This window comes from Gobius niger, assembly GCF_951799975.1.
Source record: "Gobius niger genome assembly, chromosome: 23".
Lineage (NCBI taxonomy): Eukaryota > Metazoa > Chordata > Actinopteri > Gobiiformes > Gobiidae > Gobius > Gobius niger.
In genome coordinates this window covers 6,945,475-7,067,370 of record NC_136874.1, presented here as the reverse complement: position 1 = coordinate 7,067,370, position 121,896 = coordinate 6,945,475, and the positions used below count along the sequence as shown (strand labels likewise).

The following is a 121,896-nucleotide window of genomic DNA, read 5'->3' as shown; positions in this document are numbered from 1 at the left end:
CTTATGAGAGACCAACAGGCCCGTTTAATCGTGAGGCCGTCCTTCTGTGGACCCGCCACCAGCAGGAGGAGCCATAATGGGCTGGGGTGCAATGTGATTGGGGCAGCTGCCACCACGACCCGGCAACGGATGTACGGACGGATATGTACTATGTCAAGAAACTCACCAATATGACAAACTTTTTACATTAAATTCACATTAACAATATAACTTATGCTGTACTCAATTTGACATTCATTACATATTCATAAATAGCATACTGAACCTAATTACACATAATCAAATAATTAACGTGAATTAATGATATCCCATTTCACTGCTTTTTAAAATTTTGACAGGATCACTAAGGTTAGTCCACAATTTTACTCCGACAACTGAAACATCTTTCTTATTATTCCACGTTCAAACCGAGATAGCCTCTTAAATTATAATGTCCTCTTCTCAAATTGAAAAAGGATTGAACGCTCGTGGGGAGACTTCTGTTCACAACACGAAACATAATTTCCAACACTCGATTAGTTGATTCCCGGAATCCAGCTTGATGTATTATTCTAATTGCATGTTTTTGCAGAGAGGAGTACAGTATATGCAGACACTTTAAAAAACTAAAGCTTTACTGACTACAAAGTATGCCAATAGTTTACAGTAATTTATTGACGTATTAAATGTGATTTCCGACTAATCTGATCTTTTATTATCCCCAGAAACTTCATGAACCATTTCACTTCTATTAAAACGCATACATTTTTTTCTCCCCAGTTTTTCTTACTTATGCCCCAATTTTTCTCTCTCATTTATAACTAATACTATTCCCCCCCCCCCCCCATATCAATCAATCAAATCTTTATTTATAGAGTGCTTTTCATACACAGGTGCATCGCAAAGTGCTTGACATTTAAAAAGACATTAAAAACATTATCGCCCGTCAAACCCTCCCAATATATACAGTTATCACAATACACACACCTAACCCCACCTACCCTTTACTCTACACTCACACATAATCAATATCAAGTACATAAGGCTGGGTACAGATGACCAAGGTGAGGAAACACCATCAGAGGAGCCGTCCCCCCCCGGGAGCAGCAGACCGGCTGCGGCTGCCCGGGCACCGACATAAGGGTCCACCTGCGCACCCACAGGACAGCACCCACAGCCAGTCACCGCTCCCGAGGCAGAGGGCTCCTTCAGAGGAAACACTGGAGATTCTAAAAATATAAGAAGCAGTAAAAACAAAGTGAAAAAGGTGGGTCTTGAGCCTGCTCTTAAAAACATGAACGTTCTCTGCAGCCCTGAGCTCCTCCTCAGGTGGTTCCAGAGGCGAGGGCCGTAATACTGGAAAGACGCCTCACTATGAGTCTTTTTGTTGACTTTAGGAATAACTAGGAGACCCCAGCCGGAGGAGCAAAGGGGCCGTGAAGGTTCATAAGGTAAAAGCATTTCTGCAAGATAAGGACCAAGACCATTAAGACACTTAAAAAACATTAAAAGAAATTCCCAATCTGTTCCCTATTTCACAATGTTTCCTTATTTCTGCCACAATTTCTCCCCTTTCCCCTCACATATTCCCAAATTTTTGACACATTTCTGAACCCGACACTGTATATTTGCAGATCCACACATCTTTCTTTCTTCTGATCCTAGACAAAAAATATTTTAGTATTGGAAAAAGTCTTGTTCATGTATCAGTATCGGAAACTAAGTATCGAAAAAGACTTAAACAGTCCCCAGCCAGACTAATGAGCCACTTCAACGAAACTCTTCCCTCTACTTTGAGACAATTTCTCCGAGCTACTTGCAGCCTGGTCGCACTCTCTCTGGCACAAGCGTGGAAGACACAAATTGGTGAGGCCACACTTCACAATGATATCTTCTCCACTGGGCAAGCAAAGGCAGAAGAAGTGGACGATCTGCCATTCAAGACATCCACGACACACGAGGCTCAGAAAAGTCGACATTTTCAGTGGGGTTTTTGTTTCGGGCTGCCGTGTTAACAAGGTGAGAGCAGCCGGGCTGACTCTCTCTCCCACAGCGGCCGAGCGGCGCTAATCTCGGGAGGATCCGCTGCGCCCCGAGGCCTGCTGGGAAATCCGCCGGCCTGGCCCTGGATCAATAAGGAGCAAAACACCTCCATAGGTAGCGCGCTGCTTCCCGAGACACTGACAAAGCGCACTCTTTCCGTCTCTCCTGCACTACAGTTGAACTTACAGCAGGCTCGGTCTCTCCTTGTTTTTCCTGTGTGTTGACTATAAATCCATGTAACACACATTTAGAAATGTGTCCGTGCATTGCAATAGAAATGAAGACGGAACAAAAGCCAGAGGATGAAAAACTAAACACTAATGTGCCATTTCCCTACTCTCTGTTCAAGTAAAAGAACTATCACTTATACAGAGAGCTTCTAATTGCAAGTTTTAATTCACACAAGAAAAACTATTTTAATTCAGTGTTAATAAAGCATTTTTACGACTTTAAAATGGCTGCTCACTACGACTTATTACTGCTACTAATCTGCATGATGTAAATGTTTTTGTAAATATTTCATAAACATTGCCCACTTGAGTCCACAAATAAACTTGCGCAAATTAAACCGTGGTTTTAGGGATAATAAGTGCAGCCCTCAAGTAAGTTAAAGCTCATGGACTTAACTCTGGTGGTTCTTAGCTTGCAAATGAGCAATGTGTACAGTTGTGCCATGTGTCTTCACCTGCTAACTTCCACCTGAGCACAAAACGAGGAGGAAAACGCAACAATAAAGCATGACAAAAACATGACACAAACATGACAGGGGATTAAAACTAGGGCTGTCAAAATTGAGCTCGATTAATTTTAACTCTGGTCATACATTTGAACTAAACACACTTCTGTATCTGAGCCACATGACCTGAAAGACAAAGCACTTGTACAAACTACATACTGTAAGCCAGGAGTCTCCAATCTTTTCACACGATGAGGAAGAAATGTGCTTTTAATTTTTCAGCTGCTGACAGGAAGTGACATAGATGAAGGTCCCGTACCAGGTTGACTAAGGGTGTGTGTGCAGCAGATGGAGGGGCATGTGATCAGTGGAGCTCCACTTTTCCACAGGAAATGACATCACTTCTGTAGGACAACGCTATCTTCGGCTAACCCTAATCCTAACCTTAAGGACAGTGGAGTGTACGAAAGGCGTTTTATTGAGATTAAGTTAAATAAATGTCGTGGGGGCCTGGAGCTCCACTGCTCACGTGACTCTCCATCGACTGCAGCCAGATCCTCTTGTTTTGACTCTTGATTCCTGTCTGTGTCCAATAAGGAAGTGAATCTATATAAACATCACAAAAAGAAAGCTCCACATTCAGCTTTTTAAACCAGTAAGAGTGCTGCGTACACACATTATCTTTAAAAGGAAACAACTTCATTTATTCACGTGCCAAACCGATGCCAGTATTGGAACGACCACATCTAACAACTTCTGCTTGAATTTCGTCTCAAAACTAGGCTAGCGGACAGGACAGTGACCAGAGAACTTGGAGTCTATCCAGAGCCATTCTCGTGTAAAGTGCATGACGGCGGCGGCGGCAGCAGCAGCATTCGCCCCGGAGCGTGTCTCACCTCGGTGCCAAGAAAAGGCTGAAGCGACCGGCTAAAGGGACCGCATGGAGGAGAGTGGGCTCCCTGGCAGCCTCTCCCTCCCATGGGTGCTTTCAATATCCTCGTCCAAATCCCCTTAAAAACGCACATACAAATCACACAACGCCTTAGAATTTGAATAACGTTTTCATTAGCAGATGGTGCGTTTGGCGTCATGTTCAATGACGGTGCAGTATTTCTGCGTTTCATGACAGATCACAATAGACCTTCGCCATTTAGTTGAGACGGGAACAAAGAGATTACTGACAAAAACGCATAACCTGCCTCCACAAGGAACATCATCACATTTTACATACATTTATCTGAAGTCTGCGAACATTTAGTAAGACTTTTAAGACTTAAGACTTTCAGTGCACATGAACAAACAACGCAACCGAGAGAACATCTGCCAAGGCACGAGTCTAAACAAGAATGAAATCCTTTTTTGATCTAAAAGCCAGACTGCCCAACACTTCTGTCAATAAATGCTACAGTGGGGAAAAAAAAGTATTTGGCCAAAATCCAATACAATGTCTATGTGAAACTGACCAAATACTTTTTTTTCCCCACTGTATATGTGCATTTCCAATGACATCACACATAGCTCCGGCCGCCATTTTGAATACTGAGATAGAATTATTCAGTACTACAACATGTAACAATATCTCTACTCAGGATGAAAATGAAAGATAACTGACAGTGGCTTTTTTTATGTACTCGTAATCATTGCTCAAGTTGAAAACAGTAAAAACAATGTTTATGTGATATAACCAGCAAATGTGGCGTAGCAGCTCTGTCTGTCGAGCTACAGCAGGATTTACAGCAAGATCTGCTTCACTCTGAAGACTAAATTAACACATCAAATAAACCTTTCTCTATGATTTTTACAGTTTGTCATGTCAACAGAGTCTCAGTCTGAGTCAGTGTTTAAGCTGCTCAAGACGTTAGCATGCTACCGGTTAGCAACTGTCATCAATCAACCGTCAATGGCTTCAACACGATAAACACATGTGTGGCTCAACTACTGAGGAAATGCTACAGGAATAGCATGTTGTACCCAAGGCTAGATGCTTGGAGTTTGGTTCAGGGTGTTCTCTTGGAGAGGTCAGAGCTGAGCTGTTGAAGCTAAATGCTAACTGGTAGCATGGTATCGTTTTGAGCAGCTTAAACACTGACTCACTGGTTTCTTCACATAAACGTTCACTCTCTGGGGCCGTGTTTTTACTGTTTTCTTCTTGAACAGTGATTACGAGTATATAAAAAAACGCCACTGTCAATCAGTTGTCTTTCATTTATATCCTGAGTGGAGTTACTTCTTGTAGTACTGCAATTCTACTTCGGTATTCAAAATGGCCACCGTAACAAAAGTCACATGACTGAAAGATATGTAAACTTTGATAACGGCACAAAAATGGCATTATCAGTGTCCAGTTGAGCATTAGGAGCACCTTTTCTGTAGGTTGTTTAGTTGCAATATAGGTGCAAATATCAGCAAAAAAACATTTACTCTGTTTCACTCTAAAAGTGATCTGAATTTCTGCATCAAAACGTAGCTTTAGAGGTAAGAGGCGAATCAACAACGCCACCGAGAGATTATTTATCAATGGCATTATTTTCCCACACCTGCCTACAGTGTGCACCGCGCCATATATCACAAAATAAATGAGCAGCACTCGGACCTTGTACATCATTTTAACTACGACACACAATCATGATTTAGGCGCTGCAGGGCTTTTCCTGGAGGTGTGGGGGCGGACACACCTGCACATGCGAGTCCGTGTGCGTTACTGCCAGTGTTTGCACAAGGAGGATCAATATTTCATCTTGGCGTTTATCGGGAGGGCCACGCAGTAGATCTGGCTGATGGATGACACAGAGGAGGGCAACGCTCAGAGGTCAAGGGCTGCGTCTACTAACAGTACAGTGATGGGGGTCAGCATGAGCGGCCAGGTTTGCAGTGAACTTGGCCATAAGTTGTGAAGCAACTTTGGAAACTGTCTTAGTTGTTGAAATGTGCAATGTAATGAATGCTTTGATTTTATTGTATTTATTGGGTGAAATGTTAGACAGTATGTACAATATGATGAGCGAAAGTACATTTTCCAATCTGTTTCCAATCTGCAGTGGTCAGCATCTATCAGAGGAACAGTGGTCACAGTGGAAGGGTCTGTGCAAGTTTGTCATTTTATTCAATTTCCTTCAGCAAAAATAAATAAATATATGTATAGAGAGAGAGAGAAAAACTAGCAGCCACAAGCGCAAACAAATCAAATAATAGGGAAGTGATTGGGGGGAGGGCCGAAAATAGAACGGAGCGAGATATCAGTCAGGCTTAGCATAAACACATTTGCAAAGGTTTCCTCCACCTGTGATAAGAGCCACAGGGCGGACTCGCCGAGGGCGCATCCGGCAGATCTCTATAAGCTGTCAGGAAGTAGACCGTGACAGAGGGGCCCCGAGGTTCCGAAAAGTGGGTTTGTGACAGGACAAATGATGGGCTCCTCTGTGGCAGTGGGAGCATGAGAAAGAGCAAGGAAAATATCACAGCAACCGTTCATAACATGTAAACCTGGAGACTCGGCGATTGACGTGAAGCAACTTTCTTCCTTTATGAACCTAAAACCTGCACACTTAATATGAAAAATAGGATTGTTTGTCTCACTATTTTTAAATGGAGGTGTTTTTGAGAATTGAAATCACACAGGCAGAGGTGTAAGAGTGTGAACGGGAGGCGGCATCTGGACTTGATAATGGGGACGACGTGTTGATAAGGGTTAAATCCTATTCACAACACTTCTCACACGTCGATTCCCTTGGCTTTGTCCGACGCTGAGAAAGTACGCGCTGTCATTTATCCACAGAATAGAAGCAAGCAGAGACGGGCATGCGACTCTGGAGACACAGTTGACCACACGTACACTGTGATCAGTATGTAGGCTGGAAGGAACTGGGGTTTAAGGAACTATTTTGAAAAATAGAGCGACGCCATATCTGACCAGGACTAAACCGTGACTGAGGAGCTTGCATGTTATCCCTGTGCCCGTGGACATTTCCTCCTCGAGCTCCAGTTTTCCCTACCAATAAAAACATGCTCAAAAGTGCCAGGATGAATGACAGTGTGTGTTTGTCAGAGAAAGAATGGCTACAATGCGGCCATCCCAACAAGATCCACATATCTTCTACGACATAATCTAGGGGACAGGGAGACCTCACGATGAACACACACTTCCTCCTCACAACAACCATCATTTTGCATCCACTGCACAATTTTATGAGCTCATGGCTTTCATAAACCGGATGCATCTTCTCCTGTTTGGCTTTGCTCAAATCGAAAAGCTTCGACAAGAGTCTACAGACTGTAGGCCAGAGTAACGCCTCAATTGCAAGCTCCCGCCATCTACAACATCACAACCTATAGAACTGTTGTGCGTTTCATGATGCACATGTTGAGTTTTCTTTTTTAGTGAATAGATAATCATAATAAAATATAACAACGATAATCATAATAAAATAAAACAAGCCTTTTCCATATCCAAAAAGTGTCCAAAAGGATTGAAAAAACAAACAAACAACTATAGCATGCTATTTGGGTCAAGAAACATGCAGAACTAGAAATGAAATAAAAAAAATAATGTACTTTTATATTGGGGGGCAGAAGTTCAAACTTGCCTAGGGTGCCAAGTTGGCTAGGGCCGGCCCTGCTGCCTCGTTATAATCTTCACATTTTCGTCCTTTTTGGTTGTTGCTTTTTTGACATATTTTGGGCACATTTTTGTGGCTTAATCACAGTCAAAAGAGCAACGAAAACATAGCAAAAATTAGACAAAAAAAAGGGTCCAAAAAAGCAATGAAAATGGGACTGTTGCAAAAAAAAAAAAAAAAAAAAAACGGCTCAAATGTGATAATTAGCTTTAGGTATAGGAGTTAAAAAGATTCTCAACCCCACCAAAGATCCTTCCACTCGCACGCGGCGGCGGCGCTGTCGTCACCAAAAGCACCGCGCGGCCCTGGGTGGCGGGAGCTAATCTGAATACGAGATTAGCGCTGCGCCTTCGGCCGTAATCTCTCGCCCGTTGTTCAAATCCTACTTAATTAAACCAGTTCTCAGAGCCAACATGCAACCACTGCACTTCCCCATCCATCCATCCATCCTTAACACATTTGCCATCTGCTCGTCCAGTGACCTCCGCAGCAGCACTTGCCCATGAGGTTACCCCCCGGCCGTGTTGCCAGCTCGGGAAAACACGCCGCGCGATACGAGATTGCCATCATCACCTGACCGCGTCGATTAGATGATTGCGGAATTGAGTGTCGCTCGGGTAAATCGAGTTTGAGCCCCCCCTGCTTTTCTGTTGCCGGGTGGTCACGCGCCCGGGGCAACAGAGATGGAGCTATAGTGACTAACACCCGCCGTATCTTTTTATAAATCAGGGGGAAAAACTGCTACGAGCGCAAAGGGGGTTTAATGTGGAGTGGGGAGAAATGGTGGGAAACGTTGGAGCGGGCGTCACTGTGGGGAGGATGTGTGTCTACAGTGTTATGGATACCAACCCGCCAAGTCAGAGCAGCCACGCAGTAAATAGATGCAATTAACACTGGGACTATAGCCTTGAGGAAACGCAATGGGTGAAAATGATAACGGATTGATTCTAATTCAAAGTCATTTATTTCATGTGTTAGTGATGGGCGCACTTAACCTGGAGGGTGCATTATGATTTTTTTTTTGTCCTTGTATTGACCCAGCAGCTGTATGAGTGGTCAGCATGATGCCTTTACTTTCCATCACAGTGGTCTCTAGGACGCTCCAGGATCAATTATTTGGAAGGTTTTCACTGCGGATGGACCCTCTCACAGGAAAACATACAAAACAACTGATCCCAGAGCATTGTAGAGGCCACTGTTATCAAAAGTAAAAGGCGCTATGCTGACCATTTACAACTACCGGGTCACTACAAGGTCTAATACACAGATCAACTTTTTGGATTTTTTTTGCAGAAAAACTGGCATAAAGAACCTTTAAAATGGTCTGTACGGAGTTTAAAAGGAGTACATGTTCCAACAAATGTCCTAATGTGTAGAATGAGCTCAGACCTGTTCACAACTGCCTCTAAAATCCTGCACTATCACTCAAAAAGTTGGTAATTCGGGTCCGAAGTGCCGTCATGCACATGCTTAAAATAGAAAATGCAGCTACACGGAAGACCTGAGGTGGCAGTAGTGAGTATAAAATAACCAACTTGCATCTAGTAACTTTAATCTACCCAATACACATTTTTTACTGTAAGTAGGTTGTGTTACATTCCATTTCATGTTCATAGTGAGATATTTTAAGTATGTACTTGAAGTACTTTTGCAGTAGAGTTAAGTTTCTGTGGCATTAAAAAGTCTTCAATGATATTGTTTATCGCATTATTATCCTGGCTCGGTATATCAAACTTCAAATTATTTTTTATTGTTACTTTTATTTCAGTCTATGCTGCAATACTTGTTTTGGGGGTGTTTTAGCACTACAGAACAATGTAGGACTCGTTATTTCACAGATAAGTGTTTTTGCAGTAGTCTGAGGTGTGGTTCTCGTGTAGAAAGCATGTGCATACAACAATGAGGAGCGAGTCCGACTCTCTACCCCTGGTTAAGTCTGAAAAACAGCTGGGAGTTTCACCCCACGCCTCAATACGCAAAGTCACCTGTGACGACGGCGGCGGCGTTCAGCAGGTTGTTCCACTCGGTTTGCGCTGATAAACAGGCTGCTCTTCAGTCCGCACTCTGGGGGCTGGGGAGGGGGGTCCCACCTGCTGCGCGGCATCTGTGAACCTCCAGAACCTATAGTGAGACACAAACCACAGGGAAGTGCATAAGCCTGTCCTTGTCTCAGCTTTATTTTCATCGACAATAAACGCAGTGTGGTCCTCGGATGCTACTGTAGTGTGTGACTGTGTGGACACGTGGGGGTTGAATGGGCCATGGGGAAAGTAAAGATGCACTCACTGTCACTTTGCCCCAGGGCAGCTCCGGGTGAATGAACAGCAGATTAATGTCACAAGATGACAGTGTATAGACTTGGAAATGTATGGCAAAAAAACAAACAAAATAAAAACACAAAAAACAATAGTGGCTCTAAATCTCTCACTCGTAATGCAGATGCTTTAAAAATAGATCAAACTGGATGCCAATTTAAAGGTGACTAAAATACTTTGACTTTTCCTTTTTTTGTCACTTTTCTGTTACTCTTTTGTGACGTTTTTGTTGCTTTTCGTCACTTTTCTGTTGCTCTCATGTCCTGTTTGGCAAAAAATAAATAAAATAAACAATAGAGGCTCTTAAAAGGTGCACTATGCAACTTTTTCTGGCCAGTTTCTGGTGCAAACCCCTTAAAACAACTGATCCTGGAGCGTCGTAAAGGCCACTGAGGGAAAGCAAAGGTGCCATGCTGCACCCATAAAACCACCGAGTCACTGGAATGTCAAATGTGTCAAATGCATCCAAATATTATGATTTTTTCACCTAAAAAGTTGCATTGTGCACCTTTAAAGACACTAGATGCAAGTTGATCATTTTATACTCACTACTGCCACCTCAGGTCTTACGCATAACTGCAACTTCTATATTAAGCTCGTGCATGACATTAACACCTTTTTGAGGGACAGTGCAGGATTTTAGAGGCAGTTGTGGTGAACAGGAGCTCATTCTACACATTAGGACATGGCTGGAACATGTAGGGTGAGGAAAATACATAGTTTTAACACTTTTAAGCTCCGTTATGTCCCTTTAATCTTTCGGTCGTAATCCAAATGCTTTAAAAACAATCGATCAATCAAACTGGATGCCAATATAAAGGCACCTAAAACACTTTCTTTAAGCTTTTTATAGTGTCAAAAACATACTTGAGTTCGTTGTTTCCACTGGCTCTGCAGCAGGACGGCCCGCTCGCTCACACTCGGGTAAAACAATGTGTTCCTCTTCCTACGGAGAAGAGGCAACAGATTAACAACATGAAGACTCCACACCGTTTTTTTTCGTACCAGCAGATCACTTCACTTTCCCTTCATTTTAAGGTTTGGCTGATTGCACCGACAGCTCTCACTGTGAGCGCTTTGACCTCGTGCGTTCTCGTCCCGATCAATTTGGGCGATCTGAAGAGTGTTTCCAACGGAGACTGTTGGAATGCATTAGCGTTGTAGCGGTTCACTAAAACACAATGAAATAAGAGAGTGTGTGATTTGGCTTTCATTTTAAAAAGGCGGCAGGAATGATTGACGATCCATATTTCAAAGCAACACTGACAAAAAAGAAACGAGGCGGCACAAAATCCTTGCCAACAAAATGTCCTTCCATTCTCTGAGCAACAGGAAGCCAGTGCAGAGGCCTGAGCACTGGGCTTCCCTATGGCAGTGTTAATTTTGACAACATATTTTAATTTAGTTTTAGTCTTAGTCTTTTGACTAAAATGTAATTTAATTTTAGTCTAGTTTTAGTCGACTAAAATTGCATGTCAATTTAGTCGACTAAATTTAAGACTAATTTAGTCGACTTTGCGTTTATAATATTCATTATAATCTTTTTAATCCAGGTCCTCGACTTCATGGAGCTGCTCCAACATGAATAAAGCTCAGAGCTGATCCTCTGACAGAGAATTTAAATGATATGAGGCTCTTTCAGACGGTCAATAGAAGTTTGGATGATTTTAGTCTCTCCTTTTCATTTTTATTTAGTATTATTTTAGTCAAATACAATATCTGGACATTTTAGTCATAGTCATGAAAAACTTTTAATTTAGTTTTAGTCCAATTGTAGTCGTCAAAAATATCACTTTGACCAAAATTAAGACTAAATATTTTAGTCGACCTAGTATATGCCCTATGGAGGACATATACTAGGTATGTGGAGATTTCCCAATATCTGTGACCGGGTTTTGCCCTGATCATTTTTAGAGCGGGACAGCAAATGGCCTGTTTGGCTGAAATTAGACGGTCATTCCCACAGTAAGTCACTAGTCACGTAGTCAGGATAATTGTCTTCATTTACTCCCGCAGTAGCAAATTCAAAATTTATTTTTAACTCCAATATGCAAGAATTTAATAAACACCTTTCAAATACTGTGGACACTGTGGAGAAGGAGGTGGACATGAAGAGTGTCTTGTTGTCGTTTTCTGCTCAAAGTTTTGTGATCTTTCAAACTCCCCTACATTTTTTGTCACCCCTGCCAATGCACGTGTGGAAGAGATAAACCTTAGTGCCAACACCATTCAGCTACTCAGCTCCACTTTTGATTGTTTTTCCCCACTTTCTGTCCACTATCATTAGTTTTGTTTACTGTGTCCACTGACACAACTGAGAACAGCCTAATTAAACCAAACTCCAATGTTTAAATGAACTAAAGGAGCTAAAATATAAAATTATGCTTCAACACGTACAACCAATGGAAATATGCTAAATCAATGTGTACTGAAATTTTGATGGAAGAATCTTGAATATTTAAAAAGTTCTGGTCATTTCTCTTTTTAGGTCACACTGTTTCAATGGAAGGGGCGGGACTAAAGATAGATGCTGATTTTGAACTAGAAACCGCAGTAACTTTCTTCATACTGAACATATACACACACATTTCATTGCATATAGGGGGTTGCTACATCTTTCCACTTAAACTATTTGCCTTTCTATTGAGTTTGAAAATTTTGTCCACACACCTACATATACTACCAAGGAAACTACTACAGAAACTCTCATAGTACTTTTCCTTGTGTTGCCGTTTGTTTGATAAACTGTGTCATTATCTTCAAAAAACAAAAAGGCTGAACATTAGAAGGGGGGAAAACAAATTGCAGTCAACTAGAACAACTAACCTACATAGGGCTGAATATGAATGAAGCATTTGAAAGCGTGTCCTATTAGCGCACACTCACTGGGAGCAGTCTTTGTTTTAAACCGGGGCTTTCCTCTCCGCGTAATTGGGCAGAAAGCTTAGCGCGCGTGCAGCTTACTCCATTGTTTTTTTCCCATATAGTTACGAGGCTAATTAGAGCAAAACAACTTCCTCAAATTACACCTTCATCCCATTGTTGTTTTGTCGCGTTGCGTATAAATAGATAGGCCTGGTTTACCTTCTACTGTATGTTGTTGTTGTGTAAAGGTAAATCCCATGCTTACCTCGGAATAAGTGATGAAATTCCGCGTGTTCTTTAGTCTTTAGTCCGGAACATCCTTCGGAATCACAACTGAAACGAGAGGGAGGGAAAAGAGACACTAATTATCCCAGGTGTGTGAAGACAACAGGTGCGCTTCAATGACAAGGCGCACTTAACAATATGCATGACGAATAAGGAAATATGTACAAGATTGTGAACATACCTTAACAACTGGACTGTAAAGAGCCTTAAGAAAGTAATTTGTGGTACAAGTTAATTAATTATTATTATTAAGTCAGCGCGTGTCTTCAGGCAGCAGGTGCGCAGAAAGCGGAAGTGAGCGTGAGCACCTGCGTCGATCACATGACCACGCCCCACAGCTTTTTCCATCACGTCACTTTTTTGGCATTTCTTTTTTGTCATTTTGTTGCCACTTTTCTGTTACTCTTTTGTTCCATTTTCATCTCATTTTTGTTGCGAAGCTTTTAAGGCGAGACACTGCAGGTGAATAGGGAAAACAATTATATTTACAGATATCAATTTTAAACTTTTGCTGTCGATCACTGGCATAAATGTGAGAAAAAAATACATTGCAAGTTTTCTGTTATTTTATCTTTTCAGATAAGAACAAGGTGTTTTATGCCTAAAAATGCCCCAAATTTCCCATCTTTTCGGCGACGAAATCTGAATAATGGATAGAGCTACATTCAAATGTATGCTTTCATTCTATTGATAAATGAGTTGCCAAGACTTTCTCTGAGGGGATTTTGGATTTCTTGTTTAGTTTTTAAAAAAGCAGTTTTTTAGTGGAAAAATTTGTAAAAATGTAATTTTTGCCTTATTTTTTGACATTTAAAACTCAATAAATGGGGCTCGGGATTAAATAATAAAAAATCCCTCTGAAAAAATCTTCAAAATATTGTTCAGTCCAAGGCTGGAAAATGTGAAGTCTTTAGGTCCGACTGACGTGGACATAGTGTCGCCACAATGACAGAAAAATGTGTTTTGAGAAAAAGGCCCTTGAAATTGCATTGTCCCATATAAGTCTATGGGGGAACATTGAATCAGCGCAATATTTAAACATGTTATTGTGAAGATTAGGCATATTTTCTGTTTCCGGGTGAAAGCTTATATGTTCAGAGACCAATTTGGCCCAAAACCTGAAAACTGAAAAAAATGAGTTTTGCCTGTAGTGTCTCCCCTTAAATTTGGGTAAAGCTAAACTGGACAAAATGTGCTCGGTTCAGGCGGGGGTTAAGAGGTTAAAGAATGACTGATCCAACATATGAGTTATACCTAATTAGCCTAATTAGTATTAAAGTCAAGTTATTCTTGTTTAATGTTTTACAGTTTATTCATAGAGCTAGTCTATAATTGATAGCATCTTGTTGGGAAAAGACTTTATTGATCTCACAAACAATGGAGAAAAGAGGACCAACTTTTTCATTCACAGCAATACTTCTAAGAAAGTCTCTTGGTATCGGTTAATATCGGATATCGGCCCATACTCAAAACCCCAGTATTGATTTTGTTGTTGAGCGTTTTTGAGGATGTGTACTTTACTTTTACTCCACTACATTTGAAAGATAAATATAACACTCTATGAACAGTAGGGGGAGCTGTGCAGATATTTTTGTCAAACACCACTGACTCACAAGAAAGAGAGTTTGTCCCCGTCGTGTTGCTGTACAGAGGGATAACTGGGGCACAATTTTCATGTTTTTTGATGCCGCTAAATAACTTTTCCTCTCTTCTTCTTTGGATACTTAAAGCAGAACTAAGTAACTCATGCCCCTAGAGGCCGTAAGCGCCACTGCAGGTGTCGTAGCATGTTACGTTTTTATACTCATTGTTCGTGAGAGTAAATACTGCACTGACAGAAAAGACAAAGAGGGAAATTGTACATCCAATTACACAATGGAGATTTTTTTTTTTCACTCATCCAAGAGTCTTTTTGGATTCAAAGTAATTTATTTTATGGTGGGCTCATCATGTAAAAATGTCATAATAAAAAGGAAGTACATTTACATACTCTTCTTTGTAATTGCATGCAACACAAGTTCAGCCTTTTATAAACCACTAAGAGGTTTATAAAAGGAGTACAGTTTCTGCCACAACAACTTGGAGCGATGGTAAACCTAATCAGATTAACTTTTCAAATTGATGACCCTCTTCAACAAATGGAGGACAGGGAATGAATACAAATCCTTGAAAGCAGCACAGTGTCAACACGTCTTCCCTTCAGAAATGGCCATATCCGATGGCAACGCTTGCCCACTGTCCTCTTTTGGGAACGGGGATTCATTATTTGTCTATCCCCTCTAATCTAGAGTAAACATTTGTATTTGTGTCCACGGAAATGTCACAGGGATTTAAGGCGGCCATGTTGGCTGGTGATAGCCTCTTCGACGCTCCACTGCACAATGTACACCTGTATAATAGGACAGTGCTCTAAACTGGATGATGACAGGGGGTTTTATTCATGAAAAATATCTTTGAAAAATGTGCTGTTCGTGGGGCACCGTTCTGTCTCCAGCGTCATAATTGTGAGTCCGGGCTCCGACAATTTGCTGGCTGTCTCTCCGCGCTCTCCACCCCCGTTCCTCCTAGGTTATCCTGTCAAATAAAGCCTATGAGCCAGGAAAGCCCCTCCACAGACCTGACTGGTGTCGGTGCAGAGAGCGGGGCATCACCACCTCGTTTCCATGACAATACCGCTGCTTCGCTTTCACTACAGGGAGCCAAACACAACGGGTTAGGGCTGCAAAATTCTGGCAATTTTCTCTACGTTGGACAATTTCCAAGGGAATTAACGGGAATTTATGGGCGCGAACTCATCATGCGAATTAATGGGATAAAACTGGGAATCAACACAACTGAAGACTGCTTTTATAAACTGAAGCATAAAAATGTGATTTGATAATTATACACTGAAATATCTATCACAGCAGAAATGAAAAGTCTCAAAGAAATCATCTCCGTCCCTCTTTTGAGCACTAGCACAGTGTTTTAGGTTGTGGCCGATGCAAAGAAGAGCTTTTGGGAATGGAACAGACTCTTTTTACAGCGGGGAAAAAAGTATTTGGCCAAAATCCAATAGAATGTCTATGTGAAACTGACCAAATACTTTTTTTCCCCACTGTATATCTGTTCCTATAAACTAATAGGAACAGACACGAACTTGCAAACTTCCAGAATAAGGTGAACATTGTTTTAAAAGTAAGTTCTGGGTCAAGGGAACTACCTGCTCTGGAGAACTGAACTAATGCTGAGACCAAGTAAAAGCTAATTCATTACAAATTTATGAACTGATACCGGAATTCTTGCTCTTGAGAGGCGGTTAAAGCAGCTGGAGCCATTATATCTCCCTTGCAGTCTACACTTTCCCTTCAAGGCCAAGCCACAAGGCTAAACCAAATAAGCACTGAGCTCTTTGGCTCATATTTTGCATAACATTGACTTTCAAAGATTGTAAACTCCCTTTCCACGCCCCGTTGTTCTGCGTCTACCTCAACGCGTTTCCTCAGCCCCACCCCCCGGTCAATGGCCAGTCATCCTTCCTGTTCCCGAGAAGAAAATCCAATAAGTGACTGTGTGTACTGTGTATTTCCCATGTCTTGATGTTTTTATGTATGTGCTTTGCCTTAACTTAACCTGATTAATTAACTAATTAATAACTTAACCAGCTCCCTGTAATATGTATGTATTTAATCATAATTTTAGTTTGTATTGTTTAGTTATATTTATTTTTATCTACTTTTAAACATTTGCCTTCTATATTTCCTTGATTAAGTGAAAAGACCATGTACATTTCATAGAATGTGGTGTGCATGCATGTGTGTGTGTGTGTGTGCATGTGTATGCGTGTGTATGTGTGTGTCTGTTTTGTGTGTGTTTTTGTTTTTGTTTTTTTATGCTTTGTCGATGTCAATTGTCTTGTCATGTATGGTTTTAAGTTGAAATAATAAAAATAAAAAAACTTAACCTGATTGTAATTTTGCATATCTTCTTTTGTAAGGCGCATTGACTTGTGAACGAAATGCACAGTAAAAAATAAACATGCCTTGCCATGTGTACTAAAGTGTGTGGAGTGAATGTAGAATTGTCTCATGTAAAGAGCTTTGTGATTATGTCTGTGAAAGGCGCTATATAAATAAAGATCTTCTTCTTCTTCTAAAGCATTTTGACAGTTTTGATTTTTTGAAAATTCCGCATATTTCTGAGCTCAAGTTCCCATTGAACATTTCCTGGAAAGTTCCCAGAAATGTCCCACCCCATTCCAAGCATTAGTCCCCTTCCAAAACGCTCTCTCATGACCCACCGCAAAAAACAGCATTGTCGGTGTCTAGCTTTTCTAGCTTTTCTAGGTTTAAAGCAAATAATACATTGTCATGCCGTGTTACCCTTTCATCGGAATGTCAGCATATTTTGCGTTAACGAACTTGCCCATGCTCTTTCAAAAAAAATTCCCTTTGAACAAACAATTTCTTTCTTAATTAGCGCACTTGTCTCCGTCTCCGCCAAAGACACATCGAGCTTAATAGCCTTCATCACTGGCAGCTTTGTAGTGTTTTGCGAAATGTCAGTGTCACGCCTCACCCCTGACACGGCTCGCGGCAACGCAAAATGACTGTCTATTGACTCATCTCTTCGCTCACGCTTATAAAAAAAAAAGACTAATTTCCCTTTTTTTTCCAGTCCCAAACCGGAGAATTGCATCAGACTGAGACAACACAACAGAGGCCGAGAATAGCATCCTAGAGGGATCTTCCTTCAATCAATAGAAGCCCTGGAAGCGGCGTTATCTGGGTATTGCTTTGGTTCACCTGACATGATCTTAAATTTGCAACTGTGGCACTGCATTAAACGACTGTCAGTCTGTGGCCTATAGGCAAAACAATCAGGTTTGGAAGAAGTCCCAAACAGAAGCAGCATCCCCAAAGGAGCAAAGTTTGCTGGCGAGAAACAGTATAGTTGAAGCAGTAGCAGTAAGTATGAAAACAATTGTACACGACTACTTTAAGAACCTTCGAAAATGAATCTGGGCACATCAGAAAAGCCGAATTTCACCTTTCAGCGTCTTTTACTTATTTATCCGCGCGCTTTGGAGACTGCCGGTTTATAACTTGGAGGGCTGCCCAGATACTGCGAGATCTCAGCATATTCTCATCGAGACTTATGAAATATCATCAAATCTGTTGCACATTCTGATGGAACACTCAATAGTTTATGACCACACGGCTTTAAAAAGTTGTTGATGGAAGCGAAAGCGAGCGCTGGACCTGTAAGTCTTGGACTCGCGGTCAACTTTACTACTATATACAACTTCAATGTCTATTTTGTGGAAGCTAAAGGGTGTGCAAATTGGATTGTAATTGTTAAATTCAGTATCAAGCAAAAAATTGAGAGAAGTTGGGAAAAATGGACAGTAGACTATAAATAGTGACTTGGGAAAAGGGAGAATTCAATTACTGGGATAGAACTGGGACTTTCTCACGTTTCTACCCATGTTCACGCTATACCCTATCAAAAACGTACTTTAGTAGTCTTAAACTTCACTCACGCTTTTGAGTAATCCTGTTCTAAAGCCTCAATTATGCGTGATATGCCCACATTACAATTTAGTTTCACCCGAAGTGCCAAATAGTAGCTTTTGTAAGACGGCATAGCTTCCTGGCATAGTCAGTCACAGAGTCTCTCCAAGTAGAGACGCCTCGTTCTGAAAGAACATAAGGCACCATTCATGAAGTGCACTTCCTGAAAAATACTCTCCACAGCACACATTCGAGCTGAAAAGTATTTGAAAAAAATCTGCCTCAAACTCTTCAGAGGTCTTCAAATGTACTGCGGCTGTTCTTGAAGCTGCTGTGAGCAAAAATTCTGTTCAAAGCCGGTCTTAAACTCTCCAGCCCTGACAGACATGGGCTTTAGAGAGAGATTTCCCAGCAAGAATGGATATCTCCAAGGGCACAACACTGCAGGGTGAAGCCACACTTTCCGCTAACGGCCAGTTTCTAAAAAAGTTAAGACAATGTGAAATGAAAATTTAAACAAAATGATTGGTTTTCAAATCTTCTGCAGTGATTTTACTTGCAATCCATCACAAACCAGTAATTGAGAGAATTTCACCAATAAAATAACATAGTCAACTTAATTGCAGCAACACAAAAGTTAAATTGTCTATCTTACCTACCTCTTAGAGACTAGAGTCACCACTAGTCACAGAGATGTCTCCGAGACGTTCCCTAAGGCGAGTCTCCAGGCCATCTCGCCTTAGACTCCTGGAGGCAACGTTGCGAACACTATCTGTTGTCCTCAACCTGTGAGACGTTTCTGTGACGTCCCTGCGAGGAGATCTCAAAAGAGTCGTATTGAGATCTCCTTGGTATCCGACAGATCTCAGAGACATTGCAGGGATGTCACAGAAACGTCTCACAGGTTGAGGACAACAAATAATATTCGCGACACAACTGCTTGAGACGGCGTAGACCTCTTTTCCAAGTCTCCATGTGGTCTCAGCTGAAATCGAACCTGTTCTCGCCTTATCTTCAGGAAACGTCTCGTAGACATTTCCGTGACCAGTGGCAATTCTAGTCTTGAAATAGTCTCCAGGCTGGTAAGATAGTCCCTTAAGAAAGATTTAGAATTTTCAGCATTTTGTCGCTCCAATATCAACTTTTTTGGTATGTGTTGCTTGCCTTTGAGAGAGCTGCTCAAATCTCCAGACATTTTCGTTGACTAATAATGAAAATAAAAATGAAAAAGTAAGGACTAAAGCCTCTGAACTGTTTTCGCCAAAAGATTTTCACTAAAAAACACTTCAAGCAGGTTGTCAAAACTATCACGGGTTAAGATAGTCCTCAGTACTTTCTCGGTTTAGAATTGAAGACATTTTGCCTCCCCAAAAAGCTTTTTCTTTCCCTCCTTGCTCCACTTTCTTTTCCTCAAAATCTGCGTTCACCTTCCACCCGACGGACCTCTTGTTCTGCAGGTGTGTTGGCGTGTTGCCTCTCTGCCAAAGTGTCCAAACTTTTTTTCTAAATAACTGTTGGAATTGAGACGGTTCAATTTCGTTTTTTTTATTAGCTTCTCCCGTTGTTCTGGTGGTTATTGTCAGCTTTTGGTCCCAGGAGTCGTCTGAAGGAGAGGCTGACCCCGTGTTTTGATTGTGTCCTATTTTCGGTGTTGAGTTTGAGGAGGGTCGGGTCAGGCAGGTGGACGTGTCATCCTAATGAGACGGCTGGAGAGCTCGCCTTTTACCCACAATGCACTGCAGCAGAAAGGAACGGGTAATCTACTGAACCTGGCAGGTGCTGAATAAATTATCTTACTGTACTGTGTGTTATCACTGTGTCATCAGTGATAGTACAGAGCCAGTCCATGGGTTTCGGTGACGATTTAGGTTTGAAGAAAAAGAAAAGTGCCAGGATATGGGGATAGACTTGTTTTTTGTCCCCTCTTGCTTGTCAAGGATTGTTATAACTGCGAGCTACCACATATGCTGCAGATGATTGTACGCTTTGACTGGCTCAGACAAAGGAAAGTTAAAACTATACCTTTTACAGAGCAAGAAGAATAACATACTATCATTCATTTCACTATTAGTGAAAAAAGGTGCTTTGATAAGGAGCACATACAGTATGGACGACCTAATATAGTAATATTTTGGGGGGAAATTGAAACACCCTGAGGACACTCCCCAAAATCACCTGACCAACAACCCTATAATAGACTTAATATTAACTGACTGCCATTGCTACTCACCAATTACATTCATTACTTAATTTGAGATATCCAAGATGGCTACTCAATCTCCTCCTACAGAGCACGTTCCATAAAAGGGCAAAGACAGGAAACTCCGCCCCCATGAGGCGGGTTGAGCAGCAACAAGCCTCCACTGTCCTCCAGGGCCTGTCAATCAAAGTCTCAGGCTTAAACTACAAACAAAAAAAACAGCGGTTAAACATATTATAGCTTGCCCACCGTTGTCACATCATTTTTTTTTCCTTTTTTAGAAATAAACAAAGTTGGAGCCAGGCTTATATGCAGTTTTTGGCAGGTGTATGGGCTGGTATTGAAGCTTTCCGATGGCTTTCTTCACCCATTGCTCGGGACCCCCCCCCCCCACTGTGAAATGTAATGTCAGAGTTTATAATATATTTCAGGTGCAATATTTGAAAAATACACTGTTATCAATCAAAAATACATCAAAGTTAGTGTTATAGACAAATACAACAGCTTTTGATTGAGTTAAACAATGTAGTGGAATTACATGCTGAAGACATAGCATTATCGAATAACATTTCAGAAAGTAAGACAATCAACTTGAAGTCTTTTCTACTGAATTTTATTATGTACAAAATGAAAAAGCACCATGTGACTCCCAGCGCTTATCTTAAGTGTGGAAAGTGCCCCGTCCTCTAAAAGCCCCTGCCGTCTCCTCTCTGCTCCCTGACAGTAAATCACGAGTATAGGCCTAGCCCCGTGTCTAATCAATGTGACCTTCCGTGAGAGCGCGGTGACTGGGCCGGGGCAGGGGATCGCATCTGAACGGCCGCTCTATACTTGTGCTGTTCTTCCCAACCCTCTGCTGTTAATGGACACTTAGTAATAGCCCTGTACAGTATGGGTGGCACTGGAGTGAACGGAGAGGGAAGAGTGGGAGCTCCCTCTATTGGTGACATCGTGTACAGTCCAACAAATACAAAGATCGTTCCTGTCCATTTCACTGGAGTTTGTGGATCCATCTAACCACACATTTCGGAAACAGCGCGATTACTTTCACTACTACGACTACTGCTCAATGCACTGACTACAGCAATCCAATTTATCGATAAAGGCATTACCTATCTATATCAGTAATAACATGGATAAATAGAAAAATACAATCTTAATAGAATAAAAAACATTTCTACATCAAATCCTTTTTAACTTGAAGAAGGAACAGCTTGACAGAAATGAGCTGCAGTACCTCGCGTGTGAGTAGGACTGTATCATGTTTAATTGAAGGGCTGTACAGTGAGGCTATGAGGAGGCGGATGAGAATAGGATATGCAGCTTTTGTCTGGGCTCAGAGGGAGAGGGGGGTGCTGTAGGTGGAAGTGCCTTATGGAGAAAGCCGTTCGTACGGCGCAGTATAGAGATATTGTGCATATGGTTTTGAGACCCTTCCAGATGGAATAAGATTTACTATCTGCAGTGAATCCGTGTACCTCCGTCCGTACTTTGAAATGAATCACTTCTTGGCTTCTTTCTTGCACTGTTTTTGCAACTGCTTCTTCAATTCAGAACTGCAATAGGAGGATATAACAGCGGTCAAAATCGCAACTTTACATAACAATTTACATTACATTTTACATTATAATTGTAATAATTGCTTAAAGGGACAGGCGTTTTTCCATACTGAGATATGTTCTTACCTGAGCTTAGATAAGTTGATGCGTACCTGTCTGGTCTTTGTGCTCGTGGAAGAGCGTGGTCGCTTCCAACTTCACCCTGTTTGGAGCTATAGGAATATGCTGGGAGAGGCCAAATGCTAACAACGTCTTTGGTTGTTTTGCGTGACTGAGGGCACGCACAAATACCAGACAGGTACACATGAACTCGTCTAAGCTCAGGCAAGAACATATCTCAGTTTGTAAAAATGGTGGCCTGTTCCTTTAAGATGTCCAAGAAGTATTCTTAAGAGTCTGAATGCTTCGGTCACTATGAAATAATCTGCAGAATTTATAGTATATTTAATTTTATCATTGTGGAGTAAGCAGTGTACCATTTCTTACCAATTGAAGACGAGGCTTAGGCCTATCACGATAACAAATCTGAAGTTCGATATATTGCGGCAGGAAAGTATCGCAATAAACAAAATTATTGACTCTAACGATACTAGATACTGTCAACTCTCGGGCATAAAAATGACAGTAAACCTTTGTTCATCATATCCTAAAATACCACACAAGCTGCAATAACCATGAAAAATAATGTAACTCAATTTGCTTCAGTTAAAAAACAAACCTTTACAAAATAGGGAGGGCATGCTAATAAATGTACAGACGATAAATCGAGCCCAAAAATATATCGCTCATCTGTTATTTATTTAACAATAAGTCGATATAGTCATTATAGTGACAGCCCTAGTCAGGCTTTTGAGTAATTATATATTCATATGTCTTAGTTTTCTTCTAAGTTTCAGCTACTCCTGCACCCACTACTGACGGTCGCTTACGGTCGAGACCAGTGAGAGCAGGAAACGAGCACTAGCATCGGTGAACTGGGACGACAGAGTGGACACCTGGGACCAGTCATTAGGGGGCGCAATCCTTCCCTGGTGAATAAAAAACATGCTGACCTGGACGGTATTGGCAGTTCATTATTGAACATTTTCATCATCTCCGCTTGTACGATCTCCGGCGTGAGCTGAACTGCAGATTCGGTCGGCCTGCGAACGCAAATGTGCGACGTGGACAAGCATGAGAACAGCATTTTTCAAGGTAAGTTAAAAAAAAACAGTTCTGTCAACAAATGTGGGGGATGTGTGCTCACGGTTTGTCCTTCAAGTGCTTCAGCTCATCCGGCAGCTCTTTGAGGTACGGCGCTTCAAGTGGAAGGATCTCTTCATCGTACACGGATCTATAATAAGACCAAACAAACAGACGAACACAAGAAAACACATAGATTGGTCTGGCATAGATGTAAGCAACGGATTTAAAAGGGGACTGCAAAAAGCCCTGCACTTGACACAAAACGTAAAGAGGAAACCGCATGTTCTTTCTCCATATCTTACATTGAAACTGCAAAAAGTAATTAATAAAAGTCTCAATTTGAGCATAATCATCCGAATTTGAGATGTTTTGACGTGGAAAGATGCAGTTTGGCTTTTGACCCGGATCATTTTACTTGTTTTGAGACGTTTCTCACTCGTTTCAATACATTTTGTCCTTATTTCAAGTAATTTTCTTTGCCAATGGGTTAAGACAATGGGTCTTATCTCATTGGCAGTATTACTTTCTTATTTCAGGCGAGATTCACCTTAGAACTAGTCGTAAACGTCCTCAAAAGAGCAAAATAAACTTGGTCAGATCATGAAAAAAGTCTAATTGAATGAAAACTGCTCAAAACAAGAAACATTTTCTCAATTCAAGACATTTAACTTAATGCTTGATATTTACTTTTTGTAGATGTGCTAATTGCAGATTTGCAGTGTCGAACAAACGAATCCCAAGTCCTTGTTTGGGTCAAAACCAGCGCTAAACAACTCGCCCCAGCAGTGACTTGTCAATGTGATAAAAAGGGTGTAAATTTCCTGATGAGACTCCGCTCTCATCTCTAACTGTGGCCTGACCTTTTCCGCATCTGTTAAGGGAAAATTCAATCTCTTCACCCGCGACGCGCACCGTGTGAGGGAGGCCGGTCATCGCCGCGTGGCCTTTTTACACTTACGCGGTGCCCTCTGGCGCACGTTACACAAGAGGCTCCGCTCACAACATGAGGGAACAAACACTAAACTGGACCTTACAAAGAGGGGCTGAAATCTTTTTGAAGTTAACTAAGACATCTTGGACAGCAATGTGTACAGGATACTACAAGGACCATATACCGCATACCACATTCACCCTATGGGGAACAAACACAAACCATTACTTATTTACTGTGCATTTAGGCAACAGGCTGAATAAATCATTATGGACAGCATGAGCAAAGAGAAGACTGGCCTAGATAGCCTGACCTACCCTTTACCTTTCACTACCAAGTCACTCCCCCTGCGAAAGATGATTGACAAAACAATGAGTCAAACTTCTGATTCTCGCAAATTAAAGCCCTCGAAGTTCAAATTCACTCTCAAAGAACAGAGGAAGCGAACAACCGGTGCTCTCCGTTCTATAAACAACTAGAGTAAACACAAGCTCCCCCCAAAGCTCACAAACTGGGAGAGACTGAGACAAACCGCAGATGCGTTTTGGTTGACAATCACTCTGCTTGAAGTCCATTTCCTCCTTTAGAAAATAGCGGAGTAGGAGAAGAAAAATGGGGATGAAAATGTTTTGAGAGTGGTGGTAGTTGCTTCGTACGTCCTGGGAAGGTCGGGGCGCGTTTGAGAGCGGTGCTTGGCCAGACAGTCGGAGAGTATCGCGCCAAAGTCCTTCTTCCAGGTCATGATCTCCTCGATGACCTCCTGTGAGTGGGGAATGTTAAGAAGGCAGAGTTCAGGGAGGTCACAAATCACAAAGTGGAGGCAGGAAAAGTGTTACCTTGTCCATGAGGTGGTCGTGAGTGTAAGAGGACCCATCTTCAGGAGTTCTAAATCAAAAAGAAACGTCATTTAGCTGATGAAAACACAATAACATAGCATTACGACAATTTTTCAATTGACTCTGACTTCCTGTTTCGATCCAGCCCGCCAAAACAAAAGCACACAGCTCTTCTCATTGATTAGTTCAGCAGGTACTTGCAACATTACAAGAATATAATTAAATACACACATTTTAAGTGCTTTGTCTGTTTATAGTTTGGCAGAAAGAAAGTTGAAATAATGAATAAGATGGTGCTTTTATTTTGGTGTGCAGGATCGAAACAGGACGTCACTTTTTAGGTGGCGTTGTTATGATTTGAAGTACATTTTTGTGTTAGCTGTTAATAGGGGATCTCTTTATTGTACACCGACGCACACAAGAAAACACAGAGATTGGTCTGGCATAGATGTAAGCAACAGATTTAAAAGGGACTGCAAAAAGCCCTGCACTTGACACAAAACATAAAGAAGAAACCGCATGTTCTTTCTCCATATCTTACATCGAAACTGCAAAAAGTAATTAACTAGATCAGTATAAAAGTCTCAATTTGAGCATAATAATCAGAATTTGAGATGTTTTGACGTGGAAAGATGCAGTTGGGCTTTTGACCCGGATCATTTTACTTGTTTTGAGACGTTTCTCACTCGTTTCAATACATTTTGTCCTTATTTCAAGTAATTTTCTTTGCCAATGGGGTAAGACAATGGGTCTTATCTCATTGGCAGTATTACTTTCTTACTTCAGGCGAGATTCACCTTAGAACTAGTCTGGAACTAGTCGTAAACGTCCTCACAAGGGCAAAATAAACTTTAATATAATAATAAACTACATTTTTGTCTTAGCTGTTAATAGGGGAGGGCTCATGCTGTTGTTTGGTTAAGAAGAAAAATGTAGTTACGGTTGGTGATAAGTTGGCAGCGGGCACAGGTGGTATTCTGGGTCGCTCTCCAAGTATTTCGGACTCGGGTGATGGGCATGGAGTCCTGGAGCTGGGTTCTACATGTAAGGTCACAAAGTCATTATAGTCGTATGTAGAAATTTATTTTGTTTTGTAAGTTGAGAAATATCTTACAAAGATGCGCAGAGGATGAGCTGGAATCGGCTTAAAGTCTGGAGGTGTGAATTTATAACTAATTTCTGTGGGCTTTGCTTTTACTTCTTCTCCATTTTCCTCCTAAAAGACAACAAAAAGAAAAAAATAGATATCCATATGAGTCAATAACACAGTGGATAGAATATGAACAGTATCTGATATTAAACTAAATCATCTTTGTTTATATTTAGCCTTTAGTCTTACGTGTTCAAAGACTTGACTCCCATGATCCAGTGCGGCGCTCTTTTCTGCTTCTTCTTCCTAGTAAAAAAAACACAAACAAATGAAAAATGTATGTGTAGTTCTTATTAATATTTTGCTTTCTTTGCTACTTACGGCAGGCAGAGAGCGGAGCGGCCTGGCCAGAGTCGTGGGGACATAGGAAGTGAAAGCCTCCAAGGTCGACACAGGTTTGTAGCCCATGAGTTTAAAACGCTGGGGAACCTAAAATCAGCACAACGAAGGTTCAACAGCAAGAATAAGCTTTGTTAGAGCGAAACACAGTCAAACTGGCTTACTTTTAGTTTGAAGAAGGGAATGCTTGTCGTCACAGTCCATTCATTAGGAACAACAGGGAGCGGAGACAAAGCAAGTGCCTAGAAATGAATAAGACAAAATTACAACAGTGAAGTGGCAATTTTATAAGAATAGTTTGTGAAAAGTCTGTGAAACAATTGACATAGAAATGGGAGGAATTCCACAAACCAGGGATAGAACTGCGTCTCACTTGTGTACAGTACACTTTTAACTATCTTTATTTAAGCAACACATAGCATTAAATACAGTAGTAGGGAGTGAAGTAGGGGGTTATTCTGATATAGTAGTTTTGAAGCACTGTCATTTAAATTATGCATTTTTCTTTTACAAAGTCAGTAAAGAAACTCACCGGGGGGTCACCCTCTTCACAGAAAGTGGGGTGAGAAAACGAAAAGACTTTTGGCGGTGAGATCTTTGCACACTCTGCCTGCTCTGGATCTGGAGCAAACAGAAAAGATGTGCATTTAAAATGAGAAACATACTTCGCAGCATAGTGTAACAGCAAGAGAAGTATCTGTGGATGTGAGAAATGAGATACTGATAGGTGCTGTGTATGGGAAGATTGGGAAATGAGCTGATTGAGATCATTTGGACGCGTACAAAGGAAATATAGAGAATGTCTGGGTATGGGATGGAGGAAGACCAATAGATTTATGAGTGTAGGGATACAGAGGATGTCATTGGGGATTGGCAGAACCTTCTTGTATCGTAGTAGGACCCTCTTTTATTTCTTTGATGAGTTTTCTGAGACAGGCCAACCGTCTATTCACACGGCAACCGATCACAATCTGAAAAACCAACACCATTTTTTAGAATATACAGTCAAAAACATACATTTACATGCGTGGTAACTGTGGCTAATCCAGTGTGGGATGTTTCATAAGCATACAGAAACTCCCCACATTCCCTTTCCCCTCTTCTGTATCGACTTCTATGCGTTTCGCGCACATTTCCACACGACTGGGTTGAAGGGTTAAGGGGACAGCTCCTCGGAGACGGCGCGGGAGTGTGTGCACTGGGCTCACGTTGTTATTTCAGCGCTTGTAAGTAAACCTGTGTGCTTGTAGTGAAGCGTGTACAGGAGAAGTACCTTATAGGCCGCCTGCTGGAAGAGATCGAGGCAGCGGCGCTTAAAGTCCCAGTTTATGCCGGGGTGGAACTGGAACTGCGGGGTGAGGTCTGGGGACTGGAAGGAAAAGGACAAAAAGAAATACTCACATGATAAGTAACAATAATAATCTGCTACTTACCTGCCCCACATCGAAGACCACTCTTTCATTTGACAGGATAGGTTTTCCGAAGTAAACCTCTTTTTCTTCTTTTATTGATTCTCTCTGAACCTAAAAACAATTAAAAAGTTAACATTTATAGTTTAATTTTATCTATTTTGTTGACGATGATCAACAAATTCCAACTTGAATCAGGCAAGTCCCTTTAAAATCGCATTAGTTTAGATAGTAGAACCACAGTAGCAAAAAAACAGTCTATAGAAGAGCCATTTTGAATGTTTTAGTTATAGTAATTGAAACATTGTCATTACTCCAGTCAGAATAGTCAAGAAATCAAAGCTCTCTGAAGCAGGATCAGTACAGAACACAGTGGTACATGGAGTAGGTTAACCTCTCAACTCCCACAAGTACATTTTTCTCCAGTTTGGCATTACCTGAATCTAAAAACTTGGAAAAAAAAGTGTAAAAACAGGATCTAATCAAAAAAACGAGGATGAGAGCTTAACAGAAAGGTGACAAACATGCAACGAAAAAGTGACGAAAAAGAGACAAAAATGTGAAGAAAGATAAGATATATAGTATATGATGACAACATGGCAACAACACAAGGAAAAAGATCCATTTACATCAGTTTTGTAGGTCTTAGCTTTCAAATGAGGCATTACATTGGCCTAGTTATTAGATTCGGGTAAAGCTGAACTGGGGAAAACACACTCGGTTCAGGTGGGATGAGCCTGCATGTGTTTCAACAAAGGGACGTCCATAGATATATGATAGAAGAGATAACCGGTGTTCCATTCAGCCCCATTCATAGTAATGATCCCGAGTGGTCTGTGAAGCTAACAAGGCTGCTCAATCTCCTCCTACGAAGCCTGTTCCTTAAAAAGGGGAAAAGGCGGGAAGCCCAGACCGGTTACGAGCTTCCACAGCGCTCCAGGGCCTGTCAATCATTAATTTAGGCTTCAACATTTTATTTCTTACATTAAAAAAAACAGCGTGGTTAAAAATACGACACCTACCCCAGCGTTGTCACATGGGTCACGGCAATTTATAGAAAAAGAAAAAAACACTTTTAAGCAGTTTAAACGAAGTCCAAAGCTATACTGGAATCCTGTTTTACTGAGTGTCTCTTGGAGTCGCCCCTGGCCACAAGGGGGCGGTATTACAGCTCCCTGCCATGAGGACCAAAGAGGAGCGCTTTCCTCACCCACTGGGGACAACACAACAGAGACAATTCTAAAAGATCACCTGTCAGCAAAGACGTTATATCTCTATTATGAAGTGCACCGTGACAGCTTTATGGCATTATTAGAGAATCCTATCGAACATAAATTTGTGTATAATATTTTTTAGCTGTCATCGAGGCAGGATCATCCTATTATAAAAGAGCAGAGTTCCCATAAAACACCTGATGCAACCCGCAGCTCAGAGAGGAAAGTGTCTGCCACATTTCCGCCTGCACGATATAAAGGCTGCAGGTGGGCCGGAGATGGAGATGAGGGAGGGAGCGCGGATGAGAGCTTTGTTAACTGAATAACTTTTTAGAGGAAACACCGAGGCAACAATTCAAAAAGTGACACGCGTTTGGCTGAGTCGGCGCGTTTGGGCTGCCCGTCCCAATAAATCCGCTCGTAAAAGCCGGTGCCTGTCGTATTTTTAAAGGTGCAATAAGACCGCGCGGTGGTTGCAATAATGGCGACAGTGAAGTGCGCTGAAAAGTATTCTGTAAACGTCAAAGGAAATAAACCGCGAAACATGACAAAGTGATAACAGAGAGAGTGGAGGTTTTCTTGTCTCAAAGTTTGGTTTAAAGCATTTTGATATTTTGCTTTTCATTTGCTCAGTAGCAGTAGTTTTTTGTAGTAGTAGAAGTAGTTGTAGTACAAGCAGTAGAAGCAGCAGAGGCATAAGTCGCAGTAGATATGGTGAAAACTGTACTAGCCGGCGGTAGTAGTCACTGATGGTAGCTTTGGAATGATGATAGTAGTAGTAGTAATAGTAGTAGTAGTAGTTGTAGTAGTAGTTGTAGTAGTAGTAGTAGTAGTAATATTGCCTGTCGTCAACACACCTTATCTCAACAATGGAATGGGTGTCATACTTTGAAAAGTCTAAACACACAATCACATCATACTGCTTGAAGTACAAAGTCTACACACACAATTGACTCTGTGCGTAACTTCAAATCAAAACAACGGCGCCCAAGAAGTGACTTCCTGTTTCGATCCAGCACGCCAAAATAAAAGCACCACCTAATTCATTCGTTCAACTTTCTTTCTGCCTAACTATTAACAGACTAACACTTAAAATGTGTGTATTTTATTATATACTTGTACCTGCTGAACTAATCAATGCGACGAGCTGTGTGCTTTTATTTTAGCGTGCTGGATCGAAAAAGGAAGTCACTTCTTGGGCGGCGTTGTTATGCTTTTGGATCATATTGCTTGAAGTACCGGGCAGCTGGTACTTCAAGCAATGGCAACAATGGAAAGGGCTACACATGTCAAACTTTGCAAGGACTAAACACACAATCGGATCACATGGCTTGAAGTACCGGGCAGCTGGAGGGATTGCAAAATCTGGGAACTTTTGGGTTGCCAGATCCCCGAGTCCCCTCCCTGACTCCCCCCCAGCAAATGGCAACAATAGAATGGGTTACACATGTCAAACACAGTCACAATCACATCATATAGCTTGTAGTACTGGCCACCAGCAATGCCAGCAGTCGTAGTAATAGTAGTAGTAGCAGCAAAAGTCAATGCACAGAAATAAGCTGTCTTTCCCTATAAAGTCCCCTACAACCAAGTCATTAAATAAGTTTAATCAATTACTGTTTAACGTACCATGTATTGATGCCGGGCCACCTCTCTCTCCTCCAGAACCTCTCTCCGCCGCTCCCCACACACCGGGTCCTCCCCCACGTGGTCAACCTGCCTGTGAAATATAGACGTTTTTACAGCTTAATTTAAAATATCGGTCGTTTTATGGGCTTTTTATGATCTCGGACTCACCATTGCCGGCAGCGCTCTTGCCTTTTTCTTTCATTCTCTGCGACTTTTTGGAGGAAAAGGGCCTCCTTGACTTGGCGGCTCAGCGTGGCTTCTGTGTTCCCCAAGGACGCGGCTAAAATGAATGGGAACAATTATATAAAACTGCCAGACCACAAGTGCATTGGGCCAAGTATTATTATCGCATCACTTCAAAATATATGTTTGTTTGTAATTAATTGGTACTACACGGTGTACCTTCCTTCAATGCTTTGGAGTTTAGTTTATTTGTATGTCTGATCATCATTTTTGCTACTCCTCCATGTGTCAAGATGTCCATTTGAGGCTTAGAAACCTCCACATCTTTTACTTTCTGAAAATGAAAAGTAATAAATGCATTAACTTCATTTGCAGAGATTCAAAATGGTGTCTGGTTCTACCTTGGGTTTGACTGGCACTTTGCTCGACCACGTTTTGGATCGGGGGGCCGCTTGAGAGGCAGGTGCAGGCGCTTTGGCAATATCTTTATGTTCCAACTTTTTCTCCACCTGGCTGTAATCACCAGAAAAAATGTTCTTTAAATACATGTAACCACTCCAATCAGGACACAATTATGGAGATTAGCGAGGACGGAAATAGATGTTTTCGTAATTCATTTAGTGAAGCAGGTGGGGAGCCTTTCGATCAGCTTTATCAATGCCAAAGAGTTCACAACATTTTAGAATCTGATGTTTTCAGGTGGAGGGGAGGGGCATGTGTGTCTCGATGTTTTTGAGATGAAAAAGAAAACACATGGAGAGCTTGGCCAACGTACCATCTCATTTGAAAGTTAAGACAAGCAAAACTGAATAACTTTTTTGCCCCATTGATGCCAAGTTTTCATTTCTTTTTTATCTCTTTTTTTGTTGTGTTTTCGGCACGTTTACTTACGTTACTCTTTGAGTTGTTTATTTGGTCGGGACAGTGCAAGTTAATGAACAAGCCACACCGGATTGTAGCCTTAGGCTAATTTTCATCCCCATGCGCAAACACACTCTCATACATCCTGGCCTATTGTACATGTTTTTAGTGGTAGGGGAAACCGGAGTACCCGGTGGAAACCTACGCAGACACGGGGAGAACATGCAAACTCCACACAGAAAGGCCCCGTCCTTGGTGGGAATCGAACTCGGACCTTCTAGCTGTGAAGCACAAGCACTAACCGCTGTGCTACCGTGCCGCCCGTATATATGTCGCTCTTTTGGAATTTTTTGGAAAAAAATAGCTCAATTTAGGTGGGGGATAAAATGATCACAAGATAAGGTTGGAAATAGATACAGACGGCGTCTAATCATAGAAGGGGGCGTGGCTTCGCCAAGAGGGAATACAGAATGTTCTGGGAAACAGTTTTTCACTTTTCTTAGCCATTTTCTGGCAAAATTATTATTATTTATCTCATACAAATAAAGTCAAGTCTAAATCGGGTCCATATGGATATTTATTCACAGCAGATTGTTCAGTTGAAGTGAAAAAACGGCAGTCATCGCAAGTGCTAGCTAGCATTAGCATGATGCTAACATGTAGTTCATGCTAGCATTCTCTGTTTTTAATGTATTTAAGGACTGTTGAACCACTTTGCTCCTCCCCATGTCTTTTTATCTTTATTTAGTAGAAAACTATATTCATAATTCAGCGTTTGTTAAAGTAGTTTTTGAATAATTAGAGAAAGTTTTTTTTGTATTGTTTTCCCCCTTAACTGTTTTCAAACATGACCATAATGAGCGATTCCAGAGATGCCGTCCGTATCTATACCAACTCCAGCCACAAGAGGCCGGTCAAGCGATGCATGATGGATTTGTTTTCTGCTCCAGCTTGATTATAAGCACATCTTAATCATTGCGAGATAGAGCTAATGCCTTGGTCGAGGCCCTTTCTCTCTTTGAGATATTCTTCAGAAGATTTACTGTTAAATAAAACCCATGAATGACGCATGCTTCACATGACTAATCCTCTTAAGTATTGCCTTTCTATCTCTTTGACACGCTGTCAACATGAGCTAAAAGCCTGGATTTACTGCTGCTTTGTACATTGGGATGATTTATTACAGTCTGGGAAATATCCAACTCTGTATTTTCAACTTTATCAAACTTCGGTTTCTTGAATCTCAATATCTTATGAGAACAAACTGGCAGAAAATATGTCAGCATTTTTAGTTTCTACGGCAACAAGAGAAGGAATGTTTTATATGCAAAAAAAGAGAAAAAGTGGGAAGCATATCTATCTTGATATCACTGCGCTAGCTACTTTCATAAATTATTAACTTTTGGCCGAGATAAGGCGAAGACAGTGATGAGGATGGGGCTGCTGGCTGCGTGATGGATAGCAGCGCCCGTTTTTTCTCGTGGGAAAAGAATTAAACATTAGATTCTGTAGCAGCTGCAAAACAAATGCTGTTTTCTGGGGGAGAGGTGAGACTGCGCTCCCAGCGAGTTCAGCAACAAAATAATGATGTTTTAATGGTTAATTTGTCTTACCTGATGGCCACGTAGGGGTTAGACGTGCCGGAAACGGTGCATAGAAAAGGCTTGGTGTTGAACTGTGAAACCACCAGCTTAAAAGTGACTTGAGTCGTCTCGTATTGCAGGGGGGTAAAGGTTACGACAATGTCCACTTGACCGTTGGCGGGGATGACACCTGCAATAAGCGGGAAACGAGTCGTAAAAAAAGCGCACATAAAAATAGCTGTGCGCGAGTTCACAGAGAATAACAAACAGCTGGAGAGAGTGGCCTTTCCGAGTAAGTAGCACATTTGTTTCTCGTGGACAGTATTTGAGAGCTTGTTCCGCTTTGTGTTGTGATGGTTCCCAGGCCGGAGAGGCATTTACAGGAGAGGCATTTTTCAGAAAGGCAAAACATTTGGTAAGTAGTGCAATAGAAAGAGCTGAAACAGGGAGATAGGAGTGTATAATGTTGGTTCGTCATTAATAATAGTCTTTTGTATTCAACACTTTCAAGAGCTATAGCTATACATTTATCTGTTTTATTTGGAAAAGGCATGTTGTGGAGTGAAAAAGAATAGTCCCTGCTCCCGTCTCAATTTAACACAACAGACCAAAACAATTTTGAAACCCCAGCACTCGGCCGTCTGTTGTCACTGGGAATGCAATGCAGTGTGAATGCGACGTGTTCATACCAGCGAGCGGGCGGATGGAGAAGGCCTGGCTTGGCTCGATAACAAAGACCTGGAACTCAAAGTCGATGGGACAGCTGCATCTCAGGGGAATAGCATGAGAAACGCTGCGAGGAAAGAGCAGAAAAAAAAGAAAGAAAAAAACAAGACAGAGATTATTTTTTGATGAGTTGACACGGATGGGGCGAAGGGGGAGCTGGGTTGGTTGTATTGAGGAATAGGAAGAGACAGGGGAAGCCTGGGGGGGGGGGGGGCACACGGGGTCAGGAAGCATCTTAGGCACACACCTCTGCTGGAGCGCGGCGGCTGGGAGGTCGATGCGCGGAGGGATGTGCAGGTCATCGATGACAGGGTAAGCATGAACTGGAATTAACAGGTTCTCCTCGCCCTGAGAGATGGAGCGAGACGGGCCAATGGACAAGAAAGACAAGCATGAGCCAGTGAGCAATGGAGACAAGGATATTATGTAGATAGAGTTTACAAGTACTGCGACTGATAGTTTTGTCCCCGCTGATTTTAGGCTTTTAAGCGCATGACAGGAATTCAATGAACAAATGTTGGGCAGAAAAGTTATTTTTATTTCAATCTTTAAGCTGCTGACAGGAAGTGACATAGTTAAAGTTCCATAGCAGTTTGACTCATTTACCGTTGAAAAAGAAGAAGAAGAGCTTTATTTGTGATGGTTGGCACGGAAACAGATTAAAATTGTTTGCCTCTATCTACAGTCGGCATTGTGTCATAGAAGGGGGCGTGGCTTCACCGAGGGGGGAAATATAATCTTTTGGGAAACACAGTTATTCACAGTTTTTAGCCATACAAATAAAGTCAAGTCTAAATTGGGTCAATATGGATGTTTATTCACAGCTGATTGTTCAGTAGAAGCAGAAAAACGGCAATCGTAGCTAGCGTTAGCATTAGCACGATGCTAACATGTAGCATCATGTTAGCATTCTCTGCTATTTATGTATTTATGGGCTGTTGAACCACTTTGCTCCTCTCCATGTCTTTGTATCTTTATTTAGTAGAAAACTATATTCATAATTCAGTGTTTGTTAAAGTAGTTTTTGAATAATTAGAGAACATTTAGATTTTTCTCCAAATTGTTTTCCCTCTTAGCTGTTTTCAAACATGACCATATATGGCCGAATCCAGAGATGCCGTCTGTATCTATGTCACTTCCTGTCAGTGTCCAATAACCTCCAATAAAGGACCTAATGTATTTCAACCTATGCTTGGCTAACTGTGGTCGAAGCAGGGCATCATCTCCGTGGAGACTGTCCCGCTTCCATCAAAGTCACAAGTTTGGAAAGTCGAGCCTGCTCACAGCACTGGCACATTGTTGTTTTTTTCATTTAAAGCTAATCACACAAAAAAGGGGGAACGCTTGTTTGCTCTGGTTTCCAGGTTGTAAAAATATCCAGAAGCAAAATCTGCAAATCATCTCACTGACTATTTATACACGTGTCAAGGTCCATTATTTATCCCGCAGCACCAATAAATCTGCATATAAACTCATTTTTTCAGGCTGCCTTCTCAAACAGCGCAAGAATCCGAGTCCACATGAAATCTAGCATTATCTGTGTAAACAATGGAGCAGGGAAAAATGATTTGTTGTAAACCAGAAGGACTAGGAAAGCTAAGAGACCTCTGGCAAGTAAATGGTCTTTTATTGCAATTTTAAACAGAGATGTAGAACAACTTCTCAGGCTGGGGAATATCTAGTTTTGTTCTGTGCTTGTACGAGAGAGAGCATTATCTTTACCTTGCAGTGCACCCGAACACAGTCGTAGAAGTAGCGCCACTCATCGGGGCAGAACTGGATCTTGACGGTGTACGCGAGGCCGGGAACGAGTCGATGCTAGAGGGTGAATCATCAGAAACAACGATTTTATACTTTTTTTTATGACTCAGAGTTGCACCCGGGTCAATGTTCTAATTAGAAAACTTAGCCTCACCTTTTTGGTAACAGTGGTCTGAAAGTACTTGGTCTGAGTGGGGAGGATGTGAATATTCATAACCTCGGTGGAGACGTTGATGAGTTGCTGAGGGGGAAAGAGAGAGATAAAGAATCACTTGCCCAATCAGGTGAGTGAAGGGAAAAAAAAAAACATTCCCCCATATGCTCGACATGCAGTTTCATGCTTCATCAAGCGCAGAGTGGGTAAAAATCGCTGCCCATTCCCAGTAATTCAATTGGGCTCAGATGTATTAAGTGAGATGTATAGGAGCATCACCACTTTGCATTATAGGGATGTTCAGAATATACTTATTATTACACATGAAGCAACAACATTTGGGCTTTACGGCGGAGTAAAACAAACTAGTCAAGCTTGGAAAAGGATTATAGCTATAAAAATAAGCTATAAGTACTAATAATAGTTTTCATTTGTTTTGCAATGTTTGTATTTTTCTCTTTCTGTGATACTTTCTTATACCGTTTGTACTCTAAAGTGACTTTCGGTGAAGACAATGTCCCAAGGCACCTTGTGATTGCTAAACGGCCATCTCAACAAAACATCAAACCTCATAAGCCTCCAAGAATTGCCCGGCGTTCAACGAAAGCCACTCGTGTGTGAACATTAGAAATAGGTAGCTTCTGAACATCGATATTGATCTTGAACACAGAAGAGGGACATTTCGAAGGGAGGGTTTCCAACAGTTGGCGGCTCTTTCTCTCACCAGTGTGTTCCAGTATTTCTTTCCCGGCTCAAACCCACTGAAATGAACTTCCGCCGGCTCGGCTTGGATCAGACTGTTGCTTTTCAGTTTGCCATAAAACTCTACAAAAACACAAGAAGACACTCACATATAAATTAACACATAGATACAGATGGCATCTCAGGAATCTCTCCATATATGGTCATGTCTGAAAACAGTTAAGGGGGAAACAATTTGGAGAAAAATCTAAACTTTCTCTAATTATTCAAAAACTACTTTAAAGTGACTATACGGAGTTTAAAATGTTAAAACAAGCATTTTCCTCCCCCTTCATGTTCCAGCAATGTCCTAATGTGTAGAATGAGCCCAGACCAGTTCACCACATCTGCCTCTAAAAGAGATTAATATAAAAGGTGTAGTTACATGTATGACCTGAGGTGGCAGTATTGAGTTTAAAATGGCCAACTTGCATCTAGTCCCTTTAACAAATGCTGAGTTATTGATATAGTTTTCTACCCAATAAAGATACAAAGACATGGGGAGTGGTTCAACAGCTACATATTAGCATCGTGCTAATGCTAACCCTAGAAAGCGCAAGCTACGACTGACGTTTTTCCACTTCTACCGAACAATCTGCTGTGGAAAAACATCCATACAGACCCGATTTAGATTTGACTTTATTTGTATGTGATAAATAAGTTCATATTCCACCAGAAAATGGCTAAAAAGAGTGGAAAATGGTGTTTGCCCGCGGCTGTGGAACCAGCTGCCATTAGAGATTAGACAGGCACAGTCCCTTCCTGTTTTTAAATCTCTCCTAAAAACGCACCTTTTTTCTCTGGCGTTTAACGCAAATTGATGTTGCTGCTGTTGTGTTGTACTTTTTACCTCATATTTTTTACTGTAAATATTTGTCTGTTTCTGTGTGCGGCACTTTGGCCAACTGTACAGTTTTTAAAGTGCTTTATAAATAAAGTTGGTATGGTATGGTTTCTCTAAATTCAGTTTTCCCCCTTGGCGAAACCCCGCCCCTTTCTATGACGCGATGCCGTCTGTATCTAAAGCAGCTTTTACTCAGACATTCTTTCTCATTTTAACTTAGCATCATGTTTATTCAATACAATCCATCTCTCATGCTCCCCCTGTGCCCTTTGCCACATTATGGTGTCTTTAGGGGGAATCTCTTTTACTTGATTCGAGTAAATGATAGGGGGTGTTGCTGCGGCTCCTCTCGTCCTCCACCAGCGGCCTCAGAGGCAGCGGGCTCCCCCTCCGCGGGGACTGGGAGACCGTGACGGGGCCAGGCAGGGCCACTTCCATCCTGCAGAGGGGTCAGCTGAGCCGGCTCCTCAGAGAGACGACAGAGGGCTGCGGGAGAGAGAAGAGATGGGGAATGAAAAGACTTTTGAACTACAGTCCGCCGGCTGAATAAAAGAATTATTTATGGGGTTCAGATAAATGATGAACTTGACTTCAGTTAAAAGAACATACAGACCTTTACTGTATTCAAATGATATCTAATTAACGCAAAAGGGGCAAAGTGCTGACTGACTATGTTTAATTCCAGATTGAAAACATATGGCTGTGCATATGACATGAAAGAATGCAATCACATATTGGCAACATTTCATATAACTACACATTATTTAGCCTTTGTAAATGATGAGTTAACAGTTAATTAATCATGAACAATGCATTAGTTGAGTGTGACTAACACTTAATAACTACTTAACAAAGGAATAGGTCAAGCATGAAAAACGATTCATTATGAGTTAGGCATTAAATGTAGTAGTTAAGTAGTTTTTAACCCCTTAACTCCCACCTGAACCGAGCACATTTTCTCCAGTTTGGCTTTACCCCAGTCCAAAAGCTTCTGGAAAAAAGCTGTGAAAATAGCAACAAAACTGAGACGAAAACAATGATGGAAATGTGACAAAAAAGTGAGAAAACATTGACGAAAAAGTGACGAAAAATGGATGAAAAAGTGGCAAAAATTTCACAAAAATTTCACAAGAAATTGACGAAAAAATTACCAAAATGTGATAAAAATTTGACAAAAAAATAAAAAAATGTGACAAAAAAATGAAAGAAAATTGTGATAAAATTTGACAAAATAATGACAAAAATGTGACAAAAAATGTGACAAAAAAATGACAAAAAAGTTACAAAAATAAGTTGAATACCAAACAAAAAAATTATGGAAAAAAGATCTGATGACATGAGGAAAAAGATCCTCTCGGTTCAGGCGGGAGTTAAGAGGTTAAGTGTTTAAGTAGTAGTAGTAGTAGTAGTGTTAACTAATGAGTTGTTCATGATGAATTAAGTGTTAACTCATCATTTATTAAGGCTAAATAAGGTGTAGTTATTATACAGTGTTACCTAGTTGTTGTTTTTTTACTTTAAGTGTAAATTGTGCTCTATAAACAAAATTTCATTACCTGTATAGATACAGAATTTCATATTTTACATTGTGCTAATACAGTCAAAACATGCTTATGGACTTAGCTATATCTTATATTAAAAAAATAAGAATATATAAAAACAGTAAGAGCACGTTGGCATGAATATAAGAGCTGAAACGTGTGTGAGATCGTATTTCGTGTGTGTTTACTTATCAAACAAGTACATAACGAACATAAAGTTCAATATCTTTTGGCAAATCAACCAAAGCAGGTCATGTTGTCGAAACATTCACCGCTATTTACCCAAAACATGTAAAAGTTGGGTACTTTGCCACGCCCAATAAAGTTCATTCCCCTTACAGAAACAAAAGGACGACAGGCCATGCCAACTCTGACCAACATGTCACGATGTCAACAAATAAAATAAGGAGATGCTATGCTAGGCTAAGCTAGGTTCCACCGGACGCACTTCTTCATTAAACTGTTTAAACGAAGAAAACTTTCACTTACATGTGTTCCCGCTGTGAAAGAAGCGCATTAAAACAAAGCTAAAGGCGTCATTGCCATTGTAATTTTTCATTCAAGCATTAATGATAAAACAACCTGGAAAAGAACAAGTTCTGTATCACAGTCGCGCCATCAGACCATCAGACCATCAGACGCCGCGGTTGCCATGGAGACACACACCTGTGCGTTCGAAACCGGGAAGATTCTTTCATAATAAAAGCTCAGACTAAAAGGTTTGCCGTTTAGCAACCAAAGCAGGTCTGGTGGCGTCATTCTGATACATAATAGATACAAATGCATCAAATACGTTGCGTTATATTAGTTATTCATCTTATATGTAATTTTGTTTTACTTTGAAATCCAGAAAAGGTTGTGCATCTACTTCGGCTTTTCAGTTTTTCATGTCCACTGCCCAGTCCATAGTTGGATCCTCCTGCCAAAAACAATACGGGGAAGAATGCATGACGATTTATGCACAAAAAAATCCAGCTTTGCATTGGAGTAAGCCCTAACATGTGGGCCTCCAGCTATTTATAACAAACAGACACGTTTGACTTAAAATGGATAGAATTGGACTAATTGGAGTTCTTCTTATACATCAGGTAAGTCAGTCATTACGTTGTCCTCATTGTTAAACATTTTAGCTGTTGTGCTAAAAAGCTTTCTATTTATATTATCTACGTTTCAGACGGTATGTTCAACAGGTTGCCAACCCCATGTCAGTCTTATACAGGAGGAAGAGAAGTGCCAATCACTAAAAGCAGATTTTTCAACAAGTATGTTTCAGTAATTAATAGCTTTACATTTTTTTCCTATGTGTCAACAACCACAGCATTTAAAGTTAAATTAAACGTGTTAGTGACGCCGTCTCAAAAAGCCGCTGTGCTTTGATGATAATGCCGTAAACGCTGTGTTATGGTGACATCTAGTGGTTGATCTGCGACACTGTTGATTCAGACTGTAAGAGTTAGAGATGATCATGCCATTGTTTTGGGCAGGGGCGGACTGGCCATATGTCCATTCTGGAAGAGCACAGAAGGGCCACTGGCTCTCGGGCCACCGGTCTGGCCTCTCACTTTACCTTATACCCTTACCCTTGCCCCCGGGCGTAACCGAGCTTTACCCAAATCTAAAAGCTTAAAAGAAAAGCATCCAAAAACAAAAATGTGCTGGAAAAGCAACAAAAAAGTGACAAAATGTGACGAAAACGTGACGACAAAGCAATGAAAAAAGCGATGAAAAAACAATAACATGAACCCCCCCCGAAAAACAAGAGACGAAAACACAACGAAAAAGCGCCGAAAAAGTGACGAAAACACGCCAAAAAGCCACAAAAAAGTAATGAAAAAGCAACAAAAACATGACAAAAATGCAGCGACAACGTGACAAAAAGTTACCATCACTTTTCTAGATTTTAGCTTTCAAATGAGGCGTTACAGTGTTGCTCTCCAGTCAAGAAGCCTTTTGATTTGGGTAAAGCCGAAAATGGAGAAAATGCTCTCGGTTAAGGCGGGGGGTAAGAGGTTAACATATGTATTTGTGGAATTGTCGCATTTACGCTTATTTGGGCCAGACTAACCAGAGTCCAGGGCTGTTTTTCAGTCCCAGTCCGCCCCTGGTTTTGGGTGTGTAATTAGGCATAGGCTACTACTATACAATTTGAAATATTGATTTAAATAACCCATTAAAGCTACATTGTTCCACATTCGTTTAGATTGTACTGCTTGGTGGGACCACCTCAACTGCTGGTCCCCTGCTCTTCCTGGACAAACTGTTTCTCAGCCTTGTCCCGACTTCTTTAATTCAGATGGTATAAGATACACACACAATTATCTCACTACTCCTTATTTTCTTTAGTATTGGCACATGGAGTTTTGTTTTGATTGTTATTGTAGGCATAGTGCATCGAAACTGCACCGCGGAGGGATGGTCTGACCTGCTTGTCCCACACGAAGAAGCTTGTGGCTACAATTTTAACAAGACACTGCCCTTTTTGGGAGAGGTGGGTGCATTGCCGTCTAACACACATTACTTAAGTTAATACGACATATTTTTTTCTTTTGTCTGATCAGCAGACGCCAGAATCCCATTTGTACTTCTCCTACGTGAAGACCATGTACACAGTCGGATACACGCTGTCTCTCATCTCTCTCACAATCGCCATTACTATATTTTGTTTCTTCAGGTAGGATTCTTTATACACTGCAATGGTTTTAAGTTTAAGCGTGACCTGTTTTATGCTTTGCAGAAAACTCCACTGCACGAGGAACCACATCCACGTCCAGCTCTTCCTGTCCTTCATCCTGAGGGCCATCTTCATCTTCATCAGAGACTCGCTGCTCTTCGCGGACGAGGACCTCTACCACTGTGACTACTACCCTGTAATTTCAACGGAGAATGCAAACATGTACAATAGGACCCTCCCCCAAAAAAGACATTCTGAATTGTTTCCTTTTCTGTAAACAAAGGTCAAAGACACTATGTAGCCACTAGAGGTCACTAAAGCACTTTGGATCAAAATAGCACTGCACATTTCTAGCTTCTCAAACAATTCAGCAACACTTAATAATAACTACACCATATTTAGCCGTAATGAATGATGAGTTAACACACTTTGCAAAAGGTTCATACTGTCCTCTTACTTTAAACTATTATAGATTGTTCTTTTAGTAAGACAGAAGGGTTGTTTACCTGCTTTACTACTTTTGATCACTCCCGAAGGGTCACCCCGTGGTGAAAGTGACGTGTTTTTAGGCAGCTTAGATTGATTTATCAGTCAGGAGGGAGGAGGGAGAGCTTTCACCCCCCGACTGACTGACGCCTTCTCCAGGACGGCATCCCAGGTGTGGGATAAGGTGTACACCGTCGACAATGCGTCACTTTCACCACCAGGTGACGCTTCTGTGGAAGATCACAGGCAGAGCAACCTTATCCAGTGGGCTAGCAGGGGAGGGCCTACCAGTCAAGGGCCAATCAGAGTTAAGGAGAAAAAAAAGGTGATTTGTTGATTTTCATGTCAATCACTTCACTTTACAGCTTGACTTACTGTATGTGATGATTGTGCTGAGCTCCTATGTGTGTACCTAGAGTAGGCCCGCCCTGCCTGACCCAGAGGGATACATGTAGAAGTAGCAGGGTTAGGGTTTTTGTGGGATTTAGGGTTATAGGTTAGGGTTTGAGCTGAGGGGGGGTGAGGGCCTACAATTCTGTTTAAGCCCCGGGGCCTATGTGTACAAGGTGGGCCTGATCACAGGAAGTGGTCGAAACTAGTAAAGCAGGCAAACATTCGGTCTTACTAACAGAATAATCTTTAATAGTTCAAGAGTTAAACCTTAATTCATCATTAACCCTTACTACTTAACTACTTAACTACCACAGTTCATGCCTAACTCATAATGAATAGTTCTTCACATACTTCACTTATTCGTTGTGTTAGTCACACTGAACTAATGACTTTTCTAGTGTTAACTCATTAATTAAGGCTAAATAAGGTGTAGTTATTATAAAGTGTTCTTCTGCTGTAATTTGCGTGCCATTTCACCGTAAATGATTTGAATAATTCCCACTGAAACATAACCGTCCCGATTGGTCTCAGGTCGGGTGTAAAGTGGCGCTCATGTGTTCCAACTACTCCATTCTGGCCAACTACAGCTGGCTCCTGTCCGAGGGCCACTTCCTGTTCACGCTGGTCACTCGCTCCTTCTTCTCCCTCAAGAAGCACCTGGCCTGGTACCTCATTCTCAGCTGGGGTAAAAAAAACACATTCCACACTGGACACAATGGATCCAGAAGGTTTTCAGACATTGTTTAAACTAAAAACTCTGCACTGATTGATAGGAGTTCCATTCATCACCATCGCGGCTTGGGGTTTCGCAAAGTATTTTTACGAAGATGAAGGGTGAGCTGTTTTAAATGTTTATTAACATTATTGCAGACGTTTAAAATCCATGATTTTGCTCCAAAGGTGTTGGGAAACGAGACGACACGAGTGGATTTGGTGGATTCTAAGAGTCCCAGTTCTCCTGACCATAATCGTAAGAATGTCTTCCCTCTTCGCACAGATTCTAATTTGCAATAAAACATCAAAAGAAGTTTTATTTTAGATGAATGTAATATTTTTCCTGGGGATATTGCGGATCATTGTGAGCAAACTCCGAATGCCTGACGCCCAGCGCAATGAGTTCAAACAGTACAGGTAGGTCATGTTATCTCTCACAGTCAGTGTCTGGAAGATACTTACTGATTTGGTTTTGTTTCCCAGGAGGTTGATCAAGTCCACGTTCTTCCTGGTGGCTCTGTTCGGCCTGCAGTACATCATCTTCGCCTTTTTACCCGTCTCCGTCAGCAGCTTGATGTTCAAGATTTGGACATTTGCCGAACTGGCGCTGTCGTCGACGCAGGTAAACGGATACGGCCATAAGAAAGAAGAAAGATCCAAGTAACAATTCATTCACTTTCTTTTGGGACAGGGGTTCGTGGTGGCCGTCCTCTATTGCTTCTTGAACGGAGAGGTAAGGCGCTTTGACAAAGATTTCAGTCATATCACATACAGATAAATGGCAGCCTTTTAATCGTCAACATGAGGATGATTTGACTTGGTTCATTGTTACAATCTCTGCAATTATCTGACTTATTCACATGAAACACAAACTGTCACAAAGTTCAATGTTTTTGCTGTAAAATTAAAATACTGGAGTTATTGTTCACATTAAAACACATGGAGTTGTTCCACGGCTCCACTTTTTATACTGTTTTTAGCTCATGTTAGTCAATGGAAATGTATACTAACAGCTGCAAAGATGGCGGATCTCCATGGTAACTGTGTGGAACTCTATTCAGGTAAGCAAGTTACTTAGTTCTGCTTCTTCTTCAAAAGTAAAAGCAAACAAACAGACAAATTTACACACAATGCAAATACATACAGTACATGCTATATATAACAATTGAATAAAAAATGTGACAATAAACTCATGATCAGTTGGGCTGAAAACTCCAGTCAAGAAGCTTTTAGATTTGGGTAGAGCCAAACTGGAGAATATGTGCTTAGTTACCAGGTTAACCCCGTAACTCCCACCTGAACCGAGCACATTTTCTCCAGTTTGGCTTTAACCCAATCCAAAAGCTTCTGGGAAAAAAGGTGAGAAAATAGCGACAGAACTGAGACGAAAAACAATGATGAAGATGTGACAAAAAAGCGAGAAAACCTAGACAAAAAAATGACAAAAAATTTACTAAAAATGTACAAAAAAATCATGAAAAAGTGGCAAAAATGTCACAAAAATTGACGAAAAAATAACAAAAATGTGACGAAAAATTGTCATTTTTTTGTCTATTTTTGTAAATTTTTTGGTCAATTTTTGTGACTTTTTTGGTCCTTTTTTTGTCCATTTTTTTGTCAGACAGTGACAAAAAAATGACGAAAAATTTACAAAAAATTGACGAAAAATGACAAAAAGTGACAAAAAATGTACTATTTACTATTAAAAAAATTACAAAAAAGTTACAAAAATTAGTTGAAACCCCCACAAAAAATGATGTAAAAAAAATCTGACGTGAGGAAAAAGATCCATCTAGATGAGCTTTGTAGATCTTAGCTTTCAAATGAGGCGTTACACTGGCCTACAGGATTTGGGTAAAGCTGAACTGGAGAAAATGCTCTCGGTTCAGGTTAAGAGGTAAATAAGTTGTTTAGCACAGAAATACATTTTTTTTTTTTTGAATACACAGGTCCAGCATGAGATCCAGAGGAGATGGAGGAGGTGGAGAATGACCCGGCACCTGCCCAGCCAGACCCGGCAGTACCGCGGGTCCATCAGCCAAAGTGGGTCCCCTCCCACGCAAGTGTCCATGCTGCAGCGCTCCCCATCCGTGCCTGGGATGCCCGCGGACACTGCATGTAACTGAGCACTAAACACTAGTAACTCACTATACAGTAACCCTATGACCACCGTTTTACTATGTTTTACTAAATTATTAAGAGTGGGACGAACGACTGCACTTGTAAAGTCACAAATATGTTTTTTATTAAAGGTTCCTATGTGCCATATTACTGTATAACTATAACTATTGTGTAACATATCTATTGCCTCACTTTGCATAAGAAAAATCATTCATAGGTCTATGCCGTATTTTTCTTTTAGGCTATTCACCAACTTTATATACTCTTCTTCGGCTTCAGTCTTTGTAAGTCCTGCCAATCAACAAAAAAGTGGAACAAACGTTGATATCCAGTTGAAGTGCAAAATAAAGAGGAAGTTAAATGTCTCAAACCTTTGTGAACGTTCCACGCGTCCCATTTCATTCTCCCCGGAAAGCTAAAGATTCCTGGTCTTTCTAGAAATGGGAATGCAGTTATTACATTTGCAGTTAACCTCTTCACCCCCACCTGAACCTACATATATATGGACCTCGAGCTGAAGCGACACCACAATGATCAGTTTTTAAGGTCTTCACTTTCAAATGAGGGCTGTAAACTCCAGGCAAGTGGCTTTTAGATTTGGGTAGAGCCAAACTGGAGAATATGTGCTTGGTTACGAGGTTAACCCCTTAACTCCCACCTGAACCGAGCACATTTTCTCCAGTTTGGCTTTACCCCAATCCAAAAGCTTCTGGAAAAAAGGTGAGAAAATAGCGACAGAACTGAGACGAAAAACAATGATGATGATGTGACAAAAAAGTGAGAAAACTTGGAAAAAAACTTACAAAAAATTGACAAAAAACTGACAAAAAATTGATGAAAAAAATGATGAAAAAGTGGAAAAATGTCACAAAAGTTGACAAAAAATGGACAAAAAAAATGACAGAAAGTGACAAAAAAATGACGAAAAATGTACTAAAAATTGCCGAAAAAATGATGAAAAAGTGGCAAAAATGTCATAAAAATTGACAAAAAAATGCCGAAAAAAAGACAAAAATGTGACGAAATTGTAATTTTTTTGTCCTTTTTTGTCATTTTTTTGTCAATTTTTGTGACATTTTTTTGTCCTTTCATTTAAAATTTACAAAAAATTGACGAAAAAATGATGAAAAAGTGGCAAAAAAAAGTGGAAAATGCTTGGTTCAGGCGTGGGTTAAGAAGTTCAGTAAGTTGTTTAGCACAGAAATACGAGCGAAGCCCTGAAGAGCAACCAAATTTGGGAAAAACAACAGTAAAAAGTACATATTCAAGCAGCTCTTATCGAAAACAAACCAGGAAACTAAGGTATGCAAAGAATCTGACTTTACAACATTGTTACCCACAGTTCACCTGCAAACTGTGAACGCTACTTTCTCACACATTGATGACAATAAACCCAGTAACAAAACGCTTTTTTTCAAATTATTTCTATTGTGTGGGTGAGTCACAACCAGCCAATCTTCATTTTTGTGCCTGGCCCCGCCTTTGTGCAAAAACAAGGCACTCCCTTTACAACCGCCTTAAGTTTGCCATATATATAAATAAATAAAAAGATTGTAAATTGATAAACTCACCAAAATTGACGTCTCCTAATGTGGCCTGTTTGTAGAGACCGTACAGAATCGTCATCTCTCCTTTGTCTGGGGTTTGTTTCAACACCTTGACCTCCTCTGCTGCTGTGGTAAAGGCCTCCTGCACATTTGTGATTGTTTTACACACAGAATACACCTTTTACATACATCTGACATATATTTTTACACATGGAGACATACGGACAGTGGAACACACTTACAGACATGACTGCTCCTGTTCAGATCCTGGCGTCTCGTCTGACTCGTCCTGCAGATCGAGTTTTAAAGCATGGGCTGGCAGAGAAGTGGGAGGTTTCGAGCACAAACGATAGGCGGTGATCAGATAAAAGACTTAAAGGGTTATTCCTGGTTAAAAAGGACACATTTCAGGGTGAAAACTTGCCGTGAAGAGTTTTTAATGCCAGAAACGCAGCCTTCAGGAGGGGGATAAGCTGATTATTTTAGGAAAATGTTCGAAATTGATCGACCCATTAGTCCGAAAATGTCCCATTGTGTGGGTGGGTTGTAAAAATAAATGCTCCAGTTCAGATCCTGGTGTCTAATTCGACTCTTCTAGTTCAGATTAAGTTTTTAGGCGTGGGCTGGCAGATAAGTGGGAGGTTTCCCAGCACACATGGTTCCAACACAAACCATAGGTGAGGATCACATAAATAGATGTTAATTATAAGGTTTCATCAAACAAAGGAAAGATAATTGGACAAGACAGGCAACTTTTAAGCACAAAAAAGGGTCCAAAGACTGACATCATACAGGTAGATACAAAACATCTCCTCTCTTCTTCAAAGGGCCAAAGATGCTACGTCCTATCAGATGTTGTTTGAGCAGGAGTGACCCGAAGCAAAAGCTTATGAGCGCCCACCCCTGAAATCATAACAAAAACCATTATATCACAATAGTACAAAAGAACATATTACAAAGTACAAGGGCATAGGAACACAGTATGCACACGTACACACAACATACCCGTTACACATTATCAATCATATAATTAGTAACATCATATTTTGTTGGCCAGAGAGAACCTGTTACACTTCAAAGCTGCTATTTTAACACAGGCCACACTTACAAAGCCCTGTTTGAAATGTTAATTAACAGAAATGAACAGAAACAGAAGCAAAGCACAACAATGGTCTCATTACATGTACGATGTCTGGAACAAAGCAAGTGACAAAAGAGGATCATTAAAATATATCTTACACCAAACACAGTCAACATTCACTAGTTTGGTGTTAAAAAAAACACATTAATATACATAATATCCGTGATCTTGCTTCCTCCCAGTTGTCATTTCCATCCGTGTCATATAGATCGGGTGTGGTGACCAGGCAAGACTTACCAAACTTGCCTGGTACATTTCATTTTCAGTATTTTCAGTGACCTTATGCACCCTCATTGTTGAGTGATGTCATCATTTTCCAATACACTTTAAGGCAAGTTTATCTGTATGGCACATTTCACCTACATGACAACTCAATGTGCCTCACAGCAACACCAGACACAATAAAAAACACAATTAAAAGCATTAAAAACACAATCAAAATCAATAAAACAAATCATTCGATACAATTACATTTAAAAAACATATGTATATACTATCATTAGAATACAATCAATCCCCATAGGCAGCAGTAAAAATACTCAGGGTTGAATACTGTAATATATTTTTACACAATCATATATCTAACTGCAAAAAGTGACTCCACCACTAGATGGCAGTATAACACCACAGTACCTATAGCAGTTCATGAAATACAAAAAGATGTACAATATAAAATCTTTATTCTACAGCATAGAAATAGTAATATATTACATAGCACTGTTCTAGCACTGTTACAAAAAAAACTTCTTTGGCACGGAGTGAAAAATCTCACTTAAAAATAGGTCTATACATCAGATTATTACACTAATAATTTAAACAAACTTTGTAACAGTGACATACCTATCAGACGCATCATGTTCAGTTGTTTAGTGACAGAGAGAAAAATAAGTTAATGATACCGAGTGTCGTACAGTGTCGTGCTAATTAAAGGCTGTTGACCAGGAGCAGCACAATGTGGCACAAGTCAAAACAGCGACATCAAAACAAGGCGGAACGCGGGTGACACGGCGCACGCCTCATTAATCACACGTGGAATTAGGAGAAGTTCAGATGGGAAACTTAGGAAAGGGCCTTTGATTAAACACACGGTGAGCCACAACAATACGACCATTATCGGGCATGTTTTTAAGCAAGACGTAACAGAGGCAGAATATGGTTCACCGCATCAAATTGTGATTAGTTTTGTTAAATCGATTGCAATCTATTCAATATTGGCAAAAATCACACCTTAGGACTCACTTATAACCTAATGAAGTGCTTCTTAAACTTTTGCACCATCTCATAAAGCTTCAAAGTACCAGGTCGAGATTAAGATAGGAGATAATTAGAGTAAATTATGTCTAAACTAGGCCTGTCACGATAATTATATTGGCTTACTGTTTAATAAATGGTCTCAATATTCACCGCATTTTCCCTCACGTAATTCTTTATTTTTTTAACCCAAGTGTTATAGTGTTTCATGTTATAGTGGGATATTTCAAGTGTACGTGCTTTTCAAACAAAGCTTTACTGTCCTTTTCAATAATATTGCTTATCGCAGTATTTAAAGCAGTACTTATTATTACTAAGTAGCTCATGCCCCTATAGGCCACAAGCGCCACTGCAGGTGTCGTAGCATGTTACGTTTTTACTCATTAATTGTCCGTGAGAGTAAATACTACGCTGACAGAAAAGACAAAGGGACAGAGGGATATTGTACATCCAATAACACAATGGAAATCTTTTTTTTTCCACTCAAACTTGGCTGTAAATACTGTTTAAGTGGTGCTAGCCCGCAGTTAGCCTGTTAGCTTCTTCTATTAGTGTGTGTTGCGTCTCTGACCCGAAGCTGGGAAAGTTGCAATTGTGGTTTTCTGGCCAGGGACACATGTATTACCCCAGAGATTTTGTAATATATTGTGACTTTTTGTGATTTGAGCTGCCCATATACCCATATATGGTCATGTTTGAAGCAGCCAGAGAAAAGAGAAAAAAATTGCTGGGAGAGGCTTGTAAACGGTGAAGTTACGCCTCCATACCCCGGTACTTGCCATGGCTGGTGCGACTTATAGTCCTGAAAATACGGTACTTTAACAAATGCTGAATTATGAATAGATTTTTCTACTAAATAAAGATAGAGACATGGAGAGGAGCAAGGTGCTTCAATGCTAACCAAGACGCTACATTAGCTTCCTGCTACACATGCTAGGTTAGCAGAGAGAGTGCTGTTTTTCACTTCTACTGAACAATCTGCTGTGAAAACACATCCACATGGACCCGATTTTGGCTTGACACAGTTGTGTGCGATAAATATGTTTATAGTCCACCAGAAAACGGCTAACAAGAGGGGAAATTGTGATTCCCATGAAAATTTTTCCTCCAACTCGGCTAGCCACACACCCTTGTATGATGTGTTGCCATCTGCACTGCAAAAAGTAATTAACTAGATTAGTATAAACATCTCAATTTGAGCATAATAATCCAAATTTTAATTGTTTTGACTAGGTAAATTGTTCTTGGGCATTTTTCCTAGATTATTTCACTTGTTCTGAGACGTTTCTGACTCGTTTCAATACATTTCGTTCTTATTTCAGGTAATTTTCTTTGCCAATGGGGTAAGAAAATTGGTCTTATCTCATTGGCGATTTTACTTTCTTATTTAAAGCGAGATTTACCCTGGACCTGAACTGGTCTGAAATGTCCTCAAACAAGCAAAGTAAACTTGCTCCGATCAGGAAAAATGTCTAAATTAGCGAAAAACGCTCAAAACAAGATATATTTCCTCAATTCAAGTCATTTAAGACAATGCTTGATATTTACTTTTTGCAGTGTGTATCTGGGTAGCAGGTTCTAGAATGTGACGATGTCATCGGACCCAACGGGGGGGCAGGAGCCAGTTTTTCCTACACTTTCACAAGACGTAGCTAAAAAGAAAATACATGAATTTAAAAAAAATATCATTAATATCAGTCACTGGGTCCATGATCTCTCTGTACAAGACCAAAAACATCCTCAAAAACAAAAATAATTGTTCCTCTATATCAGGGGTGGCCAACCCGCGGCTCTCGAGCCGCATGCGGCTCTTGGCCAATCGGAGTGCGGCTCTTTGCATGATTGGAGATGTTTAGTAAAATGCGGCTCTTTGCAAAATAATTGGTAAATATTTCCCATAAACTGCAACAGTCTTTGACCAAAAATCCAATCATCGTCCTACAGACCCTGTTTCCATCTCTACATGAATGAGAGTCCGTATCTCCCTCTTTTTCGAGTGCCCGTGCAGCCCTCTACAGTCTATGGTGCAGCCTCACTCAAAGCGGGATGTAGGTTAAACAACAGGCAGGCAGATCGTGGCACTAGGATTAGCTTCTGTGCTTTTCAGATTTCTGATCAGCTACTCTTTATTTGATGCAATTTGGCCTCATATTCACAGAAAAAGATCAAAATTAGGAAATGGAAAAAAGCGGAGCTCTTATGTAGCAAATGATGCGAAGCGCGACATCGTAACGCGGAAATACGCAAAGTCATTGACTTTTCTTTCACATGTGACAGAGACTGTAACAGATGCAACTTAAAACAGACTCTCAGATCCTCCAGAGGATCCTGGTTAAAATTCATGAACTTTGTGCAGCCTAGAGTGCGTTCTCTGCACAGTCCAGTCAGGACCGAGCTGCAGGCACTGAGCGCTCAGGCCAGGGGCGAATCAGAGAAGGGGGCTCAGTGGGCAGGGCCCCACATACAAAAACACCCCAGCATTAAAAAAAAAATAATAATAATAATAATCTAATTCTGTCTCAGTCAGAACAGGAAACACAAAATGTCATTTAATATACATGTATTTCAATCTTGTTGAGGAGTAAAACCATTAAATCTAACACAATTATTAAAAAAAAGAAAGAAAAAGGCATAAAGTTATAGTTTATTGTGATTAAATAAAACGCTCACATTCTATTTAATCACAATAAACTACCGCCCTGGAATCTCGCTAATGGTCGGTGCCTTTGTGGCTCTTCACAGGATCAAGGTTGAAAATTTCGGCTCTTGGTCTCTGACTGGTTGGCCACCCCTGCTCTATATAATAGTATAGGCCTGTAGAACGCTATGATGCCACCTTCAACCCAGCAATTGCAATTATAACAGATTTGCCATGTTTGCCAGTTGCCATGACGAATCCAACTAACCCTTTAGTGGTCATATTGTTATGCCTCTTTTATCCTGCAGCAGAAAGTACCATAGAGATGCAAAAACACATACAATTTAGTGCAACAAGGTCGACATGGTTTCATTGGAAAGAGCTCTATTAAACTATTAACTATACAGATTTCGAGAACCCTTGCGAAGGCCCAGACAGCATTGAGAGAGCGGCGCTTTCAATGCGTTTTCAAAAGCTGGTATTCATCATTCATTTCCAGCGGGACCCGGCGGCTCCTGATCTCACACGTGGCTGACGTCTTCCAGCCCGTTGCGGCAGTCGTCGTCTGGCAGCGTGAAGCGGATGTGCCGGCTCTTCTCCCAGCCGCGGCGGATCTTACCCAGCCTCAGAGCCACGCACGGCAGGAGCAGGAGCGACCGAAGCAGGAGCACCGAGACGGAGAAGGGCGCCACCAGGAGGAAGGTCGGGGGGAGGTAGAAGCGGTACTGTCCCGGGTCGAAAGCGCGGGTCCATCCGTACAGGCAGGTGTGGAGGGTGCACATGAACAGGGCGCAGTGGCCCAGAGAGGACTGGAAGGAAAGAGGAGCGAGGATTCATTTCAGGTCAATGCAAAGCAGGGCCGAAAACACATTTCAATTCAGTTATAATAATAGTAGGGTTTACACAGTACAAGGAACAAGTCCAATTTAAAATGTTTTAACCCCCGCCTGAACTGAGCACATTTTCTCTAGTTTAGCTTTACCCAAATCTAAAAGCGTCCTGAAAGAAGCGTCGAAAAACAACAAAAAAGAGCAACAAATATGAGTAAAAATGAGAATGAAAATGCAACAAAAGAGACAAAAACGTGACAAATGTAATGAAAAAGTGACAAAAACGCAACAAAAAAGCCACAAAAGAGCAACAACAAAAATGACAAATGTGACAAAAGGGCATTACAAACAATGAAAAAACATTACAAAATGACAACGCAAGGAAAATTATCCATTTACAGTAGATGAGTTTTGTGACAGTGGTGCAAATGGTCTCATAATCGGAAGGTTGGGGTTTCGAATCCCGGCTTCTGCAGGTGCAGTCTGTCGTCGTGTCCTTGGGCAAGACACTTCACCCAATGTGAGTGGTTGGTGGTGGTCGGAGGGGCCAGATGTGAGCAGCCTCACTACTGTCAGCCACTACCCAGCGGAAACTGTGGCTTCAAATGTAGCTTACCATCATCAGCATGGAGTGAATGAACCCCCCTCTCTGACTTTTCATATGAATAGCTCTATACAGACAAGATTCTCTTCTCTTCCTTTCCCTAGGTTTGGGTAAAGCTGAACTAGAGCAAGCGCACTTGATGAAGGCAGGGGTTAAGAGGTAAATACACGTGCATTAGCCGCCACAGAGTCCAGATATGAACCCTATTGAGAATCTTTGGGATGTGCTGGAGGAGGCTTTGCACAGTGGTCACACTCTCCCATCATCAATACAATATCTTGGTGAAAAATGAATGCAACACTGGACCTTTTGACATTGCTGTTTCATTGTTTCAATAAGCTTCTACAAATATGTGCAGCAATCAAAGCTAAAGGCACTACTGGTGGCAACCTTTCTTTTTCAGTCAGGAATTGTATATTTGCAGAACAAAATTGTACTGAAACTACATTAAAAAGGAGTTCATGAAGAAAAGAAGGGACGAAAACCAGCAGTTTGAGAGCCTCATGCCATAAATCCATAAAGGAACAGCTCCATGAAGCAGTAAATATGATCAAATATGTTTGAATCATTTAGTATGCATGTGAACTTGTCTTGTGTGTCTGACATTTTGTACGTTCAACATTATATCAAATTTTGCTCAGAGATCTTCAGAGGAAATGCTACAAAATATCCTTATCTCAAAACGGTACAAATTCTTAGTCCTCAGGCCACACATTTGTTAAGGCACTCCAACTTCTAAACTTAAGCCATGCTTCGCTGAAGACTGTCCATTTAAGTGACTTTGCGCCGCCCAGTGAAGTTCATTAGCTCACGTAGTTCGTAGCCGGTGGAAGCCCTGAGGACGCACAGTGACCCGACACATCTGACCTAAATGAACTTCGTAATCATGTTCGTAATTAGCCAGGCCCAGAGCCAAAGCACTGACTCTCATAAACGCCTTCTATGTTTCCCCCCTGAGGGACTTCTGTACATTTTCTATGATGTACATGAGCAAATGTGGAAAACTTTATGAAGGAGTGGCGTCTTAGTCATGTAGTGAGGCCACTGCACCTGGGGCTATGTGGAGAAGTAAAGTTCTGTCACTAAAAATAAACTTCGGGGATATACTGTACTGCCACTATTTATTGTGCTGACCGGGCACTTTAACCAAGCTCATTTTCTCCACTTTTGCTTTGCCCAAATCTAAAAGCTTCTCGACTGGAGTTTACTGTGGGCCAACGTGACCTGGAGGTCGGGGAAACCATAGCACACGGAGGAAACCTAGAATTTTGTGCTCCTCTGATCCGCCTCCTGGGTTTGTCCCTGTTTCAGAGCGTTATGTCCTGCACTGGTCAGCTCCACCTCCCCCTTCCTCTACCTCTCCTGCACAGGTCCCTCCGCTCCACAACAGTCGTTCACATTTTCTGGGAAGAGCTTAGCAACTAATCTGTTTTATTCTCCAGTGAACGTCCATAACCCAGAACAATGGAAGGCATGTGTGGCTTAGCTGTGAGTCTTGCCCGGATGCCACCTCGTTTGTCCCTTCCTTGTTTCCTGTAGCTCCTCTTGTGACGCCTCCACTGTGCTGCAGGCGTGGGGGGCTCTTGGTGCCTCTTCAGTGTCTCAGAAGAAGACATTTGTTGGTCTCAATTGGGTTTAGCAGATAAGCTAGCCGTTTTTTTTTAAAAGCTGCTCTCTTCAGGACCATCATGGACACTTCCATCCACTTAACCCCAATGCCTCATTTAAAAGCCAAGACCTACAAAACTTGCGTTTTCGCCACATTTTAACACTTTATTGGCAAGTTTTTGTAGCTTTTTCTTGTCATGTTTGTGTTGTTTTTTTGTTGCTTTTTCATAAAAAATGTTGTTCACTTTCTTATTGTTACTTTTGCTTTTCCGCCATTTTTTTTGGCGTTTTTTTTTCTTTCTTCATCCTCGTTTGTGTCGCTATTTTTTACGCTTTTTTTCAAGAGGCTTTTAGATTTGCGTAATGCCAAACTGGACAAAATATGCTTGGGGGTTAAGAGATGAACTGTATTTTTGTCCTCGTCTTATATGAAAGTACAGTAGTGAGATGTTTAGTACTATAAAAGAAGGAAAAAGATGGACGGATACAAAAACAATAACCGATAATGCACACAGGCTGAATTGAACGCGGTGACTCTGCTTCAGCCGCTCCAGAAATAGCGCTTTTCCGATTGTTTCCAGACATATCATACGGTATTGTGTCTGCGTCAACAAGGACAGAGGGGACGCTGATGCTGTCCGGAGGCAGTGGGCCCTACACAGACACGTGACCGGCCCTTACATATGTACATTGTCCCAAAGCGGAGATGCCGAGCGCTCATTATCCTCATGGCAGCGGCGGCACATGACTAATCTGACGGCCACCGGATTAAGTTCAAGTGAAAGACGAAGGAGGAACAAGATGGCCGACGAGAGAGGGCATGAGTTGAGTCAGCGCCCTCCTGATGGCTCTGTCACCGTGCGAGTTTAACAAAGGAAACTGGGGCAGACACAGACATACGCGGGTAGACACAACAGGACTCGGGATGAGTGTACGAGTCCAGATGTGTTACTGTTATTGGAACATGTCAACTGTAGGAAAATAATGAAAATAGACTCCAGGAGAGGTCAGAAGTTCAGTGATGGAAAAGCTCAATGGTCAGTTTTTGAAGATTGTTTGCTACTTTCTCCCTTAGCATCTTAGCAACTCACCCTTTATGATGGCCATTTCCTCTGTGGGAGTCTGCGAGGATATACATGCTCATTCGCACACTTTACATAACTTTAAAGCCCATTTTTGCATCAAAATCTCTACTTTACTAGCACCCACAGACAACAACTTTCCTCATCTTGCACTTAAAGGCACACTGCGTAACATTTCAGACTATACTGTTGCCATCAGTACAAAACATGCTCCAACTCTTCACACATATTTATGGTATTAATCTTAACGCCTTAACGAAAGCATTTTCTCCAGTTTGGCTTTACCCAAATCTAAAAGCTTCTTACAGCCTACAGGCCAGTGCTACGCCTTATTTGAAAGCTTCAAAACTCAACTAAACAGATCTTTTTCCTCATGTTGTTGCCGTATGGTCATCAGGTTGAGTTTTTTTGGTCACTTTTTTGTTATTTGTCATTTTTTTTGTCGCTATTTTGACACTTTTTAAAACGCTTTTAGTGTTGGTTAAAGGGACTAGATGCAAGTTGGTCATTTTATACTCACTACTGCCACCTCAGGTCATACGTGTAACTGCAGTCTCTATATTAAGCTCGTGCATGACGACCCTTCGGACCCGAAGTAACACCTTTTTGAGTGACAGTGCAGGATTTTAGCAGTTGTGGTGAATAAGTCTGAGCTCATTCTACACATTAGGACATGGCTGAAAGACGTAGGGGGACGAAAATACTTAGTTTTAACATTTATAGTCCCTTTAAAGCCAAACAAGAGAAAATGCACACTGTTATGGTGGGGGTTAAGAGGTTGATCTATTGCAACATTTTTTTTCATATCCCCTTATTCACTTGCAGTGTCATGAAATAGATCGCATTATATTACAGCAATCTGCAGTAAAATAACCCGGCGTTGTCCGTAGTGTTACCTGTATGAAGCTGAACTCCCTCCAGTTGACCGTGTTGGCCACAGAGGGCAGTGAGGTGACCGCCAGCAGAGACAGGAGCCCGATGGCCATGATCCCCACCGAGACGTACAGCTCCATCCGCCACACCTCCTCATCCACCCACGAGTCCTCCACCCCCTCCTTTACCTGCACGAAGATGACACACTTACTAATAAAAACAACCTTTGAATATAACAGTGTATTTTACGTGCCTGTTTAAACGCTGTATTCAGTAGCTTGTACCGCGCCGACTTCCTCATCGGCAAACACAGGCTGTAGATCATATGCAGCACCGCGCAGAGGAAGCTACACAAACCCAACTGCTTCCTCTGGATCAACCATTTATCCAAACAGTTCGGGAAGCGCCTGTACTTCGTCCCCCACCAAAGCTGCAGGAAAGCCGCGCACAAACCCGGCACGTAGACCAGCGTCAGCAGGATGAGCGCCGCGCAGGGGAGAGTGACGTTAACCAGCTCGATGGGCATCTTGTAGAAGGCGCTCTTGCCGGCGGTGAGGTAAGGGTGCAGGACGTCGCGGATGAAGTTGTACAGGTAGAAGAGTACGAAAAGGGCGAGGGAGAGATGCACCGGGAGCCGCCAGGACGGGAAAAGATGCAGAGGCATGTTTTCCAGTTCTAAAGAGGCAGACAGGACGCCCATGTCCACAGGGATGAAGCCCATTCTCCGACAAAGCTGAGAGATGGAGGCTTTGGCCGGGCCGCTGTTACTGCACAGGAACACCTGCGAGCACGAGACAGAAGCAGGGATTTTTCATGTTTATCAAAGGCTGAAGTACTCAAAATATTGCTACAACTATATTTGTGCATATTTGACTTCAGAGTAGGCCAGTGGCTGCATGAGTGGTCAGCATGGCGCCTTTACTTTCCATCACAGTGCTCTCTGGGACGCTCCAGGATCAATTGTTTGGAAGGTTTTCACTGCTGACGGACCCCCACACAAGAAAACCTACAAAACAATTCATCTTGGAGCCTTGTAAAGACAACCGCGATCGAAAGTAAAGGCACCATGCTGACTACTCATACAGCCGCTTGGTCTCTACAAGGTTAAATACGCACAAATATAAAAAAATTCCGCTTTAAAAAATGCATAACGCTCCTTTAAGCCACTTTGAAACCAGTATTGGCAATACGCTTTGGGTCATTGTCCATTTGGAAGGCCCATCTGCGTCCAAGCTTCAACTTCCTGGCTGATGTCTTGAGATGTTGCTCCAATATTTCCACATAGTGTTCTTTTGTCATGATGTCATCTATTTTGTGAAGTGTACTAGTCCTTCCCGCAGCAAAACTATCCCACAGCATGATGCTGCCCCCCCTACTGAATTTCAAAGTTGGATTGGTGTTCTCAGGCTTGTAAGATTCCCTTTTTCCTCCGATGGTCATTATGGTAAAAAAAAAAAAATGCTTAACTTGAGTGGACAAGTGCCTACAGCTAGAGCTACAGCTTTTTAAAAAGGCACTGTACCCATGTTTTCCCTTTTTTAACCTCTTCACCACCACCAGAACTGAGCACATTTTCTCCTGTTCGTTATTACCCAAATCTAAATACTTAAGACTTAAAAAAAGCGATGAAAGAGTAACAAAAAAAGCGTCAACAATGCCACCAAAAAGTTACTAAAACTTGAGAAAAAACCCAATGAAAAACCATCACAGAATACGACATGAAAAGTGAAAATGTGGCAACACGCAAAGGAAAGTCTCAGTTTTGTAGGTCTTAGCTTTCAAATGAGGTGTCACACTAGTAGTAGTGACCATGATGGAGGGTAACTCTCTTTAGCTCTTTCCAAATTAAGCATAAGCAAAAGCTTGAAATAAAGCACCTCTACAGTACTTCTTCTCACACACCTGTCGGCTTCCGTCTCTCGGCCCGCTCTGTAGCGTCCACGCCGAGATGGTGTTGAACCCTTTGACGACCGCGCTCTCCGGGAACAGGTCGGCGAGCTGCGAGGCGTTCGAGGGTCCGTCCCGACAGACTCTCAGAGCATTACTCACATCCACCAGAGTCTTCCCTGCCAACGCCTGCTTCAGCTCCACCAGCGTCGAGTAGTGCTCGGGGAACAGGGCCACGAAGAGCAGGTCGGCCTGACTCGCAGCTTCGAGTTGAGTCACCACCTGTAAGCGTTTTATACACAAAGAACACAGAGCTAAAATCTATGCATTTATATATAGAGATGCACCGATCCAGCTGCTTTGCTTCCAGTACCGATACTGGGGTTTGAGTATCAGTCGATATCCGATATTAAGCGATACCAAGAGACTTTCTTAAAAGTGGAGTAAAAAAGTGATCCTCTTTTCTGTGAGATCAATAAAGTCTTATCTTTTCTTGTCATGATGTTACAGACCAATTATCAATTATATCTATTAATAAACTAAAGGAAAACATTTACCAAGGATCACTGGATATGACACTATCTTTGGTACAGGCTTTACATTAAAGTAAAAGTAGTGGTGGTAGTAATTTAGTGAGCTGAGTAAATTGAATTCCTTTTAAATTATTTGACTCAAGAAGAAGTTAAAGACTGTGACCAAAACAATCACTCAAGTAACAGTGAAAAAAAAAGAGTAAAAGTCTGATTTATGATTCAGTAGTGACATACGTAAATTATGAGAAACAAAACATGAAATTGTGTAAAAATCCTAGTATTTCCAAAGGAAATGCCAGAAAAATAAGAATAAGAATAAACTACATGAAACACATTATGTCAAAAACACATTTTGTGTGTCAAATGAAGCTTTTTCCACTTACAGAAGAACTAAGTAGCTCGTTTACCTTAATAAATCCTTTTCGTAGTCCCTCTGGGGGTAATACAAATGTTATACAATTGCAACAAGGCGCAATACACACTAATGGAATCACGAAGAAGAAGCTAGCAGGCTAACTGGTAAAGCTAATTGCGGGCTAGCACCACTTCAACCCTATTTACAGCAAAGTTTGAGTGAAAAAAATGTATCTCCATTGTGTAATTGAATGTACAATATCCCTCTCTCCCTTTGTCTTTTCTGTCAGCGTAGTATTTACTCTCACGGACAATTAATGAGTTTGGGGCATGAGTTACCTAGCTCTGCTTTAAAGATTTACCAACAGAGGAGCGAGTAACAATTTTTTTTTTACTTGAGCAAGAGTACCAATACTTCATTATAATATTACTCTGGTACTATCTAGCAAAACTACGCTAAGAAGTACAATTACCTGAAACAACTCAAGTGCGTGTACTTGTAAATAAATGTAACTGAATACTACCCGCCTGTGGTTCATAATATGCATGAAAACTAACAAAGTCACATTGTTCTCACAAAACCTACAGCTCTGCTCAAATCCTTCAGTACAATGACAACAGTAATTAGGCTCAGCAGGAGAAATCCAGGCAAACATGTAATTACCACCACACACAACAATGGAGCTGCTTCAAGGCCGCAAAAACCATAGGTAAAAAGTACGGCTGAAAATATATCCAAGCAAAGGTTGTGTTACAAAAATACTGTATATGTTTTAAGCAGGCTCCATTGAGGTTTATGAGTTACACACACTAAGCTCGAAGAGATCCTGTACCTCTGCCTCTTCAGGAAACAGCGCCACCGACCGCTTGGGACTCCGGCTGCCCACCACCACTTGGTACCCAGATGCGATCAGGCGCCGGGCCAGGGAGCGAGCGAAGTCCCCCGTGCCCAAAATCCCCACCAGCGGACATCCCGGTTCAGTCAGCGAGGCTTCGAAATGTCCGAGGCCTCTGCCGTCGCCTCGGTCTCGGATCAAAGGCTTGGACATGTTGTCGGGCATGCTGAAGGCGCCGTCTGCAGAGGAGGGAGACACAAAAAGATGAAGCTCATGTAATCCTCTGTGGTGTAATGTTTTCCTAAATGGGGACGTGACTAAACACATGCATAGTCATAGAGCGAACAGGTTTGGAGAGGGAGATGGAAATGATTAACCAATTAAGACTTATCCACAATATTGCCCATTGATCCAGGAAAAGTATCTAAATGTCATGGAGACAGCAAAGAATAGGCGTCTGAATAAATGTACAAATTTCAATTTTGATTTGATTGCAATTAATTGTACCAGCCTAGCACTTGTCTTTTATAGGTCAAACAATCAGAATGGGTTTTACTCGAGTCAAAACAATGTAATAACCATGTCATTGTTTTCATTAGCACCAATTTGTACTATTTTACATGTGGAGCACTGCATGCTATACATACAGCTAAAAGATTGTCTTAGCCGTTTCTCCATTGTGGTCACCATAGTAAATACTCATTATTACAGGGGTCAAAGACCATCTCTTTGGTTTAACCTCCGTTAAGAGTCAGGTGGTGCTCCTCGCAAAGGGAATGGAAAGAGTCGATTTCTTAGAAGTAAGATGGACTTTCGCCTTTTGTTAATAGGCTCATAATGACGGCTCCAGGGCTGCTTGTTTTGCTTCAGACAGGGCGTTATTTACCCTCACTTGCTGTGACCTGTTTGTTAAAAAGGAATAAACCACTTCAACAAAAAACGGCTAACCTATAGGTCTAACAGTTTTGTACAAGTAAGTGTCAGAGTAAAATCATGTAAAATCAGTGAAAAGGGGAAGATGACTGACTCTTCCCAAGATGGGATTTGCAAAGGGAAGAGGCAGCAGTCAAACCCCGAATGTACGAGGGGAAGTCAAAGGTCACACAACAAAAGGTCAAAAAAATGTAAAATGAATTGTTTTTTATGGAATAAATGATCATTATTGCGATGTTTTCTGGTTTTAAATGCCAAATATTTCCGTACAGGCACCACAAAAAAGTATCGTTCAGGTATCAGTATCATAAGTATTCTTAAAAGCCATGGGAACAAACTGCCTGTCGATTGGCACAGCTCTAGTTGCTGCGCATGTGCAGAACTACCATCGAGTTCAGCTTTTTAACTGTCGATTTAGGCTGTAGTCTTTTCTACACGTAATTAGTAAATGACGTAGCTGCAAAAACAATTTAGCTTTAAATATCTGTCTGTTGAAAATATAGGCTTTAAAAACTAAAAAGAGCACAATATTTGTTAATAATCATCAGGCATTGTAATAAAAGTTGCTGACGAAAGCTTCTTCTGCTCTTTAGTTATTATTATGCAAGGCAAAGTTTACAACCTGGTTATAGCTTGTTTTTACTAGAAACAAAGAAATGTGCACATGCTTATCAAACAGTACCCATAATAATTGATATAATAAGCTGTAAATTACTGATTTATACAGGGTTGGAGTAGAAAAACAGCTCATCTCAACTTATGGCTATGACACTGTAATGATAAGGATATACACACTAGTTAGTTAAAAAGGAAAATGATATCTAGCTTTCTATGCACTGAAATGTTCATATCCAGGTCCTGTCAGAGGTCAGGTCGACTGAGGACGACCATGTGCACAATATGATTCAAGTCTCAACTGACGCGTCCTAGAATCGTCGCGTTGTGGGACGCAATAACACTTGTGCGTCTTCAGAGAGACTTCCGTCATGTCAAAAGAGCGAATAAAACGCAAATGAAGGGCTTTCTTTCTTGGGTAAGTTATTAAAACACGCTTTACTTCGGACATATTGAATGCCGAGTTGTAGATGAAGCTGTCGTTGTTTAGAAAAGTCTCGTGGTTAATGTGTCATGCGTAATAGTGCGTGTTATTTAGCTCTCATTACTCAAACCTGTATTAATCTAAAGGGGGTTCGGGGGACACAGCGGTTGGCATGGAGGCGCCGTTTACCCGTGCGTCCTTGGCAACTTTAGGAAACTTTACGCTTGAGATACAACAGCTTCAAAGACACCAAAGTGACTCAGACAAACCACTGAGACGACACGCGCTTTAACACGTCGACAGTAACATTTCATTCACCGTAAACCAACAGCTGAAGTAGGAAATTTGAGGGACTTACTCACCCACTCACCTCGCTGCCTGGCTTTTTCTCTGTGCCACCGTCTCTCTTCCTGATAACATGACGCACACGGTTGGCCCCGCCCAGAGCACGCCCCCGAGTGTGAGCCCAAGATAAAGTAAAAAAAAACTACCCCTGCAACGAAAATACACAGAAGTAACAGCTGGCAAACGGCGAGACACAGGAGAAGATCAGTGAAAACATCTGTAAAAATAAAAATGTCTTGTTTTTTTTGTAGTTTAAACCAAGACAAAAACGAGAAGAATCGAGAAGCTTTTAGATTTGGGTAAAGTCGAACTGGAGACAATGCACTCTGCAAAAGGCTCATTCATGCTTCACAACTTTGTTCTTGCAACCGGAGCTGCAAGAACAAAATGAAGTCACTTTTGCCTTGTTGCCATCAGTAACAAAATGTTTACATGGCTACAAGGCAAAAGTGACTTCATTTTGTTCTTGCAGCTCAGGGTGCAAGAACATCAAGAGGTTAAAGCAGAAAGGATATGACCATATTTGGGTTACGGCGCCATTTCAGTCACCATTCATGCTACACGTGGATACCAAACAGGTCAATATTTTGCGAATGAATGAGTGTGGGAGTGTGGGCCGGAGCACCACGATGTTGTAGAATGGGAAATCTCCATCTTGCTAGCAGACAATTGCAAAGGGTGAGTTTTTTTTTTTTCCTCTGACATTAAAATTAAGATCTTAAAGGAACAGGCCACCATTTTTACATACTGAGATATGTTCTTACCTGAGCTTAGACGAGTTGAGGCGCACCTGTCTGGTCTTTTAACAAATGCTGTTAGCATTTAGCCTCCAAACTGGGGAGACGTTAGAAGCTACCAACTTGTTCCACGTTTTCCCTGTTTAAATACAGTTACTTTAAACGTTACACGATCCAAGTCCAGTTACATAAAATTAAACATGTCAATTTTCTAAGCGGATGAAAAGGCGTACTATATTGTGAGCTGTATTAACACCATAGGAGCACTTCGACATCCGCGCATATCTCATCTTTACTGCATTATAGTGCCCCTTTTTTTTAACGTCACAACAGTTTGGGGCTATACCTTTGCTGGGAGAAGCTAAATGCTAACAATATTTGTGTGACAAGGTAAGAACATATCTCAGTATGGAAAAACGGTGGCCTGTTCCTTTAAGGGAGTAAAAGAGCTAAACATATAGGTTTAGATGTATTGTATCCTCTGCATTTCAATGACTTTGAAATGTGGCATCGATCTTGAGTTTCGGAGTATCGAGCTGAAAGATTTAGCCAATTGTGCTTGTTTTGTCCACGTCACGATCTGGGAACTGAACGCAAGACCATTCTTTCAGTGCAGATTGCCACCTTATGGACCGGTCCCTTATTACCTCAAACGAAAATCTACTAAATTACATTACCCCCGCGTGCTGACAGATAACTCTCTCCCCGGCCTGCAAGAGCGTGTTGAAAAGATGTCCCACCCGCGGCCACTCGCTGTCAACATGGCTTCATCAGGGCTGCCTTTGCCACTTGCAGAAGGTTGAATCCCTCAGGCTGGCCGCGCTGCATCACTGTCACCCGCGCAGTACAGTGGCAACGACGGCCTCTCGTCTGTTTACAACACTCTGGGTTATAGTCCTTGGAATACATATCCAGATTGTAAAGGCTTTCCTTCATGGATATCGCCATCTGTGGCTCCCCCGGTGCACTGACCCTTTGTCCTGTGTCAGATGGGCTAAATTATTTGGGAAGCGACGCCTGGCCCACTGTCCTATATTGAAATGAATTAGCGTGGGCAGACAGACTTGCCTTTCCTATTCCTGGGTCTCCAGCGCCTCCTGGGTTTGTCTCTGTTTCAGAGCGTGGTGTCCTGCACTGGTCAGCTCCTCCACCTCCTCAACAATCTTTCACCATCTTCTGGGAAATGGTAAATGGACTCAACTTATATAGCGCTTTTCTACCTTTATCAGGCTCAAAGCGCTTTACATTAACCCATTCACTCTCTCATTCATACACCAGTGTGCGCAGGCAATGCAGGCAAGTAGTAGTGAAGTGTCTTGCCCAAGGACACAACGACAGTGTGCATTTGCAGGAGCTGGGATTCGAACCCACGGACTTCCGATCACGACACGACCCGCTCTATCAACTACCAACTGTTTTATTCTCCAGTGAACGTCCATTAGCCAGAACGCTAGCAAGGATAGAAGGCTTAGCTGAGAGTCTTGCCCGGATACCTCCTGGTTTGCCCCTTTTTTGTTTCCTGTAGCACCTCTTGTGACGCCTCCACTGTGTTGCAGGTGTGGGCGGCTCTTGATAGGTCTCAAATGTGCTCATATGCTAAGAGTCTACACAAGCTTGTTGAGGCAAAGTGAATTAATGTCAAGTTTTATGGATGAATTTTCTCTTTTAGCGCCAAATGAACATATTGAACACATGTTTTAAGTAATTAAATAACTTTTAAATAAAATATATCAGAAATAAATATATATTGTCTGTTTTGAAAAATAATCTCATCTCAGCTTCATCCTTTCCGACAGGCTATTACTGTGTAATAAACCTTTAATTTGGGTCCAAAGAGTGAATGGGGAAACCATAAGTTTTTCTCTAGTGTCAATCCAAAGCAAGGAAAACATGAAGCTTTTGCGGATTTACTCACAGTGGGAAGAGCAAGTATTTTAATTTTTGATTACCAACACCCCCTCCTGGAACCGCCACCTTAGCGTGGTGGAGGGGTTTGAGCACCTGAATGATCCTGGAGCTCTGTTGTCGGGGCTTCGTGCCTCTGGTAGGGTCTCCCAGGGCAAACAGGTCCTAGGTGACGGGTCAGACAAAGAGCAGTTCAGAAGCTCCTTATGAGAGAACAACAGGCCCGGTTAGAACCATGAGGCCGTCCTTCTGTGGACCCACCACCTGCAGGAGGAGCCATAAGGGGCAGGTGCAATGTGATTTCGACCCGGCAACGGACAAGTGGAAGAAAATGGATGGATGGATGGATTACCAATACTTGCACGGCTGCAAGTAAAAGTAACTTATGGCTGCTTCTTCAGTTCCGTGCAGTTTTGTCTGTGTGTAAAAATGCTGGCCATACAAAGAGTGAAAATGTTAAATCTAACCAGTGCCATCTGTGATTTCCTTAGGTGTTTTGGAGCAGCATGTGAGGGGACTTCAATGTCAAAGTGCTCCATCCAGGAGGCGTGTTTGCTTGTGCTTTCGAGGGCCGGCGAGGTGTCTTGGGTGGTCCACCTCATCCGGGATTAGGGTCACGCTCTGAGACAGGAGCTGATGGTGCAAGCTGTCAGCGCCGACTTGTTTTCCCCCTGCAAAGCTTCAAACACAATACCTCGTGACAACTGAAAAATGCTCCCTAACGTCGCATTATGCTGGAGAAACCTCCCCGCGCAACGACGAGAGCGGGGTCTAATGACGACTGAGTCATTTGGTGCGCCGTGGCTTCCAGTGGGTGACACAGCAGTCTGCGAACATGTGATTATATGAGCGCGGTGTATCGGCCACCGGGCGCAAGGAAGGAAAAAAAAAAAAGGCATAACTCTCACTGTGTTTCGTGTGTGGCTCAACACCGCCTTAAAGCATGGTCAACTGTATCCACAAAGGTCATTCAAGCTGGGATGTAAAAGGTTTCCTCAGGGCAAAAGACAATGATCAACAATGTAAAGTGATCACGAGTTATGTGGATAGAATGACAGGGTTTATATGGAGTTGTTTTGACAAGTGAAGATTTTGTTGGGCATTTGACCTGTAATCTCTTGTTCTGAGATGTTTCTGACTCAATTCAATGCATTTGCTAATGGGGTCAGAAAATTGCTCTTGTCCCATGTCTGCAATACATCCAGAACTCTGCTGCCCGCCTCCTCCTCCACACCCGGTCCAGAGAACACATCACCCCCGTCCTCCAACAGCTCCACTGTTCAATATCACATCCAATACAAGCTCCTCCTCCTCCTCACCTACAGGGCCCTCCATAACCTGGCCCCGCCCGACCTCACCAAGCTCCTGCAACAACACCAACCCACCCACCGCCTCCGCTCAGCCGACTCCAACCGCCTCACTCCCATCACCCGCACCAACCGCCGGACCTTTGCTATCGCCGCCCCACACCCTCTGGAACTCACTCCCACAGCCCATCAGAAACACTCACTCCCAAACTTTAAATCAGTACTCAAAACCCATCTCTTCAAACTGGCTTTTTCTTAAAACGGTCCATTTAAACTTGGTCTGAACAAAAAAAGTTTAAATGAGTGAAAACCACACCACAGTGTACACGTTTTACCATCGGGGTAGACAACGTCAGGCCCGGGTGCAAAGTCTGGCCGTCAAGCATAAATCCTCTGGTCCCACAAACAGTTTTACAGCTGCACAGAACAGAGATCAAATAAAAAGTACTCAGACAATACAAAAAAGTTCAGTTCCTTTGAAAATTTTCATGGGGGCAGACTCCCAGACCACCCAATGTGTATGTATAATATCATGAGTAGAAACAATGCAAAAGGTATTCTGAAAAAGTTACATAACTGATATTGACTTGCCTCGAGCTAACGACACAAAACAAGCAGAGAAAGGTGTGGAATTTGTCATAAAGATAACCTTGGACTTCCCTCACCTCCAGACACAGCTGCAGCCATGTTGGATGGTTAAATCTAAGTTGAGCGTGGGTGAAATTGCTCTGGGCCGCAGCGTAAGCCCCTTGTCCAGGCCAGATTCAGGCATCACCTTGAGCTTTAAAGCCCCGTGTGATGGAGAAGAAACGCAGGCTGCGATTCTGTAAAACACGTATTTTAGACATCATGGTGACGAAATGTACGTTTCAAACGGACCACGTTCTTTTGGAAAAAAAACTAATAGATTAATGAACAATGAGGCTGCACAGCTTGCTCTGTTTCAAGTTCTCCGTGTCCTCAAAAACAAAAGAGGCCATCAGAGACAGATTTGTATGCAAAAGAGTAATGATCTGTCGGGCTCTGGGGGAATTTTAATTTAGCAGAATCTGAATTCAAAGCCTCTCCGTCCGAAAACAAGACATCATCTCCCCAGACTGATGAAGACGTCCCAGGAGAGAGTATGGTGCCGAAAGTCAATCTCAGCCCTTCACTTTTACTGTGCTTGAATGACACGGTCTGTATGACTTATAATTTAGTTGGTCACTTCATGAATGTACGGAGCAGCCCCAGAGCAGCCGGGCAGTGACTTTGAGCGTCATCTTTATCTGAGTAAATGCATCCTCACGCACCCAGATTCACAAGCACAAAAACATCCTGAGCTGCAGACAGGAGAGGGCATGTATTGATCAGGTTTGGACTGGTTTGGGCAGAAACTGTCGGCTTTGTAACATGAAGCAACTCATGTTGAGCATTGCAGCCCCAAACAAACAAACAAACAAACAAATACATCTCTCTTCACTGTACACTTAAAAGAGAACACAATATTGGACGTGTGTGCCTCATTTAAGAGCTGTCAAACAGGTCCACCCCCCCCCCCCCCCCCCCCCACACACACACACACACACACACACACACACAGACAGGTGAGAAAGCAAACTGTCCAACTGTTAATTGCGCAGGACGCTCATGTCTTTGACCTCGTTCATTGTTCATCATTTCGCTCGTGACGTCACGTGACAATGACCAACAGACAAAGTGAAGTGACATGTGGTAAACACATAACTGCCATGTCTTAATCTGAAGGTTACAGCTGCTCTTCCGGTCTGATTTGCGTTACAGCTGTCCACAGCTGGCCGCGCGCTCTTCTCCATCCATCTCTCCCGCGCGCTCGGTCCCAGCCGCTGCCCAGAGCCTCGCGCCTCAGACCGCTTGAGCTGCACAGAGCGATGCGCTCGTGAGGACCATCGCAGTTTACTGAGTGGAAGTGTCTACAGCCACCATTCCCCGTGGGCGCGCCACCGCGGACTGCGCGCCATCCATCTGCCCCGGGAGGAAGCGGGCGCTGCTGGCCGCGGTCAGTGTCTCCGTGATGGTCCTGTTGGCGGTGGTCATAGCGGTCCCGTTGTTCATGCTGCGCTCCACGGAGAGCTCAACACATTATTATGAGATGATGGGCACGTGCCGCATGGTGTGCGACCCTTATACCGCCAAACCGGGGGGCGCAACAGCCATGAAGCAGAGTGGAAACGCGCTGCCGCCGCCTTCTACAGCGCAGGCGACGCGGGGGGAACCGGGCAGACCGGGGAAACCTGGACCCAGAGGATCTCCAGGAGAGCCAGGTCCACCGGGACCACCAGGACCGAGGGGTCCACCGGGAGACAGGGGCCCCAACAAACTGTCCGTGCCCACTTTAACAACTGGAACAACGGATACCACGGAAAATGACAGGAACTCGTCCTCCAACCCGTTACGCATCGCATTTTACGTGGGTCTGAAGAACCCCCATGAGGGGTACGAGGTGCTTAAGTTCGACGACGTGATTACTAACTTGGGAAACCACTACGACGCGAGCACTGGCAAGTTCACGTGCCAGGTGTCTGGGATGTATTACTTCACCTACCACGTGCTGATGCGCGGAGGAGACGGCACTAGTATGTGGGCCGACCTGTGCAAGAACGGGCAGGTAAGACGAACCAAGCACGGCACCGCGGGCTCTTTTTGACTAAAGCATCACTGAGGCACACGGTGTGTCCAAATGCAAATCCTCTTAAATGTCTTCATCACGACTGAAACTGTCCCCTTTCCCAAAGCGCCCGAGCGGCTCTTAACATGGCAATTAATGCAATAAACCTTTCAGATGAGTGGTATTGACAGGAAGAACCGAGTGTTTGAAAAATATGATTCAGGGAGTTCAACATGCATTTATTTATACGTGTCATTAGGTGCAAAGTCGTGACTTGGATTCATTTTACGCACCAAAGGCGCATCGCTTCGAGCACGTCTCTCTCTCCTCGTGTCCCTATAACGAATGTCGTTATCTTATCTGTAGCTGAAGTAACATATAGTAACACGGGTCATGCTTGTGGTCATGTTACTGTCCGCGTGCTCGCTCTGTTGCTCCGTGACGCTCGTGCGTAAAAGCTGATTGTCACGCCGATGCGTCTGGAAACAAACACCCTGTTTTATTTCACACAAGGGGTTATTATTGCTCTCTTTCACAATGTTTTTTTTTTTTTTTTCATTTTCTTTTTTGTTTATCCCAGGTCAGAGCCAGTGCCATCGCTCAGGACGCGGACCAGAACTACGACTACGCCAGCAACACCGCGCTGCTGCACCTGGACTCTGGAGACGAGGTGTACGTCAAACTGGACGGAGGCAAAGCGCACGGGGGCAACAACAACAAGTACAGCACCTTCTCCGGCTTCATCCTGTATCCAGACTGAACACCTGCGCCCATGGACTCAGACACCCAGATGTTTCTCTCAAATGCCAATACCTATAGATGTTTTTTTATATGTTTACCAAGAAAAATGTTACAGTATTTAAAGTGATGAAGAGCTCACAGACTCACTGTTCAGATTAGGCCTCACCATACGCCAAATCAGGGATATTGTAAAAGTGTGTGTGTTAATTGTGCCATTGCCAAAATCAATTGTTATTTCTTCATTTAAGACAAGTGTTCATCTGCCTTTACGATTAGGCCACAGTTATGGATTTGACGTTGACATTTCGGCCCCCCCAAACATAAGTGATGTTCAATGTCTCACTTAATCAACTATATCCAAATAAATAAAACCAGATTATTAACTCGATGGATGGTGTCTGTGTTCACTCAGCTTCAGCCCCAGTGCTGCCCGCGGTCATCTGCGGTCACTGACTCGCTCTAAATGTGCGGAGCGCCCCGTTGGCCGTTTGTCTGCAGAGGTTTTATTCATAAAGGTCACGCCGAGGCTTTCACTGCTGACCCTAATTTTAGTTACAAAGCACTTTCACGGACGCTGCATAGGCCCATGTTGCAGATTATTTATGGACTGTGTGATTGAAAAAAAAATAGAGAAAACAGGTGAATAGTTTATTTACTTATAATAATGCAAAGATTAGCCTGAAAAGCACGGATTCAAATATGTGCACTGTGGCAAAGTGTTCGATTACTGATGGCTTAGGTTTAGGACTAGAGTTATTTTTTGTGCATATCCAAATCCCAAAGTGTATTCACAGAATTCACAGCCTATATGCCAGGGTGTCATTTGAAAACCAAGACCTTCTAGTTTCGTGTAAGACCTGAGTAAGTGAAACAGAACTTACATGACATTTGCCAGCCCCATAAAGCCCTTTACATTCCTGACATTTCATTTGATGTATTTATCTAATTTAAAACTACAGGTGAAACTTGGAAAAATAGATCATTAAAAAGTACATTGTGAAAATATGACAGACTCATTACGTGAGATGTGTGTAGCCTTTATTTGTTGTCATTTTGATTATCATGGCTCAGCTTGTAAAAAAACAAAACAAATAAAAATCTCATAAAATTAGAATATTTTGAAGATGGGCTTTAACCCATAATTATCAAAATGATAACAAAGGCTTGGCAGATGTCACTTTGCATATAATGAGTCTATATCCTATATTAGTTTCACATTTTAAGTTGAATTACAGAAATAAATGAATTTTATTTGAACGATATTCTCATTTTCTGAGTTTCACCTGCATATTTTAGTGAAATTAAGCCAAATATCAAAACACAGTATCCAAACTAGCATCCTTAAACCAGATTTGAAATGCTGTGCACCTGAGTCTATTATAAAAGTAATAAAGTGGCCTGAAAAGTTTGGGAACCCCTGGCCTCTGCCAGGCACCTTAATGTACTCATAGGCCCCAGGGCTCAAACAGAATTGTAGACAACACATTTTCCAATGGGAACAATGTGTGAAAGAGAGTGGTTATTGGTGCCTATGAGCCCCAAAACTAACAGTTTTTTTGAATGGTGCACTCTGCCTGACGCCCATAGTTGTTGGAACTGTTTACAAACGCTCAAATTTAATCATAAAAAGCAACCTCTCTTAAAGCAGTACTAAGTTACTTGTTTACCTTAATAAATCCTTTCCGTAGTCCCTCTGAGGGTAATACAAGTGTTGATGGGATGATTGGAGGGTCTTTCATCTCCCCCTGGTGTTTCTGGACAGAAAATTACAATTACATCTTCGCCGCCTCCAGGTCGAATACACACTAACAGAATCACAAAGAATAAGTTAGCAGGCTAACGGGCAAAGCTAACTTCGGGCTAGCGCAGTATTCACAGCCAAGTTTGAGTGAAAACCTAGTATCTGTCGTAGCGTAGTCTTTACTCTCACGGACAATTAATGAGTAAAAAAATGTAACATGCTGCAACACCTGCAGTGGCGCTTATGGCCTGTAGGGGCATGAGTTACTTAGTGCTGCTTTAAATCTTGTAGAAAGAGTTGCTCCAGACACAAGGGCATCATGTCCTGTGCTAAGTGGTTACATGACTAAACCTATGCTCTGAGTTCTTCTGTATCATCTGCTGTTATTCATAAAACACAGTGAAAACCCGGCAGCGCTCTCATTCACATCTGAATAACCTGTTCTGAGATCAGCGCAGACCTCTCTGAGCATTCATTAAGAGGATGCTTGTTTACTCGCTCTCTCACCCCTTTTTTTTTCTCCACCTCACAAATCGCTTTGGGGAAATCACACACACCAAACAGCTGTTTACACATCAAGACGCTCAATTTAAATGGAAATCATGGAGGACAAATATTAGCATGCATGCTTAGGTAAACCGTGAAGGCGTCGGCATCGCAAAATGACTTCAGGTTACGCTGTTTTGAGAATGGAAAGAAATAATCACGAGATAAAATGATGTTGAAAACGTTTTTATAAGAAGCCCATTGAAGCATGAATCCTTCTTATGAGTTTTACTATAAGGCTCTGCAGGTGTAAAAGGCCCCAAATGTCAGTATTTGTATTTGCTCTTCGACACGGCGGCAACAAACTGTTTACAAACCTCCAGCCCCCTCAGACGCATTTGGGATAAAAAAGTGTTTCCCCGCAGGCCAGACTGAGACATCAACAAGGCTCCAGCACGCTCGGCCGCATATCTAACCGCACGACAAATGACGCTCCCTCTCACGTCCTGGTGGGGGCGCCGACAGTGAGCGATGGCTGAGTGACGGATGGGGCTGACATATGAGGGAAAGTGGGGCGGTCAATGCGCCCGGGACTATTGCGGTAATGATAGCTCTGGTGCTGGAGCTGCCACCGTGATCACAGCGAGAAGCGTTTGTGGAAATCGCTCGACTTTTTTGGCGTTCGGCGCTTTTGTGGGTGCGAGATTGTAAGCACATGTGCCAGTATGTGCCAGGGAGTGAGAGGAGAATGGAGAATTAGATCTGGATGAAGCTCAGTCGATCTGGAAAATCACTGCACAGGAGGCATTCATGAGGAAAAACTGGAAGAGAAAATGATCTATTGTTTTACATGTATCTCAACTTAAAGGCACACTGTGGAACATTCCAGATACTGTGTCACAACACCTAGCGATACAAAATGTAGCACGCAGGAGTAAGTTAATATCTACAAGTAGTTGAGTAACTTTTGAAGAAACTGTACTTATGAGAAGAGTTTTACTTGAGTAAAAAAAAAGTTACTTGTGCCACTGGGAGTAAAAACTTTTCCCTCAAACAGTTACTCAGTACTCACAGTAGTCAAGTACAATTTACTTGGCCTACTATTTTTTTTGTCTTTTATTGAGTATGTATTTGGGACACTACTTTTTTACTTGTACCTGAGTCAAATTATTTCAAAGTAACGTTGCTCTAACTTGAGTTAATATTTTAGATCCCCAACTCACCCCTGGTCGTAATGATCGCCATCTCGTAGGTCAGGGGTCAATGCTTTTACTGACCTTTCTGACCTTCTTGAAAAGGTTTATTTAAGCGCGAGCTAAAAAAAAAATGTAAAAAGAGACCTACAAAGGCGCGGCAGGAAACACAAAAGGGACAAACGAGGAGGTATCCGGGCAAGACTCACTGCTAAGCCACACATGCCTTCGATCCCTACTATTGTTCTGGCTAATGGCGTTCACTGGAGAATAAAACAGATGAACTGCTAAGCTCTTCAGAAAATGGTGAAAGACTGTTGTGGGGCGGAGGGAGCTGCGCAGGAGAAAGAGGAAGGAGGAGGAGCTGACCAGTGCAGGACACCACGCTCTGAAACGGGGACAAACCCAGGGGGCGGTGCACCGTTTCAGAGCATCAGAGGGCAGCCAGCCAGGTTTCCTCCGGGTATTACGGTTACCCCGAAATCCAAAAACATGATGGTCAACACTTACTTGTCAGTATATTTTTTTTACTATAAGCTTTTTATCCCCAAATCTACAGGTAAAAAATAAGCATATACAGGATAAAGGAGGTTGTTTTTTAACCATATGGTCCACATTATTATTATCTCTTGGTGTCTAAATGATGCCAGGGGGTTGCTGTAAGTGGTGTAAATATGTGTGTATTCCATGAAACATAACAGTTACAAAAAGATAATGACATTAAATTGCCTTGAAATCCATGTGGGTGCAGTCTAAAAAACAGATAATGTGAAAACAACCTCTCATAAGATCATATTCTCATATTCCTAGAGCTGATTACAAGAATGCAAGTCAAAAGTGTGTTCGCATTTGCATTTCCCATTTAGATTAATCCAACTATGAGGGAGTCAGATCCTGTTTTGGGAAGTATATGCTCTACTGCAATCTCAAGGGCATTCAGCAACATCAGTCTTTATCATTTTCATAGTTAGGTCAGTGGGAAACATGGGTCCTTGCGGATAACCCCAAACCCAACACGCCCCGTGCTGCTCTTCTCTGGCTGTGACTGTATGCTGTGATGCTGACTCACTGATCTGTCACTGCGCACTGGCTAAATTGCATCTCCTCTGTCCCTTAATCAGACAAACAAGAGGACAGAAAGGGAGAGAGAAAATATACATTACTTGCATGGCTAACCCGACTAACGGCATCACTGCAGCGAGGGGACAGCGAGGAGCAAACAAATACGAAGCTAAAATGAAACAGGAAAATGAGATGATTAGTAAAAACATGACTTTTTCTATCAGCGTATAGTCTATAAAGATATTTTCTAAACGTATGATAGCTTAGTTTGAACGCTGTTTGAAGTTTTAGCAGCTGAGGTGTGTGGAGTCAAGCCAGATTTAAAGTGACTGATTTGACAACTTGACGCTTGACTTGACGACACTTCTGCACCGACGACTCGGGAATTGTTTTGAACTCTTGAACCCTTGAGAAATATAGGTCTTTTTGTGGAGACCTTTTTGTGCCAGAGAGAAACCTGACTTCCTGCCAAAACCAACACGGTAAAGATGTCCAGTCGTGGGACAAAATGACTGAAATTATAATCATGGGACTTGGCTTGGACTTTTTGGGGCCAATGAATTGGGACGTGGACTTGACTTGGACTTGTTGGGACCAATGAATTGGGACTTGGACTTGACTTGGACCTGTTGGGGCCATTGAATTAGAACTTGACTTGTTGGGACCAATGAATTGGGACTTGGACTTGTTGGGGCCATTGAATTGGAACTTGGACTTGTTGTGGCCAATGAATTGGAACTTGGACTTGTTATGGCCAATGAATTGGGACTTGGCTTGACTTAGACTTGTTGGGACCAATGAATTGGACTTATTGGGGTCATTGAATTGGGACTTGGACTTGACTTAGATTTGCTGGGGCCATTACGTTGAGACTTGGACTAGACGTGAACTTGTTGGGGCCAATAAATTGAAACTTGGACTTGTTGTAGCCATTGAATTGGGCAATACTGACAAAAATGAATATCTCAGTATTTTTGGGCATCTACTTGCTGACAATGTTGAAGCGATTTTCTTGCAAACCATTGCTTTGTTGCTCTCACCATATTTTACCAATTTTACTCCTCTTTCCTTTCCAATTTACAAATCTATCTGGTTTCTCTTTGCTTTCCATAAAACGTGACACAACACAAATCTTCCTTCCTCTCCATGATCGAGGTTTGTGTACTGCTGAATCCTGTGGGTGGTTTTGTGTGTGTGCGGGTGTGTGTTATCCACTAGGGCGCAGTGTGACCTTTGAGCCGGTCTCAGTGGACCCCTGTCTCATCCTCTCCGCCTTCACCTGAAAGACGCCATCAAAGATACTGTCAGGCCATAGAAAAGACTCACTCCTCCAACCTTTCCCATTCAAAAGTGACAGACGGCGCCGAAATACGAGGGCCGAAAATCCCCAGAGAACAAGACCACGTGAACAAGACATAAGTTTGCTAACGTGCTAATCGTCATGAAAGCTAAACAATGACTAAAGCCACTTGAGAATCTCCATTGTTTGCATTTGTTGTATTAGTCACACAGACGATGCCCCGCAGTTCAGCGAAGCTTTGTATTTCCGACAGCTTTGACTTGTTTCCCTCACATCACATGGAAAGGTCAAGCCCTGTAAGGCAGCCACATTCAGCTTATCTAGGAAGCAATAAAAGAGATATGTGTTGGGTTGAAATCATGTCTGTAGGTTTTTTTTTTCTGTTTATCATTCAGATTTAACCAGAACATTATGATCAAAAGGGTTAGGGTGATAGAAGCAGGAAAAATGGGTAAGGCTTGGAGTGAGAGTTTATCATTGCAACATGTTAGAAAAAAGAAACCTCTCTTTGACAAATTGGCTTGTTGCACGATGTGGTCAAGCATATTTTCTACAGATTCCATCAGAGCCATGGGAAGATATCTTAGTTTACCCCCAAAAAACGCTTTTTCTGTACAGATTTCCTATTTATAGATATTGCCTGCAGTTCGCAAACTATCCATCAGGGGGTGCTGCAGCGCCCTCAGCACCCTGGGTTCCCACGGCCTTGGATTCCATGGTAGACAGTGACTTCCTGTTAAATCATCACTTACTACGTGTTAACAACTTGCTAGGATGTAAACATTTCAGTGGAGGAGACGTCTCTGTACATAAAGGTAGGAGAGTTTGACTTGAAGCTAAACGCTAACATTAAAACATATAAAACGTTTTGATTTTGTATGTGTTTTTTTATTTTTTTATATTGGTTTCAAGGCAAACTCTCCGACCTATATAAACACAGGTGTCTCCTCCTCCTCCTCCTCCTCCGCTAGACTATTTACATCCTTCATCAACCTTTTCCATTATCTTCCAGAAACTCGCTGTCCACCATGGAATCATTAGAAAAAATATGATTATTCGAGCAGACCTGAGCTAATCTCCATCGGAAATGAAAACAGACAGGAAGTACTGGCGCTCACAACTTCAGATCGAAGGAACATAATCACAAGAAAATGTTACTTATTTTTAGATTGCTCTCTGTAATGTATAGTTATGGAGTTCTTCTGAAAACAGAGGGGACTCTTGTGCACGTTTTAGTGGTGGGAAACAACAAAGCAATGATGTAAAGTCATTATAAGGACAGACGGCCATGTGTCATCGAAGGGGGCGTGGCCTAGCCGATGGGAAAGGAATTATGTTTATGTTCAAATAAAGTCAAGCAAAAATGGAGTCAAGCATAAGGATGTTTTTTCTCAGCAAATTGTTCAGTAGAAACAAAAAAACAGCGCTCTTTGCTGATGTTAGCATATGTAGGGGCCATTTCAATGGCCATGGTTGGGGCCATTGAATTGGGACTTGGACTTGTTGGGGTCAATGAATTGAGACTTGGACTGGTTGGGGACAATGTATTGGGACTTGGACTTGGACTGGTTGGGGCCATTGAATTGGAACTTGGACTTGACTTGGACTTGTTGGGGACAATGTATTGGGACTTGGACTTGTTGGGGACAATGTATTGGAACTTGGACTTGACTTGGACTTGTTGGGGCCAATAAATTGGAACTTGGACTTATTTGGGCCATTGAATTGGGACTTGGACTTGTCTTGGACTTGTTGGGGCCAATACATTGGAACTTGGACTTATTGGGGCCATTGAATCGGGACTTGGACATGACTTGACTTGGGCAATACTGACAAAAATTAATATCTCAACATATCTCTAACAAACCATCGCTTAGCATATGTAGCATGAAGCTAACGTAGCTTCCTGGTTAGCATTGTCCGTTTTTGACGTATTTATGAGCTGTTGAACCACTTAGCTCCTCTCATGTCTCTGTATCTTTATTTAGATGAAAAATATATTCATAATCCAGCAGCATTTGATAATGTAATGATGGAGAAGTGTGAAAAAATAATTTTTTTTCCCCCTCTGACTGCTTCAAACATGACCATATATGGGCAATTCCAACTCAACTTCGCCACAGTTTGCTATTTTGCTCATCTTGAAAAGAAAATGAGCAAAATGTTAAATGTTATGGCTGAACGCTGTTAATATCTATGTGTTTCCCGGTGGATTAGCCGCTCACTTCATCACCTGCTTACAGCCTCCACCAGCCACTTGTCACAGTCCAATAACACTGCCCACCGCTCTGTCGCCACGTCTCATTAGGAGCGGTGAAAAGCCCTTTCCCAAAGCTTAATTATTTAACTGCATTAATAAGTGCTCCATTATTTATGGCGGGTGCAAGTGCGCGGGCCAGAGATCAGCGCCCCTTCGAACCGGGCTCCTCCTCATTAAATGGGTAAGGCAGGTCTTCATGTATTATTACTGAGAGAGGGGGGGAGAGAGGGAGAGGCAACACAGTGAATGATAATGGACGATATGCAAACATGTCACACTGACTTTGGCAAGAAGATAAATTGAAAAAAGCCTTAATTGCGTGATAAGGGTTCCATCAACTACATTTTCCTCCAGCTTTCATTGTGTATCCACTTTTCTTTTATTGAGTTGACTATATGAGTCCATAAACAAAAACAAGAAAAGAAGGAAGCAAATTTTAACCTCTGCTTAATTCTCACTCAATTTCAACTCCATCTACAAAGTCTTATCTCCATCCACACTTTATTTTAGTGGCTTTACGCTGGCACCTAGTGGAGAACAAACGTAGCGCAAATGAGTGAACCAATGCCATTTCAGGATGAAGGCGAAGGGAATGTTCTTATACTGTATCTCCTTTTCTCAAATTGGAAAGTCTGTTGTGTGTACTCGTGATTCAGTGGGTAGTTTTAATCAGAAACGTTGGCGATTTTTAGTTAAAATCTTCAGTGGGCAAGGCTTCCGTCACTAGCGATACAATTCCAGCAGATGGCGCCAGAACACTAAGCTAAATTAGCCATATAACAGCCACGAGGACACACACTGGTGCGTGGTTGAGCGCAGGAAACAGTCGAGGCTATTTTGCAAAATATGGCGACTTGAAGATTTGGACGCTGCGCTTTTTGTGGTGGCTCGTGCGCAAAATGTTAAGCAGCATCTTAAAGTATGCCAAAATCATTTATTTATTTATTTATTGGTTTATTTGGTCGGGACAGTACGCATGATATGATAATGCAATATAATAGATCTTTACTGAAAAAAAGAAGAAGCAGCAGATAGTAGTTTCCACATAAGAAGTGTAAGTGCGCCTCTATCGCCGCTAGATGGCAGCAAACTCCAGAGTTACGCACACTGCGTTATGGGCCAGTTTCAAACGTCCTGTTAGAGGAAGATACACAGTTAATATTACATTATTTGAGTGAGAAAGCACAAAGGAGAGAGGGTCAACAGTCCGATGTTTTCACTCTGAATTATTCGCATGAAAGCGGTGAGTCTCGGTGGGGCCAAAATGTGGAACAATTACGCACTGCGCGCTTATGGTTTTTTGTGCAGTGTTTTTCAAAGTTTTCACTCCATGTCCCACCTCATGAAATAGTTGACCTTTAAAGCAGGTCTAGATCAAGATGAAATTTGATCTGAAAAGTGTCTGGAGCTATTTTGGACTAAAGTATGTCTCAACCAGAAATAAAAACACTGAACTTGAATGCATTAATAAAACTATATTATCTGAAATTATCATCAATATAGTCTAAAATTGCAGTTGACCCTGAGTACCACTTGAAGGGAGGATATTTTCACTCTGTTCAATGTTTTCAAATCATTTAAGTGAAATAGAACCTCTTTAAGAACAGTGAGAAATACACTAACTACTTTTCGCATCATGTTGAGAGCTGTTGTGTTGGCTACAAACTATTTAGTCAGAAAGGTGACATTCAGCCTTTTCTCCGCGGCTCCAAATGCCCAGAACAAAAGGTTAATATTGAGACAATATGGCCCGCGCCGCAACAGATTATTTCATTATGCTTTGGAGAAAGACGTTCATTCACTTCCCCAACGACGACATTTTGGCTTGTTCACATTAGATGCGTGATAGCAGAGGGAGTACCGTGTGCAGCCCCGCGCCTCGGTGCACGGTGCGTGTGCGCGTCCGCGTGCACCTGACTCCCACTATATAGGCTACTCAATAAAAAACGAGGCTGTGGCGCGTATAAGTGCATTTATCATCCTATTACGCGCGACAAATCCGGCACCCAACACATGAAAGGTAAAATGAATCACCGCCGTTAAGCCGTCAATAAAGTCATTTCTGTAAATGGTGTCTCCGAGGGCCCGCGCTATTATTCAACAAGCTTTATCAGCACCTTGGAAATTAGACGTGGCTCGCGCTCGGCCCCTGCTTCACTTTGATTAAGGGCCCTGCCACGCGCCCTGACAGCGCTTTGACTCGGCTTTTATTCAGCCCCTTTACCGGCCACGAGCTCCGGGGCTGAGGCGCGCGGGGATGAAGACTAATTAAAAGCTATAAATTATCGCTGGAGGAGCCTCTCGTTTTTGGTGCGACAGATAAGCGCCGGACTGAGTGCTCATTTACGCACAAAGGCGCCGCGGCTAAACACCATATTGATACTGTCCTAATTGGAGTTTAATGAAGTAGCTGCCTCGCGCTCTCAGGCCCGTGAGGATGAAGATTTCAGCGGCTCAACACGTCCGCGCGCTGCTCTTATATGATCACTGGGATTTAGAAACCAAGAAGACATGGTTAATAACTACAACTTAGCCTATATATTCAAGAGGGAGTATTATAGACTTTACACGAAGCTACAGCACAAAAAAGTCAACATTTATTAATTACTTTATACACCAAACTGGAAAATGTGACTCAGTGCCATGTTGTTCTGGCCTAATTCTTCTTTCCTCTATGTGAGACCGCTGTGTCCCTTCATAAACTATTGTTATATTTCTCCAAAGACTAATTGAGATTAAAAAACAAAACAAGGGCACATCTGTGTTGACTAAATCAACCCGAAATGCGTAAACCGTCCTCGGATATTCTTAATTCCCTTTTATTTTTTTCTTGAAGTTGTTTGATTTTTCAAGCAGCCACACTTCCAGCTGACACCGTTATGTGCGTGCGCCGCCAGTGCGCTCGCGCGGTCCTCGCCCGCCATTGGTCCTTTCCCCGATATGACAGGGACGGTCTGCGCTGCCGATTGGCCTCGTGCACGTGTGCGCTTCCGTCTGGGCGTGAGAGGAGGAAAAACACAAGAGGAGATGAGGGCTGGGAGAGTTTGGGGGTTTGAGAGAGAGAATAGTGTGACATTCTGCCCGCGTTGGAGAGACGCAAGAACAACGCGGAGGTGCGCACCTGTGTCCACTCCGGCCCGCACAGGCATGTCGCTCAAAGATAGAGAGTGAGCAACTGTTTAGAAGCGCGTTTTTCCCTCTCGTTTACCGCACAGCAGACGCGTGGGTTTCGCATGCGCTCTGTCTAATTTGGATACCCCAAAAAAAGGAAGGACCCATAAAGCAACAAGTGGAGTTTGGCGCAAAGAGGACAAACATTTTGTGTTTCTCGTCGATGGAAGAGCCGAAGGACGCGAGCAGCGGCCGGGACTCGACCGAGGACGAGAGCATGTCGCTGTCCCCGAACCTGCCCTCTCCGCCACGGCTGCTCCCGCACCAGGCCGCGCAGCAGGCTCACAGAACCACCAACTTCTTCATCGACAACATCCTACGGCCGGACTTCGGCTGCCGGAAAGAGGCGGGCTACCGCGAGAGGAGCCAGGCGTCGGTCCGGGACAGCGCGGGCCGGGACGGCGGCGGCGGGGGGGGCCTGTGCCTGGACTCACACTGCAGCAGCGACAGCAGCTCCTCCTCGCCCTCGTCCTCCTGCTCCACGTCGTCCTCGCCCTCGTCCAAACAGAACTCTAATAAGCCGGGCGAGGCGCAGGGGGGGAACGGGACGCGCTACTCGGACAGCCCGTCGTCGCTCGTGGTTGTGAGCGGCAACAGCGCAGCCTCTCCGCCTTTACTAAAGGAGAACCAGATGCTTTGGCCCGCGTGGGTCTACTGCACGCGCTACTCGGATCGGCCCTCATCTGGTGAGTCGCTATAGAAGGAACTGGCTTTATTTACTCTTTCTCTTCCTCCTTCTTAGGCATTCACAAACTCCTTAATTGCGTAAAAATCTAACTTTACTCGGGCTAAACATGATAGTTTTTAGTCTTAAAATTAACTATTCTTTACAGTTACTGTAACAGGGGAGATGTCAGCGACAGCGTGACACCATTACGCACGGCTCTCCTCAGTCATGTTTTGCTTTGCTGTCCTTATCATAAACTCCATACTTTGGAACTTTGGAAAGCGTCACAAAACCTCAGAAATAATATGTCATGTTTATGTCTTAATACTTTTTTCCCCCTTTGGGCTCATGTTTTGTTTTCATTCATTGGATTTTCTCAAAGTAGCACGCGACAAAAATGCTTAAAATAATAAAGATGAATTTTAAAAAAACGTGGCAGTATCGTATTACGACTTGGTAAAAAAAAAAAAAGTATAAATGTAATTAAATAATAACAATGAAAAATGCAGGTCACACAAAGAACCATTGTCTCTGGGCTCGAGGCGCTATTTACTTTTCCTTATTAAAATCTCTCCAACTAATTTTATATTTTTTGTGGGGGTCAAATTTAAATACAAATATTTCTACTACTGCGAACTCCCATGTTCATAGTCGTCATCATTTAGTGAATCAAACAGCGGGGACTTCATCCATTATTGATGTAAAGCGTTTACACCGTTCAAACCACTGTTTGTAAATCCATTTCTGAAATCAGAGAGGCCAAACACAGACAAAATATTACTGACAGATTTAACATTTCTTTTTTTCCTATTCTATGTTTATACTGCACCGTTTATAGAAGGGACTGGCTTTACAATGTTCGATATAACATATGACATTACTATTTACGCGCAATGCCATTGTTATATTCCATCAAAACAAAGCTAGTTTTGAATACCTGGGCTGCGCACGTGCTTGTTTTAGTCCATAGTGACACAGCCTGTTTTAACAAAGTGCTATGTTTGTAAGAAATGAAGCAAAGGCGCGTGTTTTGTTGGCTTTGTTGAACATTTAGATAAAAAGTAGCCTATAACGCGTAAAGTATCTGTCATTCATAATATTTTGACTGAAATGTTTCAAGGCTTGAAAACGTTTTGCTTCTGGTGTTTTATAAAGCCAAGAAATATTATTATTAATAATAAGAATGCGCGTGATGTGTTTGCTTGGTCCATAGAGCAGAGCGTTGTTATTGTTGGGTCATTCTAATACGCATGATACACAAACACATACTGTTATAAGTGTAGCCAAGAGCGCATGTCCTGTATTGGATAGACACACATAATACAGTTTGGAGTTTGACTTTTGATCTGCGCCTTCACATTACGCAGTTTGTTTTTGCAGTAGTATACAGTGTTATAGGAATACGTTTTACGCATGGGCTTTAAACTTGAGCGCACTGTTCTTGTAAAATACAACCACATAGGCAACAAATGATAGCCTTTGTAAGACAAATGGAACAAAGAAGGGATTTTACGCATCACTCGGCCAGACCTTCGGGACTTTGTGTGTGTGTTTTAACTTCGCTGCCTAAAAACCTGCAGCTTTGTCATTTACGTCTTGTCCGGTGCTATTGTTGTCTCCACGTCAGGCCCGAGGACACGCAAACTGAAGAAGAAGAAGAACAACAGCAACAACGGCAAGGAGGACAAGCGGCCCCGGACGGCCTTCACGGCGGAGCAGCTGCAGAGACTCAAGACGGAGTTCCAGGCGAACCGCTACATCACGGAGCAGCGGCGGCAGTCCCTCGCGCAGGAACTCGGCCTGAACGAGTCCCAGATCAAAATCTGGTTCCAGAACAAGCGGGCCAAGATCAAAAAGGCCACGGGCTACAAGAACGGGCTGGCGCTGCAGCTCATGGCGCAGGGACTGTACAACCACTCGACCACCACGGTGCAAGACGAGAAGGAAGACAGCGAGTGAACGCGGGACTCACGAGGAAAAGACGCTCTGAACCAATGGGGGGACTATTTAAAAAAGACAGATCTGTTAATACTCTATATGGACATAATTATATTAAAGTTTATATAGCCACACGTTCATGTTGTAGTATTTAATTTGGGCTATACTTTGTTTATAACTCGACATTAGGCTATTTTGTGGTCGTATTTTTTTTTAATGATTATTTCGCGTCTTATCGTCATCTTGCATTTTTTTTTTTTTTTTTTTTTTTGCGTCAGTACCCCGAGCAAGCCAAAGATTTTAATATGTTCATTTCATATGTAGTCTGAAATAAAGCGAGAGACGAACGGATTAACGATGGCTAATTTGTGCTTTAAAAAAACAGCAACGTTATTTTAAGGATGGATAGAGATTTTTGACGAGATGCCATGTCCTAATGCGTAAAGCTGCCCAAGTGTGCGCACCGCCAAGAATAGAAACCCTCGGCAACCCCTTTTATTTTGCCATTTGATAACGTGAGAAAGCAGGGGTGTCGTTTCTAACTCTACGGTGTGACATCATCGCGAGCTCAAACTGGACACCACTTGTTTCCAAAGCGAATCAAAGAAAAAAAAAAAAAGTTGAAAAGTCGAAAAGTTTGTCCAAAAGCGTCAAGAAGCGAGAGTTGTGCGTAAAAAAAACAAAAAAAAACATCCTCCTCGTCTGGCCTCGCGTGACCCCGGGGTTCACGGCGATGTAGGGCCCGGGCTCGTGAACCCTTCGTGACACGGCGTGTGTGTGTTTGTGTGTGAGCTTTTTTTTTTTTTTTTTTTGCGTGGGTGGCGCGAGGTCAGGCCACAGTGCGAGCGTGCGGGCTTTGAGGGAGCGTGCGTAACCATAACGCGCGACACACACACTCTCACACACTCGGAGGACCGCTATACGACAAAAGGAATAGATGTTTTTTCTCAAGATATATATTTTTTCATCCTGTTTTGAGAAGTTTTACTTGTTGCCACTTGAAAAAAAAATCGTCTATTTTTACTTTAAGCATAAACCGATATTTGCCACGCGCTCTTGCAGCCTTGCAGCGCCACGGCCTCTTCAGCCTCTATAAAATATTGACTCACATTCAGTCTTAACCTCTGAACCCTCATCTTCTCCAGTTCAGTTTCTCACCAAATCTAAAAGTATACAGCCCATAAAGGCCGGAGCAACGCCTCATTTGAAAGCTAAGACCTACAAAACTCACCCAAACAGATCTTTTCCCTCGCGTTGTTGCCGTGCTGCTGTCACTTTTTTGGTCATTTATCTTCATTGCTTTTTGTCGCTCTTCTGTGACGTTTATGCTGCACATTCGTCGCTTTTTGGCCACTTTTCTGATGCTATTTTGTGGCATTTTTCTTGCTTTTTCGTCGCTTTTTTGGTTTCTGTCATTTTTTTTGTCGCTCTTTTGTTTCCATCCTCGTTTCCGTCTCATTTTTGACGCTGTTTTCGAGAAGCTTTTAGATTTGGGTAAAGCCAAACTGGTTAAAGCGTGGGTTAAGATGTTAGAATATGTAAACAAATTATCCTATTCCCGGTCCTCGCTACATACGCGCACTATTATCTGACACCTCACCGGAACGCAACCTCTCATATTAAAGCCTATACTAAATAACTGTTAGGAAAAGGATTGTAGTCACATTGTAGTGAAACCAGGACACATTGACCAAGTTCTATGATCGAATCAGTGAATCAGTGAATCATGCACAAATATTTCATTGGTCCATCGCTCTATTGTCCTCAGTGATCGATGGTTTGCCTGTCAGTCCCATTTAAAGACGACCTGCATCACCTAAAACCAGTGTGTTTTGAATTTGGCACAATTTTACGCACAGCTTACTTTCCTTCTGACCTTTCCCACAGTTAAATATTGACGAAAAACACGCACAAAGGCAACCAATAATGGCGTCTCCAACACCGTGAAAATGTCCGCTCCCTCGCGTTATACGGCCGTGATATCACTTTCCATTAAACGTGTGAATAGCTCGTTAAGAGGCCGCGCCGTCTCAGTGTGGCGCGTGTATATGTTATTTGTATACGACTGAGCGCGCGTGCGGTTATTTAATTAAGAGCTAACGAGGCCGTGCGCGCGCGTGTGCGTCCCCCCCACAATCTTTAATTATTATTTTTTTCCCCGAAGCGGCGCATCTCGGCCTATAGCGCGCGCGCGTGCAGCCTATTTAATAACACGTACAGAGGCGTCGTAATTGATTTCGATAAAGAAAAAAAAGACAACGGGGGATTTGCAGTTTGGTTTATGGGCCGAAATTAATGAATATTTCAGCGTGTCCTTTCATTTAAAGATATTTGTCTATTTATTTATTTATTTATGAGACGCGAGGTGAGAGAGCGTCTCGAGAGAGAGCGTAAGGATGATGTACGTAAAGAAGCGTCATCCGAAGAGACAGTTCCTTTGGCCTATATTTTCTACAGGCTACATTAAAGAAAAAAAATCTAACCTCTTAACTCCCACCTGAACCGAGCACATTTTCTCAAATTTTGGCTTTACCCAAATCTAAAAGCGTCAAAATAGCGAAAAAAACGAGACGGGAAATCAACAATAAATAAATAAATAAATAAGCGACGAAAACGCAACAAAAAAAACGCTAAAAAATTTGACAAAAAAAGGGCAAACAACACGACAATAACACGTTTCAATCCGTTTTGTAGGTCTTAGCTTTCAAATGAGGTCAAACCGAACTGGAGAAGACTAACCCAGTGACATCTCATTGATTTCCAAAGCTGTGGTCTGTTATCATGAGCGTAACGTTTCTTTTTAAAATTCTCATAAAGATTGAAAAGCTGTTTTTTTTTTTTTTACCGAACAATGGGGAATTATAATACGCAGCTGCAGAATCCTTTTCATAATGTAACATATTGGGGGAAAACAAAGTAATGAAATACTATATCTAATAAGTATCACATGCAGAAGCCCCTGCCAAGGCACTGGTCGTATATCGCAATTACTGTATGTGAATGAGGTTAATGTGACTTATTGAGCCACAAAAACCCACAAAACTTAGTATGCTGAAATAATAATAATAATAATAATAATATGCTGTAATGATTATTGTAGTTTGGCCCATATCTCCAAACAGAACAAAATTACTTCAAGTCATATAGGGAACATTTCATTCATCTTTCTATAGCAGGTTCTGAGTCGCACTACAGTTCAGGGAGCAGCCTATATAATCTGAAATGTTCCGCAATGTGGCTTTAAAGAAACCCAAGCAGCCTGACCAGCCCCAAGTCCCATTTCCTAACACGAGTCCCTGCTGCGAACAGGAAACAGCGCATCACCCACATTATTTAAAATTCATACAATTACGAAACAGCGGAGCTTTTCCTTTGGCCCCTTTCTCTACAAACTCTCTCTCCTATACCGCCGCCTTGTCGTTTAGGAAGCTCGCGATTTATCTCTAAAACAAAGACAAGGGGGAGAGAGGAAGAAGAAGAAGAAAAAAAAAAAAAGAAAGAAAGAAAGAGCTGGGATCGCTTTGCATAGTTAGCACAGTCAGCCTCGCGGGCACAATATGGATTTAATTTATATGCAAATGGAAAGCAATAAAAAGGAGAGGATACACACTGGAGATGGCGCTTAAGAATAGGGGGGGAGTGCCGGATTCCGAAAGCAGGTAGAGGCTCGAAGATTTATGTGCCTCCTGTGAGATACTGTGTTATATAATATCCACTAAATGCACTGAGGACGCGGATTAGACGGTAAAAAAGGGAAGCCAGTTTGACATAGAGGCGGAGTTCATTTGGCTCATTTAAAGGGACAATGCGTATATTAATGAACATATCAATGTAAATATGCCACAATTACCTCGTATCATGGGAAAGATCATCCACACATGTTCGGTTCCTCTTCAGCCAACACTTTTATAAATGAGTACAATGTAAGGAGCTGTGTAATAACGTGTGCCTAAGTGTTACATACATGATGGAGTAATGTGTACTTTTACTTTGGAGGTGCAGAATGTAACAAGACAGAGGAGCCCGACTCTAACCCTAACCTCAAGGCCTTTTGTTTTATTACATTATGTACCTCCAAATCAGAATCTGAATACTTTTTATACTATTCCATTGTTTGAAAACAGGTTCATAAATTAGGATTTTTTGTCGGTACATTCGTGCAATATTGAACATATAACACGGAATTTAGATTAAAAATAAGCTATAAGTGCATAAAGAATATTAAAATACTGTAAAATTCATAGATAATGCATATTCATAAATGGGACACCCTTGAAGCAACATTTAGCTTGTATATGGGGCCCAAGATAAGACACAATATTAAAAACACAAACATACATTAATATTACCTTAAATACCTTTTACCTTCCTAACCTAACTAACCTTACCTACTCGAATTTAAAACTACCGTACCCTACTTTTACTAGCTTAGAAATGCATCAATTTTACATTAAAAAGGTACATATTATATGCTTATACACATTAGTACATATTACCATCAGACATAAGTTATATATTAAATACTAATACACGGGTATTGTGTATGTAATAGGTACACGTTATTGCAGATTGTTACACAGCACCTTACATTGTACTAAAATTGGCCGGTACAATGTGTCAGGGGTAATGTAAAATAAAGTGAGGCTTTGTTTTTAATATAAAGACTATTGTCAGTTAGTAATGCAATATTTAATTTGTGGGGGAAAAAATATATATATATCAGAAATTTGTCTAAAATGACAGAGATTTAAAATGAATAGTTATATGCATTTTTCCAAACATAACACCAGGATATTCAAACTCATCTACAATCTGTAGCTCCTCTCCTTTAAAAAAAAAACATTTGAGCTTGTCCACCGCACACACAGTTTTCATAGAGCGTGGACACATTGCTTTCAAATAGATACTTATGGGTCAGGAACAATTCTAAAAATGGTCCTAACATGGTAAAACATTAGGTATCGCTTTAGATTAAAGTGCTCTCATTAAGTATAGATAAGCATTTTAGGGTTAGGGTGAAGGTTGAGCTTTGGGTTGGCCATGAATAAGCATATTGATAATGGCCTATTAGTATGTTAACAGAAAAAAAGTTCAATAAGCAGTGTGTTAATACTTTACAAGCATATTATTAATTCTTATTAATACCTTATTAATACTTAATGAGAACACCTTAATATAAAGCGTTACCTTTATAAGCATTAGTAATCATTTTGGGTTAAGGTCAGGGTTAGGTTAAGGGTTGGCTCTGAATAAGCATATTATTAATGGTCTATTAGTATGTTAACAGAAAAAAGTACAATAAGCAGTGTGTGTATGCTATACAAGCATATTATTAATTCTTATTAATACCTTATTAATACTTAAAGAGCACACCTTAATACAAAGCTTTACTGGTTGGGTTAGGGTTAAGGGTTGGCTATGAATAAGTGTAATATTAATGGCCTATTAGTATGTTAACAGATAAAAGTATAATAAGCAGCATGCTAAAACTTTAGTATTTTATTAATGCTTATTAATACCTTATTAATTCTTAAAGAGCACATCTTAATATAACGAGTTACATTATGGTTTTGGCTTTTCAAATTTTGGAATATTTCAACACACATTTTGACAATTTTCATGGAATAACCGAATACACATGATGTCACAAACACCTTCATATTAATCTTACTTCAACCCGAACCAAGTGGACTTATTCAAGCAAAAGTAATTATTTTTATAGGATTAAATCAAATGTATTTTACAGTAATAATATGATACTAAACAAACAAAAGCAGCAGTGTAGTCGTCGCCGTAATCGTATTTGGGGCCAATTTCCTAATCTCCTGCTCAAGTTCAAGTGTAGCACCAGGCAGCTCACCACCACCTGTCACTCAAAACAAAAACTAACTAATGTGTCTCGCCACTACAACAACAACAACAAAACTACAGTATGTAAAACCAAGAAAGCCTTAAATGTGAGTCTTTGGAGGAGGGAGAAGCGATATGAGCGAGACACAAAGGAGGCGCCTCTCGGCTCAGTCCGCTGTGACCGACCTGTAAGTAGGCGAGCTTATTTATACCATTATAGAGAGGGGGGGGGGGGGGAGAGGGGGGGCGAGTGATTCCTTCTGCGAAATCGTACCTGACGTGTGAGCGCGCCGTGGATTTGTTAACCCGGGCAGACTGCGTATAATGACACGATTTGGCATGCACAGGTTGCAAACAAGCGGAAAAAGACTTCTCCCCGAATGCTTTCTTTGGGGAAACGGAGCGGTTTGATTCTTTTTTCCTTTTTTTTCTTCTTCTCTCGACAAAGGCTGTAATTTTCGGAGAGTGTGTTCGTCAGCTAATCTGCAAGAAATGGAAAAAGTTATTGTTTAAGATGAGCGAAAAGGGCGGATGTGTTTGCTTTTCTTGCAAACGTTGCCGCGTGGAGAAAAAAAAGGATCAGCCGGTGTTGGGTGATGTGCATGTTGATTTTGAGGCCGGATTCCAGACACGACGAGGGTGGGTTTAGAAATCGAACTCAAAATCAGTCACCAGCTCTGTTCTATTAGAGAAATGAGGGAAAAAAAGGCCGACTAGTCCGGACAGAATCAAAACAGTACACTTTTGAAAACTTCATTAAATAAGCAATGAGAAAAACAAATGTAAGAAGAAGAAAAAAGGTGCGATAATAGATTGAACGAACATTTATATGGGAGAAAAAAAACTTAGTTGGGCGGAAATTTGTCATATTTTTCATGGAGTTGCCGTAGCGACGACCACAACTCCCCATTTACTCTAATGGGAAAATTGTACCATTGTTTTTCTCATTGCTTATACCATGAAAAATATAGTTTTCATACTCTGGAAATCTAAACATTGTGAACCGGACTATTATGGGCTTTGAAAATGCAGAGGATAATTCCAAATTCTGTCTTGGATTGATTATTCATCAAAATCCAGAAAATATTAATTGCAGCAGTAGAGAAAAACAACCAAAGTCTCAAACTCTTTTCTCCGTATGAAATACAACCAAATAACACAATAGGGTAAATTACCAATATACCATTTCCCTGTAATACAAAAGAAAAGTCTTTCATTCAGTAATCACATAATTAAAGAAACTACACTTTATTTAGCCATTATAACTACAGTTAAAGCCGATCTCATAATGAATACTTCTTCACATACTTCACTTATTCATTGTTATGTAGTTATTAAGCGTAACTAATGAATTGTTCATGATGAATTAAGTGTCTACTCATCATTTATTACGGCTAAATAAGGTGTAGTCAAATAGTTTAGGACAAAGAAAAGATTTTAGTTTTTTTCTCCCCAGCTTCATGACAGTATTAGGATTTTGAATTTATTTTTATTCATTTGGCATCGAAAAGATCATGTTTGTGCTTTCCCAAAACTCTGCCCTTCATGAAAGAACTTATCTTTTATTGTGTTATTTATTAATGATAGTGAATAGAGGACGATGCTTTTTTGTATTTTATGTTATTGTAGCCGCCTGGTCAGAAAGGACTGGGGTTCGGCCATTTTTGGATTCCACTTTAACCATTTTTATGCAGCAGCCTGACACCAGAATCAGATTCATTTCATTTCAATTGGCAAAGAAAAAATCCACACAGATTACCGTAGAATAAAATGTAAAGAAAAACAATAGATAAATATAGGGCCGACCCAATAAACAGCTCTCAATCATATTTATAGTGTTAAATGTGGTAAATATCATTCATTTCCCACGATGCAGCCTCTACTTAAACCTTCCTATGATAAAATGTTTAAACTTTAAACAAAGGAATAAACCGCGGCCCATGAGGACTTCCCGACCTCCTCGTATCTCCCTGTTGGACCGGCATATCCCGGCGTGAACAAAGGTGGCCTTGAGAGCAAACCTCCCACGGTGCATTGCAGCGTCCAGGGGGTTTGGACGGCCTAAACCCGGATTACATGGAGGATCTGCACAGCGCCACTTGTTTACTCTCGAGCCGAGGGCGGGGGGGGGGGGGGGGGGGGGGGGGGGGCATTTGTTCACACCGTACGAGTTATTTATATGCCACAGTCAAAATCCGGGAGTAAAATTTGGATTTAGAAGTGTTGAGAAAGGTAGTAGAGGTATTGTTTTTTTTTTTTGCATAAAGTTATTTTTCACACAACAAAACCCACCTTGTTAAAAAAAAGTCCTATCTAAGGAGGTATTCTTTTATAAAACAGTGGGATGAAGCATCTAGTAGAGCAGGAAGGGCATCTGGCTTCAAATATATGCAGTTTCTGAGTTTAAATTGAAATATTCTAAGGGGAAAAACCCTCCAGTATTGAATAGGACACGGTTATAATGCTTATATGCTTGAAATAAAGCCTAAACAGTAAGTAATTGAATTGAATTTGACAAAGCGGTCCCGGGCCAGCACCAGCATCCCCCCCCCCCTCCTCCTCCTCCTCCTCCTCCTCCCCGCCTCCGTCCCACAGCGAGAACAAAGGCCTGCGCACCTGGGACGTCCCGTTATATGGGTGGCCATGTGCACCTCGGCCCTCGTCTTCCATGCCTCGCACATATGGAAGCGCTTTATCATTCCTCAACCTGTCTCTCTCTGTACGAATGTCCGGCGTGTGAGAAAGAAGCGCTGATGTTATTTTCTCTTTCGGTGGGAAGACTCGGGTCGGATTGAGATTCCGATTGTTGTCGTGTCGTCGGCCATTTTGGGCGGCGGTTGAGGTGGAAGGAGACGGCTGAACAAGGGCAGGACTGAACCAGGAGCAAAGGCTGAAAACTTCCAAGTATTGGTGAATTCCAAGCACTTGGTGTTTTGGGGTATATCTAGTGAACCTCTTCACACATGTTCTTCAGTTTGGCTTTACTCAAATCTAAAAGTTTCAATAGGCCAATTTGAAAGCAAAGACCTCATCTAAATTGAGCTTTTTCCACGCATTGTTGCTTCTTTGACATTTCTTTTTTTTTCATTACATTTTTGCCACATTTTCATCGCCCTTTCTCACTGTTACTTTGCTATTTTTTGTCGCTCTTTTGTGGCTTTTTCATCACTTTTTTGTCACTTTTCTGTGGCTCTTTTGTTGCATTTTCATCCTAGTTTTTGTCTCATTTTTGATGCTTTGTTCAACAAGCTTTTAGATTTAAGTAAAGACAAACTGGAGAACTGCTTGGTCCAGGTGAAAACTCCTCTTAAGAATATTTGACCTTGTTTTGACAAATTTTGACTTGCCAAGTAAAAAAAAGCCAGTGAATAAGATATAAACATCTTTTAAAACAAGTGGATTGAGATTTATGATCTAATTTTAAAGGCACGACACCCAACTTTTACCTTTGTAGTCCATATCTGACTATAAGGTCATTTTGGCGGGAAACCTGTGTAGCCAAAATCTGACTATAAGGGCATTTTGGCGGGAAACCTTTTAGTCCATATCTGAGTCCGTAGGTGTCATCAAAATGTAGCAAAAAAAAAGGTTAAAGAACTCGTCCCATATTGACCATACATGACATCGACAAATCCTAATGCGATACAGACCAGGCGGATTTTTCCCCCACAAATTACTACTTCTACAATACTCAAAACGGTGAAAAAAAAAAAGTTATTTCCTTAATCTAAGTGCAAAAATACCACTGAAATGAACTCATCATTGAAGAGTGTATAGTGGGTGGATAAAACCAAGCCAAACTAAACCAAACTCCCCACCGATCCCTCCACCGTGCTCTCCGTCCCACCTTTAGCGAACCCTCTCCCGGTGTTCTCTTACACATGTGAAAGTGAAGCAGACGGCGGACTCTTCAAACGGCCCGCGGACAGATCCCGTCTTTCAGCGCCGCGGCCTGAAGGTGGCGAGGGGTGATGTGGGAGGGGGGGGAAGCCATTCCTCATATTCCATTTACATACGCCTGTCATGGGACCGTCCCGAGCTGAGCGGTGATGTCATCGGCGCGGGGGGTCCGTGGGAAGACGGCTCACCGTCGGGACGGGAGAGAGAAGCGGTTCCTGTGATCGCCGGTCAAGATAAATGACAACGTTAGAAAGTTTATAGGCCAAAAGGTGTCAAATTTCAGCTTTGCTTTGACCGACTAAAACTCTTGTACCTGATTTGTGGCAGATTTCAAAGGTAATGGGAAGGAAACGGCCTTTACAACTTCCTCATTTAGGGAAAACATAAAGTACTGGAGCTTTCCGATTAGGTTGCGTTCACGACATTCTCGATTGTCATGTCATCATTTCAGTTGGTACAGGGGCTGATACAACTCAATGAGAAAGAAATCTCCAAATATGTTCCCTGATCGTTATTTGTAAATGATTGGATTCACAAAACCGCCACATTCATCTTATGACATGAATTTAATCATTCTCCTCAAAAACAAATGTTTCTCTGTGAATCTGAGCTGCACTGTTCTTCCAAGTAAATACATACAGGTGTGGGACACAGTTCAAATCTGTCTTAAAGGCACCCAGTTGAATGTTTATGTTTCGTGGTCCTTAAAGGCCCTATACCAGATTTTTTTTTTTATTGCGAACAATGAAAGAGAAAGCCATTAAATTAAAATGTTTGATGTGGTCAAAACTCATTTGTTATTAAATTTGTAGCATCCAAATTCTTCACAGGGACAAGTTTATAGACACATTTCACAACTTGCAGGGTGACTTTTTAGGGTCACTTTCACAAAAATGCTGGAAAAACAGCCTGAAATGTCATAAAATGTCATGAAATGTTTTATAATTTGATGCAAGCTGTTTTTCCCACAGGTGTTTGAGCTTACAATGCAGTAAAGGAGGAAAACATACATTTCATTCAATTTCTTGAAGTAAAAACAGGTATAGCTCCTTTAAGCAATATGTGGCTCTCGATGACATAAACCATGTAACAAAAAAAATCATCATTTTGATGGTTACCATATTATAGAATTCCCATCCATCCATTTTCTTCCGCTTTATCCGGGGACGAGTCTCAGCAGAGATCAGAGATGCCTTGGCTTCCCGATCCACGCACACCTCCTCCAGCTGTTCTGGGGGGACCACACATAGACATAGTCCCACCAGCGTGTCCTGGGCCGTCCACCAGGCCTTGAACTATAGAATTATAGAACTAAATGATAGGCTTTTGTGATGTCACGAATACAAGTAGTAACAAACAATGTTATCAACTAAAACAACTTAAAGGTGCACTATACAACTTTTCATGTAAAAATAAAAGTTGATATTTATGTATTTGACCTTTCAGTGACCCAGCGCCGGCTTGGGTGGTTCACATAGCGCCTTTACTTTTGCTCCAGGATCAATTCTTTATTAGGTTTTCACAGCTGATTGAACCGTATCCATGGTTACATATGCATTCCATTCCGAAAACCGACCAGAAATCCGAAAAAACCTGAAATAAAATTGATCCTGAAGCATCATAGGAGCCACCGGGATGGAAAGCGAAGGAGGCGTAGGGCAGCTTTAAACAAACACTATTCACACATATGCTCCTAGTAATGAGTAATAAAGGTAAAGCACTTGGATATGGAGCATAAACGTAATACCTCATCAACCTGTTGTCAAAGCGAAGCTGCAACATCGCCGTGGAAACGAGCCGGTCCTGTCCCGCTCCCAGTCTGAGAAGAGGTCGTTTCCCCCTGCAAAAACACTCACAATGAAATAAATGCTTGTTCTTTATTTTTTTGGGGGGGTGAAATATTACGCAGTACTGCTTTAAAGGTACATTATACAGACTCTAAATGGACAATAAGTAACCGAGACAGACAAATAATGTGAACAAGACAAGGGAGATTCCTGGAAAATAGTCTTAACATGTCTCTGGAGAAGCTGCAGATTTTTTTATTTTTTTTCCCCCTCACATAAGGCGGCGGTGCATGGGAAGGAGGGTGGTCAGCCTCTTTAACTCTTCCTTAGAGAAATATTAGCTTAAATATGGCTCTGAACTCCGGCAGGGGTCAACAGCCGGCAGTCCATTTTGCGGAGAGTTGGGGAGAAGGGGAGAGAGAGAGAATGGTTGAGTGCGAACCATTGGCAGACGTCCAAAAAGGAAGTTCCCGTTATTTATGACTTGACAATAGACAGTATAGCTTCCCAGTCTGGGCCACAATGAATCCAATTTACTGAAAGGTAATTAATATTAGCAGATATATATGTGTGTGCAGATACTCAATAATAAAAGTATTCAGTGCGATTTCTTAGAACTGCATTAGGCCTTCGCAGTGAAAACATGATTCGACTTTCCGCAATGATGAACACACTGAGGGATTGTGGTGTATTCAAATGTGGAGGACAGTTTGTGTTCTATCTATGATGTAATAAAATTCAGGAGTGTTTCAGGGGCAGAAAAGGAAGTAGCCTGTGTTAGGAACTGTGTGAATTGATCTATTTACCACTTCTGGTCTGTGTTTTAACAATGGCACAACACTAAAGCTGGAAAAACAAATAAATGATCCATGATATGTCCCCTTTAAAGGGCATAATGACACTTTCAACAAAAGTTCAACAGAATTAAGAATTATACTTAAGATTTTGCTCAAACTTGTGCCTCGTTTTCCCTGTTTTGACTTTTTTGGTTATGTTTATTTCACTTCCTTATTGGACACAGGCCAAAAGTAACATTTTTAACCGTTGCCATGCCAACTATGTTATCCCCATGGTAAATGAATAAGTCAGAAATCTTTGAAACTTCTATGTCATGAACAATGTAAATAGAAAGAACTTTCCCCCCTACTTCTCTTCATCAAAGGCCCTACCTGACTTTTTTTTTTTTTTTTAATTTGTTGATGTTTTGTATGGTAAACCTGCATACTCAATATGTCCCATTTTGACTATAAAAAGGTTATAAACTAGGTATCGTGCCTTTACCACTTTACTGAAAGTAAATCATGAATAATACTTATCCCATCAACCATCAAACTAGTCATAAAATGCTCATTCTGTCTACAATCTATCTTATTAGATTTGAAAATGGCCCCCACAAAAAATGCAAAAAGATCCTGTTTCTTCAAACGCGTATCTGTAGAAAGCTCCTTTGTGAATTAATGTAGTGCAATAATGTAGTAATACCGGTAAACAAACAAAGTAGATCCGGCAACCGAGCAGATCACTCCGCCGCTGCGTAGCTACAATGATGCTGCGCAAATATAAGTTATTTTAAATGCAAAATGGCTATATTTCAAAAATGATTCAGTCAACACAGACATTTATATGGGTAGTCTGGTGTTGTAAGTGATTTTCCTCACTGTGCTTGGGTCAGACTGTTTTTAATGCAGGCTACTAGTTACCATAGACATGCACTAGCCTAGGACCACTAAACTCTTCAAATATAAGGACTGCATGATTAAAACAACAACAACAACACTCAGGATTACTAGGAAATGAGGCCCTATGTCAAAAATCCTGAAATATCTTTTTAACATAATATAATCATGAACATAACTTAACGGAATATGATTTAGCTTTGAGCACAGAGGCAGCTTTCATATGAAAAATTTGTATTTAAAGATCTGTACATTCAGTTATGATTTCTGACTAGGCTTTGACCTCACCTAAATGTGGTCGATGGGTTGACATCAGCTTAAAACATCTGTATCTTTCATAATTTACAATGTTTGATGGCTAATGCTAACGAGAGCCTTCCCAGACTAGCCGGCTAGCTAGCTGTCAGGATCGAACCCCGCTTCTGCTTTATATTCCTAAGGCATAAAGCTTATCTTTGTATGCTAAGACACCTTTCTTTGTCCATATAACCTTCCTGTCAAGCTCTTTACATGTTACCATAAAATCACACCCGTTGTTGACCAAAACACGTGTGCGCGAAAGGCCACAAGTTCACGGTATCTGGGCAGCGTTGTCTGGGTGTGCGAGTTAGCCCGGGACCAGCGTGGATAACTGTTTTAACGCCGCGCCAAACGCCATGTGTGGTCCAGGACATACCACCGAGGACACTGCTGACTTTTGCCGGTGTCTGTCTATCCGTCTATCTCCCCCTTCTGTATATGTGTGTGTGTGTGTGTGTGTGTGTGTGTGCCTGTGTGTGTGTGTGCGTGCGTGTATTTGCGTGTGTGTGGGAGTGGGATATATAGGACATGCATTTGATGTGCACATGTGCTCAGTGCAACGGACAAAAACAGATGCACGCAAGATGAATGGCGACTCTGAGCGCATTTTATATAACGTGGGGAGTCTTCGCTTCGGCGTGAGGGCCGCCGAGCACAGCTCTCTCAGTCCATTATAGAGAGATTCACTTTGGAAGGCTTCAAATTGAGAGGGGTGGCAAAAGGTTTCAGGTAAGATGGTACAGGCATGATAAACTGTTATACAAAAGTTTAGTTCAGCTTCTTGTTGTGTTTAGCTGCTCAAATCTGGAACAAAAAGGTTAGCTGTGCATGCGCCATTTTTTGGTGTCGCTTTAGATGAAGGTGTGTTCATTAAGTATTAACAAGCATTAGTTATCATTTTAGGGTTAGGGTAAAGGTTATGGTTAGGTTTAGGGTTGGCTATGAATAAGCATAACATCAATGTCTTATTATGTTAACAGAAAAAAGTATAAGCAGTGTTTATACTTTACAAGCATATTATTAATGCTTATTAATGCCTTGTTAATACTTAATGAGGACACCTTAATAAAAGCATTACCTGAATAAGCATTAGTAATCATTTTAGGGTAAGGGTAAAGGTGATGGCTAGGTTAAAGGTTGGCTATGAATAAGCATATTATTAATGGTCTATTAGTTTGTTTACCGAAAAAAGTACAATAAGCAGTGTGTTAATACTTTACAAGTATTATTAATGCTTATTAATATCTTATTAATACTTAATGAGCACACTTTAATATAAAGCGCTACCTTAAGGGTAAAGGTTATGGTTGGCTATGAATAAGCGTATTATTAATGGCCTATTAGTATTTTAACAGAAAAAAAGTATATTAAGCAGTGTTTATACTTTACAAACATATTATTAATGCTTATTAATACTTAATGAGCACACCTTAATATAAAGCGTTACCTTAATAAGCATCAGTAATCATTTCAGAGCTAGGGTAAGGGTAAAGGTCAGGGTTAGGTTTAGGGCTGGCTATGAATAAGCATATTGTTAATGGCCTATTTGTATGTTTACAGAAAAAAGCATAATAAGCAGCGTGTTAATACTCTACAAGCATATTATTAATACGTTATTAATACTTAATGAGCACACCTTAATATAAAGCGTTACCAATTTTCCTCATGATCACTAGTCTTTAACCGAACAAAGATAACTGTGTGTGAATCACGGCGTCAAATGTCCAAACCGCAGAAAAAGAATGACCCATCTTTCATCGATGCACATTTAAATAGAGCAACGTGCACTTTATTGGGCTATTTTTCCATAGGGGTTCTGCAGGTGTCCCGCTCCACACCTGGACGCCGGGGGCCGTGACCAATCGAGGGGGTCACAGTTCAAACATGCGGAGCTGGGAGACACATGAGAGGCATCCCCCTTTGGTCAAGAGTGGAAAAAACGTGCAAATTTACAGATTTAACAGGGAAAAACCCTCGGCTCGGGCAGGTGTTAAAACCAGAGCGCTGCAAAACTAGCTTAGCTTTGATTTCCGGGTATTAGCCCAAGTCATTTGCACCATTGTCCTTTAAATTGCTTTTTTCGAAAGTTTTGACTCCGAGAAACCATTGACAGCACATGGCTAAGAGACACTAAAGCGCTGCAGATTTCCCATTGAAAAGCCCGGCGCAGATGTTGCAGACAGAAGACGAGCGGAGGCTAACAGCTGCTCCGGGAACGCATTCATGTCGATGTGCTGCGGACCTCCTGCGTCGCCATGATGTGCCACGGACCAGATGCACTCCTAACCGTGAGCTCGGAGAGACAAAAAAAAACGGCAACAAGTTCTTCCACAGCTAAAACTCCACCACGAAGACGGCTTTTGCTTAAAATCATCTGCCTTTGCCTTTCTTGTGGGTTTTCCCCGGGACAGTCTGAATAGCCATTGTGCGGAGATCAAGTGAAAGGAATGATGACAAAACAGCAAGGGCGCAGAAATGAGAAATTCTTTAGCCTCGAGTGACAACAAGTGTGGAAAAGATTGATCAGAAAGTAATGTGAGGGCTGGTCTTGGAGCATTGGGGCGATGGGCTGCGGCTAAACCCGACTCTGCGGACATAAATAGCAATGGTTAAAACTCTGGTCTCGATACAACACCGACAGACGACTGCACATCGAATACAGAATGTCATTTTCAATAAAAGTTAGCAATGAAAGGGGGAAAACATGCTAACGAAAAGTCAATGTGATTTCTTGGCATACACTTTCAAAGTATTGGCTAATAATAAGCATATTGTTTTATATATAGGCCTATTACCAACGCAGTGCAGTCCCATAATGTCAATCCATACATAAAACATCATCATACTCAATACAACAGCCTATGTGAATATGTATCAACTGTTTAAGATAAAATACAACCCTATTTATAGCCCTTTGTTTACATTCTTTTGTCTTTCAGGCTAAATCAACATTATTTCCGTTCATTCGCTGACTGATCAATGCCCTCACGCTCACACTTAAGCCCCTCCGCGGTGGAAAAGGCTGGACCGTTTTTCCATTAGAGCCACGAGTCGATGCCCCGGTCGTTAGGCTCATTATAATCTACACCTAATGCGCGCTCGATGTGGCTAACGCTAACACAATACCATCCTACGGGGAGCGCGGGCCAGCTTTAGCTGCTCATTTAGCTCATAAAGGATTAGAATAATTGTCTAATAGTGGAGATTAAGAATGCACGAGGGAGGTATCGAGGATTGGAGTAAGAAAAAGAAAATGTGGTGCGGTGTAATGGAGCAGTTATATCTATTTCATCACAGGCATAACAGAAAAAAAAGGAAACGTATATCTTTTTTTTCCAAAATGTAGTAAATCCAAACCGTTTTCAGTCAGGATTTGAACTTTGTCGGACTTGAGGCCTGTGTCATAGTTTTACTCTTACTGACTTTCGAGTGGGAAGTTTCAACTGGAACACCCCCCGATGTCAGATTACCGATTCACCTTATACCTGAAGTTTCACTCATTCATTGTGCCTGCCCCTTCTCTCGTATTAGTTACATAGGACTGAATGTGTCAAGAGAAAATCAGTTACTACGCGAACACACATCCGCCTCCAGAAATCATTCTCCTGTGCATCATATTTGAGCAGCAAACATTTCCAATTTCCATATTTTTTACATTTCTTGTGTTCTTAACCCTTTAGTTGAGCCTCTATGGTTGAAAAATGCTTGTTTGTTTTATGATGCTAATGTTGCTAACATCCTCCACAGGCTAAAAACAAGCTAACTGCCCTCTGTAAATGATTTGTAACATTAAGAAAGTAAGTGCTTTATTTGTCATTGTACAACCATACAACGAAGTAGTGTTCAGGTGTTAGTCCTGAGCCGCTGCGACTGAGCCGCGCCTCCACTGTGGGTCAACCTGACCTGCATGTTTTTGGAGGTGGTAAACTGTTGCACCCGGAGCGCATCTGGCTGTCTGCTTTCAGTGCTCCTCTGCTCCTCTGGGTTTGTCCCTGTTTCAGAGCGTGGTGTCCAGCACTGGTCAGCTCCTCCATCTCCTGCGCAGCTCCCTCTACTCCACAACAGTCCTTCACCCTCCTCTGGGAAGAGCTAAAGAGTTCATCGGTTTTATTCTCCAGTGAATATCCATTAGCCAGAACAATGTAAGGCTTAGCTGTGAGTCTTGCCCGGATACCTCCTTGTTTGTCCCTTTTTTGTTTTTGCCCCTCTTGTGACTCCACTGTGCTGCAGGTGTGGAGGGCTCTTAGTACCTCTTCAGTGTTTCAGGAAAAAAAAGAAAAGTAGGTCTCAAATGTCTTTAGCTTATTAGCTAGCTGTTTGTTTACTTTTAAAAAGCTGCTTTCTTCAGGAACAATATGGACTCTTTGCTGTAAAAAAACTCCACAAAAACAAAGACTTACAAAAGCATCCAAAAAAAAATGGGGAACACAGAAGCCACAAATGCAGCAGCTGTACCAAGAGAGGGAGGTTGCTGCTTGTTTTAAATGTCGCCATGATGCAAAAAAATAAAGTAAAAAAAGAAAAAAGGTAGTAAGTAAAACCACACTGTTTGGGATTCTAAAATAGGAAATAGGTAAGTGAGGGACATATTGGTCTAATTTTTAAATGATTTGTATTTGTTTCACACTTTAAATACAAGTGTAATCAGCATTAGTCCTGTTTCTGGGTCTCAGTCGGAGACAAAGCGCAACAACAGTTTCATTATATGGATTTTGTGTATTCATAAAATTGCAATTTGATACAATATGTCTAAAATGGATTGGCACTTCATCTCAATAGGTCAGCTTGATTGGTTAATTATTCCATATTGACATTTTAGTGATGACTGAAATGCAAATCGGATTCTCTGACATTTAGTAAAGTAATCTGTCAATCTCCCAACAGCAGCGAATGCATAATCAGACACTACGCGAAAGTCAACAAAATAAAAATTAGCCTGTATTTCTTAATTAGGAGCCTTTAGCGCTAAGACGATTTGCATTTTTCCTGTAATACGGCAGGTTTGAGAACGCGTGCTTACAAAATGACATCATGTGACGCGCGGCTCGCTGATTACCGTAGCTGTTTGGTCGGGACAGCCGTGGCGAATACGCGTCCGCTAAATTTGAGCGGGAGCGTAAACAGGGCGATAAATCGTGTTGTTCTTTAGTGGGAAAAGGCCGGAGCGGGGCTGAGCTGAAGCCTGTGTGGTATTCATCCATCAGTCTGCCTGTCTGTGGGAAATGTGCATCTGTGTTGGGGCTGTGATCTCGGACATGCCTTCAGCCACCGGGGCCCGGAGCTAACGCCGTGGAGATCATGGAGGCGGCCCCAGCTCTCTTCGCCTGTTGCTGCTTAATGCATGGCTACACTTGGGTTCTGGAGAGTTTTCATTAAACGTTGTATGGTTAAGTCAGTCCCTTAGTAAATATTTGTGGATTTTATGAGGTTTAAATAATTAATGAGGCTTTTCTTCAGGAAGTAATTTCAGAAAGTTTGTGTTTTCACTCAGAATTTGTGGTGTCTAACGCTAACTGTAATAATGGGGGAAAATGCATTGAAAATACTATGGATTTTCTGGAGAAATCGACTTGCTCACTGTTCACATAAGTCAGTATCAGGTCCCATAAGAAATATGCATTAATTTCCCACAGATACTTTAAGAGCATACGACACATTAGATAGGATTTTTGCTAAAAAACATAGTTAACTCAATTATATTTAAGATTTTAGGATAGGTCTTTACTGTCATTGCAAAAAAAACATATACCATATGGATTTTTATTCACAGCAGATTGATCAGTAGAAGTGAGAAAACGGCAGCCGTAGCTAATGCTAGCTAGCGTTAGCATATATAAGATCAGATGATAAGATTAGCACGATGATAGCATTCTCCATTATTTATGTACTTCACTGAAATATGATAATTATGCAACTGATGTTTTCCATCTAAATAACGTCATATTTTCAAAAGCTTTAAAACTTGTCATATGCACTTTAAATTTATAATAAACTGAACAAACCATGTTTATGAAGCTGCAAGAAAAAAAGAGATATTTATCTGACCTCCTACAGTCTTATATCGACAAGGTAAGTATATTTGTCAAGCTTTACTGAACAGAAAGTATGAAAAGCAAAACTATTTATGCTGTTTTCACACTTTGGATGGGAATCTGATAACCACTCATCCAAAAAACAAAAACAAAACATTTAAATCTGATGCAATAAGAGACTACACATGACTATAGTTTTCCTTGTTTGATGCTGATGCGTAACATTGTTCATCTCTGTGCATAAAAGTGCTCTTCATGACTTAAACCTGCTTTTCCAACCACGGGCAGATGTTCATGACATAATTAAAAGCTTTCCCAGGTTCATGTGGACTTTGTTAAATGATCGGATGGGGATAAAAAAGATGCAAATTTTCACATGTTTGTCAGCTTTACACCGGAGCACTGAAAGAGATCTAAACTTGGAACCACAATAGTTCTAAGTACTTGTGCCTTTAAGATGAGTATACAGCAAAGGACAGTGATTTTCTCCAATTCAACTAGAACTGAAAAAGCCAGCACTAAAACGAGGATATACCCCGTTAATTAGGGGTAAGCTTCTCTAAAATCTGCATAAACTAGTCCAAACCCTCCAAGCCCGAGTGCGTGACCCAGGATCGGCTCAGGCGGAGGACTGTGGACCTGACAGCCAGTGCATGCAGGTGCCAGGGCTTATTTGCTGCCGGCTTTCCTTCGCGGACACTTGTGAAATCCTACATTTGGTCGCCGTCAGTCCGGTCATGCTGCTCGTTAAACAATTACCCGCTCATGTCTTTTAGCTTGACTTCTGACAAGGCCACAGTAGGAAGCCAGCGTAATTATATCTGTCGTGATGTTGGGGCAGTCACACATGCAGCGGACCAATATCACTGCAAACGGGAAGGAATCCAGAAAGAACTTTTGTATGCGCTAAAGCACAGACTCTTTTGACTCATTATTATACTGTGCAAAATCAAGTTGAAGCCAGGACTGGGTCAGGACTAAACCAGGCCTAGACCCTCCTCTCTCCAGGGCCGCCTCACACCTCGGAGAGCAGCGTGGCCTCTCCAGGTGGTTTGACTTTGCAGCCACTTTTCCACTTGAGGACTTAATGCAGACACACGGCTCCATCTGGAGCGCATTAGAGCCTACAGTGAACCGTGCACCAAAACATAGCAGCTTCTTCATCAGCTGATATCACCGCCGTGGCAAAGGCAGCTCCCGTGCACGAAGTTACTTTACATTTCATCATTTCATAGCACCAGGCCATTATCGAATCATGATCGACTCTATGGTCAGATTTGTGAAAGAAATGTTGCTGTTTAAGCTTTTGAAACATCTACAGCATCTCATGAACCAACAGAGAAGAGCAACTCTGGAAAAAAATCAGAAAAAGCTCGGTAAAGCTGAAGTGTGCACATAGTTTGGGGTCAGTAGTTCAAAGCGGGCGTTTTGTGTCCAGCCCACAAACAGCCTGGTTTAGCCTCTGGCTGACCTGCCCTTGGCATCTGCGGACTGCATCACAACATATGGCTCTCAGGACGCCAAACAATATGTCTAAATACACTGCCACCATACAGTCTTTTCATGGTTAGAGCCAAAAAATGAGAGCAAGACAACCACCAGCAATATCACCCATGGCAGCCAATTCTCAAAGATTTAAAATTAATAACACATAAAACTATCTTAAGAGGTATTCATACTCTATATGTGTTCTGTTGTTTTTTCCCCCCGCTGGTCTTATTTTAAGCCTTACCAGGCCATATTCTGCCCCTCCTCAAGGGTCATGGTCTGGACTTAGCTTGGACTAACCCAGTTCTAAACCGAGACGAACCCATAAGACCGACTCGGGGCCGGCTATAGCCCGGGCCTCGGACATCTGTGGAGGCCCGGGAGGATTTCACGCTCGCGCTGGTCCAGATGATTTAGGCCGAGGGGGCTACCTGCCGGGACGAGGGCTCCCAGCGGGCTAACCTCCACAGCTGCTCTGAACACACACATGGAGCGAGAGAGAGGAGACAGATGTGAAGAAGAAGAAGAACACTCCACTACGGGTAAAGAATATTCAATAAAAGACACCGGAGTGAAAGTTTGTCAGTGCTGACGTCGACAAAAGAAAAATCATGTTTTGAAGCGGGTCATTTTGTCCTGTTTTCAAAGCCGTGGAAGTCGGAGATAGTTGCCTCAACTCATTTCTAACCCCACATCCTGATTCTCGCGAGTAAATACTGTATCTGCACGTTTCTGCCACATGTACAGCTTTGCCAGAGGATAACGGTGAATACTAGAGAAATGCATTGCACTAATTTAGACACTTCAAGCGATGGATAAAAAATCATTATATGTAGATTGTTCTTGCGTGTACAATATAGACGGCAAAGGAAACTTACTGTAGAACATGAAGCAGTACTGATAGAAATAATGTATACTGCTTAAAGGAACATACTGAGATATGTTCCTACCTGAGCTTAGACGAGTTGATGCGTACCTGTCTGGTCTCTGTGCGTGCCCTCAGTCACGCAAAACAAGCAAAGACGTTGATAGCATTTGGCCTCTCCCAGTATATTCCTATGGCTCCAAACGGGGGTGAAGTTGGAAGCTACCACGCACAAAGACCAGACAGGTACGTATCAACTCCTCTAAGCTCAGGTAAGAACATATCTCAGTATGGAAGAACTGTGCGCCCTCAGTCAAACAAAAAGACCAAAGATATTGTTAGCATTCCGCCTCTCCCAGTATATTCCTATGGCTCCAAACACACTATAAGGAATACAGTACATTCTAAATCTGAAAAAAAACATTTCAGCAAAAATACTTTCTAACAAGGCGGCTTCAAATCCACAAATCTTGAATATTGACTTTGCTGCGATACATCTGCGGTAACCTCAAGTTCGTCCCCACCAGCCCACATCTCAGCCCAGTCTGGAAAACGCCGGAGCCTACCGTGGGCTGATGAGCTGGCGAGGATATTTATGGGGATTCTCGTAAGCGGGCGGACAGGTCTCAAGGAAGACGCCGGGCCCCCATCTCACTCCGGGACGTCACCGCCATTTTCCACGATAGCACCCCACATGTTACCCCCCTCCCTGGCTGTCAAGGGGGGGCCAGGGTTTATCATGAGAGGCCAGAGGAGACAGTTCATCAGAGGGGAGTGAGGGGATGACTTACTGGGAACATGGGTTGCCTGTGAACTATACGGTTTTATCTAAGTCACATCCCATTTCTCTCATCCCATTGTTTGTGAAATATATTATCATTATTATGTGTTTGTATCAATGCATCACTAAAGTCCATTGCGTTGTACATGGAGAGGCGGACGAACCTCTGTGCTCCGACCCACTCCGTGTTGCGTCTCGAAGATTAGACCTGACTCCCGCCGCTGCACGCTTGTCATTCATCGTTCTGAAGTATATAATTGAAACTTGTTTTGATTTTATCCGTGCAGTTAGGCGGACAATGGGAGCTCGGTAATGCAAGCGGCAATTTGTAGCGTCAAAGGTGGACCATGAGAAATTCATAAATCTGACCACGAGTACAAAATTCCTCGCAGAAAATCAATCGTTGCAGCGAGCGTTGGCAGCCACTTTCAACAGCCTGGCCAGCAAGCAAGCGCTTTACAAAGGCAAGATTGACAGGTGGATCAGCCAATCAGAGAAACGCATGGTTCGTTCAACATGGGGGGGAAAACATGAAAAATAACTAATAAAACCCACAATGCAGACAGAGACACAGAACCCTTATTTAATCACAGGTGAGATAAGTTATAAAGGTGGTGTTGATTTTATATGGAATTGGAAATAGTCTTCCACGTCTGAGTGATGTGACTTTGCATCTGTGATTGGATGAATAAGGTTAAAGCAGAACTACGTAACTCATGCCCCTAGAGGCCATAAGCTGACAGAAGAGACAAAGGGATATTGTACATCCAATTACACATTGGAAATCTTTTTTTTTTTACTAAAACTTGGCTGTAAATACTGTTTAAGTGGTGTTAGCCAGTTAGCTTTGCTCGTTACCTCGTTAGCATCTTGATCGTGATTCCATTAGTGTGTATTGGAGTCTCCGGGTCAGAGCAGGGACCCCCCAATCATCCCATTAACACTTGTATTACCCCCAGAGGAACAACGGAAAGGATTTATTAAGGTAAATACGTCACTTAGTACTGCTTTAATACAGGGTTTACACACATGCACTACAAATGGAATATTCCGTCCCATTCAAAACATAACCTAATGCATCTTAATAGGGTTTGTGACATTTGTGATCATTCATGGAAGTCACGATTCACCCTCAATTCGTGGAGGTCGCAACATAACGGTTCCACATTTGCCCGATTCTTGACATTCTACAAACAGATTCCTGACAAGACGCGACTTTTCCCAAAGGCCCGTAACTGTGCGGGACAATATTTGTGGCTGTGCGTAAATAATTTGTGCCATTAATTATAACATGGGGTAACTATCCATGGGTCAAGCTGTACAGTCGTACTATCTCTGTCATCATAGCCTTGACTGTGGTGCTCAGGTGCCACTCTCAGCCACTGAATGTTTGCTTGTGTATCAGTATGACGCTCTGAGAGGGTATTTATCCTGTTTCTGTGGAAGCATAGACAGACTTGAATGGTTGGACTAGCGCAATGTCTCGAGTTCATGTCTCCGGGTCCCGCACCAATGGTAAATAAACCTCTCCTGTATAAGACATCCAGACTGCTGCTTATTCTTCATCTATCCTCTCGAACACCATTGTTAATTCTCCACAAATCATCAAATTCCACCCTAATGATGATGATCCTCTGTCACAAACTTCGTGATTCATGGGCCCTGATTTTAGGTTGATTTTCTAGACAAGTCCTGATTTAGATAAGTTTCGAGTGTTTTTTCTCGGTTAGCTAAACTTTCTTCCTGGTGTGCACTTGATTCCCAGTTTAGACACACTTAAGCGCGAGTTTCGGAGTTGAAAAGCTGTTGAATCTTCTTCCTAACTTTTCGCCATCCTCTTCCAACTGTTTCTCACAGGAAACGACAGTAGTGTATAAAAAAAACCCTCCAGCCGTCAGAGCGCGTTAGCGTGAGGGGAGAGCCGAGTGACAGTGAGTAAAGGCCTGTGTGATTGGCTGTGCTGTCATAGGCCTTCTGCTTAGGCTGCGCGCGGAACAAGCTGCGGAGACCGGGTCCATCTGGTGCCCGTATGCTCCTGTTTAGACCCTCGGTGACTCCAGAGATAGCAGCAGATGAGCATGAAAAAAGGAAGACTGTTTTACAAAGTTCAAAAAAACCTGCTCCAAATTACAACCAGAGAGAATGTCGGCTTAAACAAACAGGCTTATTCGAGCGCACGACTTCCTCAAAGAGTGGGAAAGCGGGGCAAGGGAAGAGACAGTTTAGACAACGCTTTGGGCAGGTTTAGCTTTGGTTAAGTCATGGATCAACAGATGAAATCATTAAATTCTTGTTTTCTCTCCTTAAGCCTTAGTTCAGACTTGGCCCAGCTGATTATCTTGAGATCATCCGAGTTCGAAGCGAAGAAGAAGAAGAAGTAGCGGCTGCCATCTTGTTCTTGGACCTCTCTGCCAGCTCACACATGGCACTTATGCAAATGTTTCTGGCTTGTGCAACACGCATTCTCTCACCCGGGCGAATGTGGTTGGAATGTGTGGCAGTGGCAGGGAAAGCAAAGTGCTCCAGGACTCCCAAAGATTCGCCAAACCCAAACCAAGTGGCAAGATTTTATGGTGAGACAAATTGCTGAAAGGTAAGCCAGTTGGAAAGCGAATTAGATTTTATTTTCAAACTTAAGTAGTCGAAGTGCTGGCCAGGAGCCGATCCAAAGCGCTAACTAACCATAGCTTTGACCATTGCTTACAATTTCTGGCGCTTTTTAGGGAAAAGTCATTACCGTCATTTGTCACAGGGGTGGGAAGCAGCTGTTTCCTGCATATCTCTGGCGCGATGCGGCCTTTCGATTATCTGAACACACGTCTGGTCTCATTAATATGCCGTTTCAACCCCATTTATTTGTACAGCTTTAATTGTGGAGGTCGGTGTCACTGTCATTGCGTGGGTGAAGGTGAAATAACCTGGCACGTATTGTGTTGGAATTAGCAAATAACGGATCGCCGTCACAGCTTATAGTGGGGTTTACTGTTCTCAAAGTTCATGTGTTCACCCCGAGAACATTGTCGCTCAAATTCAAAACACCATCACTAACACTGGGTGATTTTTACCCGAGATATTACACCCGATGAAAAGTACTGTCATCCAAATCTATCAAAACATGACAACACATTATTTTATATTAAACTGTGTCATGTCTAATAAAATGAAAGAAAAGCATCATGAGAGGACCAGATGAAAATGCTCCAAAATGACTGGAAAATTAGGAATTTGGGAACAAAAAATTCCTAAAAAATAAAATAATGAAGATGGAAACTTGGTTTTTGGTCGACCCATTCCTGGGATATGTGAGACTTCTCTGGTGAAGGCTCAGTGTCCTTGGCACAAACAGCCGCAGGAGAGAGAAACAAAATATGCCATACTTCTAATGATGTAATTTTTACTGCTGTGTTCAGCACTTTGGTCGACGCTGTTGTTTTTAAAGTGCTCTATAAATAAAGCTTGATTGGATTGGATACTTTGAATGGGTATAAATGACCAGCTGACTAAAATAACTATGTGTTACTCACTTACTGTGAGGCCTGAGACACCGAACTCTGCGACAGGAGCAAATCTGTAGTTAAAGTCGCAAAATAAATGTAGCATCCTGAATGTCAATCTTGAAAGGGGGCAAGATTGCCTGATTAAATACACTAACCCTACCCTGCCTTCTATCACTATTGCTGGGTGAAAATCACACAAACATGTGCCTGTAGGAAAAAGTGGTTCTGGATTAGGAAAACACCCAGGCCATCAACGATGTCAAAGACAAAGCTGAAGCCCATAGACCTAGGACACTAGCACAATGAAAATCACATCAATGCATTTGCAATAGTGTTCTAGGGTTAAAAGTAGGAAACATGGGTAAGAAGTTGAAAGAGTTTGACGAATTCTGATGGTAAGACGACTGCTTTTGTGGGGCATTTCCAGTCTACTTCCCTCAGTATCTTTCATTCGTTTAGTCCTGGGTTAGACCTAGTACTTCTTGATCTGCCGTAATCCAAGGAAGTAACAGATGTGGAAACTTTCATGACAAAATCGACTAACGACTTGACACTTGATTTGAACTTGAGCCCTAGAAGATTCGAAAAGCAAGTAAAAGTATTCAGCAGGTGGAAACGATTGCAGAAAAGGATAAAATTCACTAAGGAGAGCATATACTTGGACTGCAAAGACTTGAAAGGACTTGGAATTCAAAGCGTAGGACTTGGGGACTTGACTTTTGCGACTTACAGACCTTACTCCTATTTCCGAAGGTCTACACTGGAGCTGTTACGCTTCATCACTGTACATTGTGATAAAGGCGTTCCATTTAATATAATATGTTATCTGTTAGGCCCGCAAAGACACACGCCTGACTTCCATAACAGCGTACAGTATAAAGCCCAGGCCTGTCCACATGCCTTAGACTCACGGGGAGATTGACAGATACAATTGCACGCACATGCACTTGTGTTCCTTCCAACTTAATTCGAAGTCGGGAAAGGGTCAAGGATTTCTTTCAATCACAAAGCACGGCTTCTGACAGAGGGAACGTCTCTATCCGTCGCCCTGAAAACAATCCACAAACTATTGGAATTAAAAGTGAAGGAAGCAGGCTCACATCTGGGAACTGGCCCGGGTAGCTTCTCTCTCTCTCTCTCTCTCTCTCTGACTCTTTCTCTTTCCCGATTGAAAATAACAAGTGCGGGGTTGAGTTTGTGTCAGCGCGGCTCGGGAAAATAAGATATCACGTCTTCCTGTCATGTCAAGAAGAAGTCGGGAGAGTGGAGGAAGGTTTTCCGAAGTGCGAGGGGTTCAGCGCGAGTTCAAGATCATAACCGCTAACCATCCCGCCTCATCAGCGCTGCCTGTGTGGAATCACATCGGCCAAAACCAAGATCTCGATGTCTTATTTATTGTATAATCAAAGCCGACGCCATGTGGGACAGCCTCGCCCTATTCCAAAAGTCTTTCATGCACTAAATACTCAAACATTACGGCCACTTTTCTAATAGCTCTCGATAAAAGCCACGACTTAATCAGCAATCCAGTCCTCCATCTCTTCATCTCAGTACAGTGTTTAGGGTAAAGCAAAACGTAATGAGGTTCAATGCGATATGACTGTATTTGAAGTACTTTAGTGGTGACATTTCAACCTGACCTTCATGACGCAATGAGACAAGCATTACACAGGAATCTGAAAATGTAATCACATCTGACAGAACAGCTGTATAAAGAACCAAAACATACCAATAGCACCGCATAGGCATTGGGTAATCGTATTTAAATAAGTGGACGTCTGGAGGTTCATGCTGAGGCACATGTGGCGGAGCACGGTCCTGGTCCAGTATAATAAAGCCTATGGGTGAGGCACTATACATGATTTTATTTGTCCTCCTTAAGTAAACTTTGACAATTGTGGGGAAAAAACACTGTGCATCTCATTATGGGGACCCCAAAATTGACACATAAACAACGCGGGACCCCCATTGTATTAAGTCATTGCCTCTTACGCTACTTTAGGGAAGTAAAATATGTCATAATCAAGTTAATATGTATCTAATTATAGGCTGGTTTACACTAAAAAAGTTACTAAAAACAGTAGCATTTTTCTTTTTGTTTCATCTTGAAATCATTTGAGGACCTCCACCCAAGGCCTTGCGACGCCCCGAGGGGTTCCGACCCCCAATTTGGGAACCACTGACATACACAATGGATTTATGTGTGTTAGTACTTTGGTGGTACATAATGTAATATGACATAAGACCCAAACTCTAACCTTAAGCCCTATTCCTAAGGGTCTTATGTCTTATTACATTATGTACCACCAAAGTACTAATACACATTATTCCATTGTGTATTAGTAAACTTTTCCGTTTCCAAATCACATTGCACCAGCCTCTTATGCTCCTCATGCAGGTGGTGGGTTCACAGAAGGACGGCCTCATGGTTCAAACTGGGCCTGTTGGTCTCTCATAAGAGGCTTCTTCTTGTCTGACCCGCCACCTAGGACCTGTTTGCCCTGGATGGCCAGGTTATTCCATCAATGGATTTCTTCTTCCCTGATGGCACAGGTATAATCCAAGATGACAACGCCAGGCTTCATCACGCCTACATGGTGAAAGACCGGTTCAGGGATTGGCCACCACAGAGTCCAGATCTTAACCCCATTGAGAACCTCCCATCATCAATGCAAGGCCAGGCGATGTATTTAAACATGCTGTAGTTTTGAAAAATGCACTTCCTAATTTCAAAACAGAACTGCCGCCATTACATATAGATTACGAGCATTGTCCTTGTGCCTTAAACGATGTGCCGCGTTTCATGCCGGATCAGATAAAGCCGAAGCCGGCGCTGACATCTGCATGTGGGGATAGCGGATGCGCGGTTTCTCATGTCTTTTGACGTCACAGGGGCTGGAGCGGGTTAGCCGACGAGACAGTGCTTATGATGCTCAGCTGCGAGGGAAACAATAGCCCCTGTGTCGTTATGTTGTGGTCGATCTAAGCCTTATATTGCTAAGCTAAGAAATCATATCACCGTCAATTCTAAACGCAGTCTTTTGACCTTTTAATCGACATTTCCTGAGAGATAAATCACAAAAAACGTACCATTTCATGAAGTCTTCTGCTCGGGCACAGTAGTAATAAAAAGGCCGCTCTCCTTAAGTTAATAAAAATCCAGTCTAAAAACATGAACCCAATCCAATCCAGGTTCTCTTAATTGAAAGCGGCTCCCCTGGCGCCCTGATTAATTTCTCTTTGAGTGTGATCTAAATTGACCCATCCAGCCGCGAGGTACAACTAGCCCCTCCACTGATACATGTCATTACAATCCCGCCGCGATCCTGGCCTCGATATTTCACGCGCCGCAATGAGGAGCCGGCATTAAAAAAATCTAAATTATCTCTCAGCGCGGGGTAAACATGCATGTCATCTACTCTACAGCAGGAAGATTTAACGGCATCAAATGGTTTTAGTGAAAGTGTGCCACAAAGAAGGTTTGAGATGTATCGCACAGTAGCCTTAGAATCTAATCTAATCTGTCACGATAACAAAATTTAAAGTTCGATATATTGAAGCAGGAAAATATCGCGATAAACGATAATATTGCCACTGAAACCAAAGATGGAAAAAGATTCAGATTTCAGTAATGCCTTGTTCTATTGACGTATCGTTCATAACAGACAAGTTGCAATGAACATGTAAAATGCAAATAAATGTACTGACAATGATTATTAAGCTACAAATATATATAGTTCTTCTGTAATTCATTGGACGATAAGTAGATTTTATCGTATAGCACTCGTATTTCTATTCAAGTGTGTATCAACTACGGCTAGGACAAAATATGGGATTGGAGATTCCCCTCTGGGGCCAGGACTCCCCTGAAAAAGAGACTCTTAATCTCAGTGGGACTATCCTGCTTAAATAAAGGTCAATAAAATAAGTTCCAGTAACAGCTACACAGCACTTTGTTACTTTTTGTGTTAATGCACTTTTCAACACTTAATAGGAGCTATACCTGATTTTACTGCTAGAAATGGAATGATTTTATCCTGCTTTAGTATATTGTAAACTCAAATGTTTGTAGGGAAAATAGCATCAAATTATAGAAGATACATTTCATGAACTTTCAAGCTATTTTTCTAGCATTTTTGTGATTGTGACCCTGAAAAGTGACCCTGCAAGTTGTGAAATGTGTCTATAAACTTGTCCCTGTAAAGAATTTGGATGCTTCAAATATATTAGGAAAGTTATGAATGAGTTGAGGACCACAACTAACTAACTAATTTCATTGTTCAAATCAAATCAATCAAAACAATCAGGCATAGGGCCTTTAAAGGAACAGGCCACCGTTTTTCCAAACTGAGATATGTTCTTTCCTGAGCTTAGACGAGTTGATGCGTACCTATCTGGTCTTTGTGTGTGGCCTCAGTCATGCAAGACGACCATAGACGTTGTTAGCATTTGGCCTCTCCCAATGTATTCCTATGGCTCCAAACGGGGATGAAGTTCGAAGCTACCACGCTCTTCCATGGGCGCTCAGGTAAGAACATATCTCAGTATGGAAAAACGGTTAGAAAAAACTTTAGACACACAAAGTACTTATCATAATTACTTGCTATATCGCAATACGTATCGGATCGGGCCCTGAGTATCGTGATATGTATCGGATTGTGACAAAAGTGGATCGTCCCAGCCCTAGTATCAACTGTACCCTATCTGTAGAGTTTCTTTACTTACAAATACCTAATAGCATTTTTCCAGCATAGACAATCAATTATTTTTAAGCAAACTTTCAGCAAAAATACCATAACAAGACATTTCTTTACATACTAATATATCGTTTTACGTAATATCGGGCCTAAACACCAGTGGTCTATTCCTCGCATATACATTTCCAGTCACATTTCTCTTACACTGCCTCAGATGCTGCAGATCTGGCTTCTATAGAGACGTAGGATTAGATTACAGCTAAATCAGTCTTGCGGCTTTTTCTCTGGGAGAACTTATGAAGTCCTAAAAAAAAAAAAAATCGCCGAGTTATGAGCAGAGAAAGCCAGCAGGACTTCCCCCTCCGCAAGTCGCTTCCCTCCCACTCCCTCCCTCTCTCTCTCTCTCCTGAAAGTGAAATCGAATACAAGCGTCGCTGATCCTACCAATAATAAGGCACTGACAGGGCTGGATGATAGCGCCGTAAGTCATGGCGGCTTCTTAAACCCGGCGCAGGTACATGACCCGGGGACAGTAAAGAAGTCATTTTGCGTGATGTATTCTTTGCTAATTCATTTGGCACATGCTTCGTTTTACGCTGCTTGTTCCCATTTACTCGGCTTTGATGAGGAGTGGAGTTGTTAGCACTGTCGCACACATGGTTTGGGGCTAAAACCGCCGTATCTTTCCCAAATCACTCACGGATTTCCTTTTCTTATTCTAGTTAACGCTACACTGAACGCAAAATCAGTACATTTCAGGTTAAGGTATGTTTTATATATATATATATATATATAACATTTCAGCTATTTCTATGGTAATATTCAATCTCGAATTACATTTGTAATTTCGAATTGTATACCATTATAAGGAAATCTACAACTATTTACTATTGATTGATTGGGTTGATTGGGGAAACCAGAGCACTCGACACAGAAAGGCCCCTCCAGTAGTCGAACCTGAGACCTTCTTTCTGTGAGACAAGGTTAATATAATCACTTTGCTGCCCTCGCCTTTGTTCTTGTCTTACAACATTTATGAATAGTTACTGAATTTGCAGTCATTTAAAGTCGTGCTACATGTCGATTTTAATGTCTTTTTTTAAGCTATCGATATCCTGTGGTCCTGTAGATAAGTTAACCCACTTTACGTAGACCTGGTTGAGTCTTGTTCAAGATGTGTCTGCTTAATTATAGACATTCTGGTTTAGTCCCTGCTGGACTGGCATAGACGTAATCCAGTCCTGACTAATGATTCTGATCGTGTCCCTTTTATAATTTCCTCAGTATACACTGCGCTAACAATTATAATGCAAATTGTATTTCAGTGCCATAGAGGTAAAACAAAAAATGTTTTCAATGAAACCCATGGATGGTATTGTGTCTCAGGGCACAACTGCAGCCTCTGGAAGGTCCTACACCTTGATGTTTGGGAGACTCAAGTGGCACCAGCAGCTTCAAATACCTGTTTGCTGCTTTGTAGCAGCTGCTCTCTTAATCTGATGTATTTGTCTGGCAGAAACCGTCCTCATTGTGCCTTTATCTGCACAAACCCGTTTGTGCTCTGAATCAGTACAATGGTTACGCTTAATCTTTCATGAAATATCGAAGGTTATCATACCAAGTCCAAGGCATTAAACTGTTTCACGTTTTTCATCAGCAGAGAGATCCTTTTTCTCTCCCATGTTGGCGGCACGGTAGCGCAGCGGTTAGCGCCTCCGCTTCACAGCTAGAAGGTCCTGGGTTCGACTCCCACCAAGGACGGGGCCTTTCTGTGTGGAGTTTGCATGTTCTCCCCGTGTCTGCGTAGGTTTCCTCCGGGTACTCCGGTTTCCCCTACCACTAAAAACATGTGCAATAGGTGAATCCTCCAGCCAGGTGATTCTGACCATCAGCCTGGCTCCACATCATGGAGATGGGTCCCCGGGCGCGGCACTGCCGTCGACCACTGCGGGTTGCCCCAGCGGCATCAAAGGATGGGTTAAATGCAGAGGACGAATTTCCCTACGGGGACAATAAAGTATACAAACAAAATGATGGTCCACTTAATAAACATCCTATTTCAGAGGTTTTTCCCTTAACTGGGCTTAACCCGACAACTCATCACCCCAGGTCTCTGAGGTTGATGTCAGTGATTCTAAGGGGCCTGAGACATGATACCATCCACATGGTTTAATTGATTTACTTTTTTACCAAGATACAATTTGCCTAATCAGAATCAGAATAGTGCATATTGTTAACGCAGTGTATTTGCTGAAAAGCCACTTTTCCTTCAATAGCACTTGTTTAAGACACACTTAAGTCCAGTCCGAGCACTTGCCTCACCACTGTTAGTTTACACAAAATCAATTTTGTGAACAGCGGGGTTCCAATTGGCTGTTCGTGCATCACTCACTGCACAGCAGCTGATTTGTATTAGCGACCCGTGACTCCATCTGAAAGATCGAGAGAAAATGTTCACAAAGGACATGCAACACCACTGAAGATCACTGCACATGCCTGTATATATTTAGTCTAGAGGGTCCATGGTTCTTTTTGGAGATTTTTACTTCAAAGTACAAGAAAGAGGAGCCAAAAGTAACATTTGTGCTTCACGCGACCGACTCGCGGTGGCTGTTTATTGGTTTTGGACGTCAGACGCGGGACGGGATCAATGGACTGGGACAGAGGGGTCCCGCGGAGGACGAGGTGTGAGATTATTAAAGCAACATGGGAACCGGTTAGACGTCCTGTCAATCAGGGCTTTGCATGCTTTCGGATCTCGAACATATGCAAATTTAAAGTTACACAAATGAAATGCAAAAACAGGATGTAAAGGTGCTATATTCTATATTGTATGAAAAATATTTTAATTAGAGTTTGAAACATTTGAATGGCACAATAGTTTATTCAATGTATGGGAATATTGCAAACATTTCAACATGCCAAAGACTTACTTAGTGCTGAGAGCGTCCCACTGTTGCGTAAAATCTAATATAAATTGCCAGTACTACGGAATTCAAATTACCTTGGCAGTTGTCGCTTATAAAACTCTCCCTAGCTACTTTTCATGATGTTTTTAAGTTGTGTTTTAATGGAAAACATCTATATCACAACAGGATTCCTCTCGGCCGTGATCTCATCTTTCCCTTTCCCCAGATGTTCAACGTAATTTGACAAAGACAGAGCGGAGTTAAGGATTTCGGACAGTAAAACCTAACCTCTCCAACACGCAACATTTCGAGCGGACAGTAACAAATTATGCCTTGTTGTTCATAAATCCTGCAGAGTCAGTGTTGCAGGTATGAGATTGTCTGACGGCGGGACGGCTGAAGCCTGAGCTCCAATGTCAAAGCTTTATTAAGGCTTTTGATTGTAACCAGCTGCCTGTGTGAATACAGGAGAGCAGAGGAGCTGCACAGTGACTTATAAGCCAAAAATGATCCAATGATGCCCAATGGAGAGGATCAGGAGGACTTTGGGGCAGTATGTACAATGGAAATAGGATGAAAAGATGGAGACGGCAATGTTGGGGATATTAGAGTGGGAGGACAGGCAGTAGATATAAGCTCAGGTAAACTTCAGGTCATTTGGACCAACAACGGGTCATAAACAGTCGAAAGGAACCTATTTGTGTTTGATAGTCAATGCTTCAATCAACCTCATTCCGAAGAGAGATATACTATTTTATTAAACTGCCGATATATTGGGCCGATACAGGGTATTTTACAATATTGGCTATCGACTGATAAAAAGGCTGATATCTCCGGAACTGAAAGTGATGGCGACTTCTTAGGCCTCAGAGGGATGGAGAAACATCGCAGTGAAAATCAGTCACAAGTCTCTCTGAAGAACCTACTAAACATGAATGTCCTGACTAAATCAGCCCCCTGCTGTCACAGTTCAGCACTGACACGTTTAGAAGCATCATATACAGGATTATAGATGCATATCAGCATCAGCCTGAGAAAATCCCACATCGGTCGACCTCTATTGGATATATTTCTATCTATTTCTATGATTGACATTTTTACTATAATGATGAATACTTAGCTATAGGCTATTTGGGAGGCTTCCTGATTATCTTGCATGTGAAGTCAACTACAGCTCAAGTAGATAAAACACCAGGTCACATGACTCGTAAAGAGTGACACAGGAAAGAGAGGCTTTTCATATTATGCTGCCCACAAATGGAACGAACTACAAAGACTTTTACAATTGAACTCTTAAGTTCCTCTTTCACATCTTAAACGATTAGTATTCGATATGTAGAGAGAAAACTGTACTTGCTTTAATTGATATTTGTCAAATTTTCTAAATATTGTAAACATTGCATTGATATTCTCTGCTATGAAACAGGGCACTCATGAAAGGGAGTCTCGTACTCTCATTGGGCCTTCCCTGTATAAATAAAGATAAATAAATCAACAAATATTTCAGAGATCAAATAATCGGCCCCCCTTCATATCGGCATCGGACTCCAAAAATCCATATCGGTCGGGCTCTAACCCGGTGTTGCATTCATTTTTCAAAGAGATCCTGTATTGATGATGAGAGAGTGTGACCACTGTGCAAATGTGCAAAGCCTCCTCCAGCACATCCCGAAGATGGGGTGAAGATCCGGACTCTGTGGTGGACAATCCATGTGTGAGGATGATGTATTTCACAATGTGAGCCTGAAGAATCCTGAAGCATCGTCATCTTAGAATATGCCATCAGGAAAGAAGAAATCCATTGATGGAATAATTTGGTCATTGAAGAACCTCACATCATAACAGATAGTTAAATCCAGGGTCAGACAGCATTAATCTCCTGCTTTCTCTCTAAATGTCTTTACAAACGTGAGAAAGGGTCACTGTCTTCCCCATTTCGTTCTTTCTTTGCGCCACTTTAAGGTGTACAAACCTGTCGGACACTTTACAGCCGAACTCCGCCAGCAATGAAATATACCTTTAGCGTGAGACAACTTAGATTCATGGGTGTCGTTGACCGGCTGCTGCACAGAGAGGTGGTAGATTCCAGATGACCAAGTGCCTGTATGTTGTAAGGGATCCCGTATTTTTCACGTGAATCTGACGCGCAATACGTCTGCCACGAAACCCAGGCGCGATCGCTCAAAAACCGGCTCCAGGAAAATATTAATTAGCCGATTTGGGGCAGGCATCAGTCTTCGAACAAAGCGCTGTCGTCGTCGTTGGGGTGATACTGGAAGGGTTCGACGGTGTTACTAAGAAATGCAAGAAGCCCATCATGAAACGGTGTAGCTCGATTTCCCCCAATGCTTTTATCACAAGAGAAAACCAAAGGGACGTGAAGCTCATCCCTCACGCTTATCTCGACACCGAAACTGTCAGGTCAAGTGTCCAGCCTTCAACCTGTCACATTCAAAGATGCCTGCCCCGTTTCCGGACATCTTGCAAGGTCAAACACCCCAACCCCCTGCGCCTTTATCAACACCACCCACTCCAATCAAACAGGACACCGCCGCGATACCAGAACTGGCTTTTCATCCGAAGAGCTCCACGAGAGGAGGTGGGAAACACTCTTTGCTGAATGTGCATATCCTCTTTCGCCGTGTTTCAAATCCACACAATGTGCTTTGGGAGTCCTTTGTTTCCAAGTGAGCAGCGCCATAAGAAATGTTTTTAGTGCGGGTTGAGATAATTGCTATGAAAAGCATTTAGCTGAGGCAGGAAGACAAAGGCAAGCAGTGTCAATGGAGGATTTCATACAGTAGACTTTTAGGTTTAGCTATGTTTTTGTGACTAATTCATATCCATTTGTTTCAATCACATGTGGTAAAAAGGCTAACAACACTATAATGAGATATCCTACTATACAGAGTTGTTATCCTTTTGTATTTATATTGATGGATGTGTAGTACAATCAATCTTGTCTCGGGTTTTGTCTCCCGCAGTCCTGAAGCTCCTGTCAGGATGTTCTTCAGCACTACATCAGCCCTGGGTCATAACCTGTACCTGATTTTCCTGCAGACAAGAAGAAGGGTCTAAGGGAAGGGGGCGCCTTAGGACAGGGGTTTCCAACCACGGGGGCCCAAAGCATTGTCTGGTCAGAAGGTCAGGTAATAAGAGACATTATCTGAGCTAATTAAATAGTAAAACTACAAATTGTATTGACTTGTTTTGAATTATTTTTGTCATGTATATATCTTCATCCTGTACCTGCCAGCTGAGAGTTAGGTTTAGGGTTAGCAATTATGCATATCCAAATCTCAAAGTGCATAGGAGAGCTTACAGGCTATATGCCAGTGTGACAGTGCCAGTACCTCATTTGAAAGCCAGGACCTTCTAGTTTCTGAAACAATAACTCAAACTCCCTGATCGGAGGGACGAGACAAGTAACAGGTTAAGGCATTTGGAGAGCTGCAGTTTGGCCTGCAGGGACAATACTTGTCTCCTCACAAGAATAGGGGCTTCTCGGAAATAAGGTTGGGAACCACTGCACGATTTCGGCCATCTGTGATGAACGATCACTCGTCATGTTGAAAATCTTAGGTCGTAGCTGAAATTGCAGGTTGTACAGTGAGACAGGGACAACGATTTAAAATAGAACCGTCGTAAGACCAAAGATGAGCTATGACCGACATCAGGCAGTGAGCTTCTCGCAGTCAGAGTCATAAGCAACAGAGGCCAGGCCCGAGCGGGTCCGACTCCACATTTTACAGGACTTTCCCTGCACTTTTCCCGCGGAAATCAACACCGCTCGCATGCGGCACTCGCCTCAGCTAAACACACGCCTTCTGTAGCCAATATTCACTCCAAAAAACTACGATTCTCTCTTCGAACCATCGCACAGTGCAGACGAGAGCAGCGAAAAATCTTAAGACTTAAAAAAAAAAACATGCATACTTGGGTGAGTCCCAGTTCTATTTTTAGAAATGTCAACTTTT

At 41.9% G+C, this 121,896-nt stretch overlaps 5 protein-coding genes across 5 annotated transcripts; 3 read left to right on the top strand and 2 right to left on the bottom strand.

The window, feature by feature from the left end:
• Window positions 1–21,285: 21,285 nt before the first annotated feature.
• Window positions 21,286–39,734, bottom strand: cfap221 (cilia and flagella associated protein 221). Its single transcript, XM_079581717.1, has 26 exons — window positions 39,607–39,734; window positions 37,885–38,062; window positions 36,716–36,816; window positions 35,992–36,078; window positions 35,799–35,894; window positions 34,324–34,424; window positions 34,040–34,143; window positions 33,381–33,540; window positions 31,308–31,419; window positions 31,126–31,240; window positions 30,892–31,003; window positions 30,724–30,814; window positions 27,905–27,994; window positions 27,745–27,840; window positions 27,352–27,442; window positions 27,004–27,092; window positions 26,636–26,713; window positions 26,454–26,561; window positions 26,322–26,378; window positions 26,097–26,198; window positions 25,923–26,020; window positions 24,983–25,031; window positions 24,803–24,906; window positions 23,277–23,363; window positions 23,083–23,172; window positions 21,286–22,027 (listed from the first exon to the last, which is right to left on the bottom strand). Exons 2-26 carry the CDS (start codon window positions 38,012–38,014, stop codon window positions 21,973–21,975), a joined length of 2,403 nt encoding a protein of 800 aa, XP_079437843.1. The 5' UTR covers window positions 38,015–38,062; window positions 39,607–39,734; the 3' UTR covers window positions 21,286–21,972.
• A 347-nt stretch (window positions 39,735–40,081) lies between these two features.
• On the top strand, window positions 40,082–45,507 carry sctr (secretin receptor; the record flags this gene model as incomplete). Its single annotated transcript, XM_079581799.1, has 13 exons — window positions 40,082–40,205; window positions 40,292–40,379; window positions 41,318–41,413; window positions 41,499–41,605; window positions 41,676–41,788; window positions 41,852–41,984; window positions 43,199–43,352; window positions 43,441–43,501; window positions 43,568–43,637; window positions 43,707–43,798; window positions 43,865–44,003; window positions 44,073–44,114; window positions 45,331–45,507. Exons 1-13 carry the CDS (start codon window positions 40,164–40,166, stop codon window positions 45,505–45,507), a joined length of 1,314 nt encoding a protein of 437 aa, XP_079437925.1. The 5' UTR covers window positions 40,082–40,163.
• A 6,839-nt stretch (window positions 45,508–52,346) lies between these two features.
• On the bottom strand, window positions 52,347–63,067 carry LOC306982078 (metalloreductase STEAP3-like). The gene is made up of 6 exons (XM_079581860.1): window positions 63,025–63,067; window positions 60,684–60,925; window positions 58,979–59,245; window positions 57,330–57,857; window positions 57,100–57,264; window positions 52,347–52,888 (listed from the first exon to the last, which is right to left on the bottom strand). Exons 2-6 carry the CDS (start codon window positions 60,909–60,911, stop codon window positions 52,601–52,603), a joined length of 1,476 nt encoding a protein of 491 aa, XP_079437986.1. The 5' UTR covers window positions 60,912–60,925; window positions 63,025–63,067; the 3' UTR covers window positions 52,347–52,600.
• A 5,580-nt stretch (window positions 63,068–68,647) lies between these two features.
• Window positions 68,648–70,688, top strand: LOC306982072 (complement C1q-like protein 2). Its single transcript, XM_079581852.1, has 2 exons — window positions 68,648–69,578; window positions 70,159–70,688. Exons 1-2 carry the CDS (start codon window positions 68,985–68,987, stop codon window positions 70,336–70,338), a joined length of 774 nt encoding a protein of 257 aa, XP_079437978.1. The 5' UTR covers window positions 68,648–68,984; the 3' UTR covers window positions 70,339–70,688.
• A 10,676-nt stretch (window positions 70,689–81,364) lies between these two features.
• On the top strand, window positions 81,365–84,402 carry LOC306981847 (homeobox protein engrailed-1-B-like). Its single transcript, XM_079581573.1, has 2 exons — window positions 81,365–82,218; window positions 83,827–84,402. The coding sequence occupies exons 1-2, from the start codon at window positions 81,696–81,698 to the stop codon at window positions 84,156–84,158; spliced, it is 855 nt and encodes a 284-aa protein (XP_079437699.1). The 5' UTR covers window positions 81,365–81,695; the 3' UTR covers window positions 84,159–84,402.
• Window positions 84,403–121,896: the final 37,494 nt, after the last annotated feature.

Bases quoted from the DNA above. Each gene is read 5' to 3' on its own strand.
- cfap221 (XM_079581717.1), bottom strand. From the start codon at position 38,014: ATGGAAGTGGCCCTGCCTGGCCCCGTCACGGTCTCCCAGTCCCCGCGG. The intron at 30,815-30,891 runs GTGAGTCCGAGA...TATATTTCACAG, and splicing joins CAAGAGCGCTGCCGGCAATG to GCAGGTTGACCACGTGGGGG. The intron at 26,714-27,003 runs GTGAGTTTCTTT...ATTCATTTCTAG, and splicing joins GTGAAGAGGGTGACCCCCCG to GCACTTGCTTTGTCTCCGCT.
- LOC306982078 (XM_079581860.1), bottom strand. From the start codon at position 60,911: ATGCCCGACAACATGTCCAAGCCTTTGATCCGAGACCGAGGCGACGGC. The intron at 57,858-58,978 runs GTGTGTGAGAAG...TCGTGCTCGCAG, and splicing joins CGAGAGACGGAAGCCGACAG to GTGTTCCTGTGCAGTAACAG. The intron at 52,889-57,099 runs GTAACACTACGG...CTTTCCTTCCAG, and splicing joins GGGAGTTCAGCTTCATACAG to TCCTCTCTGGGCCACTGCGC.
- LOC306982072 (XM_079581852.1), top strand. From the start codon at position 68,985: ATGGTCCTGTTGGCGGTGGTCATAGCGGTCCCGTTGTTCATGCTGCGC. The intron at 69,579-70,158 runs GTAAGACGAACC...TGTTTATCCCAG, and splicing joins ACCTGTGCAAGAACGGGCAG to GTCAGAGCCAGTGCCATCGC.
- LOC306981847 (XM_079581573.1), top strand. From the start codon at position 81,696: ATGGAAGAGCCGAAGGACGCGAGCAGCGGCCGGGACTCGACCGAGGAC. The intron at 82,219-83,826 runs GTGAGTCGCTAT...TCTCCACGTCAG, and splicing joins CTCGGATCGGCCCTCATCTG to GCCCGAGGACACGCAAACTG.